The sequence below is a fragment of the Choloepus didactylus genome, chromosome 1 (genome assembly GCF_015220235.1).
Source record: "Choloepus didactylus isolate mChoDid1 chromosome 1, mChoDid1.pri, whole genome shotgun sequence".
Classification (NCBI taxonomy): Eukaryota; Metazoa; Chordata; class Mammalia; order Pilosa; family Megalonychidae; genus Choloepus; species Choloepus didactylus.
Genome location: NC_051307.1, coordinates 184,716,616 through 184,860,794, shown reverse-complemented (window position 1 = coordinate 184,860,794; position 144,179 = coordinate 184,716,616). Strand labels below are relative to the sequence as shown.

Here is a 144,179-nt window from a genome sequence, read left to right as displayed (position 1 = left end):
TATTGTTATCCATGTTACATTTCTGGAATTTGATAATTATACTGTGGTTATTTAAGGGAAGTATATAGGCATATAGCTGCATGATAGTTTCAACTTACTCTCAAATGGTTTATCAAAGCTAATATTAATCAAAATCAGTATATATTTTATATATGGGGAGAGAGAGAAAGCAAATGAGTCAAAATACTAATAACCGGTGAACACAGATGAAAGGTGTACAGCAGTTCTCTGAAATATTCTTTCAATTTTTCTGTAAATGAAATGTTTTCAAAATAAAAGTTAAAAAATTAAAAGATTGTCTTCTAATGGAGTGACAGAGATGTACCAAAACTGGGTTGTGGTGAAGGTTATACAACTTAGTAAATTTACTAAAATTATTGAGTCATACCCTTAAAGTGGGTGATATTTATGGTATGTAAATTATACCTTAATAAAATTAAAAATATAGATATTTCCTTCCTCTCTCCTTTCCTCCCACTCACACTTAATTCTGAAGCTTCTTGCTAGGATTAGTCTCACTGACTGACCGCCTTGTCAGCTGTCTTACCCAAGAGTGAAATGATCCCAGATTCTGGTGGGCAGACCTATCGCGGGACCTCTTGGAGCAGTGCGCAGCCTCAACCCTTCCCAGACCCCTCCACGGAACCCCAAGTCCCTGATGTTGAACAATAATCCTGTCCTTGACCAATAGCTTCCTAATTCGCCTACCCACATCTACCTGATGCCCTACAGCTCACCTTCTAGTCTTCAGTCATCTGATCTCACCCCTCCCTTGCCTCAAAACTTTTTTTAATGCAATTTTATTGAAATATATTCACACACCATACAGTCATCCAAAGTGTACAACAGTTGTTCACAGCACCATCACACAATTTTGCACCCAACACCACAATCAGTTTTTGAACATTTTCATTACTTCAAAAAATTAAAATAAGAGTAAAAATAAAAGTAAAAAAGAATACCTCAGACATCCCATACAATCCTCCCCCCACCATTCATCTACTCTCTGTCCCCATTTTCCCTCTCATCTGTCTATACACTGGTATAGGGAATGTGAGCCACAAGGCCCTCGCAATCACACGGACACACCATGTAAGATATAGAGTCACACAGTCATCTTCAAGAATCACGGATACTGGATTGCAATTCAGCAGTTGCAGATATTTCCTTCTAGCTATTCTAATAAACTAAAAACTAAAAAAGGTTATCTATGTAATGCATGAGTTACCTTCAGCTGTTTTCCAGTATTCTGAGCTCAGCTGTCTCCAAAGTCCTCTGTTTTTATTTATTTATTATTATTTTTTCTCATCAGTCCTGCCTCCTCTCTGCCAGGAGAGACCACGGGGTTCTTGTCCTATTTGCTCTGGATTTATCTGTGTTCAAAGCTTGTACTCGGTAGTACAAATTTGTTAATTAAAACCACAATTTTAGTTGATTGAGTTACTTTCCCTTGCTCCTAGTAGACTGCTTCTTTTTTCCACAGGGGAGTGTTCCAACTCACCTGCCATACCAGTGGGGGCGGGACACCAGCTGTGCACCTTGAGAAGCTTTACTTAGAAGTGCTGTGCTGTGATCTCAGTCATTCCACCCATTCCAGACTGATTTACGATGTGTGTCCAGTCACAGATGTCCCCCAACAGTTGTTCCAGACTATTTACTAGTTGTTCCTGGCTATTTACTAGTTGCTCTAGAGGACTACCTAAATTCCACACCTCCCTATGCTGCCATCTTGCCCCACCTCTCAAAACATTTAATTGCTTCTCATTTTTATCCCTGAGGGTTCATTTGCAGAAATCTGACCTGTGACTCTTTCAATCAAAGAGGGATTTAACATAGGGAATTAGGTGGTTATGCAAACTATTAGAAGGGCCAGGAAGTGGGTTTGAGTTGGGTCCACAGGAATGACTCCCAGAACATGATAGGATTGGTTCACCAAAGGTGTTGTTACCTCAGTCACAAGATTAGGAATCAGGGAGCTGGCACTGGAGCTGTGGGCTCCATATCATACTACGTTAGATACAATCAAAGGATGACAGCAATGCTGTATTTCCTAGATCTTCAATGACCAAAAAAAAAAAAAAAAAATGGGGAGGGCCCACATCTGAAAACATTGGACCTCTGGATGTTGGGGCACCTCTTGACTATGCTCCTGACCACCTCTCCCAGCAGAAACTGCAGAAACAGTTTAAGTGCTTCCTGCCTCAAATCCACCTCCAGATCTCATGTGAGGGCATCTGAATGGCTGCGCCTAAGAAACATCCTCTACCCTAGCCACCAAGGTGTCTGAGATGTTTTTTAGCTTTCAGTCTCTGCACTCCAGCAAGGCACAGTGCAAGAGTAGTGTGGATGTTGAGGGCCAAGTTGTCACACTATTGCTCTTAGGATGGACACAAAATTATGTGGTGTGCTTTGGTAAATTGAATTATGTATCCCGGAAAAAAAATTATGTTCTTAATCTTAATCCATTCCTGTGGGTGTGAACCCCATTGTAAATAGGACCTTTTGAAGATGTTATTTTTTTTTTTTTTTTTCATTTTTATTGAGATTGTTCAGATACCATACAATTATCCAAAGATCCAAAGTGTACAATCACTTGCCCCTGGGTACCCTCATACAGCTGTGCATCCATCACACTTAATTTTTGTTCAATTTTTAGAAACTTTTCATTACTCCAGACAAGAAATAAAGTGAAAGATGAAAAAAGAAAAAAAGAAAAGGAAACTCTAATCCTCCCCTATCCCTAACCAACCCCCCTCAATTGTTGACTCCTAGTATTGATATAGTACGTTTGTTACTGTTTATGAAAAAATGTTGAAATACTACTAACTGTAGTATATAGTTTGTAATAGGTATATAGTTCTTTCCTATATGCCCCTCTATTATTAACTTCTAATTGTATTGTCATACATTTGTTCTGGTTCATGAAGTGATTTCTAGTATTTGTACAGTTGATCATGAACATTACCCACCATTAAGAATCAGACAATACCACCAATGTCAAGTGTCTAACATGCCTCCCCTATCCCCCACTCTTATCTGCATTTACCTTAGTATATCACCTTTGTTACATTAAAGGAAGCATAATACAATGATTCTATTAGTTACAGTCTCTAGTTTATGCTGATTGCATCCCTCCCCCAATGCCTCCCCATTTTTAACACCTTGCAAGGTTGACATTTGCTTGTTCTCCCTCGTAAAAGAACATATTTGTACATTTTATCACAATTGTTGAATACTCTAGATTTCACTAAGTTACACAGTCCCAGTCATTATCTTTCCTCCTTTCTTGTGGTGTCTCACGTGCTCCCCATCTTCCTCTCTCAACTGTATTCATAGTTACCTTTGTTCAGTGTACTTACATTGTTGTGCTACCATCTCCCAAAATTGTGTTCCAAACCACACACTCCTGTCTTCTATCACCCTGTAGTGCTCCCTTTAGTATTTCCTGTAGGGCAGGTATCTTGTTCACAAAGTCTCTCATTGTCTGTTTGTCAGAAAATATTTTGAGCTCTCCCTCATATTTGAAGGACAGCTTTGCTGGATACAGGATTCTTGGTTGGTGGTTTTTCTCTTTCAGTATCTTAAACATATCACACCACTTCCTTCTTGCCTCCATGGTTTCTACTGAGAGATCCGCACATAGTCTTATTAAGCTTCCTTTGTATGTAATGGATTGCTTTTCTCTTGCTGCTTTCAGGATTCTCTCTTTGTCTTTGACATTTGATAATCTGATTATTAAGTGTCTTGGCGTAGGCCTATTCATATCTCTTCTGTTTGGAGTACGCTGCGCTTCTTGGATCTGTAATTTTATGTCTTTCTTAAGAGATGGGAAATTTTCATGAATTATTTCCTCTATTATTGCTTCTGCCCCCTTTCCCCTCTCTTCTCCTTCTGGGACACCAATGATACGTACATTATTGTACTTTGTTTCATCTTTGAGTTCCCGGAGACGTTGCTCATATTTTTTCATTCTTTCTCCATCTGCTCCTTTGTGTGTAGGCTTTCAGGTGTTTTGTTCTCCAGTTCCTGAGTGTTTTCTTCTGCCTCTTGAGATCTGTTGTTGTATGTTTCCATTGTGTCTTTCATCTCTTGTGTTGTGCCTTTCATTTCCATAGATTCTACCAGTAGGTTTTTTGAACTTTTGATTTCTGCCGTATACAGGTCCAGTGCTTCCTTTACAGCCTCTATCTCTTTTGCAATATCTTCTCTAAACTTTTTGAATTGATTTAGCATTAGTTGTTTAAATTCCTGTATCTCAGTTGAAGTGTACGTTTGTTCCTTTGACTGGGCCATAACTTTGTTTTTCTTAGTGTAGGTTGTAATTTTCTGTTGTCTAGTCATGGTTTCCTTGGTTATCCAAATCAGGTTTCCCAGACCAGAACAGGCTTAGGTCCCAGAGGGAAGAAATATTCAGTATCTGGTTTCCCTGCAGGTGTGTCTTAGAAAATTGCTCCACCCTTTGATGCCTCGGGTCACTGTGCTTTTCTGCCCAGCAGGTGATGCCTGTTAGCCTATAATTCTTGACTGGTGTGAGGAGGTGTGGCCGTGTTCCCCCAGGCTCTGGGGTCTGGTTCTGAATGGAAAGGGCCCCACCCCTTTCCTCCTAGAGAAGACAGAGCCCCCAGGTGGAGGTCATTAGCATTTCAATGGTCTCGCTCTCTGCTTGTGCTGTCTCCGCCCTTCTCCGAGTCACAGCCCTGGAAACTTAAAATGACTGGGGCTTTCTCCACTGAGCCGAAAAAGAAACAGATAGTCCCCTTCAGACCCAGTCAAGGCGACCCTCCGGCTCTCCCAGGTCAGTCGTCACCCAAAGCCTCTGTCTGTTTTTGGGGATGTGTACCTGTAGTGAGCAGTTCACACTCGCTACTTAAAACCCCAGTTGGAGCTCAGCTGAGCTATATTCGCTTGCTGGGAGAGAGCTTCTCTCTGGCACCACGCGGCTCCGCAGCTCGGGCTATGGGGGAGGGGGTCTCACGACTTGGTTCCACAGGTTTTACTTACAGATTTTATGCTGTGTTCTCGGGCATTCCTCCCAATTCAGGTTGGTGTATGATGAGTGGATGGTCTCGTTTGTCCCCCCGCAGTTATTCTGGATTATTTACTAGTTGTTTCTGGTTTTTTGTAGTTGTTCCAGGGGGACTGCTTAGCTTCCACTCCTCTCTATGCCGCCATCTTGCCAAGCCATCTGAAGATGTTATTTTTAGTTAAGGTGTAGCCCAGCTGAATGAAGTTTGATCTTAATCCTATTGCTGGAGGTTTTATGAAGACAAAGCCACTTGGAGGAGCAGAAATGAGAAGTCAATGGAATGGGAAGAGAAAGAGGATACTGCCATATGCGTTAACATGTGATAGAAAAGCCAAGGATCCAAGGATGACAGGCAGCCAACTCCAGAATGCCACAGTCATCAGAGACAAAGCATTGCCTTGCTGATACCTGGATTTGGACTTCTCCTCCCCTCAAAACATTGAGCCAATAGAATGTTAAAATTAGTGGATCTGAGTATCTCAGGGGATGGAGGTATTTTGGAGTTCTATGTATGGAGTTTGTATTATTTTTGCAACTGTTCTGTAAGTTTGAAATTATGTCAAAATAAAAAGTAAAAAAACAAAAGCAAACAAAAAATACCCTTGAGCCAATAAATTCCCATTGTTTCAGCTAGGATGTTTGGTGGTATTTGTGACCACAGCTGGGAAACTAAGACACATGGTGTATTAGTCAGTGTTCTCTAGGGAAACAGAAACCTACAGGAGATATCTGTAAATAGTATGAGATTTTATAAAAGTATTTCAAGCAACTGTGGGGATGCATGAGTCCAAATTCAGTAGGGCAGGCTGCAAGCTGGCACTCTGATGAAGGTCTTTGATGAATTCCCCGGGAGAGGCTGGCTGGTTGAAGTAGAAATGGAAGTTCTCCCTTCTGACTGCTGAAGTCATCACCTGCCTTTTAAAAGCTTTCAACTGATTAGGTTAAACATCTCTCATTGCAGAAGACACCCCCCTTAGCCAACCACAGATGTAATCAGCCATAGATGAAATCAGTGTACTGATGATTTAAGTCCATGAAATGTTCTCGCAGCAACATATAGTATAGTGTTTGCTTGACCAGACAACTGGCCAATCATCTGGCCAAGATGACACATGAACCTAACCATCACGCATGGTTTGCAAGTCTTTTTATGATTTGGCCTCTACCTACCTCTTAGCCTCTTCCCTCCCCATGTTCACCCCTGCTCTCCCTTACTCTCTGCCCTTCAGTCCCTCATATTTGCCTCCCTCCCTCCCACCACTGGGCCTTTGCACATACTATTTTCTCTTCCTGAAATACTCTTCACCCTCACTTGCTCCTCTGAAACTAGTTCATTCCTGTCCTTCCTTTGGCTCTCAACTTATGTCATTTCATTTTGGAAGCCTTCCCAGAGTCCCCATCTCCTTCCTGGTCTGGTATACCTGCCATAAGCAATTATAGTACTTTGTAGTTTTCCTTTGTAGGCATTTGTCACAGTTGCCATGTTATGTTGTTTGTCTGATTATTTCATTAATAATTGGTTCCTCCACTAAGCTGCAGGATCCATGAGGTCAGGGACATTGCTTGATTCAGCTCTCCATATCTGGAAGTGTATAGAAGAAACTCAATTCCCTTTGGGGGAAGGATTAGAGGTAAGTGGGAAGGAAGGCTGTTATGATTCATTTTATACCTTTCTGAACTTTTACATTTTTTTTTTACCATGTCCATCTTTTTAAAAAAAAAAATGTTTTATTTTGAAATAATTTCAAACTTACAGGGCAGTTGCAAAAATAATGCAAACCCCATACAGAGAGCTCCAACATACCCCCACCCCATCCCACCCTGCGAGATACCCAGAGCCACTAATATTAGCATTTTTGTCACATCATTCTGTCAATCCATGTATCTGTTTATCTATATCTACCTATCTGTCTGTCTATCTATCTATCTATCTATCTATCTATCACCTATCTATCTTCTGAACATTTGAGAGCAGGTTGCATACGTCATATTCTTTGTATGCATAATACTTGTACACATAATACTTAAATGCACATTTCCTGGGAACAAGGAAACAATCACCTTAAATATTATTTAAGGAAACAATCACCTTAAATACAGTGATCAAGTCCAAGACTTTTAACATCAATATAAAGCTTATAGTCTATATACCAATTTTTCCTTATGTCCCACTAATGACCTTTTGAGCTTTTTGTCTTTCATTCTTAGATCCCATCCAGGATCATGTATTGCATTTAATTGTCGTTATCTCTTCTTTCTCTATTTCTCTCTCTCTCTCTCTCCCCCTCCCTCCCACCCTCTCTTTCCTTCTCTTTCTCTTCTCCTGTTCTCTCCCTCCTTCCCTCCCTCGTCCTTCCGTCCTTCCTTCCCTCCTTCTTTTCTTTTCTTTTTTAACAGTGGAAACATAAACAACTTAAGTCTTCCCGTCCCAGCCCTCCCAAGCACACCATTCAGTGGGATTAATCATATTCACAATGTTGCAGTACCCTCCCTGTCATCCATTACTAAAAGTTTCCCTTCAGCCCAAACAGAAACCTACTTTTATCTCCATTGCCCCTGCCCTCCACCCCCAGCTCTGGTAACCTGCATTCCACCAGCTGTCTCTATGAACTTACATAGTCTTACATTTTTGGTTTCTGTGGAGCCTAAATTTAACATCCTAAATCTATAACAATCTCATTTGGTTTGATATTTTTTTAATTCATTTTATTGAGATATATTCACATACCATGCAGCCGTACAAAATGAAGCGTACATTCGATTATTCACAGTACCATTACATAGTTGTACATTCATCACCAAAATCAATCCCTGACACCTTCATTACCACACACACACAAATAACAAGAATAATAATTAAAGTGAAAAAGAGTAATTAAAGTAAAAAAGAACACTGGGTGCCTTTGTTTGTTTGTTTGTTTCCTTCCCCCATTTTTCTACTCATCCATCCATAAACTAGACAAAGGGGAGTGTGGTCCTTATGGCTTTCCCAATCCCGTTGTCACCCCTCATGAGCTACATCTTTATACAATCGTCTTCAAGATTCATGGGTTCTGGATTGTAGTTTGATAGTTTCAGGTATTTACTGCTAGCTATTCCAATTCATTAGAACCTAAAAAGAGTTGTCTATATTGTGTGTAAAAGTGCCCACCAGAGTGACCTCTTGGCTTCTTTTGGGATCTCTCTGCCACTGTAGCTTATTTCATTTCCTTTCACACCCCCCTTTTGGTCAAGAAGATGTTCTCTATCCCATGATGCCGGGTCTACATTCCTCTCCGGGAGTCACATTCCACGTTGCCATGGAGATTCACTTCTCTGGGTGTCTGATCCCACATAGCGTAGTGGGGAGGGCAGTGATTTCACCTGCCAAGTCGGCCTAGCTAGAGAGAGAGGGCCACATCTGAGCAACAAAAGAGGTTCTCTGGGAGTGACTCTTAGGCACAGTTATAAGTAGGCTTAGACTCTCCTTTGCAGTAACAAACTTCATAAGGGCAAGCCCCAAAATTGAGGGCTTATTCTACTAAATTGGTAGTCCTCAATGTTTGTTAGAATATCAGTAATAACCCAGGTGGGGACGTCCAACATTTCTGCATTTTTCCCCAGTTCCTCAGGGGTACCCTGCAAATACATTTTTATTCTCTGCCCAAATTACTTTGGATGTATCACTATTTCACGCTAACCTGTACAAACCTACGAGATCTCACTTCCTATTCAAAGTTCCATGTAATTATGGCATTTAAATAAATTGACTGTACAAGTTAAATTAATTTAGTGTGCTACACAAATATAGATCCTGCACCAAATAAACATCTCCTTCCTTGGTCTCATACAGAAGTTGAAGTTTTAAAACACAGTCAATATCATAGGACCATTTTTTAAAGAGTGTTTGTCTAGAATGTCCCAGGTCTGATCTTCCTCATTGATGGTTTCTAGTGCTTTAATCTTCTCCTTTGCCTGGGCCATCATTCCATGTTTCTTTGTATGTTTTGTAATCTTTTGTTGAAATCTGGATATTTTGATATTTTAATTGTTTTTTTGCTGGAATTTAAACTCTTAGTTGTCTGTTCCTTAGGCCAGTATCCAGCTAGTGTTACAACAGAGCTTTCCTTGTGTACCAGTTTGTGTGTACCGTGTCCCCTAGAAAAAGCCATGTTCTTTGGTGCAGTCTTGTGGGGGCAGACATATTGGTGTTGATAAGTTGGAACGTTTGGATTGGGTTGTTTCCATGGAGATGCGCCCCATCCAACTGTGGGTGATGACTCTGGTTGGATAGTTTCCATGGAGGTGTGGCCCCACCCATTTAGCGAGGACTTTGATTAGTTTACTCGAGCACTATATATGCTCAGACAGAAGGAGGGAGCTTGCTATAGCCAAGAGGGACACTTTGAAGAATGCACAGGAGCTGAGAGAGGAGCTGCAGCTGAGAGACACATTTTGAAGATGGCCATTGGAAGCTGACACTGACATTTTGAAGAATACCATGTTGAAATGCAACCTAGGAGCAAGCAGACACCAGCCACATGCCTTCCGAGCTAACAGAGGTTTTCTGAATGCCAATGGCCTTTCTCAGGTGAAGGTACCCTATTGCTTATGCCTTACCTTGGACACTTTATGGCCTTAAGACTATAACTTTGTAATCAAATAAACCCCCTTTATAAAAGCCAATCCATTTCTGGTGATTTGCATCCCAGCAGCATTAGCAAACTGGAACACCTAGAATGCCAGGAGCTAAAGGGGGAAAAAAAAAAAGAAGAAGAAGAAGAAAAAAAGAAAATTATTTTTCCAATCCTTCGGAAATTATCCATACAATGAGTGTATGAGTGTAGAGAATAGTTCAGGCCAAACTGTAGTGATCTCCTTGATTGTTTCTGTGTATGTGTCTTGTGTTGAGCATGCACCTGTGGCCTAGGAATTCCCCTGTTCTCTAGGAAACAGTTTCCTCACAGTCTCAGGCACTGCGCTGTATGTCCCACAGCCAGCAATCCCTCGCCTGAGGCAGCTATGACCTGACTACCTTCCTACAGCGTTCTGTAGGAGCACTTTTTAGCTGCCTGTAATTGGTGAGTAGATTCTGGGATGAGTGTCCTGGTTCAGTCCCTCAGGTCACCATCAGCCAGATAGGGCCAGACATACATGCTCTCAGTATGTGCTTGAGGGTTGCTCTGCTCTCTCTGCAACCAGGACCTGGGACTCACACTGGGAGCGTAGGCCGGCTCTCCACGAAGCTGGCAAGGGGTCAGGGGAGGGTCAGCCAGGGTGCCATGAGATCTCACTGATCTTAAGTTGCCTTTCTCTTGATTTGGTGCTCACCCTTTTACTGCAATCTTTTAACTGTTATCTGGAGCTTTGAGAAAGCTGTTTCTGCCACTTCTTGCTGGTTGTTCAAAGCTTCTGGGAGGGGACAGATCCCTGAAGCTTCTCACTGCCACCTTTATTGGGGCCTGTGTTTATTTGTTTTTAATATTAAGATGTATAATAAAATTTTGGAAGTGTGGTTATTTTCCTGGAGTAGTTTGGTTTTAAGACCAGAATTAAAGACTTTGAAACCTTTAGAAATTTAATCTCAAAATATTTTAATTTCTAGTAATCTGCTAACTGGGTTACCTAGGAAGAGTCTAGATAGAGCAGGTATAATTTTCTTTGGAATCCTTCTGAGTGGGATAGAAATTTTTCTAGGGTAAGATACTTCAAAAATGAGGAATCCAAGCTGGGTTAAAATATTAAGGGAGGCTGGACTATCCCAAATGAAACTCAAAATTCTACTAGTATAATAACAAAAATAACCTATCACTTTAAAGCTAATATTATTTTTGTCTTTACTGTATTTTCTAATTACTCTAAAAATAGACATGCTCTAAAAAATGATAAAAGTTAAAGTAAAAAAGACATTTAATGTGGGAGAGCAAATGAATGTCAACCATGCAGAGTGTTGAGAAGAGGATGGTATTTTGGGAAAAAACATAATCAAAGCAAACTGGAGTCTGTGGTCAACAGTGGCATTGTAATATGCTTCCGTTAAGTATAACAAAGGCAGTATACCAAAACTAAGTGTGCATGAGAGGGGGATATAGGGGAAGGATGTGGGATTCTTGGTAGTGGTATTGTTTTCTGTCCTTACTATTATATTGTATTGTATAACATGTTATTTTTCTTTTTATCATCTTTTTTATTATTCATTAAAAAAAACCAAAAACACAACTTTTTTTGTGGTAATCAATATGTTCAAGTGCTGATTGTGGTAATAAATGTACAACTTTATGATGATACCATGAACGACTGACTGTACACTATGGATAAATATATGGTATGTGAATATAAATCTATAAAATTGTAGGAAAAAATATAAATAGGAGTGAAAGTGTTGGAGAAAACATGGAGAGAGGGATGTACCTATCTACTGTTGATGAGCAGGCAGAACAGTGTAAACTTTCTGGAGGTCACTGTGGTTGTCCCACAAAAAGCTAAGTATGTGGGACCATAAGGTCCTGTGATCTCATTAAGGGGTATGTAATTGGAAGATCTGAGAGCAGAGACATGGATGGACATTTGCAAACTAGTGTTCATGGAGGCACTATCCATGATTTGCAATAGGTGGAGGTGGCCTAAGGGTACACTGACTGAGGAACAGAATGGTGAACTGTGGTGTATACATACAATGGAATATTGAGCAACTACGAGGAGTGAAGCTGTGAGACATGCAACGAGGTGAATGGATCCTATAGACAGTGTGTTGAGTGAAGTATGCCAGAAACCAAGGCAAACACTATAATGCCTCACCAATATGGACTAACTACAGTGTGTAAACTCAGAATTGAATCTTAGAACACAGTCTAAGAGGGGAACGATTATTGTAATGGTCCCTAGATTGTAAGCTCTTACAGCAGTCACATCTATTCCTGAATTGTAATGGCTGTCTCCAAACTTTGAGATGCTGATCCCTTAGTGTATAACCTGATTGGTCTCTGGAACACTGGGTATCTCTGTGACATCTGAAACTCAGAGCTAGAGCTTGGCAGATATGAATTCAGTATTAGCGCATACAGCAACTGTTAAAAAAAAAACACAAAAAACTGAAAAAGAGCCCAGTTTTCAATTACTGATACAAATGAAGCAGATCTGGTTGAGACTAAAGCAAACAGGGCCAAAGGGTAAAGTTGAAACTGACTGTTTTAAAACTTCAGCTTCCATGTGAGACCAAGGGAAGAGACGTCTATTCGGTACAGGATCTATATTTTCTAAACAGTATAACTCTACAGTCAGTTTGTTCAAACACCACAATTACATGGAACTTTGCATAGGAATTGAGATATGGTAGGTTAGTATAGGTTAGAGTGAAATAGTGACACATCCCAAAGTAATTTGGGCAGAGAATAAAAATATATTTGCAGGGCCCCCCCTGAGGAGCTGGGGGAAAGTGCGGAAGTGTTCGAGTTCCTCACCTGGACTGATGCTGATGTTGTTACAAACATTGAGGACTGGTGTTTGATGTGCCATGCCCTCTATTGTAGGACTTGCCCTTATGAAGCTTGTTGCTGCAAAGGAGAGGCTAAACTTGCATATAATTGTGCCTAAGAGTCTTCCCCTGAGTACCTCTTTGTTGCTCAGATGTGGCCCGCTCTCTCTTTCTAACTAAGCCACCACGGCAGGTGAACTCACTGCCCTCCCCACTACGTGCGACCTGACTCCCAGGGGTGTAAATCTTCCTGACAATGCAGGATATGACTCCCGGAGATGAATCTAGACCCGGCATCATGGGATTGAGAATATCTTCTTGACCAAAAGGGAGATGCAAAATGTAATAAAGTTTCAACGTCTGAGAGATTTCAAATGGAGTCAAGCAGTCACTCTGGTGGACATTCTTATGCACTATGTAGATAACACCTCTTGGGTTTTAATGTATTGGAATAGCTAGAAGTAAATACCTGAAACTACCAAACTCCAACCCAGTAGTCTGGACTCCTGAAGATGATTGTATAACAATGTAGGTTACAAGGGTGACAGTGTGATTGTGAAAGACTTGTGGATCACACTCTCTTTATCTAGTGTACAGATGGATGAGTAGAAAAATGGGGACAAAAACTAAATGAAAAATAGGGTGGGATGGGGGGATGATTTGGGTGTTCTTTTTTGCTTTTTTTTTTATTCTTGTTCTGGTTCTTTCTGATGTAAGGAAAATGTTCAAGGATGGATTGGGGTGGTGAATGCATAACTATGTGATGGTACTGTGAACAGTTGATTGTGCACCGTGGATGATTGTATGGTATGTGAATATATTTCAATAAAACTGAATTTAATTAAAAAAAACCCACAATTATAAAATCAAGTCAAAATTGTTTAGTCAATTGTTTAGTATTAATTAACTGTATTACTCTCTAGGAGAGTCAGGGCAGACACGAGGGGCAGCAGAGCTCTGCCTGTGGCTGGCATTCTTTAGTCAACAAGCATGTTAGCCCATCCTGAAGAAATTAGGATATTGTTCTGAACAGCTCATCCATTGTCCCAGATATTCGAGATTGATTTTTGTAATTTTGTTACAAGTCAATAAGTTTACCAAATGACAAAATGGTAAGGCTGATTGGAAGCTTCCTTTACAAGATGCCACCTTATCTATAAGAGTAACTCTCATGCACAAGTACACCTCTAAAGCAGTGGTCCAGGACCTATTAGGATCAATGTGTCATAAGTGTCTCTAACCAAAGAATGTGCCTTAGAAATATAGCATGAGAAAATAAACTATTGTTTCTAAGTTTCCCTCATAAAAAAAAAAAAGATTTGATTTAATAACACCTACTGCAATATCTGTCTATATTGAACTCTTTGAAAAGTGATCCATCTCAATACTAGTAAATGAAAGATAGGTTAGGGAGACAGTAGTGAAATTGTGCATAATTTACTTAATAATCATGCAGGTAGAAGCATGTGCTTCACTGCGTTCTGGCGCACACAGTTGTGTTTATTCTAGTCCAAATCCTGCCCCAGTTCAGAAACTCCTTCCATATCCTGGGATGATACTCATCTAGTGCCAGTGCAGATACTTAGAGCTTAGAGAAAACAAATTAATCACTTCAGCATTAACATTTAACACTTAATAGGTAATACTGAGAGATCATAAAAATTGAATTTGGAGGACCAGGTGGGAGTATTCAATTGAGAAAAAGGACTTCAAGAATTCAGTGAAATTATGCCTTTCCTTTCTTTCCTGGTTGAGCTGAAATACATCAATTTTGCTTGTGTCGATAGTCACTGGAGGAGAAACAAATTTAAATTCCTTTTGCTTATGTTCGTATTTTTTTTTATAAGCATTTCTCTACAATTAATCAGCCTTTGTCATGGCCTATCTTTCTGTTTCCTAAATGTGAAACATTTAATATACTACTTAACTGTTAAATAAGTTTAAGGAAAAGAACTTAACTTGAATTTGGAATGTCTCTGAAATACATATTAGATGAGGCACAACTAGTGAAATAAACCATTTGGGTACCATCATTGATTTCTCCAAGTCACTATTCAGCCTAACTCCAATTTCCTTTCTTTCTTAACAACTCTACCCTCTACACTTCTCACTGTCCAATTTGATCTCTTAAGTTAGAAACTCTAGCGATTGAAGTTTAGGAATTTTACCAAAACGAAGAGAAGATGATTGCGTCCGAGATATAGCCTTATTTACACTGCTAAAATGAACCAATGCTACAAGTAAGGAGATTTAAATTTAGGGGTATATGTTAATGAACTAATAATACATGCTATTACTGCCACTATTCCCAAGTGTTTCAAAAGAGAAAGCTGGGTTTCACCTCCAGAAATCAGATTGCTGCCATTGTCAGAGAAAATCAGGCCAGCAGCAGGGTGTTTCTCGGGCATAAAAACAACTGGTTTTGCTGGTGGTGGTTTCTGTGAATCACCAGTAAAAGTTAGAAGACATGGGCGTAAACTGTGACAGTCAAAACAAGTAGAAACACAGAAAAAAGTGGGCAGTCCTATCTTCTGCTTGTCAGCAGAGCAGCCTGTAATTACTTTGAAATAATTTGAGCTCAAACAAATAGAATGAATCCTTTAAAGATTTGCAGCTATTTGCCACTTAATTAGGAAGTTTGGGAAAGCCAGAGGCTTAGGAATAAGGTGCATGAATCCAAAGAAAATGCTTTTATGTGTGTAGGAGAAAAAAATGGGCTTAAACCTATAAGAACTGTGAGATGTTTTCATTTTCTGTCATTTGAAAGAGAAGGATCTGTGGCAAGGGAGTCACATGTACTTAATAGAAAACAAAGTCTATGAGAGACACTAAACATCTGAGGGTGTGATAGCTAATGAGAAGGAGTCCTTCTCTTCTGCTTCCAAAACATTACCTCATTTTACCCTAGGGTGGCTAAAGTGCCCCTTTCGCAGCAGAGAAACTGTCTGAACACGGGGAGCACACCCACCAACACCTTAGTTTATTAACTCTGAGCCTGCGAAAACAAAGCCACATCCTCACTTTGAATATGGAAAAGCTAAAGATAGTAGGCACTTGCTTAGGTCTCCTGATTTCATCCTTGCAATAGCAAGATAGGGTAGCATTTATTGAGGGTCTGCTGTGTGCTGGGCACTTAGCTTGGCCGTCATATACACTGTGTCACAGACTCTCCTGAACAGCCCACTTCCCACATTAAAAAAAAAAAAAAAAGGAGGTAACTTTAGTTTCAAAGAGGTTCAATGACCTTGCCCAAGACCACACAGTGAGTAAGAATCCAGATCGGAACACAGCTCTGTCTGACCCCAAAGCCCAGGCTGTTTACTGCTAAGAGAGGCCTGGAAAAAAACAGAGTTGTTTACTGCCTCCTGGAGCTGCAGGAAGGAATCCACAGCCTGTCTCACCTTCCTTGCAACTTCGTAAGTAGCACTGCCTTGCTAACTGTTCCTCAGACCAGTAGCAGCAGCACCTAGGAGCTTCTTGGACCTGGAGAAACTCAGGCCCCAGCCCAAACCGCTGAACCAGAATCTGCCCTTTAAAGTTTGAAAAGCACTGATCGTCTTCCTCCTTGGTACATTTATTACAGGCCTTTAACAAAGAGCTAATTACGTGTGAGAATTAGTTTCTGCGCCCTTCATAAAATCTTTGACTTTTAAGGAAACAGTGACTTCTACCGAGAGCTCCTTGCCAGACCGGAAATCCCTATCGAATAAGCAATGGGAGAAGTACTTGAAGCATTTCAAAAGGTTTTGTGCATAAGGCAGTGGGTAGCTGCATTTACTGGCACCTTGGTAATACTGGGTAATGCTAGATATTAACACCTAAGAAGATTAGTGGAGATTGCAGGAGGAGGATTTTCATTGGTTAAAGTTCACTTGCTCGCAACTCTTTTCCATTTAAGGGAGCTTCAGTCTTTTGGGGAGGGGCCATATGGTGGAAGTGATAAGGCAGGAGGAAGGTCACTGTTCAAATGCCCTCCCTTGAAGTGTGAGTTCTGTTTTCTGTGTTCCCGCTTCAGCGAGATCAGTTATGGGGCCCAGGTTTAAGGGGATTTTTCTTCTAGAGGGTAAGGCACACAGACATGGGAAGGGCTTAAGGCTCCAGGTTTTTGGAAACAAAAAGGGGTTACTAGACAGAGGGATGGGCCTGTGACTTGCTTTATCCAACAGATGCAGAGAAAGTGATGGTTTGCCAGTTCCAGGCCTTAGGTCTTGGGAGCCTTGAGCCTGCCACGCAAGAGGGCTGGTTACCCCGCTGGAGAGACCATATGGAGGAGTCAGGTTTTGAAACTGCATGGAAGAGAACCCAGGAACCCAGGCGGCAGCATAAACTGAAGCTCCAGACAGAGGACCTCAATTTAACAGTTCCCATCAGTCCCCACCTTTCCACTAATCCTAGCTGAGGCATCAGACTTGTTGGGCATTATGCAATAGCAGACATAACGCAGAGCAGAGACAATGGAGCTCTGCCCTGTTCAAATTCCTGACCTATATAATTGTAAAAAAAAAAAAATATATATATATATGGTTGTTTAAAGCCACCAGGTTTTGGAGAGTTTATTATGTAGCAATAGATAATGTAAATGCTGAAATATAAGAAATAGGGTTTCCATTATTATGACTGTGTAAATATTGCTCCTAGCAGAGTCAAGTGGGATGACAGAAATACATTTCCTTGACAATAGGCCAATGTTATGGCCTTTTTATCACTTGAAGAAAAATATTCTTGGAAACCAGGTCAAATGAATTCTCTTTTATTTCTGTATCAGTTACTCATTGCTGTATAATGGACCACCCCAAAATGTAATGGTTGAAATAACTATGATGGTAGTTCTCATGAGTCTATGGGTCAGTTGCGTGGTTCTGCTGATCTGACTGGGCTTGGTTGATCTCAGATGGACTGGCTCCATGAGTGTTTGGGTTCAGCTGAGAGCTGGCTGTTCTAGGATTGCCTGGAATTGGACAACTTAGCTCTCCTCCATGTGTTTCTCATTTCCTTCTAATAAGTTAGCCCATGTTTGTTCTCATGGTGGCAGGGCTTCAAGAGAGAAAGCAGAAATATTTCAAGCATTTTTTGTTTTTAACTTTTTATTATGATAATGTACATACAACTCAAAATTTTCCATTTTAATCACTTTCAAGTGTACTATAATCAGTAGTATTAATTACTTTCATAATGTGCTTGCCACCACCAACCCCAAACAGAAACTGCACCCATCAAGCAATAGCTGCCCATTCCCTCCCGCCCCCATCTCTGCCCCTGGCAAGGCAAGCACTTTTTCATGTTTCACTCTTGTCTCAAGTTTGCTGCTGTGCTAACGGCCAAAGCAAGCCCCATGGCCAAGACCCCAGTTGGGGTGGCTGTGGGGAGAGCACCAAAGGTTGTGGATACAGGGCAGCCATTAATTGGGCCATTAATGCAACCAGTCTACTATGTTTACATTTTCAATCCCTCAAAATCAGGCCATATTTTTCTTTCCTTCATATTTCTTCTACATTTTTTCCTGGTGTTTCTAATTGGGCTTTTTTTTTAAAAAAAAAAAATTCTGTTTTATTGATATATATTCACATACCATACAATCATCCACAGTGTACAACCAATGTTCATAGTACCATCATATAGTTGTGCATTCATCATCACAATCAATTTTTGAACATTTTCCTTACTCCAAAAAAAAAAAAAAAATAATAAGAATAAGAATAAAAATAAAAGTAAAAAAGAGCACCCAAAGCATTCCATCCTCCCATCCCACTCTATTTTTCATTTAGTTTTTGTCCCCATTTTTCTATTCATCCATCCATACACTGGATAAAGGGAGTGTGAGCCACAAGGATTTCACATCACACAATCACACCATGTAAGCTACATAGTCTGCAGTCGTCGTCAAGAATCAAGTCTACTGGTTTACAGTTTGACAGTTTCAGGTATTTCCTTCTCACTATTCCAATATTACAATACACTAAAAACTAAAAAGGGATAGCTAAATAGCACATAAGAATGCCCTCCAGAGTGACCTCTCGACTCCATTTGAAATCTCTCAGCCACTGAAACTTTGTTTCATTATGTTTCCCCCTTTCGGTCAAGATTTTCTCAATCCCAAAATGTAATTGTAATTGGGCCTTTTTTTTTTTTTACCACTGAGAGAAGAAACATGTACTTTCTTCACTACATGACTAATACCTTTTTAGCTTCATTGTTTTTCTTTCTATTGTTTGAAATTTATTCCATATTTCTTGAAAACACTCCTGTGGGAGCTCAGTGAGTTTTTGATCTAATGTGGACTGGTTGTGTCTAGGCTGCTAAAGAGCTGTTATCCTGGGATTTCTTTTCACAGCCCTCGTTGGGGAGTTCTATTGTTTCTTACATACCACATCTTCCTTCAGCTAAATGGGTATATGGGGGGCAAAATTTCGAAGCCCTTTCATGTCTGATGACAAGTCTGATGCCAGTATAAATCTTTAATCTATACTTTAATAAATTCCTTTATTGGTGACCTGTTGTTTCTTACCCTCCTGTGCCAGTTTGAATGTATTGTGTCCCCCAAACACCATTATCTTTGATGTAGTCTTGTGGTGCAGATGTTTTGGTGCTGATTAGATTTGCTTGGAATGTGCCCCACCCAGCTGTGGGTGATGACTCTGATAAGATACTCCCATGGAGGCATGGCCCCAGCCATTCAGGGTGGGCCTTGATCAGCGGAGCCATATAAATGAGCTGACTCAAAGAGAAGGAACTCAGTGCAGCTGTGAGTGACATTTTGAAGAGGAGCAAGCTTGCTAGAGAGGAATGTCCTGGGAGAAAGCCATTTTGAAACCAGAACTTTGGAGCAGATGCCAGCCACGTGCCTTCCCAGCTAATGGGGGTTTTCCGGATGCCATTGGCCATCCTCCAGTGAAGGTACCCGATTACTGGTGTGTTACCTTGGACACTTTATGGCCTTGAGACTGTGGCTGTGTAGCCAAATAAACCCCCTTTTTATGAAAGCCAATCCATCTCTGGTGTTTTGCATTCTGCAGCATTAGCAAACTAGAACACCTCCTATGAAGCTTTTAGGCTCTTCCTTAATCCATGATTTCAGACATTTCACTATGATACCTCTAAGTTTGGGTCTTTAAAAAAATATTATATGAGGCATTCAGAGGATTCTTTTCAAACTAACAACATATCTTTGTGGGAAATGTTGTTCCATATTTCTTTAGTAATTTCCTTCCCTTGTGTTTTAGTATCCCCAGCTGCTTAAAGCAGATACCATGAAATGGGCTGGCTTTAAACAATGGAAATTTATTAGCTGACATTTTGAGGCTAATAAAAGCATCAAGTTGATGCTTTCTTCCCGAGGAACGGCTGCCTGCAATCCTTATACCTCTGTCACATGACAAGACACAAGGCAGTACCCACTGGGTTCTCCTTTCTCTTCCAGTTTTCATTGGTTGTCAGCTTTTACCTCCTGTGGCTTTCTCTCTCTCCCTGTATTCACCCCATTTCTAAAGGACTCCAGTAAGAGGATTAAGACCCACCCTGGTCCACGCCTTAACTGAAATGACCTCATCAAAAGGTCCTACTTGAAGTATGTTTAATCCACAGGAATGGATTAGGTTTAAGAACATGATTTTCTGGGGTACATATAATTCCAAACCACATCCCTTGATTTCCACATTGTCTCTTCACTGACCTCCTATTATTTGGATGTTGAAACTCTCAGAGTGGTTCCATGTGCATTATCTCCCCTATTTTCCATTTCTTTGATTTTGTGCCATTTCCTGGGAGGTTTTTTTTAATTTTATTTTTATTTTCCAACTCTCCATCAAATTTTTTTATGTTTTACATTACATTTCCAAAGCTCTTTCTTGTGTTCTTGACTGCCTACGCTACACCACTGAGTGATGAGAGACCATGTGGCGAGAGGCTGAACGGATAGCCAGCACTAAAGCTCCAGGCGAGTGGATGAGACCCTCTTAGCCCCTCCAGACCCAATTGAGCTGTCAGTTAACTGCAGCTGCATAAGTGACTCCAGGTGAGACTAGTGGAAGAATCACCCAGCTGGGCCCAGCTAAACCTAAAATCAAGAGAAATAATAAATTACTGTTATTTTAAGCCACTAAAATCTGGGGTGATTTGTTATGTAGCCATAGATAGTGGATACAGAAACTTTTAAATTTTGTTTTTGTTTTTATCTGGGTATTGCTTTGTTCTGCACATGTGAATAGAAACTCAACTAACCCCTGTAACCTGTCCTTCCCATTCTAGCCCTCTGCCCCAAACAACTCCAATTCTTGAGTCTTTCTTAATAAGGCTAGTTACCTGAACCAACAGTCATTCTTTCCTTCTTCCTTAGTAACACCACTCTGATTTTAGCAATGCACCCAGCTAAGACAGTATATTTCTGAGCCTCCCTTGCAGCTGGTGCTGCCATGTTAAGACACTCTAGATAATAGTATGTAAGTAGAAGAGTTCTGTGGGACTTCCAGAAAGACTACTTACATGGAGTTGATCCCTTAGGGGTCCTTTTTATCCTGATCTTCCTTCTTCCTGATGTCTAGAATGTGGATGTAATAGCTGGGGCCCTAGTTGCCGTCTTGGACCCTATATGACCTAAATGATGAAAGTTTCCAAGGATGTACCAAGGATGGAGGGTTGAAAGATAGGAGGCTGAATCCCTGGTGGCACAATGGAGGTACCCTTCCAAATTTGGTCTCAGGTTTCTTTTACATGAAAGAGAAATGAACTTCTCCCTTGTCCTAGCTACTGTTAATTTTTACCCCTGTTTCATGTACCTGAACCTAATTTTACTCCTCCTCTGCAGCCATTGCCAGTGCTTATTCTGGGTTGCTTCTTTCTCTATATTTCATGTGTAGAAGTTCCATTTGGGTTTTTAAAATATCTTCCATGTATCTGCTTAACATGTCTTTCCTCTAGCTTTCAAAATACAGAATAGTTATAACTTTTGTATTGATATCCTTGTTTGCGAATTGTACTTCTTTATCAATCTGCGTCTATCACATCTAGTATAATTGAAGTTTTTCATATTAGGATTTCCCACAATTAATTCTCAAACGACTATATTGTCTTAGGATAGATTCTCCCAGAAGTGGACCTGACACAAGGACTCAAGTTGGGTGGTGGTGGTGGTGTTGATACCAGGGAGAACTAGGAGGGAAGTAGGAATGTGAGACAAGGAAGGAAAGTAAACCAGTACAGGGTGTGTTAATGAGCAGTTTCCTGCTGTGATCATCTGGGAGATGGTATAGAACAGTGAATCAAATTTGTCCTACCTGAGGGACAAGGAAGCTGGGACATTAAAACAGCAACTCCTGCTCCGGGGGATGATGGTGTCTCCCTGCACTTCCAGCTGCCTGCCCAGATGGACCTGAGCAAGACTCCTGCAGCCAGAAAGAGCCCTGAGGCCAAACTTCTTAGGTGCTTGCAATGGGAAGTAGTTGGCATGTTTAGGAATGTTGAGAGCTAAGGGGATATGTGTAAGGCTCTGATGATGTCTGCCACATCCATCATGCCTGGGAGTCCAAGTCTCCATTTAGCGAAGAACTAGCTGCCTCCAACAAAGGACTTTGTCTTTCTGAGTGTGTGTTACCCTGACTTAGTCTGACCCAATGAACTATGTTCCTCCTGAAGGTTTATTTTTGCTCTTAGGCACTCCACCAGACCTCGTGTTTCTTTCAAATATAGGAAGAGATATTTTATCTTATTATGTGTAGTCAGCTGATGGGGAAGTATGTGCCCTTTCAAGCTCCTGAGCTCCAGAAGAACATACCCTCCTTTCTGGCTGGGCAACCCCACCGTCAGGTCATTCCATCTCCTGTGTCATGATATAATTTAATTTCTAAAAACAGCTAAAGTCCGGAGTCTGTTGGGCTGGCCAAGTCTGGTCCGTCTGTGCTGCTCTCAGCAAGACTTATCAAGGGCTTACGTGTGTGCCGAGGAGAAGCAGTGGTTAATTGCCCAAAATTGCAAATGACTTAAACTCTTTGAGAATCAATTTCCTTATCTGAAAAACAAGGAGGGTGTGGGAGGAGATAATCTCTAGGGTTCCTGCAAACTGGAGGACTCTGATCTCATATGTTGGCAGGCCTGGCCTGCAACTCCACAGCCAAGAGACATTTCTGAATATCACAGATTTCCAGAAGGAACCGCTGGTGGGAGTAGGCTCCTTAACGTAACCCTCAGACTTTTGACTTCATTTCTTTAAACTCCATAATCCCATACCTGAGAGTACCTCTCAGTGAAATAAACAGAGGCCAAATGTTTAGCACAAAGATGTTCACCACAGTTACTACAAATGGAAATTTGGAGAAGAATTGCCAAATGGTTTATGGCATAGCCATATGATTCAGAAGGTAGAAATGTTTTGAGGAATTTTCAGTGACATTCAGAAATGCTCATGTTATCCTATATGAAAAACAGGATACAAAACCATATGCATAGAGGTATCCCAACTGGATCCAAATGTGATTATATGTATACACAAGCGTTTATCGTCTCACAGTTTTGAAGGCTTGAAGTTCAAAATTGAGATGTTTTTCTCCCCAAAGTCTAGCATTCTGGTGATGGAAGTCCTCTGTCACCTGGTGATTGCTGTCCTTAGTCTCCTCCTGTGGGTTACTCTGACTTCCAGCTTCTACTACAAGCTGCATCTGAATTCCTTCTCTTTATAAGGACTATAGTAATATGGATTAAGGCCCACCCTGATTCAGTTTAGCCACATCTCAATAGGATTTTGGAAGATGCTGTTCACAAATGAGTCCACACCCTGACTTACCTTAACATATTCAACAATACTATTTATAAATGGGTTCACACCCACAGGAAACTGGATTAAGGCTGGAACATGTCTTTGTGGAGCACATGAGTCAATCCCCATCGGGGGAGAGGGGGCTGCTTTATGGGAAGGAACACTGGAGAGAGAGAAAGAATTGATCTGCCTAATTCTTATGTTAAAACATTATCTAGAATGATCAGTATTCTAAATAGAAATGTATTATTTAAAGGAACACTAAACCAGCCAGCGATGAAATGACTCTCTATATCATAAACTAGCAGGATATGTTTTATTAAGATCATTTGATAAGTAACAGAAGTAGCTCTTCTAGTTAGATATTGGAAGAGTGTGGAAACAAATATCGATATTTACTATCCGATCAAAACATGTGCTTGCATGTTTTTATTTTTTTTCTGGGAAAGAGGAAAATGATTCTGGATCATACCATTTGCTGTTTACATGGCAATACTCCAAAGTTCTCACAATGTGATAATATTGTCTAAATATTTATTGATTAAATATTGTTATATCCAAAACTAACTAGAAATTATTTTAGAAGGAAAAAACCAACTGACACCTTATCCTCATCATTTCCTCTTTCCTTCATCCCTCTCAGTTCCTCAAAACTCTACCAATCAGTGTAAGTCCAAAAGAATCACCAACTAACCACAGTGTCTAACTCAAGGAAGACAGAAATTCAGCTCATAAGCCCCCAAATAATGAAACCAGTGATTCAATAAAGACAAAGAATATAACATTCTCATGGGAAAAAAGCAGTACTTAAGGTATCAGAGGACAATTAAGGGGTGTAGGTGGTGAAATCTTACAGGGACATCTTTCTAAGCCTTCCTTTCTGAACAGAGGGATAACAACAATTTCAGCAGCAGTACCATTTCTGGAGCTTTTACATTGTTTCAGGTTTGGTGCCAAGAATTTTATATGCATGTGATTATATTTTAAAAGATCTGAATATATGTATTTTGTTTATATATTTATTAAAGACCAGAAAACACAATTACAGTTAAGTTTTCCCCATCTTTACCCTTTTCTGAATTTTCCAAATTTTCTATAATTATCATAAGTATTATTTTTATAAACAAAAAGAAAACAAAAATTTTTTTTTCACTAAGAATAATTAAAGTAGTACATATTTGAACATTCTTGTTTGTCTTCAGAGCTCTAATGTCAACACCAGGCCCTGTACTGGACATTTTTTACTCATTGGATTTAATTGTCATGGCCCTCGACGGTAATCCGCGTTGTTACCTGCATTGTACAGATAATGATGATGGAGTTTGAGCCTTTGTTCTTTCGTGACTCTTGCAAATGCTGCTGTCTCAGTTTTCTGCTGAATATCAATGGCATCATCTTCTGCCCAAACTTGTGCTGACCTGACTGGGAGAGGTTGACCTCATTTACTCCATTACAGTTGGGGGGGGGGGATGGGAATTGCAAATGGTGAGGGCTTCAGTTCCAGTTTGCTTTTTCTACACAGCCAATGGCTACAGCTGGATTTTCTGCACTTTTACTTAAAGGCAAACATACCTTACAAGGCAAAAATGCTTTTTCCAAACCATATGGTCTATTTCTTTTCCTTTTTTTTTTAATGTGACAACAAATTTTTGAGTATATAACATAAAATTTATCATAAGTGACATTTAGTACATTCATAATATTGTGCAACTATCACTACTATCTTAGTTCCAGAATATTTTCATCACCCCATACCCATGAAGCAGCCACTCCTCATTCCCCCTATACCTACCCCCCAACCCCACCAACCCTCCCCTTCAAATACCTAGAAAGCACTAATCTCCTTTCTGTCGCTATGGGTTTGTCTATTCTGGACATTTCATATAAATAGAATCATACAATATGTGGCTTTTGTGCCTGGCTGCTCTCACTTAGCATAATGTTTTTGAGATCCATCCATGTTGTAGCATGTGTCAGACCTACATTCCCTTATATGGCTGAGTAATAGTCTACCTATGGATATACCATGTTTGTTTATTCACTCATCAGTTGATGGACATTTGGGTTGTTTTCAACTTTTGACTATTATAAATAGTGCTGCTATGAACATTCATGTACAAGTTTTTGTCTGGACACTTCTTTCCAATTATTTTGGGTACATACCCAGGAGTGGAATTGTTGAGTCATATGGTAATTCTATGTTTAACTTTATGAGGACCCTCCAAACTGCTTTCCACAGTAGCTGCACCATTTTACATTTGTGCTGGTTTGAAACTTATGTGTCCCAGGAAACGCCATGTTCTTTTAATCCAGTCTTGTGGATGAGGACTTATTGTGGGTGGAACCTTTTGATTAGGTTGTTTCCATGGAGATGTGACCCACCCAACTGTGGGTGAGACCTTTTGATCAGATTATTTCCACGGAGGTGTGGCCCTGCCCATTCAGGGTGGGTCTTAATTAGGTCCTTTAAGAGAGCTGAGAGCCCACACAGACCCAGTTGCTTGGAGACACTGGGAGATACAGACAGAAGGACGTTTGGAGATGCTAAGCTAAGAGATGAAGCCCAGAGTTTGCCCCAGAGGAGCTAACAGAGGACCCCCAGATGCTTATAGAGAAATGCCCTGGGAGAACAAGTAAGGATGCACAGGAGCTGAGAGAGAGAAGCTAAGAGAGACAGAAGCCCAGGAACATTTTGGAGAAAGCCATTTTGAAACCAGAACCTGGGAGCAAAGGACCAGCAGATGCCAGCCACCTGCCTCCCAGCTGACAACGGTGTTCCAGATGCCATCAGCCTTTCTTCAGTAAAGGTATCCTATTTTTGATGAGTTTGGACACTTCTATGGCCTTAGAACTGTAAATTTGTAACCTAACAAATCCTCTTTATAAAAGCCAATCCGTTTCTGATATTTTGCATAATGGCAGCTTTAGCAAACTGAAACAACATTCTTACCAGCAATATATGAAGATTCCAATTTCTCCATATCTCCACTGTTGGGGATGGACTCATGTCCCCCATAAAGACATGTTCAAGTCCTAACCCTGGTCCTACGTAGGGGTGTGAACCCATTTGTAAATAGGACCTTTGAAGTTGTTATTATTAAAGTGTGGACTCATCTGTGAAAAGGATCTTTGAAGATAGTATTTAGATGAGGCCAAATTGAATGAGAGTGGGCTTTAATCAATATGGCTGAAGTCCTTATAAGTGAAGGAAACTGAACACGGACGTAGAAGCAAGAAGTCAGTGGAAATCAGGGAAGCAGACATAAGGAGAAAGAGATTGCCATGGGACAGAAGGTTGCTAGAACACTACAGTGTCCAAGAGAAAGCAAGCCCTGCCAATATCTTGATGTTGGACTTCTAGCCTCCCAAACCATGAGACAATAAATTCCTGTAGATTAAGACAACAAGTCTGTGGTATTTATCATAGCAGCCTTGGCAAATTTAGACAAACACTAATACTTGCTTTTTGTTTTTTTTTTTTTGTTTTGGTAAATTTTTAAAAATTATTTTAGCTATCCTAGTAGGTATGAAGTGGTATCTCACAGAGGCTTTGATTTGCATTTCCCAATGGCTGATGATGTTGGGCATCTTTGGCCATTTGTATATCTTCTTTGGAGAAAGGTCTATTCAAATCCTTTGCCCACTGTAAAAATTAGGTTGTTTGTCTTTTTATTGTTGAGTGGTAAGAGCTCTTTATTTATTCAGGATACTGGCTGTTCCAGTTTGCTAATGCTGCCATTTTGCAAAACAGCAGAAATGGATTGGCTTTTATAACGGGGTTTTATTTGGTTACAAAGTTATAGTCTTAAGGCCATAAGGTGTCCAAGGTAAGGCATCAACAATAGTGTACCTTCACTGGAGAAAGGCCATTGGCATACAGAAAACCTCTGTTAGCTGGGAAAGCATGTGGCTGGTGTCTGCTTGCTCCCAGGTTGTGTTTCAAAATGGCATTCTCCAAAGTGTCAGCTTTCAATGGTCGTCTTCAAAATATCTCCGTAAGCTGCAGTTCACGTCAGAGGTCCACAACTCCAAGTATATCTGAGCTAAGTCAGCCAGCTTCTGAGTCTGTGCCAGCATGTTTAAAGGAATCTGGTGATTAAATCAAGACCCACACTGAATGGGAGGGGCCACACCTTCATGGAAATTATGTAATCAGAATTATCACCTACAGTTGGGTTGGTCACATCTCCATGAAAACAAATTAATCCAATATTCCAACCTAATCAACACTAATAAGTCTGCCATCACAAGATTGCATTGAAGAACATGGAGTTTTAGGGGACATAATACATCCAAACCAGCACACTGGCCCTTTATCAAAGATATGATGTGCAACTATTTTTTCCCATTCTGTAGGTTGCCTTTTCACTCTCTTGATAGTGTCCCTCGATGCACAAAAGTTCTTAATTTTTATGAAATCCAGTGTATCTATTTTTTCTTTTGTTGCTATGGGGTCATATCTAATAAACCAGTGCCAAATCCATGGTCATAAAGATTTACCTCAACATTTTCTTCAAAGAGTTTTCTGGTTTTGGCTCTTATATGTAGGTCTTTGCTCCATTTTTTAAAATATAAAAATCTTTAATGAAAAGAGATAGAAAACATTAAAACAACATGAAAAGATAATAAATGAAAAGCATTAAATAAGGCAACACAAACAAGACCAAATTATCAGTTATCATAATAATAGCCTGTGAGTCAGAGGCAGCCTGTGGGGGGTGGTTCAAAATATTTTCTTTTCTTCAGGTATCCTGAGGCAATTTCTCCTTAGATTTTTCTCGGTCCAGCTCCTTCTGTCTTATAATCAGTAGAGATTTCTCCCAGATTCTGACATTTGGTTTGAGTGGTAAGTTTTCCGTGTCTCCGTAGTGGTTTGAATGGAATATTGTGAGAAGCTACATTAATGGCTGCTGACCAGATGGCACTTTCCATGCGACATCCTCACCACGCCCCCTCTGAAGCCCTGTAGCACTTCCTGTTACCCTCACCTCTTCCATGTCACTCCTACGTCCTCCCTGGACCACGGTTAGTTCACCTCTTCCATAATACTACCATATCCTACCTGAGCTAGGGGTAATCCTGCAGGGGCCTTCACTTTCCTTTTTGCTGCCGAGGCCCCGCCTGGGTCTCATACATGCAACTCTGAGTCCCTGTAGCCTCCAGTACAATGCCCTGTCCATAGCGAAAGCTTCATGAATTAATCTCTGTAGCAAAAAAGATTACTTTGTAGTTGAAACACAACTCAAACCTGCTCGTGTAATCAAAACTGCCCAGGGAGCAACTGGCTTCAGGCATAGCTGGATCTGCAGGTTCAGATGATGGCCCCAGGACTCAGTCTTTCTCCATCTCTTGACGACTTTCCGCTGTTTTTTTTTTTTTTAGTTTATTTTTATTTATTTTTATTTTTTTAAATTACAGCAGTTGTAGTTTTACAGGAGAATCATGCAGAAAATACAGAGTTCCATATAACCCCCTCTCACACAGGTTTCCATATTATTAACATTTTGCTTTAGTGTGGTAACCTTGTAACAATTTATGAAACAGTATTATAATTATGGTGTTAACTTTAGCCCACAGTTTATACTAGTGTTCACTCTGTGTTGAACAGTTCTGTTTTCTGCGTGTTTGATAACACATACAACTTAAAATTTCCCTGTTTATCCCTTTTCAAATATATAATTCAGTGCTGTTAATTAGCTTCACAAAGTTGTGTCTCCTTCACCATCATCCATTGCCAAAACTTTTCCGTTACCCCAAACAGAAACTCCCTACCAATTAAATATTAATTCCTCATTCCTCTCCTCCACTGGCCCCTGGTAACCAAATCTTAGTTTCTGACTCTTTGAATTTGCATATTTAGATTATTTCATATCAGTGAGATCATACAGTATTTGTCCTTTTGTGTCTGGCTTTTTCACTAAATTTGATGACTTTAAGGTTCATCCATACTGTAGCATACATCAGAACTTCATTCCTTTTTATGGCCAAACAGTATTCCATTGTATACACACATTTTGTGTATCCATTCATTGGTTGATGAACCCTTGGGTTGCTTCTACATTTTGACAATTGTACATAATGCCTCTATGAACATCGGTGTATGAATGTCTGAGGCCCTGATTTTAATTCTTTTGGGTGTATACCTAGAAGTGGTATGGCCAGGTCATATGGTAATTCTATACTTAACTTTCTGTGGAACCACCAAACTCAAACTGTTTTCCATAGCAGCTACACCATTTTACTTTCCCACCAACAATGTATAAGTGTTCCTATTTCTCCACATCCTCTTCAACACTTGTTATTTTCCTTTTTTTTTTTTTAAAAAAAATAATATACATTCTAATGGGTATAAGATGGTATCTCACTGTGGTTTTGATTTTGATTTGCATTTCCCTGATGGCTAATGATATTGAGCATCTTTCAGTGTGTTTATTGGCCATTTGTATTTCTTGTTCAGAGAAATGTCTATTCTTTTGTCCATTTTTAAATTGAATTATTTGTATTTTGTTGTTTAATTGAAGGATTTCTATATATAATCTGGATATCAAACTCTTACTGGATTTGTGGTTTCCAAATATTTTCTCCCATTCTGTAGGTTGTCTTTTTACTTTAATGATGAAGTCCTTTGAGGCACAAAAGTTTTTTATTTTGATGAAGTCCCATTGCCTTTTTTTTCTTTGGTTGTTTGTGCTTTTGGTATAAAGTCTAAGAAACCATTGCCTAATGCAAAATTCTGAAGCTGTGTCCCTATGTTTTCTACTAGTAGTTTTACAGTTTTGGTTCTTATAGTTAGGTCTTTGATCCATTTTGAGTTAATTTTTTTATATGATATGAGGTAGGGGTCCACATTCATTTTGCATGTGGATATCCAGTTCTCCTAGCACCATTTGTTGAAGAGACTAGTCATTCCCCACTGAGTAGACTTGGCAGCCTGTCAAAAATCATCTGGCCAAAAGTATGATGGTTTATTTCTGAGGTCTCAATTCTATTCCTTTGTTCTGTATGTCTATCCTTGTGCAAGTACCATTCTATTTTGGTTACTGTAGCTTTGTAATAAGTTTTAAAATCAGGAAATGTGAGTCTTCCAACTTCATTCTTCATTTTCAAGATGTTTTTGGCTATTTGGGGCTGCTTAGTCTTCCATGTAAATTTGATGATTGGCTTTTCCATTCCTGCAAAGATGTTGTTTGGATTGGGATTGTGTAAATTTGCATATCACTTGGGTAGGATTGACATCTTAACAATATTTTGACTTCAAATCTATGAACAGGGAATGTCCTTCCATTTGATTAGGTCTTCTATAATCCGTTTAGCAACACTTTGTAGTTTTCTGTATATGAGTCCTTTACATACTTGATTAGATTTCTTTCTAGGTATTTGATTATTTTTGTTGCTATTGTAAATGGATTTTTTTTCTTTATTTCTTCTTCAGATTGTTCATTACTAGTGTATAGAAATACCATTGATTTTTTTTAAAACAGTTTTGTTCACATATCGTACAATCCAACCCAAGTGTACAATCAATGGCTCTTGGTATAATCACATATATATGAAGTCACCACCACAGTCAATATGAAAACATTCTCATTTCTTCCAGAAAAAAAATCCCATACCTCTTATATCCCCCTATTATTGACATTTAGCTCTGGTATAGTGCCTTTGTTACTGTTAATGAAAGAATATTACAATGTTACTGTTAACTAGACCTTAGTTTGTATTAATTATATTTTTCCTATGTACCACTGTATTATTAATAACTGATAGTGATATACATTTGTTCTAGTTCATGTAAGGACTTTCTTATATTTGTACAATTAACCATGACCATCATCCACTCTAGGTTTCACTAAGTTATGCAGTCCCAGTTTTTATCCTCCAGCTTTCCTTCTGGCGGCATACATGACCCAAAACCTTCCTCTTTCAACCGTACTCACAGTCAGCTTTATTAATTATACTTACAGTATTGTGCTACCATCACATAGTATTGGAAATGCCATTGATTTTTGCATGTTAATCTTGTACCCTGCCACTTCGCTGAATTTATTTATAAGCTCTTGTAGTTTTCTTGTGGGTTTTTCAGGATTCTTTATGTATAGGATCATGTCATCTGTATAGAGAGAGTTTCTTTTTTCCGCTTTGAGTTAATTGTGTAAATGTTGTGAGGTAAGGGTCCAACTTCATTCCTTTGCAAGTGGATATCCAGTTGCCCCAGCACTATTGGTTGAAGAAACTATTCTTTCCCCCATCAACTATTTTAAATGAGGAATCCATGATTCATTATGAACCTTTCACTCCTATAGAAGATGCTATCAGTGCCCCACCCATACGTCATTTGCTTACCTGGAGCTGGCCATGAAGACTTGCTATGTCTCTCTGTCTGAAGGCATTCTCCCACCTTGGGAGATTTATTCAATCCACTCCAGGGCAAGTGGAAATGCCCGATCATTAATGCCCCAGATGCCCCTTTCGTGGGATGTTGTGAGGCATGTTCCAGCAGCCTGTCAGGGAATCCCCAGAATGATTGAGCCCCGGTTGCCGACTATAGAAGCCTATTCATTAACATGTGCTTTATTGGTTTTCCTCCTTCCCCTCTCTCCCTTACCTACTCCTGAATAAACTATTTGCACCAAAGTCCTTACCTCAGGGTCTGCTTTTAGGGAAATTGAACCTAAGAGAATCTCATTCCATGTGTGTCTGACAATGTTCTGTGCCATTTGGAACAATGGGTACAACATTTAATCCCCCCAAATCAAGGAGGAAGTAGGAGGTTCATTTACTATGTAGACCTGAATTCCAATCATTCTAAATTCTGCAAGTTAGGTATGTTTAGCACCGGTTAGAAATCTTGGTGCAAGCAGGCAGTGAATCACTTCCTATTACTACAAAGAAAGAACTCGCTCTGGACACTGGGTGAAAAAGAAAAGACAGAGCCCACTTCATTTCCTTAAAGTGTTGAAAACATTTCCCCCCAAGCCAGCTACAGCTTTTAAATTATTGTGTCCTAAAAATAACATTCTTTCTCCTGAGCAGGTTATGAAAACTGAAATGGCAGGGATTTTCACCCACCTCCAGAACAGCTGCTCATGGATTCTGAACGTCGGAAGGGATTATGTAATGACTTGGTGCTGTCTTCACTTTGGCAAAGCAAGCTATTCTTTTGTGATGGGCTTTTTGGGTAAATACAGTAAGACATTTGAGGTCTATTCAAGGAGGGAAGAAAAGAGGTGAAGAGTGGGAAAGATGAAGAGAGAATTAGAAAGGCTAGAACCTAGGCCTTGTGGGATCCTAAGATTAGGGCAATCCAGGGCTGTCCAGGTTTATGCTTGTCACCCCAGCATAACTATTAATAGCATCCTGTTTTACTCTCAGAAGTGCCCTGCTTTGGAATAAATTATATGCTCACCCTGCCTAAGAATGGCAATTCAAGGAGGAAATGGATTCATCTAACACTGTGCATATTATGTACCTCTGGGTTAGCTTTTACTGCTCATTGTCTACTCAACTCATTGTCTACCCAACTCTGTGAGCCTGTGCAGATCCCACTCAGCTTTCTATTTCTGGTGGGTGTATAAAGATGTTGGTTGAAGGAATAAATGAATGGGAGGATGCCCTGCCTGTTGATGGTAATTGGGACCTGGAGTCATAGAGTTAGATGGGAAAGATACTTTCAATAATCTTACTTTGTAGATGAGACAACTCACATTCAAAACCAAGAAGCAGCTTGCTAAAGTCAAGATTATTAGTGGCAAATTCTAGGACTTGACTTGAGGTCTCAAGATTATTTCTACTCAAAGTATGGTCCATGGACCAGTAGCCCCAGAAGTACCTCGTAGCTTGCTAGCAGGGCAGAATCTCAGGTCCCAGCCTCACTCAAGACCTGTTTCAGGACCTGTTAAGAATCTGAAACTTTCCCTTACTTGAAAGCTTGTTACAGAAAGCCTGTTACTGTTTCATGGATGCTGACAAAGAACACAAGACTCCCGAATCAAAGACAAAGAACTTTCTTTCTTACAGCCCAGCAAGCAGCATGACGTTAGTTTGTGCTGATTCCCCATGCCCCCAAGTCCCAGGGGGGAGATGTGGAGGGCCCAACTACATGATGCAGTGGGTTTGTGTCACAGCTGTAAAACGACGAGCTTTAGGGGATTCACTGCTTTTATAATGAGCTCTAAAAGAGCCTGCATTTTGTCTGGGGAGAGACATTACCTCATCCTTCAAAGTTGCTCACTGCAAAAATAGCTCTGAGAAATGGCCCAGAAAAGACTGGTCAAGGCCTTACGTTATAGCAAGACCATGCAGGGACATTCAGGGTCCATGGTGGGTTGCTTTCTCAACAACCTACTGAATTGAAATCTGCATTTTACATAGATCTGTACAACACGGAGTGAACCCTAATGTAAACTATGAACTATAGTCAATATAATTATAATTATATTTTCATCAATTATAGTAAAGGTACCACACTAAGGCAGAGTGTTAATAATAAGGAAAAATGTTTGTGTGAGGAGGGTATATGGGAACTCTGTACTATCTATGAGATTTTTCTGCTGTAATAATAATAAGAATAAGAATATGCATTTTAACAAGATCCCTGGGTGATTTGTTTGTTTATTAAAGTTTGAGAAGTACTGCTCTAGATTGCTTGTCCAGAGCATCTGACTTTTACTAAAGTAAACTTTCAATCAGTCTAGGACTGACCACAATTACTGGAATTCTTGGTTCTTCCTCTCACACCCCTAAGATGATGTATTGCCTTCTGACTACTCATTTCTCCATTGTGTCTGCCTTTATCATTCATTTTTATCAGACCTGATTTTACAGTATGACAGTTTTGGGGAAGTGGAGGAGAGAGGAGTAAAAAGTGAAGAAGAAATAGAGGATCTTACACGGAATGTCCCAAATACGGATTAATTTTTTCTCATTTAACAGTAAGTCCAGAGGGAAGTAGTTCAAGACTAATATGGCAAATCCATGATGCCATTGGGAAACCAGACCTCTTGCATCTTCCTATTCTTCTGTCTTAGCATTTGGTCTTTACCCTCATTTTTGCAAAACAACTACCACACCTCGAGGCATCATGTCTATGTTCAAAGAAGAAAGGCAGAAAAGCAAAATCCGTATGCCAGATGAAGCTTTTCCTTTCTATCATTAAAATCATAATTTTGCTGAAAGTCTCATCCGGTTGACTTTTGTCCAATCCCACTAGTCAGGACTTACAGCTTATCCCCAGCTATAAGAGAGGCTGGGAGACTGAACATTTTAAGTGGGCACACTGCCCCTCAAACAAAATTGTTAGGAACAGGCAAATTCCTTTATACTTTCATGCTCAGATAAAATTGATCACTTGGATGATATTTGCCCAGATTACTTGGTGTTATAGTTTGCTAATGCTGCCAGAATGCAAAACACCAGAAACGGATTGGCTTTTATAAAAGGGGGTTTATTTGGTTACACAGTTACAGTCTTAAGGCCGTAAAGTGTCCAAGGTAACACATCAGCAATTGGGTACCTTCACTGGAGGATGGCCAATGGTGTCCGGAAAACCTCTGTTAGCTGGGAAGGCACGTGGCTGGTGCCTTCTGGGTTCAAATGGCTTTCTCCCAGGACGTTCCTCTCTAGGCTGCAGTTCCTCAGAAATGTCACTCTCAGTTGCTCTTGGGGCGTTTGTCCTCTCTTAGCTTCTCCGGAGCAAAAGTCTGCTTTCAATGGCCGTCTTCAAACTATCTCTCATCTGTAGCTACTCTCTCAGCTTCTGTGTATTCTTCAAAGTATCCCTCTTGGCTGTATCAAGTCTGCTCCTTCTGTCTGAGCTTATAATAGTGCTCCAGTAATTTAATTCAGAGCCACCCTGAATGGGTGGGGCAACATCTCCATGGAAATTATCCAATTAGAGTCATCACCCACAGTTAAGTGGGTCTCATTTCCATGGAAACAAAGAATTACAATCTAATCAACACTGATACATTTGCCCACACAAGATTACATCAAAGATAATGGCATTTTGGGGGACATAATACATTCAAACTGGCACACTTGGGAACCAAAGATTTCTTGTAATGTCCGGACTGAACTTATGAAATGCAATGGTACTTGCTCTCCCATCTCCACCCCAGCTCTGCTACTTCTGGATTCTTTTCTGCCTTGGTCTCTCCAGATGAACTTAATGTGGAACCAAGTTCATGCTGGCAGCCATTTTAATATCCCCTATCTGCAAAAGTGCGTGGATGTTTAAACTTTATTTTCCATCACTTTTTATTAAGTTCATGGTTGTTATTTATGCAAAGCAATGAAAAGAAATTATATAAACTGTATCACACTAAAATGAAAAATTAGAATTAGTATAAAAGCATTTTAATTTTATTTTTGACCAGAAGCATAATTTTTGGCCTTTTTATTGGGGTTGAAATATATTGAAGTGTGTAAAGCACATTAACTTTAAGTGCACATCTCGAGGAATTTTTAGATAGGTATATAACTGTACACATAACCACAATCCACATCAAGAACTAAAACATTTCCAGATTCTCAGAAGGCTTCCTCATGCCCCTTCCCAGTTAATACTGCCCCCACCCAAGAGATATTTTAATGTTTTTTTAACATTAAAATATCTCTTAATCATAGACTCATACAATTGTATCGCTGGTCCAAAATGCTCACTGTACTGATAAAGCAATGAAAACCCAGGAGATCCAAGTGACCTATCCAAAGTCACCAATTTACTGTCTGGGCTGATTCTAGGACTTACTACCTAACTTTACTCTGGTGGTTCTTAAAGTGTGGTCTCTTGACCAGTAGCATCTGAAATTCAGATTGCTAGTCACCACCCCAGACATTTTGAATCAGAAACTGTCAAGTCGGGCCCAGCAATCTTTGTTTTAACAAGCCTTCCTGGTGATTCCAGTGCTCACTCTGGGCTATACTGAAGTCTGCAAATCAAATATTAGAGATGATAGAGTTATTGTTTAATTGTGAATTTTGATTTAATACCAGACATGGAATAAGTATAGGGGGTGCGTAGGAAGCATGACTGCCCATTTAAATCATTCAAGCAATAAATCACACCCATTAGTGGCATGGTGAGGACAAAGGACATATACTTATTTTTGCCATTCATTAGCTATGTAGCTTGGGCCAGACACTTAATCTCCTTGATCCTTTTTTTTTTTTTTTTTTTCCTTCCTCACTTGTAAAAGGTTTACTCTTTCAACAGGTTAGTCCATGGATTGGATCTAGATTGCGGTTGTGCTTTGTTTGATCTGCTCAGAAATTTTGCTGGTGTGTTTGTTTTTAATTAATTGCTGTGGTAGTGGTCATCAGATATCCAACTACACCCCTTCATTTCTCTGACTTCTTTGGATCAAGTGACCCCATCTGATCAATGGACCATAAATGGAAATGATGTGTCATTTCTGGCCAAGGCACTTAATAGCTGTTGTGCATCTTCTTTCTCTCCTTTCCTCCATGGTGGTGACCTTGGAAGCCACTTGTTGATATGGCAGTGCAACAACAGGATAAAGGGATTCCTGGTTCCCTGAGTCACCAGATGGAAGGGAGCCCTGCTGACCTGCATCTGACTTTGTATGATGTGCTAAATTTGGGTGTTCATTTGTTACTATGGTATAGCCTCATCTATGCTAATACAGTTGATAACATTTAAAAATTGGGAAATGTTACCTTTAAAAAATCTAGATTTCTGACTTGTCTTGAGAAACAGATGATATAACAATGCTGGGCTTGAATTCCCAAATGGTAATATTTGACTGAAGCTAAGTGATGCTTCCTCCTTTAGGGTGGACATGTGCTCTCTATTTCACCACAGTCTGCACCATTCCCTGCAGTGAGTGCCTGACAATTCAGCTGTATGTCAGTCACCATTTGTCAACACTCCTGTGTAGCTGTTTTCCTACAATCAAGAGGAAAGTGAAGTACCTCTGTATATACATCTGTGCCAGTTTGGATTTATTATATCCCCCAGAAAAAGCCATATTTTTTAATGCAATCTTGTGGGGGCAGATTAATCTTTTTGATTAGGGTGGGACCTCTTGATTGAGTGTTTCCATGGAGATGTGACTCACCCAACAGTAGGTGAAACTTTTGATTAGATTATTTCCATGGAGGTGCTCCCCCCCCCCCCATTCAGCAGGGGTCTTGATTAGTTTACTGGAGTCCTTTAAAAAGAGCCACACAGGCCCACACACTCGCTGACGCTAATGCTTAGACATTCTGAGAACGCCATTTTGAAATGCAGCCTGGGAGCAGGCAGACACCAGCCATGTGCCTTCCCAGCTGACGGGGTGTTCCAGGCGCCATAGGCTGTTCTTCAGTGAAGGTATCCTCTTGTTGATGCCTTAGTTTGGACACTTTTATGACCTTGGGACCATAACTTTGTAACCAAATAAACCCCCTTTATAAAAGCCAATTCATTTCTGGTATTTTGTGTAATGGCAGCATTAGCAAACTGGAACAACATCCCTAATAAAAGTGGGGAAATTAAATATACATCCCAAGGGCCATGTGCTTAAAGAATATTGTAAGAGAGCCATGTTCTTTGTGGAAGAGAGAAATATTTCTAAATGTTTAACCTGCAAAGTGTATTGATGTGAAAAGAAGACAGTGTACCATGCTATTCTGAAGTGGCCCACAGTAAGGGGTTGTGCTGGGGTTAGGGAAAAGACACCTGCTGAAAAATGGTATTAACTGAAAAATGAGACCTGAATTTCAACAGGGATTCTTTTTTTTGTGTGTGTGTGTCCTATTTTTTTTTATCTTCATTTTATTGAGATATATTCACATACCACGCAGTCATACAAAACAAATCGTACTTTCGATTGTTTACAGTACCATTACATAGTGGTACATTCATCACCCAAATCAATCCCTGACACCTTCATTAGCACACACACAAAATAACAAGAATAATAATTAGAGTGAAAAAGAGCAATTGAAGTAAAAAAGAACACTGGGTACCTTTGTCTGTTTGTTTCCTTCCCCTATTTTTCTACTCATCCATCCATAAACTAGGCAAAGTGGAGTGTGGTCTTTATGGCTTTCCCAATCCCATTGTCACCCCTCATAAGCTACATTTTTATACAACTGTCTTCGAGATTCATGGGTTCTGGGTTGTAGTTTGATAGTTTCAGGTATCCACCACCAGCTACCCCAATTCTTTAGAACCTAAAAAGGGTTGTCTAAATTGTGCGTAAGAGTGCCCACCAGAGTGACCTCTCGGCTCCTTTTGGAATCTCTCTGCCACTGAAGCTTATTTCATTTCCTTTCACATCCCCCTTTTGGTCAAGAAGATGTTCTCCGTCCCACGATGCCGGGTCTACATTCCTCCCCGGGAGTCATATTCCACGTTGCCAGGGAGATTCACTCCCCTGGGTGTCTGATCCCACGTAGTGGGGAGGGCAGTGATTTCACCTTTCAAGTTGGCTTAGCTAGAGAGACAGGGCCACATCTGAGCAACAAAGAGGCATTCGGGAGGAGGCTCTTAGGCACAACCATAGGGAGGCCTAGCCTCTCCTTTGCAGCAACCATCTTCCCAAGGGTAAAACCTGTGGTAGAGGGCTCAACCCATCAACCCACCAGTTCCCTATGTCTGTGGTCATGTTAGCTACCATGGAGGTGGGGTAGGCGAATACCCCTGCATTCTCCACAGGCTCCTCAAGGGGGCACTACATCTTTTTTATTTCCTTGTTTTTCTTTTCTTTTTTTTTTTTTTTTTTAACTTTCCCTTCTTTTTTAAATCAACTGTATGAAAAAAAAGTTAAAAAGAAAACAAACATACAATAAAAGAACATTTCAAAGACACCATAACAGGGGAGTAAGAAAAAGACAACTAACCTAAGATAACTGCTTAACTTCCAACATGTTCCTACTTTACCCCAAGAAAGTTACCTAATATAGCAACATTTCTGTGAACTTGCTCCTACTATATCCATCAGAAATTAACAGACCATAGTCATTCCTGGGCATCCCCAGAACGTTAAATAGCTTATCTGTTCTTCTTGGATTATTGTTCCCCCTTCCTTAATTGCTCTCTATTGCTAGTTCCCCTACATTCTACATTATAAGCCATTTGTTTTACATTTTTCAAAGCTCACATTAGTGGTAGCATATAATATTTCTCTTTTTGTGCCTGGCTTATTTCGCTCAGCATTATGTCTTCAAGGTTCATCCATGTTGTCATATGTTTCACGAGATCGTTCCTTCTTACTGCCGCGTAGTATTCCATCGTGTGTATATACCACATTTTATTTATCCACTCATCTGTTGAAGGACATTTGGGTTGTTTCCATCTCTTGGCAATTGTGAATAATGCTGCTATGAACATTGGTGTGCAGGTATCTGTTCGTGTCACTGCTTTCCGATCTTCCGGGTATATACCGAGAAGTGCAATCGCTGGATCGAATGGTAACTGTATATCTAGTTTTCTAAGGAACTGCCAGACTGACTTCCAGAGTGGCTGAACCATTATACAGTCCCACCAACAGTGAATAAGAGTTCCAATTTCTCCACATCCCCTCCAGGATTTGTAGTTTCCTGTTTGTTTAATGGCAGCCATTCTAACCGGTGTTAGATGGTATCTCATTGTGGTCTTAATTTGCATCTCTCTAATAGCTAGTGAAGCTGAACATTTTTTCATGTGTTTCTTGGCCATTTGTATTTCCTCTTCAGAGAACTGTCTTTTCATATCTTTTGCCCATTTTATAATTGGGCTGACTGTACTATTGTAATTGAGTTGTAGGATTTCTTTATATATGCAAGATATCAGACTTTTGTCAGATACATGGTTTCCAAAAATTTTTTCCCATTGAGTTGGCTGCCTCTTTACCTTTTTGAGAAATTCCTTTGAGGTGCAGAAACTTCTAAGCTTGAGGAGTTCCCATTTATCTATTTTCTCTTTTGTTGCTTGTGCTTTGGGTGTAAAGTCTAGGAAGTGGCCGCCTAATACAAGGTCTTGAAGATGTTTTCCTACATTATCTTCTAGGAGTTTTATGGTACTTTCTTTTATATTGAGATCTTTGGTCCATTTTGAGTTAATTTTTGTGTAGGGGGTGAGGTAGGGGTCCTCTTTCATTCTTTTGGATATGGATATCCAACTCTCCCAGCCCCATTTGTTGAAAAGACCATTATGGCTCAGTTCAGTGACTTTGGGGGCCTTATCAAAGATCAGTCGGCCATAGATCTGAGGGTCTATCTCCGAATTCTCAATTCGATTCCATTGATCTATATGTCTATCTTTGTGCCAGTACCATGCTGTTTTGGCAACTGTGGCTTTATAATAAGCTTCAAAGTCAGGGAGTGTAAGTCCTCCCACTTCGTTTTTCCTTTTTAGAGTGTCTTTAGCAATTCGAGGCATCTTCCCTTTCCAAATAAATTTGATAACTAGCTTTTCCAAGTCTGCAAAGTAGGTTGTTTGGAATTTTGATTGGGATTGCATTGAATCTGTAGATGAGTTTGGGTAGAATTGACATCTTAATGATGTTTAGTCTTCCTATCCATGAACATGGAATATTTTTCCATCTTTTAAGGTCCCCTTCTATTTCTTTTAGTAGAGTTATGTAGTTTTCTTTGTATAGGTCTTTTACATCTTTGGTTAAGTTTATTCCTAGGTACTTGATTTTTTTAGTTGCTATTGAAAATGGTATCTTTTTCTTGAGTGTCTCTTCAGTTTGTTCATTTCTAGCATATAGAAACATTACTGACTTATGTGCATTAATCTTGTATCCCGCTACTTTGCTAAATTTGTTTATTAGGTCTAGTAGCTGTATCGTCGATTTCTCAGGGTTTTCTAGATATAAGATCATATCATCTGCAAACAATGACAGTTTTACTTCTTCTTTTCCAATTTGGATGCCTTTTATTTCTTTGTCTTGCTGGATTGCCCTGGCTAGCACTTTCAGCACAATGTTGAATAACAGTGCTGACAGCGGGCATCCTTGTCTTGTTCCTGATCTTAGAGGGAAGGCTTTCAGTCTCTCACCATTGAGTACTATGCTGGCTGTGGGTTTTTCATATATGCTCTTTATCATGTTGAGGAAGTTTCCTTCAATTCCTACCTTTTGAAGTGTTTTTATCAAAAAGGGATGTTGGATTTTGTCAAATGCTTTTTCAGCATCTATTGAGATGATCATTTGATTTTTCCCTTTTGACTTGTTAATGTGTTGTAATACATTGATTGATTTTCTTATGTTGAACCATCCTTGCATGCCTGGAATGAACCCCACTTGGTCATGGTGTATGATTTTTTTTTTTTTAATCATCATTTTATTGAGATATATTCACATACCACGCAGTCATACAAAACAAATTGTACTTTCGATTGTTTACAGTACCATTACATAGTGGTACATTCATCACCTAAATCAATCCCTGATACCTTCATTAGCACACACACAAAAATAACAAGAATAATAATTAGAGTGAAAAAGAGCAATTGAAGTAAAAAAGAACACTGGGTACCTTTGTCTGTTTGTTTCCTTCCCCTACTTTTCTACACATCCATCCATAAACTAGACAAAGTGGAGTTTGGTCCTTATGGCTTTCCCAATCCCATTGTCACCCCTCATAAGCTACATTTTTATACAACTGTCTTCGAGATTCATGGGTTCTGGGTTGTAGTTTGATAGTTTCAGGTATCCACCACCAGCTACCCCAATTCTTTAGACCCTAAAAGGGTTGTCTAAAGTGTGCGTAACAGTGCCCACCAGAGTGACCTCTTGGCTCCTTTTGGATTCTGTCTGCCACTGAAGCTTATTTCATTTCCTTTCACATCCCCCTTTTGGTCAAGAAGATGTTCTCCGTCCCACGATGCCGGGTCTACATTCCTCCCTGGGAGTCATATTCCACGTTGCCAGGGAGATTCACTCCCCTGGGTGTCTGATCCCACGTAGGGGGGAGGGTGTATGATTTTTTTAATGTGTCTTTGGATTTGATTTGCAAGTATTTTGTTGAGGATTTTTGCATCTGTATTCATTAGGGAGATTGGCCGGTAGTTTTCCTTTTTTGTAGCATCTTTGCCTGGTTTTGGTATTAGATTGATGTTAGCTTCATAAAATGAGTTAGGTAGTGTTCCATTTTCTTCAATGTTTTGAAAGAGTTTGAGTAAGATTGGTGTCAGTTCTTTCTGGAAAGTTTGGTAGAATTCCCCTGTGAAGCCATCTGGCCCTGGGCATTTATTTGTGGGAAGATTTTTGATGACTGATTGGATCTCTTTGCTTGTGATGGGTTGGTTGAGGTCTTCTGTTTCTTCTCTGGTCAGTCTAGGTTGTTCATATGTTTCCAGGAAATTGTCCATTTCCTCTACATTATCCAGTTTGTTGCCATACAGTTGTTCATAGTATCCTCTTATAATTTTTTTAATTTCTTCAGGATCTGCAGTTATGTCACCTTTTTCATTCATTATTTTGTTTATATGGGTCTTCTCTCTTTTTGATTTTGTCAGTCTAGCTAGGGGCTTGTCAATCTTGTTGATCTTCTCAAAGAACCAACTTTTGGTGATATTTATCTTCTCTATTGTTTTTTTGTTCTCTATGTCATTTATTTCTGCTTTAATCCTTGTTATTTCTTTTCTTGTACTTGGTTTAGGATTGGTTTGCTGTTCATTTTCTAGCTTCTTCAGTTGATCCATTAGTTCTTTGATTTTGGCTCTTTCTTCCTTTTTAATATATGCGTTTAGTGCTATAAATTTCCCCCTTAGCACTGCTTTTGCTGCATCCCATAGGTTTTGGCATGTTGTGTTCTCATTTTCATTCGTCTCTATATATTTAGCAATTTCTCTTGCTATTTCTTCTTTAACCCACTGATTGTTTAGGAGTGTGTTGTTTAACCTCCAGGTATTTGTGAATTTTCTAAGTCTCTGGTGGTTATTGACTTCTAATTGTATTCCATTGTGGTCAGAGAATGTGCTTTGAATAATTTCAATCTTTTTAAATTTATTGAGGCTTGTTTTGTGTCCCAGCATATGATCTATTCTGGAGAAAGTTCCATGGGCACTAGAAAAGTATGTGTATCCTGGTGATTTGGGATGTAATATCCTGTATATGTCTGTTAAATCTAATTCATTTATCAGATTGTTTAGGTTTTCAATTTCCTTATTGGTCTTCTGTCTGGTTGATCTATCTATAGGAGAGAGTGATGTGTTGAAGTCTCCCACAATTATTGTGGAAACATCAATTGCTTCCTTTAGTTTTGCCAGTGTTTCTCTCATGTATTTTGTGGCACCTTGGTTGGGTGCATAGACATTTACGATTGTTATTTCTTCTTGCTGAATTGCCCTTTTATTAGTATGTAGTGGCCTTCTTTGTCTCTCAAAACATCCCTGCATTTGAAGTCTATTTTATCTGAGATTAATATTGCTACACCTGCTTTCTTTTGGCTGTAGCTTGCATGAAATATTTTTTTCCATCCTTTCACTTTCAGTTTCTTTGTGTCCCTGTGTCTAAGATGAGTCTCTTGTATGCAACATATTGATGGTTCATTTTTTTTTGATCCATTCTGCAAATCTATACCTTTTAATTGGGGAGTTTAATCCATTTACATTCAACGTTATAACCGTGAAGGCATTTCTTGAATCAGCCATCTTATCCTTTGGTTTATGTTTGTCATATTTTTCCCCTCTCTCTATTAGTATCCTTTATTGTACCCATACCGAATCTCTTTAGTACTGAACCTTTCTCCAAGTCTCTCTGTCCTTTCTTTGTTTCTCTGTCTGTAGGGCTCCGTTTAGTATCTCCAGTAGGGCAGGTCTCTTGTTAGCAAATTCTCTCAGCATTTGTTTGTCTGTGAAAAATTTAAGCTCTCCCTCAAATTTGAAGGAGAGCTTTGCTGGATAAAGTATTCTTGGCTGGAAATTTTTCTCACTCAGAATTTTAAATATATCGTGCCACTGCCTTCTCGCCTCCATGGTGGCTGCTGAGTAGTCACTACTTAGTCTTATGCTGTTTCCTTTGTATGTGGTGAATTGCTTTTCTCTTGCTGCTTTCAGAACTTGCTCCTTCTCTTCTGTGTTTGACAGTGTGATCAGTATATGTCTCGGAGTGGGTTTATTTGGATTTATTCTATTTGGGGTTCGCTGAGCATTTATGATTTGTGTATTTATGTTGTTTAGAAGATTTGGGAAGTTTTCCCCAACAATTTCTTTGAATACTCTTCCTAGACCTTTACCCTTTTCTTCCCCTTCTGGGACACCAATGAGTCTTATATTTGGACGTTTCATATTATCTATCATATCCCTGAGGTCCATTTCGATTTTTTCAATTTTTTTCCCCATTCTTTCTTTTATGCTTTCATTTTCCATTCTGTCATCTTCGAGGTCACTGATTCATTGTTCAACTTCCTCTAGTCTTGTACTATGAGTGTCCAGAATCTTTTTAATTTGGTCAACAGTTTCTTTAATTTCCATAAGATCATCCATTTTTTTATTTAGTCTTGCAATGTCTTCTTTATGCTCTTCTAGGGTCTTCTTGATTTCCTTTGTCTCCCATACTATGGTCTCATTGTTCATCTTTAGTTCTTTGAGTAGCTGCTCTAGGTGCTGTGTCTCTTCTGGTCTTTTGATTTGGGTGCCTGGGCTTGGGTTATCCATATTGCCTGGTTTTCTCATATGCTTTATAATTTTCTGTTGTTTTTGGCCTCGTGGCATTTGCTGAACTTGATAGGGTTCTTTTAGGATTTGTAGACCAATTGAAGTCCTTATCTCTAATTTATCAGATCTACAGCTTCGTGGAGTACACTTTCTCTAACTAACCAGCAGGTGGCGTCCACGAGCCACCTGTTCTCCACAAGCCAGTTCTCCCCTGCTTAGCCTTTTTGGTGAGTGGGGGAGTGAGTCTTGTGGGGTCCAATTGGTGTACCAAGCTTGCGTGTGTAGTTGGTGTTGCCTGCCCTGTATATGGGGCGTGTTTCTGGGCAGTCAGGGATGGGGGGGGGTGGCTCTAACAATCAAATCTCCCTGGTGATCCTAGAGTTTTAAAGCTGCTGCAATAGTCTAATCCTTCAGTTCAGTCCTGCCACAGTTTGTCTCTGCCACTGACCCACAAGTCCTTGGTATTGGCGTATGGCTCCTGAGACTTGCAAGTGGGCCCCTCTTCCAGGCCGTGCACCCCGGGTCCTCTGTTGAGGGATGACTGTGCTATGTCACAGGTGAGTGCCGTCCCTCCAGGGCAGTTCTGGGCTGCTGGGCTTTGTAGGGAGGCTCCCAGTCTGCTGAAATGATGGCTGAATGGGGCTTTGTTAATTCACACTGCTCTACCTTCCCAACTCTGGGACAATCAGCTGAGGTTGCAGGGAAGGCTAATGTCCACGCCCAGTTTTGTGGTGTGTGCCTGTTATTTGAAGCACTTCCGTCACACTGGGTTGTCTGGGGCAGTTCTGGGCTATGGGGCTGGCGATGGGCAGGAGTGTTTCCTGTCCACCAGGATGATGGCTGTGAGCGGACACCCCCCTTTTCTTGGGAAGTTGTGGTGTTTAGTGAATTTTCTCAGCCACTGGATTATTGCGTTTTGTCTCAGAGCTCTCCTAGTTCTGCTCTTGACTTGACCTGCCCAAATTGCAGGTCTTTGAAGCTTTGTGTATTGGGCTTCTTAGAGTAATTGTTTTAGAAAAAGAAAAAAGGATTAAAAAAAAAAAAAAAAAAAAAAAGGGCCCTCCTCAGAGATCTAATGGGTTATTGAAATGCTAAGAGACAAAGCAACCAGGGCCATTAAGGAAAGGTCCACAGGGCAGAGAGATCAGCTTTTCGTCGGGATTTGCATATGCGCCTCAGGGCCCTTCCCCTTTCTATGTTCACCAGAACTCCAAAAATCCTCCGCTTTTATTTTGGAGTTTTTCATGTTGTTTTTTTTTCTCTGTGCCTGTCTCCTCTCTGCTGGGCTGGCTGCTCTCAGATTCTCTGGTGTCTGGTCTCAGTCTATCTATGGTTGGAGTTTGGATCAGTAGAATGAGATTCCGATAAGGGCTGCCACTGCAGTTCTCCCTTCTCCTTCCCGGAGCTGACAGCCCCTCCTCCCATGGGACTGAGCCTGGCAGGGTGGGGTGCGGGTCCCCTGGCCGCAAAAACTTACAGATTTCGCTGATCTCAGCAGTTCCACGTTTTCATGAGCGTTGTATGAAGTATGCCCAAAGTCAGATTGCTCTGTGGTGTCCAGTCCACGCAGTTCCTGGCTTTCTACCTACTTTCCTGGAGGAGTAACTAAAACATACAGCTCACCAGTCTGCCATCTTGCCCTGCCTCCCCTATTTTTTTTTTTAATTCAGTTTTATTGAAATATATTCACCTACTGTAAATCATCCATGGTATACAATCAACTGTTCACAGTACAATCATATAGTTATGCATTCATCACCACAATCTATTTCTGAACATTTTCCTTACATCAGAAAGAATCAGAATAAGAGTAAAAAAAAATAAAAGTAAAAAAAGAACACCCAAACCATCCCCCCATCCCACCCTATTTGTCATTTAGTTTTTATCTCCATTTTTCTACTCATCCATGCATACACTAGATAAAGGGAGTGTGATCTACAAGGTTTTCACAATCACATTGTCACCCCTTGTAATCTACATTATTATATAATTGTCTTCAGGAGTCCAGACTGCTGGGTTGGAGTTCGGTAGTTTGAGGTATTTACTTTTAGCTATTCCAATACATTAAAACCTAAGAGGTGTTATCTATATAGTGCATAAGAATGTTCACCAGAATGACCTCTTGACTCCACTTGAAATCTCTCAGCCACTGAAACTATTACATCTCATTTTGCATCCCCCTTTTGGTCAAGAAGATATTCTCAATCCCACGATGCTGGGTCCAGATTCATCTCTGGGAGTCATATCCTGCATTGCCAGGGAGATTTACACCCCTGGGAGTCGGGTCCCACATAGTGGGGAGGGCAGTGAATTCACCTGCTGAGTTGGATTAGCTAGAGAGAGAGGGCCACATCTGAGCAACAAAGAGGCACTCAGGGGGAGACTCTTAGGCACAATTATACGCAAGTTTAGCCTCTCCTTTGCAATAACGAGCTTCATAACGGCAAGTCCCATGATTAAGGGCTTGGCACATCAAACTGCCAGTCCCGATGTTTGTGACAACATTAACACCAGTCCAGGTGAGGAAGTCCAACACTTCTGCACCTTCCCCCAGTTCCTCGGGGCGGTGGGGGGAGGCGTTGTGTATATATTTTTTATTCTCTGCCCAAATTACTTTGGGATGTGTCACTATTTCACTCCAACCTATACTAACCTACTGTATCTCACTTCCTATTCAAAGTTCCATGTAATTGTGGTGTTTGAACAAACCAACCATAGAGTTATACTGTTTAGAAAATATAGATCCTGCACCAAATAGACATCTCTTCCCTTGGTCTCACATGGAGGTTGAAGTTTTAAAACACAGTCAGTTTTGACCTTTACCCTTTGGCCCAGTTTGTCCTAGTCTTAAGCAGATCTGCTTCATTCATATCACTAACTGAAGTCTGGGCTCTTTTTCAGCTTTTTTTTAACAGTTGCTGTATGCGCTAATACTGACATTCATATCTGCCGAGCTCTAGCTCTGAGTTTCAGGTATCTCAGAGAAATGCATTGTTCCAGAGACTGATCAGGTTATAGACTAAGGGATCAGCATCTCAACGTTTAGAGATAGGCATTACAATTCAGGAATAGAGTCATCTGTTGTAAGAGCTTACAATCTAGGGACTATTACAATAATCATGTCCACGTTAGGCTATATTCTAAGATTCAGTTCTGAGTTTACACATTGTAGTCAGTCCATATTGGTGAGGCATTATAGTGTTTGCCTTTATTTCTGGCATACTTCACTCAAATACTGTGTACAGGATCCATTCACCTCATTGTGTGTCTCACAGCTTCACTCCTTCTCGTAGTTGCTCAATATTCCATTGTATGCATATGCCACAGTTCACCATTCTAACAGAGAATCTTTTTGATTGTGAATAAAATAAGTGGTACTGCTATGAAATGAAGTCATATATGAAATGAAAAAAATTATATCCCACTCACTTTGTATGTCTGCCTAGCCCCTGGAGGCATTTGAGTTTGTGAGGATTGAAAGAGACCATATATGAAGAATATATAACTGGGATGAAGATTATTTAACATTGTACCTGGCATGAACTTACTGCCAAAAATGTTAGTTTTCTTTCACTTTGTTAATTCATATTGATCCCAGGAGAGGATATTGGAATCTATTTCCAACTTTAACCTGAAGCCCAACAGTTGAATCTGGACATACAATCTAAGAAGCCCTATAAAATGGGTCACATCCAACAAGGTGGAGAGACCAGAGAGGAAAGCAAAGCAGGAAGAGTGACTTCTTTATCAGGAAAGAGGAAGGAGATGGAAAGTCATTGGTCTAAAAAAATAAAAAATAAAAAAGGCTAAGAGGAAACATGATCAATACTATAAAGTCTTAGAAGGAAAGAAGTGTGGAAGGTGAGATTTTTGTTCAGTATATATTCCTTCCCTTCCCTACTCCACCTCCTGGGGAGAAGGGTGTTCTCTGTCCCATGTATGTTGGGCATCTCACAGGGCCCCCAATCAGTTCCTTGTGTTTCACCCCTTTCAAGAGCCCTCATACCTCTCTAAAAATGAAATTTTGGTGGGCATCCTCCAGCTCTGGCTGCTTCTCTAAAGAAGAGCAATGCTACTAAGCCATCTGCTTTCTCTGATCCCTTTTCCCAGAAATCCAAATTTATCTTGCAACAGTAAAAAATATAAGGAAGGAATATGCTGAGCTAAGATAACATGATTACCATTCCCTCTCAAGAAAATCTACTTACAGATAAGCTATCGGAATGAATAAGAGAGTCTAGCAAAGTTGTCAAATGTAGGATCAATAGAAAAACATCAGTAGCATGCTGATACACCAGCAATAATCATAAGAATGCCATGTTTACAAAAGTTGCTGATTAGCTTCATTGCAAAAACTACAGGGTCCCTAGGGATAAGTCTAACAGAAGACGTTTAATTGAACAACCTAACTGTCCCTCTGAAGGAGAGCAGATAAATAAACTGTGGCTTGTTCATTGCGGTCGCGGTTACTGCTTCTGGGGGGAGTGGCGGCCGGTAGCTGAGCCCTCAGCTCTCGGGGCTGCTTAAAGGGTACCGGCGGCGGGGGCTCTTTCCCGGAGGCGAGGGCGAGGCGGAGGACTTGGCCAGGTCCTCGGCGGGAGGCGTACAAGGTGTGGAGGGCGGCGATAAGGACAAGACACTCTTCATCCAGTAGGAGTATGCGCCAAAGAGGCTTTATTTAGGGGTGATTACAGGTTATATAGGCTGGTAAGAAGGGCAGGACTGGAAAGGAGGTGAAGTAGCCTTAAATGGCAATACTGAAGGGAGAGGGGCTAGGATTGGTTCTGAGAGGACGCAGGAGCCGTTGCAGCGGGCGGGAGTTGTTCTGGCCACGGTGCATGCGCGCTGGCGGTGGCAGGAGTTGCCTTGGCACAGGGGAGTGTGCGGGCAAGATAAGGAAGTGGGGAAAGGGCGGTTGGGAGAAAGGCGGCTCCCTCTGGCAAGCCTCCCCTGCCAGTGGCATTTTGGGTGAGGAAAAGGGAGCTGCCTTGACCTCGCTCCCCAGGCTCGGGGGGGCTGCAGAGGGCACTAAACGCCCGTACCCACTACCCTCCCCAGGGGGTGATATCAGGTCCCCTGGCCCAGGCCTGGTAAGCCGAGGTACAAGCTCAGTCACCCGCAATTCCCCTTTCTTTTCTAATTAGAGGAAGAGGCTTTACCGGAGAGGCCCGCTAAGGGTGAGGGAAGGGGGAGGTCAGGGAAGGGAAAAAGGGGTTGACGGTGGCTCAGCGAGGCTGGAGCTTAGTGTTGGTATGGTGCCTGGGCGCTCGACAAGGGCTTCGCTGCAGCGGGCTGGGCGAAGGTGAGGGGTTTAAAGTTCAGGGGTTCAGAGAAGCTGGAGCTCGAGGCGAGAGCGATGTTCAGGTGATTGAGAAGGGCCTCGCGGTCGGCGGGTTGACCGGTGGCGTTGAGGTCGCGGAGGGTTGGCTGTCATCTTGGAGTGGGGGGCGTCAGAGGTGGCGAGTCGCTGATACTGGATTTGCACGAACGAGGAAAAAATGGCATCCGTTTGTTTCCTTACAAGCTGGACAATTTTGCGGATGAGGCAGGGTCCTAAGATGAGAGCTAGAATAATTATTAATAGGGGGCCAAGAAAAGGAAGGATGTATGGGAGGATGGGAGTGAAAAAACTGGACCAATAACTGGTGGCTTCACGATCTCTTTTACGCTTTTCCAGTCCCTCTCGGACCTTTTTCAGGCTGTCCTCGACGTGACCTGTGGAATTGGCATATACACAGCACTCTTCTCCTAGGGCGGCGCAGAGGCCTCCTTCTTTGAGGAGGAGAAGGTCAAGACCTCGGCGGTTTTGGAGCACTACCTCAGAGAGGGAATCGACAGAATCTTTTAGATGGTAAATAGCGTTTTGTAAGTGACGAATGTCCTCGTCAACAGCCGCCCTGAGGTGAGTTAGGGCGGAGCCTTGACTGGCTAGTGCAGCGATTCCGGTGCCAGCGCCGGCAAGACCTAGGAGGGAGGCAATTGTGAGGGCGGTGATGGGCTCTCGCTTTTGCAGAAGGGCAGGAGCTGCAGTTCTTTCCAGACGGAGGAAGAAGTCTTCTTCGCTGTGGTATAAGACCCTAGGGATAAGGACAATTAGGAGGCAAGTTTCTTTATATTCACTGATGATATTCGTGCTGAGACAGGGGGTAAGTCCTGTAGAGGAGCAGAGCCATTGGGAGGAGTTATGAGGAATGAGAAATTTTGCCGAGCTGCTGGGAAATGAGTAGCTGGCACAGGCAGTGAGGTCGGGAGAGTTACTGGAGCGAGGGCGGACGCACTTTCTCGTATAGGAGACTGAATGAAAGGTCAGGGTGACGGCAGAGGTATTCCAATTGCATTCCAAGGGGCTGTCTTCTGTGCTTTCTGAAAAGGAGAGGTTGGAGGCAACGGGCTCGTACAGTGAGGAAGAGGTGGAGAGGCAGAGCCAGCAGGAGGAGGTAAAATTGGGGTTGGAGGAGTTCACTGAGGCAAAAGCGGCTTGGATGAGGCTGAGGAGGGGAAAGGAATAACGAGAAGGGGGCAGAGGGAGCTGGGGTGGTGGGGTTTGAGATGTAGTTGAGGTGCGTTTAGTCGGAGCTAAGGTGCGGCTGGAGGGCTGTGGGAGAAGAGGGTTAATGACTTTGTTGGGACCAATGTTAAAGGGCCTTTTTATAACAGTATTTTTCTTTGGTTGGCTTATAGCCTCCTTTTTTATGGATATAAGGGTTCCCCGATCGGACCCCGATAGCCAAATTCGGAAGCCCCAAGTTTTACCCAAGAGCCAAGACGTATCGGCAGGGTTTTGTATGGTGAGCATTAGTCTTTTAGGACAAAGGTACCTGTCGAAATAGCGATAGCCTGAATTTTGGCAAGTATACGGGATTACTGCGAGGTTTAGAAATTTGTCAGGGACAGAAGGTTTCCAGCCAGTGGCTAAAGTTTCACACCCCCAGTATGCACAGTAGTACTCGTTGGGGGAATTACAGTACGATTTTCCAGGATTTGAGGATGGGCACATGTAATATTGGGCCTGGGGATCACTTACCTTTCGAGCGCAGGTTTCTTCGACTCTGGAGACAAAGGTGGCGAAAGGCTTACTCGGCTCCTGGAAGAGCTTGGTGAATTTATTAGGCCGACAGGCAGAGCAGTTGGCAAATGCGCGTAAGGCGATTCCCCAAAGGATAGGCCAAAAGGTGGCAGGTGCATTAATATAAGCAGACGCATTTAGAAACGCTCCAGTGCCCAAATAGGCTTCGGGGGGATGATAGACTCCAATGGCTGCGTCTTGCTCACTTTGCTTAGCTGCTTCCGCCTGGAAGTGAGCACGCCAGTCAACAAACTGACCGGGGTTAAGAATGGAATGGGCAAGCGAGGCCCAGTCTTGGGGGATGCAATAGTCCATGCCGAGATCCTGCAGTATTTGGGAAGCGTATGGGCTACCTAACCCGTCCTCCTTGACGGCCCTGCGAAGCTGCTTTATAGTATCTGAGTCAATGGGATACCAGTCATACGGTTTCTGTGGGGTGGGGGCAAGGTTAAGAGGAAAGCAGCGAAAAGCACGAGAGAAAGGAGGACGCGCTTGCAGAGGGCTTGGCGCGGGAGTGGGGGTAGGGGGAGCGTTGCCCCAAGGGTTGCCTTTAGGTGTAGAAGGCAGCCAGGGGTTGTTAGTCGGCAGGGTGGGAGGAGCGGCGGCAGCTGCCGAACAGACACTTTATAGTGATGCGTGTCTAGGAGACCCGCTAGAGCACGAACTTGAGGTGCCTGGCACGTAGATAGACGATTATTCATAGCTGAGGGGGGAGGAGGGGGAGTTGTTTACCGAGCAGAGAGAATGAGATAAACCGTGGCCGCGAGGCCGAAGGAGACGGCGAGAGCGGAAAGCAGTGCCCTTTGGCAACGGGAGCAGTCGGGGGGGGGGGGCGGTTGCAAAGAGGCACACGGCGCCAAATGAGGAGACAAAGACACAAAGAACCACGGCAAAGTAATGGAGGGGAAGAGGGAGAGCGTTAGGAGGAACGGGGGTCATAGAAGTGCGCATACAAGAGGACGAAGAGAGCGTGGGGGGAGGGAGGAGCGGCTTCGGAGCGGTGAACCTCACACGGCTCCGGAAGCGGCGAAGGAGAGGCGGCCCTTACCTTGCAGGCGAGGAAACGGGAAGCTGGAGAGGCGTCCGGGCGAGCGGGCGACCTGCCGAACTGTTGTGTGGAGACTTCCTCACACGGGGCACCAGTTGCGGTCGCGGTTACTGCTTCTGGGGGGAGTGGCGGCCGGTAGCTGAGCCCTCAGCTCTCGGGGCTGCTTAAAGGGTACCGGCGGCGGGGGCTCTTTCCCGGAGGCGAGGGCGAGGCGGAGGACTTGGCCAGGTCCTCGGCGGGAGGCGTACAAGGTGTGGAGGGCGGCGATAAGGACAAGACACTCTTCATCCAGTAGGAGTATGCGCCAAAGAGGCTTTATTTAGGGGTGATTACAGGTTATATAGGCTGGTAAGAAGGGCAGGACTGGAAAGGAGGTGAAGTAGCCTTAAATGGCAATACTGAAGGGAGAGGGGCTAGGATTGGTTCTGAGAGGACGCAGGAGCCGTTGCAGCGGGCGGGAGTTGTTCTGGCCACGGTGCATGCGCGCTGGCGGTGGCAGGAGTTGCCTTGGCACAGGGGAGTGTGCGGGCAAGATAAGGAAGTGGGGAAAGGGCGGTTGGGAGAAAGGCGGCTCCCTCTGGCAAGCCTCCCCTGCCAGTGGCATTTTGGGTGAGGAAAAGGGAGCTGCCTTGACCTCGCTCCCCAGGCTCGGGGGGGCTGCAGAGGGCACTAAACGCCCGTACCCACTACCCTCCCCAGGGGGTGATATCAGGTCCCCTGGCCCAGGCCTGGTAAGCCGAGGTACAAGCTCAGTCACCCGCAGTTCATAAAGTAAAATTCTATATAGCAATTAAAATGAATGATCCAAGTTCCATCTATATATTTACCTGGCTCAATCTTGAAAACATAACATTGAGTGAAAAAAAACAAGTTGCAAAATGTACTTATAGTGATATAATTCATGTAAAAATTTTAAAATGTAAAAGACAGTTGAATGTATAAATATGCACCTGCATCAGACTGAAATCCACCTAATTTTAGGATAAACATCATCTCTAAGGAAGAAGGGATTCAACAGGAATGGGAGTAGCATGGACTTTCTTTAAATAAATTTAAAAGAGTCTTTCCATGGTGAAATTATATTATTTTTGTAATATTGTGCATATTATATCATTAATGCATGTTCATATATTTAACAGGGATATACTGAATTATTTTTGCTACTTATCTTTGAAATATTGTAATTGAGTATAATTAAAAATTGAAGAGAAAATCTTACATGGGTTCAAGAAGGGTTTCAATGAAATACATGTACAAAAAAAGGGGGCATTTTACCTTCTTTAATAAGTTTCGCTCTAATCATGTATGTTTCTAAATGTTCAGAAAGAAAAAGAAAAAAAAGTTTGGTCTTTAGCAGGCAGTTAGAGAGAATAATTATATATTGTAAAATAAGGGAAGAATCTCCTTGATTGAAAATTTTCCACCATAGAAAGGTCAGGCTAGAAGCAGAATGATGGGTCTTAAGTCTGAGAGATTTTTAGTTAATCATGAGGCAGGGCAAGTCACTTAACATCCCTCCCCTCAGATTGCATATCTGTTGATTGAACTCTGAAGTCCTTTCTGGCGCTAAGGTTTTGTGAGATCTTATAACTCGAAGCTCTTTGTGAGAGCTTAGAATTCAGATCAGCTTGCCAGGAGGGGCCTCCCTATGGCATGACTTAAAAGCCTTGCCAAAGTCATATTGCTAACATCTTATGGAGTCAGAATTCCTGTCCATAGCTGAATAATTTCAAAGCCTGTGCTCTTTCTACTCCTAACCTTGGTTTGTGATCCAGGAGTATGGCAAGCCAACTGGAAGCTTGTTAGAGATGCAAAATCTTGGGCCCTACCTGAGTCCTACAGAATCAGAACCTGCATTTTAACGAGGTTCCCAGGGTATTTGCGTGCACATTAAAGGTTGAGAAACCCTCTGAAATATTTCTAAAAGAGAAATTGTACAGTAGAAATTATTCATTTGGGTTAGATTTATTAATCTAATTACCTAATAGTCTGACATTTTATTAGGAAGGAGGTTCCCTCCCCCACCCCTGATGCTGAGCATGTTCTGCACTGGTGCTAATGTCTAATATAATTTTTTTTTTTTGTATTTACAGACATACAACTTAGCCCATATGGAACATTGACCCCCTTTGATATTGCAACATACACACTCCCAAACCAGTGTGTTTATACTTTTAAGTGTCTAATTCGCTTCTGAACATCTAAGATTTTTATAAACCTCTTGAGTTAAAGCAACAAATTATAGAACACCTGCTATTATATAAAAACACATTACAGATTCTACTCTCTGTCAACCATTGCTGACATTCTGTTACTAGAGAATATATAATAATATCTGGTATGTTGCAAGCTTTCAAGATAGCCTGAACTTTTAAAATTTGGTCCATTAGTTGTATCATATGGATGTAAATTTGCCTCCTAATTCACTTTTGTGTCAAGAGCTAAAACTGTGAACCTGTCTTTCTCTTACTGGTGAGTAATAACTGAAAATAAAGACATTTTCATGCTCAAAAAAAAAAAAAGTTGAGAAATCTTGTTCTACAAAACAGTCTTATGAGTCTATCTCAAGTGATGACAATAACTGTTACTGTTAACATTTATTGTGTTCTCACTATGTGTCAGGTTTTTTTGTTGTTGTTGTTTACTCTTCCCAACAGCATTATTAGAGAATTTAAACAACTCCAATGTTACATGGTCAGTAAGTGGCAGTGTAGATTGGAATTCAAGTTGGTCTGATTCCAGATCCTGGACTGTAATCATTATTCTGTATACCTCACTCTATTCACTTTAGGATTGAATTTAAACATTTTATTTCATCCAGATGATGAAAATTAGCTGTCCATATTACTCAGTTTATCAGTATAATTGTTTGATCCAATACTTAGGTTTGATAGTATACTCTAACTTAATGATGTTTTCTAGTAGAAAAAAGTTTAGGATCATTAAAATAGCTTTAAATATCTCCAAATAAACAACTCTATTATTTTGTACAGTATAAAATAATTGATTCATTTTGCTTATAAAAAATTTCCCACCAAGAAATCCTGTTATTCTCTTTCCTACTTGGGGAAAAAAAGAGAAATATATATATATATATATATATTTTGGTGCAGAATATAATAGATTATAATTCTAGGCTTGCTTTTAGCAATGAGAAACCATAATTAGCTCTAGACTAAATTGTTATGAGTATGAAATCACCTACAGCTACAAAACATAGCACATTTCTAAAAATACTAGGGAATCTCATATTTTTCCCCCTTTGTCCAACACAGAAGCCCCCAAATAGAAAAACTTAGTTACCTCTGTGACCTAGTGTTGGCAGATCTCAGTCTATAATCAGTCATTAGATATCTCCCCTTTTAGAAAGCAAGACAGTGGCAGAGTATAACACTGGAAATCTAAGAAGTAAGTGGCATTAAAATCTATTTAAAAAAAAAAGTAATGGATTTGAACTTCACAGTATTTGGTTACACAGAAACAAGATCCTCCAAAAATGTAATAAATATCCAACTAACAATATGTTACTCAGTGAACCTTTTTCTTTCTTCTTTCCAGTGGTAAAACAACAACTAAGCATTTTAAAAACCCTATCTGTTCTGTAATGAATAATATGTGTAGTAGATAATTAAAACATTTAGATGAAAAATAAATGTTCCACCCTAAAAGATAAGTTTTTGATTTTCCTTGCATTTCACCTATTGTCCACTCAAGCTGCTATGAATGTGGATTGATTTTATATGTTGTTTTCCTTCCATGCATCTCCCATTTTCCAGGAATGGACATAGGTGTTTTGATAAGGGGCTCAGTCTGGGATGAAAAGACATTTCCAAATATCACCTTATTCTGGAATTTAAAAAATATTCAGGGGATATTATTTTTTCAATGATTAATTTATAAGCAAATGAAAACAATTTTCTTTGTGAAATTCAATCCTAAAATATGCTCGTACCTAAACACACATACACATGCACCCGTCACGTGCATTTATTTTAAAAAAGGCTGGCAGACAATTTAGACAACCCTTTTTAGGTTCTAAAGAATTGGGGTAGCTGGTGGTAGATACCTGAAACTATCAAACTACAACCCAGAACCCATGAATCTTGACGACAATTATATAAAAATGTAGCTTATGAGGGGTGACAATGGGATTGGGAAAGCCATAAGGACCACACTCCCCTTTGTCTTGTTTATGGATGGATGAGTAGAAAAATAGGGGAAGGAAACAAACAAACAAACAGACAGACAAAGGTACCCAGTGTTCTTTTTTAACTTTAATTGCTCTTTTTCACTTTAATTATTATTCTTGTTATTTTTGTGTGTGTGCTAATGAAGGTGTCAGGGATTGATTTAGGTGGTGAATGTACAACTATGTAATGGTACTGTGAACAATCGAATGTACGATTTGTTTTGTATGACTGCGTGGTATGTGAACATATCTCAATAAAATGAAGATTTAAAAAAAAATAAATGAGGAGAGGAACACAATAAAAAAAAAAAAAGGCTGGCAGAGGAGGTGAGGGTGGAGGTGGTGGTGGTGGGGAGTGGGATTTCACATTAGTCATAGAAATAGAAGAGTTTTTCTTTCTGGTGTTTTCTATGAAGGAAAAAAGAACCATCATATAGTAGTGTCCTCTCTTTCTTTTGGTTAAGACATGAGATTCTGTGAGGGCTCACCTGATACAAATCCCTAGAGGAGTGGCAGAAGATAGGTTAGGGTCTGTATTTAGAGAGATTGGTGACTGAAAAATGAATTATCTAATCTGAATTTTCTACCCATCATTGCATTCATTCTAAGGAGGTACTTAGATAAACATGACTCAGAGAGAAGCAAAAATGAACAACTTTGGGCACCTGCTTTCTTTATAATTGGATCTGTGGTTTGGTCTGTTGGGAGAGGTTGTGAATAAGGACTCAGCAAATTCTAGCAACGCCGTTTGTTTGCAAATATCAGGAAAAAAAGATTCATATAGTATATGGGGGACAGGATTATTTCACCTCTGAAATGCTTTCCAACACTTTTCCAACACATTTTATTATTTGAGTTGCTCATAGAATCAAACTTTGTCTCCTTATCCCCTTGCTTTTTTGTTTGTTTGGGTTTTGGCTCTTTAGTCAGCATTTATATCAACTGTGACTGCCAGTATTTGGTGCAGTAGGTGAAGCAAGTCTTATTTGAAAACCTGCTGGAGGCAGCCTGTGGGAGCTGGTAAAACAGGAAGCAGCTTGAGCAGTGGCTGCCTTGTCCAGGTTCCCAAACACAGAGGGAGGCATCTCCAACAAAAGAGGAAGTGGTTCTGTATCCACCACCTCAGCCCAGTTGAGCTCTTCTGCTTGTCAAGTGGTCACCTTTTTGAGAAAAATACTCAAGTGTAGCCTGAGGAAGCTAATGAGTAAGCAGAGGATGCTAGTTGATAGAGAACAGAGAGACTTGTAGTTACCAGGAGAGAAAAATGGGAGAAAGGAGCTGTCTCCCTTCTGGCTTGTGTTCCATTTCTTACTTCCAGGCCCTGAGGCTCAGCTGAATTAGAAACCAAACTAAAAAAAGCAGAGCCCTGTAGGACTACATCTCCGTTATTCCTTTGAGCACATCCCCGTATCACAACAGGGTACTATTATTGATGACTCTAAGGAAGCCCAGAGCTCAGAATACAGGTAAATTTGAATTCATATAATCTGTAAAAGTAGCAAGGGATGGCATAATACATTTTAGAAGATGTTGGAGTGATGAATTTCTCCACTAAAATAAGGAAGTAAGAAAGATGACTCGGGAATAAGGCAAAGGAAAGCCCCAGAACAATGGTGAGAGGAGATCCTACGATGACAACTGTGTAGGAGGTATACAGACAATCAATTCAGTTTGGAGCGGGCCAGAAGTATAGGAAATAGCTCAATTGTGAACAGCATTTATGAAACAAAAATTCCAAGGGACTGCTGAATTCTTTAACTTTATAGACTTCCTCATATAGTACATAGGTTCCCTATTTTTGTTACATAGAGATCTCCATAGAAGGTTCTATCATAATAGGATCTAGAGTTGCCAGAACATTTATTCTAACATGATTTAACTTAGGCCATTTAACAGAGTGGAGAGTAAAAATTTCAGCTTATCTACTTCAGGGCTGGGTGACCTGGAATAAGAAAATTTCATTGATCCTCAGTTTCCTCAATTATAAAACACAGAGACAATACTTTACAAAGTATGAGGCCTGCAAATCAAACAGGTAGTGTGCCCAGCACATAGTGGGCCCTCAAAAATGACCACTTTTATTAGCCATCTTAATGGTGGATAGGAATATTATAAAACTACAAGGAATACATCTGTAATCTCAATTTAAGTGGGCAGATGGGCATCTGGAAGTCATGGGTTATTAGAAGCCTGACACTTTTATAAAAGCAAATAGTTCCCAGACTAAGCAAATATGATATGGAACTGACAACTCTGTATATAAACAAATAGAAGATAAAATGCTCCACGGGAAAAAAAGGTGATTGAGTAGATAACCTACGGAGAAAGACCCAGAGAGGCCAAGTGTAGTACACGGCTCTCCCTTAGCACAGAGCTGTAAAGACCTAGATAGTTTCTCCTGGGGGTACCCTTCCTGCTTGTTACCACAGAAAACCTAGGATCCCAAAGCAGGGTTCTGGTTCCTTCCCCAAACATACGAACAACAAAATGAAGGTAAATCTTAACAAATCTAGGTTCTTTTATCTCCATCTTACAGTTAAGGAAAGTGAGACTCAGAGTGGTTAAGTAAGTTGCCTAAGGTTACACAGTAAACTACCAGAGCTGAACCTGAACTCATATTTGTCAGCTTCCAAAGCTTTCCAGGATTGTAACTACAATGTTAATGTATAGCAAATGCACAGTCTTTAGTTGTGAATTTTCTCACTAGCATAATGGCACTGATGAGTTCATATATTAGCAAGTGGCCTCGAATATGGAATGATAGAGATAACATATAAAGGCCAGACTAGTTTTTAAGATACATATTGTGGTAATATACATAACATAAAATTTCCCATTTTAGCCATTTTTAAGTGTACAATTCAGTGACATTAATTACTTTTACAATTTTGTGCTACCCTTAGTACCATCCATTACTGAAACTTTTTCATCACTCCAAACAGAAACTCTGTACCCATTAAGCATTAACTACCCCCCTACATCTTACCTACTTTGTCTCTGTGAATTTGCTTATTCTAGATATTTTATATGTGAAATCAGACAATATGTGTCCTTTTGTGTATGGTTTATTTCACTCAGCATGTTTTCAAGGTTCATCCATGTTGTAGCAGGTATCAGAATGTTATTCCTTTTTATGGCTATGTATTGTATATGCATTTTGTCTGTCCACTTATCCATTGATGGATGGTTTGGTTGTTTCCAACTTTTTACTATTGTGAATACTGAACTATATATTGTGCTATGAATATTGGTGTACAAGTATCTGAGTCCCCGTTTTCAATTCCAAGGCCAGACTATTTTAAGTAATGACTCTTACAACGTGTACTAGGAAAGAACCTTAATACCAGGGACTCTTTCTGGACATGGGCTCAGACATTCAAATATATTTAAGTGAAAAAGTTCTAATAGAAAGGGAGTTATTTTAGAGACTGTTTTCCATCTGTGCACTCCCCGTGGCAACTATGCCAGCCCGTAGTAAGTGTTGAATAAACGTTTGTTAACTGATAGATAATTTTACGTAGTGGATCTTTTCAAATCTCATGTGGAACATCTCATACAAACCAAGGAGACAATTAAATGAAGCCCTGCCAACACTTTCTTGTTAGGGATCACGCAGCTGCTAACGGGGGCAACATGCTCCTGAGGTGGGTCCAAGGTTTGAGGAACACGTCGCACCTGAGAATGCAAAGCAGAAAGCCCATAATTCCCGAACTACAGTAATATTCCAGCCCTGGTTTCAGAACTGCCGGTCTACCAGCCGTGATACCCACTTCCATCTTCGCGCTTCAGCGCTGGTGTAGCCCGGGCATCCGCGGTCAGCCTAAATGGTGAGTGGGCAAGCAAAGAGGTGCCGGCTGCGGGGTTTGTGAAGCCGCCTTAATGGTGGGAGGGACTGTTTGCCTGACACACGCCAACCTGCCCTGTTGTAGACCACGGTTGCGGCTGGGGAGGCGGGAAGAGCTCTCACACGGTGAGATCAGCCCAACTCGGGATGCTGCAGAGTTGCCGCCCCGCCCTCCGAGACAGGCGCACGAACAGCCCCTCCGCGCCCGCCAGGCCGCAGCGCACGCGCAGTTCGTCCTCGCCCGCTCCGTCGGTCTTGAGCCCGGGGCCCCGCCTCCGCAGGCCCCGCCCCGTCCCGTGAGCCGAACACCCCATATCCGGGTTCCCGCCGCCTCCGTCGCCGCCGCCTAGCTCATTCAGCTTTGCCGGGAGTGGTGTGATTCCCGACCAAGATGGCTGCCGTGGGGCGAGTCGGATCCTTCGGTACCTCTCCGCCGGGATTAGCCTCGACTTATACGGGCGGTCCCTTGGCCAATGAGCTAGCCCCGGGCAACGGCGCTGCCGCAGCGGGCGACGACGAGGACGGGCAGAACCTCTGGTAACGACCCCACCCCTCCCTGGGCCCCCAGTTGCGGACACCTGGGGATCCTGCTGGCCGTAGTTCGGTGCCGGGCCCGGGCCACAGCTTTCTCGGCCGTCCCCACCAGGGTGCGCCGAGGCTGGGCCCGTCCCTCCCGCGCTGCGGCCCCGGCTCCAGCCCCCGGACCCCGTCCTCAGCATGCGCCTTGCTCCCCGTTAGGTCCTGCATCCTCAGCGAGGTCTCCACCCGCTCGCGCTCCAAGCTCCCTGCAGGGAAGAACGTGCTGCTGCTGGGTAAGTGGCCCCCACGTCGCCCCGCCCGGCGCCCCGGGCCCGGCCCCCACCCTTACCGGGGTCCCAGTCTCCCAGCCCGCCCGCTCGCTTTGTGCCGACTGCCCGGCTCCGCCCCACCGCCTGGCCTGGTACTGACAGGTGGGGGAGGAGGGAAATGGGGGACCCCTGCCCGGAGACCTGGGGGAACCCGCCCTCTCCCGGCGCTCCTCCTCCTCCCTGGGATGTGGGGATGGTCCTGTCAGCCTCCCCTGGGCAGAACAGAATGCGATAGGCCATCTGAGGGATTCTAGTAGCCTGGGATTTACCTAAAAAATAAGGACGGTTTTTCTTTCATAATAAAAATTGGTAGCAGGAGGCTCTTCGCAAGCGTTCCGCTGCAAATGGAATTCCATTAATATTTAATAGCTGACCCTTTGTATAACTGATAAAGAAGCTAGAATTGAGACCTGGTAGTCGTGATGTGTTTATTTGATTCAGCATTTTCGAATACAATGTGCTCTCGTTGCAGCTGCTACTTTAACTGTCAGGTATAATTCTGAAATCTGTAAAGAGCAGTGGAGCATCTTTCTAGCTTAGTCTCTTCAGCCAAATGATTGTAATACGGAGAAATGGTCTAAGGTCTCAATTTTCCTGATTTTTCTGTATCCCTTCTGCTTACTGGAAGTTGTGTGTTTTGTTTCTTTACTGACGCTCTGGGGGTGGAGGTAGATACAGAGAGAGAACAACTAGCAGGTTCACATTTTTGCAGGCTTAGCTCCTGAGTATTTACAGGAGAGAGATTTCTTCCATATTTTAAAAATGTGAGTATTGAAATTTGGCTTATAAGATGACGGTGGAATTTTAAAACTTTGGTATTGGTGTGTCAAGACTCTTTGGTTATGTAGATGTAACAACAGGAAAGAATACAAAGAAGTCAAATGCTCCTTAACAGGGTCCAGGTTTATTATGGATGTGTAGATAGAAACAAATTATCTATTTTTCATTAACTGCTAACAATCTATAATATATGATTCTTGATCTTAATGGAGTTAGTTGAAAAACTGTTTTTAATCTTTGTTTTTAATATGATTGAAAGCACCTACTGCAAATTAGCCTGGATTGAGTCAGAGCGCTATCACATATGATCTTAAGCAAGTGCTTGATATTTATAATACTGTTTCTTCATCTTTAAAATGAATATTATAGAAATAATAACGCCTACATCCTAGGGTCGTGGGAAGGATTGAATGAGATGATGTTTGTAAAATGGTAATAGCACAGTGACTTGGATTTGTCTTAACTGGGTCAGAAAATATTTACTAACAGAACTTTTAAAAACGAATTTGTACTATACATATGTGATTTTTGTAGTGTAGAGATACTTAGGTTCCAAAAAGCAAAAAATACCAGAAAATGTTTTTAATTCTAATCTAAACAAATGACTACTCATTATTAAATTAAAATTGATTTAAGACAATATGACATTATCGAAATGTATTTTATTTGAATTACTCTAAGTTAAAGAAGACTTCTTTTCAAATACTGCCATTGTAAAGATAACCCTGAATGTTGTTTTCATTTTATAAATTCCCTCCTACTGTTCTTGTGCATTGGATATTACTTAGATGGTTCTGTTTGTGGTGAAACAATCAGTGGCACTGAGTGGCACTTTTATTTTTTTTAACCCTTCTTTTTAACGTCCTTTTAAATGTCTCTTGACACTGGTTCATGTCAGGAGACTACCAGCACTTAGAGGCCCGACACTACTCCACCTCACCTTGCCTCCCACTTAGATTACATTTCTTTCTTTATAAGCTTAATAGTTTGGAAAGCTCCATCTGGTATCAAGTTATATAAGCCTGAAATTTAATATTTTTCTTTCAGTACATGTTCTAGTTTGCTAATGCTGCCAGAATGCAGAACACCAGAGATGGATTGGCTTTTAAAAAAGGGGTTTATTTGGTTACACAGTTACAGTCTTAAGGCCATGAAGTGTCCAAGGTAACACATCAGCAATCGAGTACCTTCACTGGAGGATGGCCAGTGGTGTCTGGAAAACCTGTTAGCTGGGAAGGCACGTGGTTGGCGTCTGCTCCAAAGTTCTGGTTTCAAAATGGCTTTCTCCCAGGACATTCCTCTCTAGGCTGCAGTTCCTCAAAAATATCACTCTTTGTTGCACTTGGGATATTTGTCCTCTCTCAGCTTCTCTGGAGCAAGCTTGGCTGTTGCTTTCAACAGCCGTCTTCAAACTGTCTCTCATCTGCATCTCCTGTGCTTTCTTCAAAGGGTCCCTGTAGGCTGTAGCTCCTCTTCCAAACATCACTCACAGCTGCACTGAGTTCCCTCTGCCTGTCAGCTCATTTATATGGCTCCACTGATCAAGTCCCACCCTAAATGGGTGGGGCTACACCTCCATGGAAATATCCAATCAGAGTCATCGCCCACAGCTGGGTAGGGCACATTTCCAAAGAAACACTCAAAGAAATCTAATCAAAAGTGATAACATCTGCCCACACAAGATGACATCAAAGATAATGGCATTTGGGGGACATAATACATTCAAACTGGCACAGTATGATTGAGATTTTAATGAAAGTTCTTTTCAGCTTTGGAAGAAGCCAATAATAGAATTTTATACTGATTACATAAATATTAATTTTCTGAAGTACCTCTAAGGATTTTTTAAAGACATTTTACCGTCGCATATTCTGAAAGCATTCAGTCTGCGCTGATGGAGGGAAGAAATGTACAAATAGGGACTGTGATGGTCTTTGTTAAGAGTTTGAAGCTGCTAGGTTGGGGAATGCTTGGCCCTAATAATGTCTTTCATGAATTATGGTGGTGTCTGAAATGCTACTATTTGAGATTAACTTTTTTACAAATAAAGGAATATGTGTTTTAGAGACCTGTATTTAAAAAACAAATCTGAGACTGTAACAAGGCTTTTTATTTACAGAAACAACTTAAAACATAAATGATGGTTGTTCTAGTTTGCTAATGCTGCTGGAATACAAAACACCAGAGATGGATTGGCTTTTATAAAGGGGGGTTTATTTGGTTACACAGTTACAGTCTTAAGGCCATGAAATGTCCAAGGTAATACATCAGCAATTGGGTACCTTCACTGGAGGATGGCCAATGGAGTCCAGAAAACCTCTGTTAGCTGGGAACGCACATGGCTGGTGTCTGCTCCAAAGTTCTGGGTTCAAGATGGCTTTCTCCCAGGATGTTCCTCTCTAGGCTGCAGTTCCTCAAAAATGTCACTCTCAGTTGCTCTTCAGGCGTTTGTCCTCTCTTAGCTTCTCCAGAGCAAAAGTCTGCTTTCAGTGGCCATCTTCAAACTTTCTCATCTGCAGCTACTCTCTGTTTCTGTGCATTCTTCAAAGTATCCCTCTTGGCTGTAGCAAGTCTGCTCCTTCTGTCTGAGCTTATATAGTGCTCCAGTAATCAAGGTCTACGCTGAATGGGTGGGGCCACGCCTCCATGGAAATGATCTCATCAGAGTTATCACCTATAGTTGGATGGGTCACATCTCTATGGAAACACTTAAAGGATTTCAATCTAATCAGAACTAAAAACATCTGTTCCACAAGATTGCATCAATGAATATGGCTTTTTCTGGGGTACATAAATATACAAACTGACACAATGGTAGAGGCCTGTATATGCCATATATAGATTGCAGTTTAACTTTAGCCTACAACATTATATGACCTCCCCACCCACTATCTAATGGAAGAAAGGGGTCAGGAATATGTGTATATGTATGAGCCATTCAAAAGCATTTTCATATAAATTTCAATTTACCTACTCCCTTTTCCAGTCTTAGTGGTAGATGTTAGAACTAACTTATGGATGAAGTAATGAATTTTAGACCTGTTAAGTGAATTTTCCAAGGACACACAGCTATAAATGACCCACTGTTCTGTGACTAGCATGGCTTTCCAACTTGATAGAAGTCCCTGTAAGAAACAGAGTGTGAGATACAAAACTCTTCCTGTCACATAACTTATTTATGGCTCTCCATGTGGAAGTAATATTGATTATTTTAAAGGAAAATCCAAACAGTTATTGGAATGTAGCTTATTGAGGGATTGGACTGTGGCCATGGCACTCATGTTTAAGCAGTCATGTAATCTATCTACCAAGTTCTTGTCCCCTTAATGAAACCCAGAAAGACTGACAAATCATTCTCTTTCTTGAAAGATTTTTAAAATGGGCTTCAGTTAAATTTGTTTTTATTATTAAAGGCAGGACTTCTAGTGCATGTATTTTAAGTAGGGTTTAACTTATAAATTGTTCTTTTAAGAACCATTTGTTTTTTCTCTTTCCCATTTATATGTAATCAACTTTTACTACAATGAGTTTAATTATATTTTAATAATGCCTTTAAGAGCACTTTCTCCATATCTTCATTACTTTCCTGTGTTAATAAGAAAACTCCTTATGGAAAATAACACTAATAATAATAGCTAACATTTATTGAGCACTTACATTGAGCATCAGGCCTGTAAGGATTGTTTACATACTCTGGTTATCCCCATAAAGATCAGGAAACAAGCCAGAGCTGTTAGGTAAATCACCCAAGGGTTACACAGCCCGAAAGAGGAAAAGACAAGATTCCAAGTTGTGCAGCCTGACTTCAGACCCAGTATTTTTGACCTACGCACTGGGTTACCTCCCTAAAGGATAAGAGAGCTTTCTTAATAGGAAAAGGGGATGTTTTGCAGTTATTAAGTAATTTTATCTGATTTTTTCAGGTGTATCTATTTCAGTGCAAAAAAATCTTATTGATTTAGATTGAGTTCACTGTCTAATAAGATATGTTTGTAACCCTGGACCTTAGCACAGTGCTTGGCTCATGGATGGGACATTGTTATAACTTTCTGAATTGATGTCAGTTTGAATTGATGAAAATGCATGGGCTTCATCTTTCTCGTCTGTTAATTAAACTGTTTGGATTTAGTGATCTTGGAAGTCTATTCTGATCTGACGTTTTATGATTTTTTATGAGATTCTAAAGCTTGTGAGTTATTAAACACTTTTTAAAGAAATGTTTTGAAGGCATATTGCAATTGGAGTTAAATTAATATTTTTTTTCCTTGTACATGTAAGATGTTTGATTCTACCCTGGGAGAGTCTCTATATTGTTTGTTCCCTGAAGGTGCTAGTCCAGGGTAATGTGCAGCCAAAAAAGTCCTACAAAATGCCAAGATCATCAGGAATTATATTTGAAACAATCTTCTTTTTTTACTCAGGAACAAAACTAGCCTCTATTATGCTGGAAACCTCAAAATATACACAGTGGAGCCAGAGATCTGTTCAGAGAAGTAACTAATATAACTAATATAAACCGTCAAGGGAGAGGGTGGTTTTTTATTTGAGGGCTGAATTTATTTGAGGGCTGAATTTTAAAATAAGGAGATTGTTCAGTGTGAAACTATTGATCTCATGAGGAGTTGGAATTAAAGATGATCCGAGTTCTATGGCTTGTAGTAAACAGATTTGATCTAATGAATTGAAGTATGTTAATACTGTTTTCTGGCATTGTTGGTTGTGAGAATATGATTCAAGGAATAGAATGTTACTGTTATGATATTGAATTAGTGATTTCAAAGAATTATTTATTGTATGTCTATTATGTATTACTACTAAAAATATAGCTAATACAAAATGTTTTGGGAGTCAAATGGCATATGGGCATCTTGTAGTGATCAGGGTTGGCAAACTTTTCAGAAAAGGGCCAGAGAGTAAATAGTTTAGGGTTTGTGGGCTATACAGTCTCTTGCAGTTACTCAAAATTTCTGCCCTTGCAGCACTCAAACAGCTATAGACAGTAGATAAACAAACAGGTGTGGTGGTGTTTCAATAAAACTTTAAAAACATGCAGCAGGCCAGATTTGGCTTGCTGGCTGAAGTCTGTGGAACCCTTACTTTACGCTATTATGGCCACCAGTTTTATCAGTAAGCACATATGCCAGTAGTAGAGGTTTCAGGATAAGGAAATATGGTGTTTGGTACATAATAGCTGCTCAGTAAATAAATGTTGGCTGAATGATGAATAGCTTTTACTTAAAGTGTCATTGTTATTCCAGGTAGAGGTATAGTTTGAACCCAAGTTTCAGGCATATCAGAGTTCATAATATTTTCCCCAGTGACACTCTCAAAAATAAAACAGAGCTAGAAGAATCACAGGTACAGGCCAGTAAAGTGATAATTCAGCTAATGTGAAGTCCACATGAGAGAGAAGGTCAGCAAAAGCACTTTGAAAATGTAAACAGAAAGGAACCTTGATTTAGGAAAGAGAAAAGGACCCAAGTTGAACATGGGGATGTCACTAATTAAGTGAATTGACATTGGGCTGACTTTTTGGTGCCTTCTTTTTTTTTTTTTAATTTTAAATTTTGATCTACTTTCAAACTTACAGGACAGTTACAAAAGTAATATAAACCACATACAGAGAACTCCAGTATACCACTATCCCCCGGATACCCAGCTCCACCATTTAAACATTTTGCAAAATTTGCCATATCATTTTTTCTCTGTCTATTTATCGGTACATATTCTGAACACTTGAATGTAGGTTGTATACATCATGCTCTTTGAACACTTAATAGTGCCATGTATATTTCCTGAGAACAAGGATATTCATTTATTTGTCCACTTTAAGGGCAGTTTTCAAGTTCAAGCAATTTGACATTGATAAAAATGCATTTTGCATTAACTCCTCCATCCCCCACCCCCTCTTGCCCCTGGCAATCTGTACTCTAATATCTGTCCCTATGAGCTTGCATATTCTCCTATATTTTCTTTGCTTAAATTTAACATCCTAAACCTATAACAATCTTGTTTGCTTTGATACCAACTTAGCTTCAATAGTATACACAGAGCTATGTTCCTGTACCCCTCTTAATCAGGGTGGGGCACTTTATTTATTTATTTTTAAATTAGGGTAGTGGCTGTTAGAAAGACTTCATAAGTTACCTCTTTATTCATTTGTTCGTGAAATATTTATTAGAAGTGTGCTGGGCATAAAATGTTGTGCTGAGTCATCCGGGGAAAACGGCTGACCAAGAGCAGGTTCTTGCCCTCCAGGAGCATATGGACTCCTGTGGGGAAGACTCAAAGTAGTAAAAATCAAATGTATGAAATAATTGCTAAAGATATCGCAAGCTTTTGTGGGAAAGGTATACCACCTCTGAGTAGAACTTTGCCAAACAGAGTGGGGAGGAGAACACTGCAGGCTGAGGGAACATGTTGTAGGAGCTAAAACCTGGTGAAAAGGGGGAAGCTCAGGTGTGGTGGAAGGAGTCCTGGCCTAGAGGTACAAGACCTGAGATCAGCTCTCGTTGTGTTGTTTGAAGTTGTGGGGTTGTGCTCAAATTTCAGCCTCCTGACCTGTAAACTAAGATTATTTCATACTTCATGGGATTGCAGGAATTAAAGGAAATTATGTCTAAAACACTTTCCCAATAAGATTGGAAATCACTTTTTAATTATAAAAATAATAAAAATTTAATTATAAAAATAATGCCTATTAATTGCCAATGAGAAAAAAAGTATAAACATAAGAAAAAGAAATTATCACAGCCTAGAGATAGTGTTCATTTTTCATGCTTTTTTCTATGTGTATATTTGTTTTTCAAACAGAAAAAGGCTCAAACCTTAAATAATATTTTGTAATCTGATGTTTTTCCCAGTGTCATTGTGTTTTTTTTCATGACAGTAGATAAGGAATTATCCCTATTATTGGATGAATAGTGTATATGGCTATCCCATAATTATAATTTATTGGTAGACAGATTATTGTTGCATTTTAAAATGTTATCAGTAATACTTGGAAGCACATCCTTGTATACCTCATTTTCCACTTGTCCAATAGTATCCTCAGGATAAATTCCTAAAAGTGGAATTGCTGGGTCAAAAGAATCTATATTTTTTAAATCTCTCTATATAATTTCCAAACAGTCTTCTAGAAAATTTATACCATTTTACATTCTCTCCATCAGTATGTGAGAGTACAGGTTTGTGGAGCACTATGTTGCTAAGGCTCAGTATATTTATTTTATTCTTTGCTTATTGGAAGGTTTAAAAACTGGCATCTTACTTTAAAGACAATTTAACTGTAGTATATATATAACATTTGTTGATTATAAGCCATTGCTTCAATGTGACTTTGACCTCCTGGAGCATAGGGACTGTTGCTAACCATTGGGATTAGTGTTTATTGGTCTCAATAAATGTTTATTGAATTAAATTAATTGATTTTCATTTCACAGGTAGTCTGTAAGAGTAAGGGGAATTATAAAGTATACATTCCATTTTTAATGAAATGTAGGTTGTTGAATGATTATATTCCAAAGCAGGGCTTTGGACACTTGAAGGGATGGGAACTATCATGTATTACTTGTGTTGGGTGCTCTGTTAGGTGCTTTATTAGGTAGCATGGTTGCTGTTTTACAGATGAGCGTTTTGAGCTCAGGTTACATAGTTGAGCTCAGACTCAAAATCGGGTTTGTCCACTACACAGACTGTCCTTGAAATATTGGAGGGATGTAGTCTTGAACAAGCGTGCATAAACGTTTACTTATAATCACTGGAGTGACTATACAAAATATGACGAATATGTGATAGAGACCTAATGTGGTTTGCAAAGTATAAAATATATACTATCTTATCCTTTATAGAAGAAGTTTCCCAACATCTGCACTAGGACATAAAAATAACTTTTTAAAATAATAGTATTTGATCTAAAGAAATATTCTGGTTTTAAAAATACGTTTAAAATGTATCCTCTATTAGAAAATCCAGTATGTAAAAATGCAAATTTACATAAAATATGTAAGGGTAATTTTGACATCACTTAAAGGGTTCTTATAGAAGGGCTTTCATACTTTGTTTAAATGAGCTCTGTTTGTATTCGTGTAAGTTTACAGATCACTATTTGGCTAGCGTACTTAAAGCTAATGTGTCTGTTTCACTGCCAGCTGAAGGCCAAGAAATTGAAGATAAAGCTTTCTTACGGTTTATATGAGATAGGTAGATGAATTCTTTCAGCATTGTTTGAAGCCACACAGTTCCCGTGGTTTTACTTGTCACTTTAAAGGTATATTCATAGAGTGAAGTATGTGTTGTAATTATTTTTATTTCTTTTTTTCTGAAACTATTAGGTCCTGGCTTTGTTCTTCAAAAATAACTTGGAATTTAGTGACTTTTGTTTCTTGAAAGGATTGGCCATTAAAGATGAGTTTTAAATGTCAATAAATGCCAAAGGACAGGCATCCCAAATTTAAATACTTTTTTTTTTTTTTCCAATTGCACAGTAGAATAAAAAGAGAAGGTTTGTGATGGACTTTTAAATATCTTCAAGCATAGTCCAGCTTGCTTATGGCAAGGCATCTAAGGACCAACACAGTTCAGCCTAGTGACTGGAAAAATTTTTCTTAAGGTTAGTGAAGGAGGTTTGCATTATGAGCTTACACTGTTAATTGATCTGTTATTGATGAGTGGTGATCACTTGAATTTTATAGATATGAATAATGAATTATTTGAATAGATTGTGGCAAGAGCCCAAGCCAAGCAGTTACAGATAAGGTATAGTTATGAAAATAGACACTGTGGTTGTGATTAAAAAATATGGACATTGGTAAAGGATCTTCTTTGTGTAGGACATGGTTTCTGTTTTTGGTGTGCAAGCAGGGACAGTGCTTGTTAGATAATAAGAGGACAGTTTATTGTCTGTAAGTGCCTCAAAAGCATCTACTGTTAAGAGAACATGCTCAAAGAATATTTGTTGAATGAAGTGGATAGACTTGACATGCTTACAGTCTGCTGGAGGAAACAAATAAGCTGACTGACACACTACTCTACAGTACATTGTCTTAAGTTTGCAATGTGCTGTTGGGACTACAAAGGAGGGCACTTAACCAGACTTGTGGAGTCAAAGAAAGCTTCCTAGAGGAAATTAAATTCAGACTGGAAGGTTTCCCAGGTGAGGTGAGAGGAAGAGAATGATATTCCAGAGAGAAGTAGAAGTGACAGCATGTGTGAAGATTTAGAATTGTAAGAGAGTAAAGCCCTTCTGCAGCACAGGAAGGAGTTGCAGGGATGGCTGGAACCTAGCATGGGCTGGGAGGGAGGAGGACAGGAAAGGTAAGGGGGCCTTTGTAAGCAGCATTAACTTTATAGTTTACCTTTACTACAAGAACAGGGAGCCCCCAAGGGTTTGTTCTGACATTTTATGAAAATTTCACATATATAGAAAAGTTTAAGGAATTTCACAGTTAACAGTCATCTACCCCAACCTATATTCTACAGTTAACATTTTTTTCTTTATTAGAGAAGTTGTGGGTTTACAGAATAATCATGAGTAAAACACATGATTCCCATATCCCACCCCACCAACAACTACTTACGTTGGTGTGGACCATTTGTTACAGTAGATGATAGCACGTTTTTTATTACTGTACTATTAAAATCCGTGGTTTAGCTTAGGGTTCACTGTGTAGTATAGTTCCATGGATTTTTTTTTTAAATTTTTATTTCTGTTACCATATATACAATCTGACATTTCCACTTTTAATCATACTCAGATGTATATTTCAGTGCTGTTAATTGTGTTCACAATGTCATTCCACCATCACTACCATCCATTACCAAAACATTTCCATTACTCAAAATAGGAACCCTGTACATTTTTTTAAATTCAGTTTTACTGAGATATAATCACATACCATACAGTCATCCATGGTGTACAGTCAGCTGTTCACAGTACCATCATATAATTGTGCATTTGTCACCTCAGTCAATTTTTGAACATTTTCCTTACACCAGGAAGAATCAGAATAAGAATAAAAAATAAAAGTAAAAAAGAACATGCAAATCATCCCACACATCCCACCCTATTTTTCATTTAGGTTTTGTCCCCATTTTTCTACTTATCCATCCATACACTGAATAAAGGGAGTGCGATACACAGGGTTTTCACAATCACATTGTCACCCCTTGTAATCTACATTGTTATACAATCATCTTCAAGAGTCAAGACTACTACTGGGTTGGAGTTTGGTAGTTTCAGGTATTTACTTCTAGCTATTCCAATACATTAAAACCTAAAAAATGTTATCTGTATAGTGCATAAGAATCCACCAGGGTGACTTCTTGACTCCATTTGAAATCTCTCAGCCACTGAAGGTTTATTTTGTTTCATTTCGCCTCCCCATTTTGGTCAAGAAGATGTTCTTGATCCCACGATGCCAGGTCCAGATCCATCCCTGGGAGAAATATCCTGCGTTGCCACGGAGATTTATACCCCTGGGAGTTAGATCCGATGTAGGAGGGCAGTGAGTTCACCTGCCAAGTTGGATTAGCTAGAGAGAGAGGGCCACATCTGAGCAACAAAGAGGCACTCACGGGGAGACCCTTAGGCACAATTATAAGCAGGTTTAGCCTCTCTTTTGCAGTAACAAGCCCAAGATAGAGGGCTCAACATATCAAGCCGTCAGTCCCCAATGTTCGTGAGAACATCAGCAACAATCCAGGTGAGGAAGTCCCAACACCTCCGCATCCTCCCCCAGCTCCTCAGGGGGGCCCTGAATGTATGTTATTATTCTCCTCCCAAATTACTTTGGGATGTGTTGCTATTTCACTCTAACCTATACAGACCTACTGTATCTCACTTCCTGTTCAAAGTTCCATGTAATTGTGATGTTTGAACAAACTGACTGTAGAAGTTATATTGTTTAGAAATGATAGATTCTACACCAAATATCTCTTCCCTTGGTGTTACATGGAAGTTGAAGTTTTAACACACAGTTTCAACCTTTACCCTTTGGCCTGGTTTGCCCTAGTCTTAACCAGATCTGCTTCATTCATATCTCTAATTGAGGTCTGGGCTCTTTTTCAGCTTTTTTTTTTTTTTTTTTTTTTTTTTTTTAACAGTTGCTGTATGTGTTGTGATTGACATGCATATCTTCAGAGCTCTAGCTCTGAGTTTCGCATGTCACACAGATACCCAATGTTCCAGAGAACAATTGAGTTACACACCAAGGGATCAACATTTCAGTTTGGAGATAGCATTACAATTCAGGTATAGATTTGACTGCTGTAAGAGCTTGCAATTGAGGGACCATTACAATAATCGTTTCACTGTTAGGCTGTGCTCTAAGATTCAATTCTGAGTTTACACATTGTAGTTAGTCCATATTGGTGAGGCATTATAGTGTTTGCCTTTGTTTCTGGCGTACTTCACTCAAAATACTGTCTACAGGATCCATTCACCTCCTTGTGTGTCTCACAACTTCACTTCTTATAGTTGCTCAGTATTCCATACAGTTCACCATTCTGTTCCTCAGTCAGTGTACTCTCAGGCTACCTCCACCCACTGCAAATCATGAATACTGTCTCCATAAACACCAATGTGCATGTGTCCGTTCATGTCTCTGCTCTCATATTTTCCAAGTACGTACCCCATAATGAGGTTATGGCCCCTACCTACTTAGCTTCTTGTGGAGCCATCACAGTGACCTCCAGAAAGGCTACACCATTCTGCCTCCTCATCAACAGTAAATAGGTATTTCCCTCTCTCCATGTTTTCTCCAGCGCTTTTACCGCTATTTATATTTTTTCCTGAAATTTCATAGATTTATATTCACATACCATATATTTATATTTTATGTTTTATAGAGAGATATTCACGTAGCATACAATTATCCAGTGTACAATCAGTTGTTCACAGTATCATCATACAGTTATATATTTATCACCACAGTCAACACAGGAACCCTTTACATTTTAAGCTTCAACTTGTCATTCCCCATCCCCACCCCATCCTCTGGTAACCTGTATTCTAGATGAGTTTGCTTTTTCTAATTGTTTCAAATAATTTAGATCATACAATATTTGTCCTTCTGTGTCTGGCATATATCACCCAACATGATGTCTTCAAGGTTCATCCATGTTGTCACATGTATCAGGACTTTATTCCATTTATGGCTGAATAATATTCCATTGTATGTATATGCCACATTCTATTTATTCATTCGTTGGTTGATGGACACTTGGGTTGCTTCCCTCTTTTGGCAACTGTGAGTAATTCCGCTATGAAAATCAGTGTGCAAATATCTGTTTGAGTCCTTGCTTTCAATTCTTTTGTATATATACCTAGAAGTGGGATTGCTGGGTCTCATGATAATTCTATACTTAGCTCTCTGAGGAACTGTCAAACTATCTTCCACAGTGGCTGCACCATTTTGCATTGCCACCAGCAGTGAATGAGTGTTCCAATTTCTCTACATCCTCTCTAACATTTGTTTCCTGTTTTTTAATAGCAGCCATTCTAATGGGTGTGAAATGGTATTTCATTGTGTTTTTTTTAAAATGCAATTTAATGAGATATAGTCACACACCATATAATCCATCCAAAGTATACAATCATTGGCTCACAGTGTCATCACATAGTTGTACGTTCACTACCACAATCAATTTTATAATATTTACATTACTCCAAAAAAAAAAGAAAGAAAAGAAAAATAAAAAAACCTCAAACCTCCCATACCTCTTATCCCTCCGCCCCCATTTTTTTTTTTAACAGTTTTATTCACACACCATACATCCATCCTAAGTGCACAATCAATGGCTCTTGGTATAATCACATGGTTAGCATTCACCACTACAGTTAATATGAGAACATTCTCATTTCTTCCAAAGAAAAATATCCCATACCTCTTAAATCCCCCTATTACTGACATCTAGCTTTGGTATGGTGCCTTTGTTACTATTAATGCTAGAGTATTTCCTTGTTACGGGTTACTATAGACCTTGGTTTACATTAATTGTATTTTTCCCCATATACCACTCTATTATTAACAGCTTGTAATAGTGATTTATGTTTGTTCCAGTTCATATAAGAACTTTCTTAGTATTTCCTTGTTACGGGTTACTATAGACCTTGGTTTACATTAATTGTATTTTTCCCCATATACCACTCTATTATTAACAGCTTGTAATAGTGATTTATGTTTGTTCCAGTTCATATAAGAACTTTCTTATATTTATGCAATTAATCACCATCATTGTCCACTCTAGGTTTCGCTAAGTTATACAGTCCCACCCAGTTTTTATCCTCTAGCTTTCCCTATGGTGAAATATAGGACTCTAGCCTTCCTCTTTCAACCATAATCATACTTAGCTTTGTTAATTATACTTATAGTATTGTGTTACCATCACATGGTATTGTGTTATCCATTTCTGAACCTTTACAATTAACATTATTAAATATTCTTTACTCCTTAAGCATCGATTGCCCAATCTGCCCTCTTTGAATATCCTGATAACCTATGCTTTCGACTTGAACTCTGAGTTTGCTCATTATAGTTAGTTCGTATTAGTGACACCATGCCATCTCTGTCCTTCGCTTTGTTAACTACACTTATAGTATTGTGCTACCCTCACACAATATAGTGCTATCCATTTCTGAACCTTTACAATTAACATTATTAAATATTCTTTACTCCTTAAGCATCGATTGCCCAATCTCTGTCCTTAAGCATAGATTGCCCAACCTATGCTTTCGACTTGAACTCTCAGAGTTTGTTCATTATAGTTAGTTCATATTAGTGAGACCATGCAGTATTTATCCTTCTGTTTCTGGCTTATTTAGCACAACATAATGTCCCTGAGTTTCATCCATGTAGTTGCATGCATCGTTACTTTACTCTTTCACCTGCATAATATTCCATCATATGTGTATACCACAATTTTCTTATCCACTCCTCAGTTGTTGGACATTTGGGCTCTTTCCAGCTAATGGCAGTCATGACTAATGCAGCTGTAAACATTGGTGTTCAAATGTCTGTTCGTGTCCCTGCTTTCGGTTCTTATGATATATACCTAGTAATGGGATTGCTGGATTATATGGAAATTCTATCCTTACCTTCCTGAGGAATTGCCAAACTGCGTTTCAGAGTGGCTGCACCATTCTACATTCTGTACCAATGGTGAATAAGTTTTACCTATTTCTTCACATCCTCTCTAGCACTTATAGTTTTCTGTGTTTATTTAGATAATGGCCATTCTAGTAGGTGTGATATGGTATCAGATTGTGGTTTTGTTTTGCATTTCCCTGATGTCTAATGATGTTGAGCATTTTTTCATGTGTTTTCTGGCCATTTGTATAACTTCTTTGGAGAGGTGTCTGTTCAAGTCTTTTGCCCATTTTTAAATTGGGTTGTTTTTCTTTTTGTTGTTAAGTTGAAGGATTTCTTGTTATATTCTGGATATTAATCCTTTATTGCATCTGTGGTTTCCAAATATTTTCTCCCATCATGTATGTTGTCATTTTACTTTCATGATAAAGTCCTTTGAGGAGCAAAGATTTTAAATTTTGATGAGGTCACATTTATCTATTTTGTTGTTGTTGTTTGTGCTTTGGGTGTAAAGTCTAAGAAATCATTGCCTAACATGAAATTCTGAAGATGCTTCCCTACATTTTCTTTGAGGGGTTTTATAGTTCTAGCCCTTATATTAAGGTCTTTGATCCATTTTGAGTTTATTTTTTGTATATGGTGTGGGGTGGGGATCCTCCTTTTTATTTATTTATTTATTTTTTTGCAAATGGAGATCCAGTTTTCCTAGCACCATTTGTCAAAGAGACTATTCTTTCCTAATTGAGTGGTCTTTGCCACTGTGTCAAAAATCAGTTGTCCAATTTGCACACCGATGTTCATGGAGGCAGTATTCATGATTTGCAATGGGTGGAGGTGGCCTAAGGGTACATCGACTGATGAACAGAATGGTGAACTGTGGTGTGTATGTGTACAATGGAATATTGAGCAACTGTGAGAAGGAGTGAAACTGTGAGACCTGCAACAAGGTTAATGGAGCCTGTAGACAGCATTTTCAGTGAAGTATGCCAGAAACAAAGGCAAACACTATAATGCCTCACCAATATGGACTAACTACAATGTGTAAACTCAGAATTGAATCTTAGAGCACAGCTTATCAGGGGAACGCTTACTATAATGGTCCCTAGAGTGTAAGCTCTTACAGCAGTCATGGATTGTAATGGCTATCTCTAAATTCTGAGATGCTGATCCTTTTCTGTATAACCTGGTCAGTCACCGAAACTTTGGGTATCTGTGTGACACCTGAAACTCGGAGCTGGAGCTCGGCAGAGATGAATGTCAGTACTAGTGCGTACAGCAACTGTTAAAAAAGCTGAAAAAGAGTCCAGACTTCAATTAGAGATTTGAATGAAGCAGATCTGGTTCAGGACTAAAGAAAATCAGGCCAAAGGGTAAAGGATGATACTGACTGCATTTTAAAACTTCAACCTCTGTTTGAGGCCAAGAGAAGAGATGTTTATTTGGTGCAGGATATGTATCTTCTACAGCACACTAAATAATTTATCTTGTATGGTCAGTTTATTTCAAACATCATAATTACATGGAACTTTGAATAGGAAGTGAGATCTGATAGGTTTGTACAGGTTAGTGTGAAATAGCGATACATCCCAAAGTAATTTGGGCAGAAAATAAAAATATATATGCAGGGCCCCCCTGAGAAGCTGGGGAAAAATGCAGATGTGTTGGACGTCCCCACCTGGGTTATTACTGATACTCTCACAAACATTGAGGACTGACAGTTTGGTGTGCCGAACCCTTGATCTTGGGGCTTGCCTTTATGAAGCTTGTTGCTGCAAGGGGGAGGCTAAGCCTACTTGTGGTTGTGCCTAAAAGTCTCCTCCAGAGATCCTCTTTGTTGCTCAGATGTGGCCCTCTCTTTCTAGCTAAGCCAACTTGGCAGGTGAATTCACTGCCCTACCCCCTATGTGGGACCTAACTCCTAGGGGTGTAAATCTCTCTGGTAATGCAGGATATGACTCCCAGGGATGAGCCTGGACCTGGCATTGTGGAATTGAGAAAATCTTCTTGACCAAAAGGGGGAAGCGAAATGAAAGAAAGTGAAGCTTCAGTGACTGAGAGATTTTAAATGGAGTCAAGAGGTCACTCTGGAGGGCATTCTTGTGCACTATATAGATATCCCTTTTTAGGTTTTAATGTATTGGAATAGCTAGAAGTAAGTACCTGAAACTATCAAATTCCAACCCAGTAGCCTTGACTCTTGAAGATGATTATATAACTATGTAGCTTACATGGGGTGACAGTGTGACTGAAAACCTTGTGGTTCACACTCCCTTTATCCGGTGTATGGATGGATGAGTAGAAAAATTGGGACAAAACCGAAATGAAAAATAGGGTGGGATGTGGGGGATGATTTGGGTGTTCTTTTTTACTTTTAGTTTTTATTCTTATTTTTATTCTTTCTGGTGTAAGGAAAATGTTCAAAAATAGATTGGGGTGATGAGTGCAAAACTATATAATGGTACTGTGAACAATTGATTGTATAGCATGGATGATTGTATGGTACGTGAATATATCTCAGTAAGACTGAATTAAAAAAAAACCAGTTGTCCGTAAATGTGAGGGTTGACTTCTGGGCTGCCAATTCTATTACATTTGTCTATATGTCTGTCCTTGTGCCAGTGCCATGCTGTTTTGATTACTGTGGCATTGTAATAAGTTTTAGGATTGGGAACTTCATTCTTCTTTTTCCAGATGGCTTTAGCTGTTTGGGGACCCCTATCCTTCCATATAAATTGGATGATGGACTTTTCCATTTCTCCAAAGAAGGCTGTTGGAATTTTTATTGGGGTTGCATTGAATCTATAAGTTGCTTTGGGGGTAGTATTGATATCTTAACATATGTACTTAGTCTTCCAATCCATGAACACAGATTATCCTTCCATTTACTTAGGTCTTCTTAAATTTCTTTTAGCAGTGTTTTGTAGTTTTCTGTGTACAGGTCCTTTATATCCATGGTTAGATTTATTCTTAGATATTTTTTTCTTTTAGTTGCTATTGTGAATAGAATTTTTTTTTCTTGATTTCTTCTTTCAGTTGTACATTGGTTGTGTAAGATACACTACTAATTTTGGGGTGTTTTTTCTTGAACCCTGCCACTTTGCTAAATTCAGTTATTAGCTCTAGGAGCTTTGTGGTAGATTTTTCGGGATTTTCTGTATATAGATCATATCATCTGCAAATCTGGTAAGTTTTACTTCTTCCTTTCCAATTTGTATGTTTTTTATTTCTTCTTTTTGCCTAATTGGTCTGGCAAGAACTTCCAGTACCATGTTGAATAACAATGGTGACAGTGGGCACCCTTGTCTAGTTCCTGATCTTAGAGGGAAAACTTTCGATTTTTCACCATTAAGTAGGATGTTAACTGTGGGCTTTTCATATATGCCCTTTATCATGTTGAGGAAGTTTCTTTCTATTCCTAGTGTCTAAGTGTTTTTATCAAGAAAGGGTGCTGTGGTTTGTTAATTGCTTTTTCTGCATCAATTGAGATGATCGTGTATTTTTTTTTCCTTCATTCTTTCAATGTAGTGTATTATATTAATTGATTTTTCTTGTTGTACCAACCTTGGATACCAGGGATAAATCCCATTTGATCATGGTGTATAATTCTTTTAATATGCTGTTGGATATGGTTTTCTAATATTTTGTTGAGGATTTCTGCATCTAACTTCAGAAGAGGTAATGGTATGTAGTTTCTTTTTCTTGTGGTATCTTTATCTGGTCAGGAAGGGCCTACTGGAGGAGGTGGTATTTGAGGGAAGGTGGGAAGGAAGTTCAGCAACATGAAGATTTCTGAAGGGAATGTGTTCCAGGCAGAGGAAACAGCAGATATAAAGTCTTCGAGGTTGGAATCTTTTAATTATGTAAGTGAGTTTTGGGGAAACAGGTGGCAAGACGAACAAAATTGCTTTTGTACATATTGAATGTGAGTTATTTTGGGACATCCAGGTAGCACTGATCAGTAAGAAGTTCAGTAGAGGCTGTGGTTGGAAGGAAATCTAATGGTCCCTAGATAGTAGGTAGAATTGAAGTCATGGGTGTGGAAAGATTCCCTGGGAAATACAGAGAGAGTATATATTGACTGGGTGGGAACAGACGAACAACCTCCAAGGAAGACTAAGGGCCAACCACCTCAGAGGAAAGGTGGTAGAATTGGAGAGGGTGGAGTTACTGAAGCTGTGTAAGTGAGAATCTTCTTGGCTTCTACATCTTCCTCATCCTTCTCCTAACTCCCAACCAAATCCAGCTGTCAATACTCCCACTGCCAATATCTTAGTTCAGCCCTACCTCATGTCTTGGTAGAAGTCTTATATTAATCCATTGTCCATCTCCTTATTCTTAATCTTATTCCTGTCAATCAGTTTTCTACATTTTTGCCGTGACAGTCTTTCTGAACTATCTAAAATATGGCAGTGGCTTCCCATCATCTTCAGGATAAAGTCCAACCTCAGCCTGGCGTAAGATGCCCTTAATGATCTGGCTTCCCTGTTTTATTCTCACCTTCTGCTTCCTTTTCCCCTCACATCCTAAATTTCTTGCATTCAAATTTTTTGTCCTTTCCAGAAGGACACTCCTTTGCCACCAGGCCTCTGAAGATGCTTTCCTTATTTCCTGGAATGACTAACTCTCCATGGTCCATTAAACAGAGATTAGGCTAACTTGTTACCTTCTCTACAGAGCTCTTTCTGACTTCCAAGCAAAACCAGGGTTTTCCTTCTCTGGGCTTACTTCCTGATTTGTTGCGTATCTCTGGTGTAGACCTAATGACAAATCAGTAACTCTGGAGGCGGGACCCAGTAATACACATTTTAACAAGCTCTTCAAGTGATTTTGATACATGTGCAAGTCTGAAACGTGCAAGTTTGGTTTGGTAAATGAATAGTGGAAAGCATTTTCTCAGAGGAGTAAGGTCTGGTCTTATGATAAGTGTATTTGGTTCTTAGAAAAAGGAAACCGCCATGCTTTAGTGATGGTTGCAAGAACTTAAAATAGTGGGCATGTATAGTTAATATTGACAATATTTTTGATGTGAATTTGGGCTCAAGGTCTGTAATGAGCCTATTGACCTGAACCTTTAAAATTATAAATCAGATGAAAGGAAGACACAAAATTATTATTTAGAAAATCACCCATAATATCACCATTAAAGATAACCAAATTAAAAGTGATTATTTCTAGCCAACACTATTATGATTTTTATTTTCACCCTTATCCTTTGAGATTTTCTACTAGTGTGTGTGTATATATATGTATATATGCATATCTGTATATATATGCACACACACTCAGAAGCCTTTATATTTAAGTCATTCGAAATATTTTATAAATCCATGGAAATTCATCTGAAATTTTTGACCCTTAAGAAGGTATTTTTCACTTTCTAACTTCTCAGGCAGGAATTAAAATAAGAAATTAAAATAAGAAAAATCCTGGGTCATATTAAATTCTGTTGTACCTGGTTAATTACTGCCTATTTTAATGAGTCTATACATTATTTAGAAAATCCTTATTGAACATTATGTTGTTGTTTAAACTTCTGTTATAAGGCTAGGCACTAGAGTTTTGCTTATACTATGTAACATTATTTCTTTGGGGTAGTCAGAATTCAGTTGGTGTCATTTGGTGCCATAAGAGTAAAGGCTAAGAAATCTTTGTTCTTTTTAGTTCTAGAACAGACTCAGGCTCCTTTTAAGAGAAAGTTTTCATCGAGTCCCTCCTATGGTGATTTAAACTATTTCTGTTGTAACCTCTAAAGCTCTTGCCTACTGAACTGACTAGATATAAATTCTTTTTGTTTATAGTTCTTGTACAACTACAAAACTAAAAAAAATTATAAATTAAAGACTAAAAACTATAAAGCTGATAAAATTCAAATTAGTGACACACTATAAGAAATAATGTTTTGCTGAAATTAAATGCCAGTGTTGGATTTAATAATAGAAGTATTTATAAGTTTTATTTTTCACCCATTACTTTATTCCATTTTAAGCATGATGGCTCATCATGGGACTCATCATCATTATCATAGACATTACTGTTTCTAACATCATGAACCAGATTAATTGTACACTGTAAAAATAATACTGAAAAATAAGTACTTATTTAATGACAAGTTCTTTATTGCCTGTTTAAGGCTACACTTATTGCTGTGAAGCATTGGAAAATGGTTCATAAAAAGAAGTGGTCTGCCAAGTACGACTGGATGTGATATTGACTGTTCTGGCACAGTTTTTCTTGAGTTTGGCACTCCTTTGTGTTCATGCTCTTCTCTGTTCTGCCTGTATCACTTGACCTCACCTTGGCACCAGTAGGATTACAAACACCAATGCAGAGGTAGGCAGAAAAATCTTGTGGCAGCATTCAGTTATAAAGATGGCATTCATAAGACCCAAGACATATATAAATTTTTTTTTCAGTTTTAACTTGAAAATGAAAGCAATTTAGAAATCTCAGAACTCATGGATCTCTAGGGATAAGTCCTCAGAACCAAGAAACTTAGCTTTACTATTTGTGAGAACTATGGATATGATATTACTCATAACTAAATTAGTCCATGAAACAATAACTTAGCATTTAAATAAATTTTTCGGTATTAAAAATCTCATCAGGAATCAGGCGCCACCCTGATCAGGATGGTAGAGTGCGACACTTCACGTCTCCATCTCCCTCCCCCAAAAAAGCCTTGAACAACCAGCAAGAATTGACAGAAATATTTTTCTCAGGTTCCAGAAAACAAAGGATTGTAGTAACAGGTTGAGCGCCTTATCAAGAAAAAGACTAAACACTGTAGGATCTCGTGAAACCATTGCTAGCCTTTTCTGCATCCCTCATCAGCTCAGCCTGGAACATGCCGGCACTCCCAGTGAGGATCCCTGGTCCCAGTTCCAGAGGGAACAGAGTTGCCCCTGTGCACATGCTCGGAGCATGTATGTCTGGCCCAATTTGGTGTGGCCTGAGGGACTCACCATGCCAGAACCTACCCCGTGTGTGGAACGCAACTCAGAGAATTCTCCTGCAGAACATTGTAGGGGAGCAGTGAAGTCATCTTGGGGTAAGGAATTGCTTGCTGGCTTTAGGACATAAAGTGAGAAAACCATTTCCTAGGGAAGAAGGGACATTTGTAACATTTGTAACCCTGTAAACAGAGGAGTTCCTAAGTCCACATGAGCATGTCTGAGAAAAGACTGATGATCAGAAAGAAAGAAGCCCCTATGCTTTGGCCTGGAGTTACTCCTATATAACCCATTCTTTGGATAAGCCCTGAAGGAGAGCACTTGCACAGGTCAATCTACAAAGTCTGAGAAGGGTGTTTTCTTTTATTTCTTCTTCTATTTTTTATTGTTACTTCCTGGCATTCAAGGAAAACTTGGTCATAAGACTAGCTGTTTGCAAACTTAGGAACAGAAGCCACAGAGTCTGAATTTGAGTGATAATGCATTAAAATATCAGTATGTCCAGGTTGGTAAAAAGTGTATAAAACATGGAAAGAAACGGTAAGCAATGGCCCAGGCAGAGTTAAAGAGTAAAGCATTAGAAACTATCAACAAGAAGGACCAGACCTGGGACATACCAGACAAGACTTTTTAAAAAATAGGTCCTAAAGATGGTAAAGAGCTAAAAGGAAAACATGGGCAAAAGATACCGGGAAAGCGATAGATGGACACAAACAGAATAGCAATAGAGAGATGGAAATTATTAAAAGAAATTAAAGAGTGCTAAGACTACAGTAACAGAAATTAAAAATTCCCTGAATTGATTCAATAGTAGCTTGGAGCTGGCAGAAGAATCAGAGAACTTGAAGCGGAGACCATTAAAATCCTTCAGTCTGAGGCACAGAAAGAAGAAAGAATGAAGAAAAGTAAACAGAGCCTGAGGAACCTGTGGGACACCATCAACTGTAACAATATATGCATTGTGGGAGCCCCAGAAGGAAAATAAAGAAGAGAAAGGGGCAGAGAGAATATTCAAGGAAATAATGACTGGAAACATCCCCAATTTAACAGTAGGCATGAATATACATACATCCAAGACACTCAACAAATTCCAAATATCAATAAATCCTGATATACCCATGCCACAGCATATTATAATCAGACTGTCAGATGCCAAAGATAAAAACAAAATTCTGAAAGCTGCAAGAGAGAAGCAACGTGTCACGTACAAGGGATCCTCAGTAAGATTAAGTGCCAGTTTATCATCAGAAACCAGGGAGGCAAGAAGGCAGTGGAGTGACATATTTAGAGTGCTGAAAGCGAAAAATTGTCACACAAGAATTCTATATCCAGCAAAACTGTCTTTCAAAAATGAGGAGGAGATTAAGACATTCCCAGATGGACAAAAGCTGAGGAAGTTTGTCACCATTAGAGCGGCCCTACAAGAGAAGCTAGAGTTCTGCAGGTTGAAAAGGAAGGACAAGACAACAGGTTGAAGCTGCATGAAGAAATAAGATTCCTAGTGAGAGTAATAACATGGGTAAAGATAAATGCCAATACTATTGTATTTTTGGTTTATAACTCCACTTTTTACTTCCCACAAGATCTAAAAGGTAAATGCATAAAATGTAATGATAAATTAGTGGTTTAGGACTCATAATATATATGAATATGCAATTTGTGACAAGAACTCCATAAAGTAGTGGGGGCATGGAGGAGTAGAGCAATTCAGTTTATATTACTGAAGTTAAGTTGGTATCAAAGCAAAGGAAATTGTTATAGATTTAGCTAAATTTAAGGCGCATGGTAACTTCAAGCAAATATAGGAGAATATTCAAGTTCACAGAGACAGAAATTAAAGAACAGGTTGCCAGGGGTGAGGGGCAAGGGAAAGGGGATATAGTGCATAATGCATATAGTGTTTCTGTTGGGTGAAATAGGTAAGTTTTAGTAATGGAACATGGTAAGGGTACTACAGTATTGTGGATGTGATTAATCTCTTTCAGTGGTATGCTTGGGAGTGATTGAGATGGGAAAGTTTTGTTGTCTATATGTTCTCAGAATAAAAAAATGAAAAAAGAGCAACTAAAGAAACAGTAACAATTAAAGACAATACATGATCCTGGATGGGATCTAGCAAGGAAGGAGAAAAGGCTCAAATGGACATTGTGAGGACATGTGAAAAAACTGGATTGTAGACTAAGCTTTATATCAATGTTAAATTGCTTGAGTTTGATAACTGCCCTTAAGGTGGTTACTTAAGTGAATATCCTTGTTCTTAGGAAGTATACATGACAGTATTAAGCGTACATGTATGTACATGGCATGATGTATACAAACTTAAATATACATGGAAAGATGTATACAATCTATACTCAAGTGCTCAGAAAATGGATTGATTGATGGATGGATGGACATGGATAGAATGATATGGCGGAGGTGGCAAAAAGTTAAAATTGGTCGATCTGGATATTTGGGTGTTATGTGTAGGCTAGGGTTCTCTGTATGTGGTTTGTATTATTTTTTAAATTGTCCTGTAAGTGTGAATGTATTTCAAAATAAAAAGCTAAAAAAATATATATACTTACCAAAACATTGAACAGATAGCCTTGTTTTTAAATTTTTGAAATTTGTGCCAAGTTTAAATCACATTGTTTCCTGCTGTTAGTATGTTTTAAGTCTATTTTTTATATTTGTTCTACATTCCCTCTACTCTTTTTTTTTTTTAATCCAACTTACTATTCTCCCCCACCACTACTCCTTTCCCCTGCTATGTATTACTTATAGCTTCATAGTTTTGATAAAGCTCCTATCAGAATTCCCTGCCATGGTCAGTTTTGATGTACCGTCTGTCCTCTATGATTGGCCTGTGGCTGGCATATGACCTAAACCCTAAACTGGACCACTTAAGAGTCTTTAGTTGATATTTTTCATACTCAAAGCCAAGAGATAAAGTGTTTTGTTCCTTGTAGTTTAAACTGGAATGATATAAGGGTGGAGCTTCCTGTAGCTGTAGTTCCCACTTTGCCTCCCCACCTCCTGAAAATTACCTGCAAAGGAAGCCATCTGTAATAGAATGAGATTTAACAAGAGGAGCAGAGAGACTGGGGGAAGAGGACCGTGGTGGTGAAGAGGTCTGCATCTTTGACTATAGCTACCTGGTTATCTTCCATCAACTTACCTTTTTTGATTGAAGCCATTTTCAGTTGAATTTTTCAGTTGGCACCAGAAAGCATTCTAAATAATCTATATTATAATTTAAAAGATTTGTCCATTTTTATATGTATCTAGGTGAAGATGGAGCTGGAAAAACAAGCTTAATAAGAAAAATACAGGGAATAGAGGAGTACAAGAAAGGAAGAGGATTAGAATATTTGTACTTAAATGTGCATGATGAAGACAGGGAAGGTGAGTGTCTATCTGCAATCTAAGTTTCCTGAAGTCTTTTCTGAGGTGTGCTGTTTGCTCACATTAGTAATTGACTTTTCTTAGTATGTTGGTTTTCACTAGGAGTCCTACCATGTCATACTAGTCAATAGATATTTATGTTTAGGCATACTTGCATTGGTTTGGGATTGTGGATTATAGTGATACTTTTAAACATTTTAGGATATTCCAGTGTGCAGACCTTACCTTTCTTGCTATGCTTGAGGTACTTCAATTTTGAGTTCATTCTTCCTGAGATAGTGAAATAATAGGATCCTATCATTGTTTTGCTGCCTTCCTTTTCACCTTTTCATTTTCTGACAGAAAATTGTCATCTACTCCCCTGCTTTTCTCATCAGCCATTTTCCTTCTGTAGATCACTTTCTTTATCGTTTTTTTATATAATATCTTGACTATGTATGGCTCTGCTGATGCTAAGAATATATAAACATATTATGCAGTTTCTGGTTTAGGATTGAGAAATATGAAGTAGAAAATCCTGTGCTTTGTGTTGGCAGTTAAATAATTTTCAGGAATATTTTTTAGGTTTTTACTAAATTCATAGATGTGACTTAAATATTAGAAGCTTGTCAAAACCAGCTCTGAAATACAAAGAAGTGTTGTTGGATGATGAAATAACTCAATCCCATTGCTTGGTAACTTTCTTTTTTCTGTTTTAGATCAAACAAGATGTAATGTATGGATCTTAGATGGAGACCTGTATCACAAAGGTCTCCTTAAATTTTCACTGGATGCCATTTCTCTGAAGGACACTCTAGCTATGCTGGTTGTTGATATGTCAAAGCCTTGGACTGCTTTGGATTCTTTACAGAAATGGGCAAGTGTTATTAGAGAACATATTGACAAATTGAAAATTCCTCCTGAAGAAATGAAAGAAATGGAACAAAAGTGTGAGTAGTCTAGAAATATTAATATAGATTTCAAATGCAAAATTTTTTAGTGACTATAATAATCATTAGGAATTTTTTTTTTGCTATGAATAACATTTAATGAAGGAAATATGTGTAACTACTGTTTTGTTTTTAGAAGAAAAAAATAAAATACAATATAAGGGTCATATAACAACAGCAACAACGCCAAGAATCCCATACACTCCCTATTATCCTCCTCTTATAGACCTTTAGCTTTGGCATATTGTCTTTGTTACAATTAATGGAAGCATATTACAATGTTACTGTTAACTATAGACTCCAGTTTGCATTAATTGTATTTTTTCCCCTATACCATCCAGTTTTCAACACCTTGCAGTGTTGACGTTCATTTGTTCTCCCTCATGTTAAAACATTCTTATATTAGTACACTTAATGACCATCACTGACTTCTCTAGGTTTCAATAAATTATGCAATCCCAGTCTTTATTTTCTATCTTTCTTTCTGGTATCATACGTGCCCGTAGCCTTCCTCTTTCACCCATACTCACACTCATCTTTGTTCAGAATACATAAAATATTCTGCTGCCATCACACAGTATTGTGCTATCTATTTCTGGATATATACAACCAATCCTGTTGAACATTTTTGACTCCTTCAGTATCAGATGCCTGATCTCTACCATTTTTCTATCTCCTGATAATCTGTGTTCTTAACTTAAACTTTCAGTGTTCATTCATTAATGTTAGTTCATATTAGTGAGACCATACAGTATTTGTCCTTTTGTTTCTGGCTAATTTCACTCAACATAATGTCTACTGTCTGTAATTTTTGTCTTTTGGATTTTATATGTCATATCTTATTTATTTTTATCTTTTTTCTTTCTCTTTTTATTCTTACTGATAGTCTTCATTATTTCTTGTAGAGCAGGTATCATGTTCACAAACTCTCTCAGTGTCTGTTTGTCTGAGAATATTTTAAACTGTCCCTCATATTTAAAGGACAGTTTTATCAGAAATAGAATTCTTGGTTGGCAGTTTTTCTCTTTCAGTATCTTAAACATATCATACCATTGCCTTCTCACCTCCATGGTTTCTACTGAGAAATTCGCATATAGTCTTATTGAGCTTCCCTTGTATGTGATGGATCGCTTTTCTCTTGTTGCCTTCAGAATTCTCTCAGTCTCTGACATTTGATAATCTGATTATTAAGTTTCTTGGAGTAGGTCTATTTGGATCTATTCTGTTTGGGGTACACTGTGCTTCTTGGATCTATAATTTTATGTTTTTCATAAGAGATGGGAAATTTTCAGTGATTATTTTCTCCATTATTGTTTCTGCCCCTTTTCCTTCTGGGACATCCATGGCACATATATTCATTCACTTAATGTTGTCATTCAATACATGAGCCATTGCTCATATTTTCCATTCTTTTCCAGTATCAAGAAAATTGTTCTTTTGTTTGTAGGATTTCAGATGTCCTGTCCTCCAGTTCATGACTCCTTTCTTCTTCCTCTTCACATCTGCTGTTGTATGTCTCCATTGTGTTTTTCATCTCTTCTGTTGCGCCTTTCATTCCCATAAGTTTTACCATTTGTTTTTTCAAGCTTATGAATTCTTCTTTATGGTCACTCAGTGTCTTCTTTATATCCTTCATCTCTTTTTCACATTTTCCTTCAGCTCATTGATTTGATTTAGAAGATTTGCTTGAACATCTTTAATTAGTTGTTTGAGGTCCTGTATCTCATTTGAATTGTAAGTTTGTTCCTTTGACTGGGCCATAGCTTCGTTTTTCCTAATGTGACTTGTAATTTTTGGTTGGGTAGGCATCTGGCTTCCTTGATTACCCCAGTCAGATTTTCCAAGGTCAGATGTGCCCAGGTCTCAGGAGGAAGGTGTAATCAGTATTAAGAAAATAGTCAGTTTCCTGTGAGGCCTCTATACTCTGTGCTTTTCCTGTTCTGTCCAGCAAGTGGTGCTTGTCAGCCCGCAATTCCTCCTGGTGTAAAGAGCCTCTGTCCCGGCCAGGAGCTGAGGGAGTCAGAAGCCAAGCTTAAATTGTTTCTGTTTTCTTTTTTTTTTTTCCCCCAGGCCCTGGGGTCTGAATTCTCTGAGGGAGGGCAGCCATTTGAGCTGGGCCCTGCCCCCCCTTTTCTTAGGGAAGATATGCCCTTTAGGGAATTATCTTGTATACTTGACTTCTTCCTTTGTCTCTCTGACTCTCTTAACTCTACCCTTGCGTGGGTTAGGGCAGACAATTGAAAATGCCTGAGGCTTTCTCTAATGAGCTGCTTAGAATGGGAGAAAAAAAGGAAAAAGAAAGAAATCCTCTTTCAGAGCTAGTCCCCAGACCCCCAGTTTTGCTGGTCAACTGGAATTGGTACCTGGTTCTCTGTGCTCCTTTTTCTTAGGACACAGCTGTTTTCCAGTATTTTGAGCTCAGCCATCTCCAAAAGCCTCTGTTTTTATTAATTTTTTTTTTTTCATCAGCCCCTCATCCTCTATCCTGAGAGAGACCTTAAGGTTCCTTTCCTGCTTGCTCCGGATTTATCTGTGCTTGTAGCTTGTATTTAAGTATTCCAGATTTGTTAAGTAAAACCACACGTCCAGCTTGGTTGAGTTACTCTCCCTTGCTGCCAGCAGCCTGCTTCTTTTTTCCACAGGAAAATGTTCCAGCTCAGACTGCCATACCAGTGGGGGAGGGGTGCCAGTGCCACAGTTTGGGGAGCTTTACTTACAGTTCTATGCTGTGATCTCAGCCATTCCACCCATTCCAGGCTGGTGTATGATGCATGTCCTGGCATGGATATCCCTTAACAGTTGTTCCAATATATTTACTAGCTGGTCCTGGCTGTTTACTAGTTGCTCTAGAGCTGTAACTACTGTTTTTGTAAAGTTCAATTTGAGTGATGTGCTAGGTTTTAACATACTTTTAAATTGGAAACCTATACACAATGGCAGACTCCTTAGTAGAAATGCCTTTTCTTTTTGCCACAGGGCTGTTGTGTTCATATTGAAAGTAGTTTTTCAGGGTGAACAGGAAGCTGAATCTTTCCTCAGCTGCTAATTTTCAGCAGTTTAATCTCTTGATTACATCAATTTTATCAACCTTGTCAAAGTGTCTGAAAAGGCATGAACAACATAAATATAAAGATGTTAACTTAGTTTTATGATTTACAAAGTACATAATATATTTTATATGTTCCTGTGTGAATTGGAAATTTTCATGGAAATTATGAAAATGATCTGGGTGTTTTCTAACAGGTTGTAAGCCAGTGACATTTTTGAATTTTACTTAGAGTTCTTCATTTGCCAATGTTGTACTTTGCTTAAGAAAATATACAAATGAAATGCTGCTTTTCTTTGCTATTGTTAGTTGATAATAACTTTTGGGAGGGGAGATTGACTGCTTACTGGGATTTATGTGTAAGGGAACAGTAGAAATATAAGAGAATTTATATCTTAAGTCAATAAAAAGATGTTTGAATGCTTTTAATCTGTACCTCTCTTTCCCTGGTGGCCATTGCCTGTGTGTTGTTTCTTTTTTCTTTTCTTTTTCTGTATTTTCCCCTGTATCTGAGTTTATACTGGAGTAGTGGTTCTCAACATGTGATTCCTGGACCAGCAGCATCAATAGTATCAGCTGGGAATTTGTTGGAAATGCATATTCTCACATCTCACCTCATACTACTGAATAAGAAACCAGTAATTTGTGGTTTAACAAGCCTTTGGGTGATTCTGGTGCTTGCTAACATTTGAGAACCACTGTGAGATTTAAGCCTCTGATATCAAGGTAGCCAGTAGAGCTGCTACTCTGGTGTTGCTGGAGGAACCATGTTCAGCTGCTCAGGATTCATCTTGTCCTTGACCTCACAAAAGTTTAGGACAGTTTTCCTCCATGAGAGTCAGTCTTCTTATTCATAATTACCTTTTTTTTTTAAATAAATAAATTATTTAAATTATGTAATTATATAAATCTTTATTTTTTAATTGAAAATATATTATTTTCCTACAGCATTAAATAGTCTTTGAAACTTGACTTTTTATAATTATATGATATTCCCTCATATACTGTTTTAATCCTATAGTGTGGGTAATTTAAGTCATTTCCAGATTTGTTGTTTCACTTTTAAACATGATGAACAGTCTCATGTGAAAATCCCAGTGTGCATGCAACATTGATTGAGATTAATTCCTAGAAAGGTAGTTACTGATTGTTAAGCCTTTTGATACATTTATGTTTACTTTTTTTGTTAAGCAAAGGTTCTTAATCTTGGAAATGAGTTCTGCGGCTTTATCATCATTGGCAATATCTTATTAATTCTTACCAGGGTTACAGAATGAATATGCCCAAGATTAAGCATTGGTAGAAAGAGGAAGTAGACCTGTATAAAGGGTTTAGGCAAAGAAAATTAATATTAGAAAGTTACCCAGAACTATCTTTTAAATTGTGGGGTATCTTCCCACATTTTCTTTTATCCGTTCAACGTCCTTGTGAATTACAGAAGGTTGAGAGACAGAACTACATTATGACTTGCCTAAAGTATTTTATATGGATGGAACCAGACTTACATAGAACCCTACTCTGGAGCCATTCAGTGCTGTACTCTGCCTCCTAATAATTCATGTGGGTCCTGTGTCTCTATATTCTCTTCGAAATAAGTTTCTCAAAAACTTTTTGTTTCTTTTCTTACACCAGAATAAGTATAAGTGCTAGTAAAATATATATTTAGATTATGTCAGAAAAATCTACCTGTTGAAGTAAAGCAATTTCTGAACTAAGAATTAAATTATTTACTTTGATTTTTAGTGATTAGAGACTTCCAAGAATATGTAGAGCCAGGAGAAGATTTCCCAGCTTCTCCACAGAGAAGAAATACCGTCTCACAGGAAGACAAAGATGACAGTGTGGTTTTACCTCTGGGTGTGGATACACTTACACATAACTTGGGCATTCCAGTACTAGTAGTTTGCACAAAGGTTAGTGTACTTCCAAGAGATTCTGCTACTGATATTCACCAAGAATGAATAGTTGTTTTGTTTTCTAGGCTTTCTTTGAAGTTAACACATTAATTTTCCTAACAACAGAAATAATAGTTTGAGATATTGAATGATATTCACATGTGATGTTAATCATAGCTTCATTAAAAGAAAGTATTATTTGAAATATATGTGATTGAGTTTCATTTTCCTAATTCCTACTTAAACTCCATTATACAATCAGTTTAATAGAAATAATTATAGGTAAGATGATAGTTTAATTATTTTGATAGCTTAATTTTTACAACAAAATAGTTTCAACATTAAAATTTTTTTCTTTAAACAATTTAAAAAAATTTTTTTACAAATTTTATTTCAATAGTAAATTTGAATATGGTATGATTATGTCCTTAAAATAAAATAGGCTTAAACACTGGTAGCCCCTATTATGTCCAGTTGATATGCTGTTAGCAAGGCTTATCAATTTATTCTAGAGGTTCTGGTAGGATCATTGTTATCAAAATTCTGTTAATTTAGTTCTGTCACTATATACACTTAATAATGAAATCAACTTTCCTTCAAAAATAATTCAGAGTTCAAGTTCATTTTCTCCCCTTTTGGTCCTAAGTAGTATGAAAATGATAGAACATAACCCGATTAAGACCTAAAATTTTTAATGTTTTTTTGTATCATAAAACTTGCTTTATAATTAAAAGAAGGTATGGAATTTATAAATTTTTGGAATAAAGGTGATAAAGAATTTAAAATCTATCTTAGGTTTTACATTAAATGCTACAGAATTTTTAATAACAGATGGGGCAGAATTTAACATGATTAAGTTAAGGTCTTATCTGCCTTTTCAAATGGAGATTTTGGTATAATTAGTTACACCTTTTCTATAAGACTATGTTTTTAAAAGCTCACCCTGGAATCCTTTTGTATATGGTTGATTTTTGTTTTGTTTTGTTGGGCAAAAAGCTGTTTATTTGCAGTTGTTTCCCAGATTTTACATTACAGCTTGCCTCTTAAAAAGCAATTTTATTTTTCCAAAGAAAAATGTTAAGCTTAAAGGATTCTGAGTCAGTATCAAATGAGTCATAGATTCTTAATATTTTCAAGCCAAAAGAAATTATCCTCTGTAGTTCAGAGACTGTAAGTCACCATCAGATGTACCTCAGTTTAAGAGCTTTAAAAATGTATAGGGGGATAGGAGAATGTATGTCTCGGAATGGATGAGGTATGGTGGTTCAACTCCATCAGTTTAAAGATTCTGGAAATTGAGGTTCAGGGAGAATAAGTTTCTTGTTTTAAGTCCACAATCTTTGAGGTAAATTAAAATCTCTATTAAACTACCATGTTTCACCAAAATGGTCGTAAGTCATCATGTAATAATCATTCTCAGAGTTCTGTAAAATGGTCAAAGAGATTCTGTTCTGTGGTGTATATATGTATAACCAAAAAACATTACATATCAAATCTGATCCCAATCTAATGTTAGGTATAATGAACTTTATTAAATGTTTCTTTTCAGATTTCACATTGTCTCTTTTCAGAATGGTTTGGGGGAAATTATTTGAATGTCATGATATTTGAACCATGCCTTTTTTTTTCCTTAACTTTTTTTCTATAGAAAGCAGAATTCAGAATTGTTTCATTGAATGAAAAGATGAAAAGGTGGTATTTCAAAAACAGTCTGTAATTCCCTTATTTTACTGTTGGTGAGATCATTGTGAGTGAACAAAAGCACCAGAAAGTAAATGGTCAATTAAGAATTATCGGATAAACAGAGGAATAAAGAGGAAATGTGAGAAGTGGAGACTAACTACACAGAAGTTTTATAGAACTGGAATAGATTTTTAGATCTTGAAAACTTTGTTCTAGGATGTAAGTAGTTGAGTTAATAAGTGTGATCACTCAGTAGAAGTTGTCCTGTTATTCTTCATTCCTTACAGACTAAAATTTTCTCTTTGGTATTCTCACCAGATTCAATATAACACAGAAGTCAATGCTTTTTAAACAAATAAAAGTATTCTTTAGTCTTAAGACTCCAGCCAAAAGTCTTTAGACAGATAGGAGTGGTTGATACTCTAGATCCTACTCTTCAGTCACCATGTCAGAGTGATGTTCTCACACCCATAATTGAACCATTTAAATCATTTTTAATTTTCATTATTTAAAGTTAATGTTGTGTTGTTCTTTTCAATTAACTGCACAGTGTGATGCCATTAGTGTATTGGAGAAAGAACATGACTACAAAGATGAACATTTTGATTTTATTCAGTCACATATCCGGAAGTTTTGTTTACAGTGTATCCTTTAACAAATTGCTTGGTGCAGTGTACCCTTTGTATTTTTGTTTGATTTTTTAGGTAAAATAATTAAATGATGGACTTTAGAAATTCCGGAAGTGTTTTTCTTCCTACATCTGGTTGGAATTTTCATTTTTAGTTCTCAAATAATTTATATCTGGATATTTTTAGAGAGAGAAGTAAGTATTGAAATATGTAACTGATTTGCTTTGTTTCAAGTACTATGCTTAAGAAAAATGATTATCAGTGTTTTGTGAGCATATCTGATTAAAAAGCTGTATTCATTTATTGGGGGTGGAGCAAGATCAGGCTTTGGATTTGTATTGCTCATTTTTAATATGATTATATGTCATCATCTCATTAGTTTAATGCATTGGTTTCAAAATCTGGCTGTGCATCAGGCTCTGGCCCATCTAAGATCTACTGAATTGGAAAATTCCAAGATGAGGCTGGAGCATCTGTATTTTAAAAAAGATTCTTGGATAATTTTGGTGACCACAAGATTTGAAAACCTGTCTTGAGGCATCTTGTATAATCAAGGTTTCAAGGATTAGATAAGCAAATGAATAACATTTACAACTAAGAGAGGTAGACAATGAGGGTTGTAAGTTAATGCTTTTAAAAGAATTTGTTGCTGAGAACTTATTCACAGCTTCCGTGCACTGAAGAGAGTTGTTTCCACCCATCCCAGTTGGATCAGAAGTTTTGCGATTGGTTTCCCTACCCAAAGCTTTTGAGTCTGAAAAGTAAAGAAATGTTATTAGGAATAGATAGTAATAATAGGCAACACCCATGCTTATAGTGTCCACAATTTACCATTCATTTTCCTTAGTTTATGGACCACATAATATAGAAAGCCTAACTAAATAAGATCTTTTGACACTGGTAGTTTCCCTTTCCTCATCTTCCTTCCATTCTTTGTCTTCTGCATGAGCCTGTCTCTTTTCATGTCACATGATGGTTGAGTTTAGTTAAAGGACACTCGTCTACATAAGAATCTTAGAAAACAAAAAGTGGGAGTAATTTAAGTAGGTGTCTGCTCTAGTTTGCTAATGCTTTCGGAATGCAAGACACCAGAGATGGATTGGCTTCTATAAAGGGGGTTTATTTGGTTACACAGTTACAGTCTTAAGGCCATAAAGTGTCCAAGATAACACATCAGCAATTGAGTACCTTCACTGGAGGATGGCCAATGGTGTCCGGAAAACCTCTATTAGCTGGGAAGGCACATGGCTGGTGTCTGCTCCAAAGTTCTGGTTTCAAAATGGCTTTCTCCCAGGATGTTCCTCTCTAGGCTGCAGTTCCTCAAAAATGTCACTCTCAGTTGCACTTGGGATATTTGTCCTTTCTCAGCTTCTCTGGTGGAAGAAAGAGTCTGCTCTCAATGGGCATCTTCAAACTGTCTCTCATCTGCAGCTCCTGTGCTTTCTTCAAAGTGTGCCTCTTGGCTATAGCTCCTCTTCAAAACATCACTCACAGCTGCACTGATTTCCTTCTGTTTGTCAGCTCATTTATATGGCTCCACTGATCAAGGCCCACCCTGAGTGGGTGGGGCCACGCCTCCATGGAAATATCTCATCGGTTATCACCTACAGTTGGGTGGGGCACATTTCCACGTGAACAACCTAATCCAGACGTTCCAACTTAAACCCCACTAATATGTCTGCTTCACAGTATTGCATCAAATAGGCTTTTTCTGGAGGACATAATACATTCAAACCAGCACAGTGTCTATAGCCTTTTTTGTTATTTTTGAAGATTAGAAAATTTGAGAAGTCTCTTTAAACGCTAAAGTAGAAAATGTCTGTACAGAAATGTAATCAGAAAGCTGTCTACTAAATGACAGACCTTTAGAGCCATCTGATTTTTAAAGTATTCAAAATGTGAGAAGTCCCCTTAAGATAGTGAAGTATGTGTTTGTCAGTGAGTGAAGGTGACAAACTAAAAAATCACCTTTATTTAAAAATTTTAATTGCAATGCAAAGTTTTTCAGCCAAGAAATTTGAATTATCATAAATCAATTCTAATTATGGGAAAGACCATTAGTGAGAAGTTCACATGATTAAGCTTTTACTTGAGCTTATGATGCTTGTTTCTACCAAGTTAAGTTTTATGTCAAGTTAAGTAGTATTTAGCTATACCACTTTTAGGTTCGTAAGCCTCAGTCTGCCATGTCCTAGGAAAGAAGTTAGACTATTCCATCATCTCTTGTGGACACAGTGGCCACTGTTAAGAGTGTGGTCCTCAGCAGGTGGTCGTAGAATCTTTAGTAGTCACTGACCACATCATCTGTCAGAGGTCATGTTGCCCCTTTTCCCATAGGCCTCTTGATCTTTTGATCCACCATATTTTGCATAAAAGATTAAAGTTAATTACATATCTTCATTTGAGGTTGTGTTAGCTCAAGTTTTGGTCATGAAATCTACTTTTGCCTTTGGTCATTCCCGGAAGGATTGCTCATTCAAATTCTCTCATCGGTGGTTCTCCTGAGCTTTGTCCCTGAAGTTCTAATTCCTGGGATTAGTGAAGCCTACAAGAGACAGTAGTACAAACTATCTTTGTTGAAAAAGTAAGCAAGACAGTTGTTGACAAATACTATCACCTCCCTCATGAAGTTTAGTAAGGTTAAAAAAAAAAAAACTTGTTCTTAATATACAGGTAGTAATGATGTCAGTTTTATTAAATTTACTTTTACTCTTTTGGCTTAATGAGGCTTTTGCCCACCTAAGTGAAATAGATTATGTAAAGGTTGTTTTATTTGCATTTTAGCTCAAATTAACATATTTTATATTTTTTAAATTCTCAATTTAATACTGAATGAAATACTGGTCGAAGTAAACTTTGAAACCAATATACATGTAGAAAAATGTTAAGCTGAGAACACAGAATTTTATGGTACATGTTCATGGAATTTGTCCAAAATATTCCTTAATGGTGTTATTCAGATGGTGCAGCGCTTATTTACACTTCAGTAAAAGAAAACAAAAATATAGATTTAGTATATAAATACATCGTTCAGAAACTATATGGATTTCCTTATAAGATTCCTGCTGTTGTTGTGGAAAAAGATGCAGTATTTATGTAAGTATACTCTTAAATATATTGTTTTATCATGTATTGATTTTACTATTTGATGGCATCATCATTTTCAGTTTTGAGGTGGGACCAATAAACCTTTCCATGTTGAATAGGTGAGAATCTGTTCCTAGATTGTTTTACTTATAACCTTCCTTGATCTATTTATTTTAGACTTACTGTCCTCCTAACCCCTTTCCCAAAGACCTTGCTATTATAGCTAAACTGTCTATTGGGTACAAAATATCAGTGTAGTGTCTACTTATTCTTTAAAAGTTTAGGATACATAAATTACCCAATTTGTAATCTAGATATGCTTTTTTAAAGTTTTCTGAATAAAATGGGGTGGTAATAATTAAAACTGCCTTCCTACTCAAAACTTTATGGCTTTTTTTTTATTAAAAAGATTGATAATCATTTTGAAACATAACTTGGGCGTTATAATAAAAAGCTGATTAGTTTTCCATGATTTGTCAGATTGATTTTGTAAAACATTCCCTTTATATGATCATGGATTGAATGGAAGAATGACTATATAAATGCTTCAGAATTTATCATACGCATTTCTTTCCAGTCCAGCAGGGTGGGATAATGATAAGAAAATAGGAATATTACATGAAAATTTTCAAACATTAAAAGCAGAAGATAATTTTGAAGACATCGTAACTAAACCACCTGTCCGAAAGGTAACAGTTTTAATTTATGGTCTCAATATTTAAGCTTTTAAACTGAGGGGGAGGCCCATAACTTTAAGATTATAGGTAGAAAGGCAAAGAGGTCCTCTTTTATCAAGAGGGTTTCTAAGTATAATTTGGGTGAGCTAATGTACAATTCACAGTAAGGGTTTGTTCTAGCAAAATATAAATCCAGCTATTCAGTTGATGAGTTGTTACTTAGCCTTTGGCATTATTGTATTAGCAAATGTTAGTGCATGTTCCATGTTCTTCTGATACAATCCTTTGGAATTCATGTATCGGCGTGAGTGACTAGGTAGATCTTGAACAGATTCAATAACCAGAAAATGTGAATTTTCCAATCTAGAGCTCTGCGAAAAGCCAAGAATATGTTGCTAGAAACTTTTTATTTTGAAATACTTTCAGACTAACAAGACAGTTAAAAAATAATACAAACCCCATTACAGTGATAATGCAAACAGAGAACCCCAACATACTGCCGCTGCCTGCCCCCCCCCCCACTCCCCCGGATATCGAGATCCCAGATCCACCAATTTTAACATTTTGCCACATTTTTTGTATAATTCTATCTTTTGTCCATTTCTGTATCTTCTATCAATCCATTTTCTGAACACTTGAGTATAGGGTGTATACATCATGCTCCGTAAACATTCAGTACTTTTACATACATTCCCTAAAAACAAGGGCATTCACTTATATAACCACTTTAAGTACAGTTATCAAATTCAAGAAATTTAGCGTTGATCTAAAGCTTACAGTCTATATTCCATTTTTTCCATATGTCCCAATAATGTCTCTTTGAGCCTTTTCTCCTTCCTTGCTAGGTTCCACCCAAGATCTTGTATTGCATTTAATTGTCATTGTCTATCTTTTTTTTTTTTAACTGTGGGACATATAGAACATAAACTTTTCTATCACAGTCACTCCCATGCAAACAAAGCATTGAATGGGATTAATCACATTCACAATATTGTAGTACTCTCACCATTTTCCATTACTAAAACTTGCCCATCTCCCCAAATAGAAACCCTATACCTATCACGCATTAACTCGCATTTCCCCTCAACCCCGCCCCTGGCGACCTGTACTCTCATTTCTGTCTCTATGAGCTGATGCTTTTCTTTGTAGTTACCATGGGGCTTAAATTTAACATCCTAAATCTGTAATAGTTTTGTTTGCTTTGATACCAGCTCAGTAGTACGTACAAACTGTGGTCCAGTACCCCTCTGTCCCTCCACCTTTATGTAGTTCTTTTCACAAATTACATATTTATGCATTATGAGTCCAAAACCCCACTGATACCTCCTTTCATTTTATGCATTTATCTTTTAGATTCTGTAGGAAGTAAAAAGTAGAATTATAAGCCAAAATACAATAGTATTGGCATTTATATTTACCCATGTAGTTACCCTTACTGGAGATATTTATTTCTTTGTGCGGCATTGATCTATTGACCATTGTCCCCCTTTCAACCTCAGAACTCTAGCATCTCTTGTAGGCTTGTCTAGTGGTGACAGATTCCTTTGGCTTTTGTTTATTTGGGAATGTTTTATCGTTTCCGCCATTTTTGAAAGACAGTTTTGCTGGAGAGAGAATTCTTGGTTAATAGTTTTTTGCCTTTAGCATTTTAAATATGTCATCCTACTGCCTTCTTGCCTCCATGGTTTCCAAAGAGAAATTGATGCTTAATCCTATTGAGGTTCCCTTACACATGTCATGTTGCTTCTCTCGTGCGGCTTTCAGAATTTTGTCTTATCTTTGGCATTCAGGAGTTTGATTATAATATGCTGTGCTGTGGGTCTATCTGGGTTTATTCTGTTTAGAGTTTGTTGAGCATCTTGAGTGTGTATATTCATGTCTCTTGTTAAATTTGGGATGTTTTTAGCCATTATGTAATTGAATATTCTTTTTGCCTTCTTTCTTTTCCTTCTGGGACTCCCACAATGCATGTATTGTTACACTTGATGGTGTCCCACAGACTCCTGAGACTGTTTGCTTTCTGTTCCTCAGACTAGAGGACTTCAGTTGTCTCATCTTTAAGTTCACTGATTCTTCTGCCAGCTCCAGTCTGCTGTTGAATCCCCAAGGAGGTTTTTTTGTTACTGTGATCTTCAGTTCCGTTTGGTTCCTCTTCAAAGTTTCCACCTCTCTATTGATAGAATTGTGTTTGTGTTCATCTGTTGTTTTCCTGATTTCCTTCAGTTCTTTGTCCATGTTTTCCTTTAGTTCTTTGCGATATTAAGGACCATTTTAAAAAAGTCTTTGGTATGTCCCAGGTCTGGTCCTTTTCATTGATAGTTCCTAATACCTGTGTCTTGTCTTTTGCCTGGGCCATTGTTTCCTGTATCCTTCTGTTTTTGTAAGCTTTTGTTGCAATCTGGATATTTTGATATTTTAACGTGTTGTCACTGTAATTTAGACCCTGAGCATTTGTCATGTAAGCTTGAATCCAGCTAGTGTTATGATAGATGTTTCCTTGAATGTCAGGAGCTATTAAAAAAAGGAAATAAAACAAAACAAAACACCTTTCCTAGTCTTGCAGATTGACCTATGTAAGTGCTCTCCTTCTGGGCTTATCTTTGCAATGATTTTAGAGAATAGCTCCATGCAAAGTTTAGGGGCCTCCCTGATCCTTTCTGTGCATGTGTCTTGTCTTTGGAATACACGTGTGGCTCCTAGGAATTTCCTCATTTACACAGTTACAAATGTCCCCTCTTCCCTAGGGAAGAGTTTCCTCATGGTCCCAGGCACACCGCTGTATGTCGTAGAGCCAGCAATCCCTTACTGCCAGCAATGCAACTTTATTGCACTCCCACAGTGTTCTGTAGAAAGCTTGATGTGCTGCTTTCTACATGCAGGGCAAGTTCTGGGATGGTGAATCCTTCAGACCACCACCAGATAGATGGGGCTAGACATAGATGCTCACAGTATGGTTATGAGGGTTACTCTACTCTCTCTCAAACCTGGACCAGAAATCTGTGCATTGAGAGCTTGAGGCTGGCTCTGTGCCCAGCTGGTGAGGGGTAGGGGAGGGTCAGCCAGGGTGCCACAAAATCCTACAGGTTTTAATTGGCCTTTTACTTGATTTAGCGCTTGCCCTGTTACTGTAGTCCTTTAACTGTTTTCTGGAGCTTTGAGAAAGATGTTTCTGGCAGGTCTTGCTGGTTGTTCAAAGCTTCTGTTGGGGGATAGAGACCAGAAGCATCTCACTCCACCATTTTGATCAGAATAAGGCTCCCATATCCAATTTTTAGTCTTGACTGTTGCATGTCATTCTTAGGACCATTAAATCACTTCTGGAAGGTACTCTTTCATATATCTTGATTCCATGTTAAGCAGTATATGATGTTCTATAGTTAGATAAGTTATAGATGCTTCTGAAAAGTCACCTAAAAATGAGTGTTTTCATGTTAATACTTCCCACTGACCCACTTTTAATTTGGACATATGTTTCAGGGAGAAATAATTTTGATTTAATATATAATAAGATTCTTACTTAATCCAAACATTTACAGCATACAGCATCTTCTGTTTGTGTGAAATTAGTAATAAAAAAAGTAAAGTCAAATGAAAAATGAAGTCAGTTGACGTAGTATTTGGTTTGGATATCTATTTAAAGAAGTGCACACATTAAAAAAAAATTTCCCCATTCTGTTTTTAACCAACTCAGTTTTGCTTTAAAAGTTGTCTTTTTCTTTTATTCATTTCACAAATATGTATTGAGCACGAGCTCAAAAATAGGAACGGTTTTAGGTGCTAGGTGCTAACTGTTAGGAAGGTGATGCAAAGAATAAGCCATTACATCTATCATCTGTCAAGTCATGATAAGTGCTATGAACACAGAACAGGAGGCGGAGACAGTGAATAGGAAGAAGACTGGGATAGGGAGGGATGCTGTTTTAGGGGTGGTTAGGGAACATGTCTGATAAGAGGGTAGAGTATTGAAGGCAGAGGGAACAGAAAGTGTACATGCTCCGAGGCGGGAAAGTGCAAGGAGGCCAAAGAGGCTGGAAGGAGCTATGATGAAGGCCAGGGTGGTAGAGATGAGAGGCAAAATTAAGATCTTGTGGGACCTTATCATTAGATTGCAATGAGGACTTTGGATTTCATTTCGATATGGAAGGTTATTGGAGGATTTGAGCAGAGGAGTGATGTAATTTGACAACCATTTAAAGTGTCTCTGGCTACTGTGTGGAAAATAGACTGGGGAGTGCATTGTACAGCAAGAGTAGAAGCAGGAAGCTTTTGCAGTTCCTTTTCCCTAATTATTCAGCAGAGAAAAGAGTCATTTTATTTCAGGGGAACCAAAGGCAAGTTGATTTTCACTGAACTGGGATGTCACTGGCCCTTTGAAAACATCGAACCATTGTTTAGCAAATTTTATAAGCATGATTAATATGCCTGTGGCTATTGGGTTATGTTGTCCAGTGCAGTAGTCCTTAGCCACAAATGGCTTTTAAATGTAAATTAGGTAAAATTACATAAAATGAAAAATTCAGTTATACTAGCCACATTTCAAGTGCTCAGTAGCCACATGAGGCCAGTGGCTACTATATTAGATGGCATAGATGTAGAACATTTACATCCTTGCAGAAAGTTATTGAACAGCTCTGCCTGCCATTAAGGGACTGGGTAGGGCAGTTCATTCATGTGGATAAAGTATAGGTAGCGTTCATATTCTTGAACTGTTTTTGGATTAGTGTAATCTAGGGAGTAAGTTATTAATGGCTTTAGCATTAAATGTAAACTTACTCATTTCTGCATTGCTCTTTTCAGTTTGTGCATGAGAAAGAAATTGTGGCAGAAGATGACCAAGTTTTTCTTATGAAGCTACAGGTATGAAATCGCATCAGATGCCGACTTAATGTGGTTAATGGGTGAACAGTTCTTGCATATATTTTATTTAAATACAGATTAATAGGGAAGCCATAGATACCCCTCTCCCCCGCTTTGGACATTGGGGACAACCTATTGGAAAAGGCTGACATGAATTCCTGGGACCAACGTGGACACGGTTCTGGCAGGGACTGAGAACACGCTCCAGCTGTTTAGTAGATGATAGCTGCAAATATAATGGGAGAGATGGCGCACGGACAGGATTTTGAGTTTAATGGAGACATCCATATATAAGTGAGATGGTTTCTGGATGGCAGATAAACCAAAGAACAGAACTGCAGGCAGCCCACACAGCAATTAAGCAAGGAGTCAAACATAAACTCACCATTGGAACAAATAGTAAGTTTGTCACCAAAGGCATGACAGAATGGATTGGTAACTAGAAAGAAAATGGATGGAAAATGACCTCTGGAAAAGGTACTGTCAACAGAAAAGATTTTGAGACTATTGATCAAGCTTCCCAAGGAATAGGTGTCTAATGGAAGTATGTTCCTGGTCATCAAGGCATCAAAGGCATTGGAGAGCCAATAGATTGACCACAGAAGGATCTGGGAAATAAGACATTTTTTTGTCATCATAGGTGTTACCTGCCCTCTTATATCTGTGTCTACTGGTACCAGTTTCCAAAGATTGCTTTCCAGTCTCCCATGAGCATCCCCATATAGAATTTGTCCTCTCACCCTTGTTTTTACCTTTTTCTACCATTGATTTTACTAACTTCTTCTTCAAGTACAATTTAATAAAAACAGACTTCCTGCTCAAAAAAGAAAAAAATGTATCAATACATACTATGAATGTCTATACTAGAATCTTTTGTTTTTTGTTTTTCTTTTTTCTCAGTCCCTTTTAGCAAAACAACAACCAACTGCAGCTGGAAGGCCTGTGGTAAGTATTGCGGATTTTGATGAAGTTAATAAGATGCAAAACATCTTGTTTTATTCTTTTTTCTTAATCATACACGTGTCTCATATTAATGTGCTTTGATATAAACTTGGATTCAGAATTCTTCTGGAATTTGTTTTGTGAGGTTTTAAAAGATAAGCTTCACTCCTTTTTAGAATATTTAAATCATGTAAAGATCTATTTTGCAAACGTTTGTCATGTGTCAGTTACTACGCTGAGCTATTTATGTTTTATTTCGTAGCTCCTCAAAAGTGCCCCATGAGGCATATGGGGATATAGTGGCTTTGGAAGAGATTCTGGCTTGCCCAAGATAGGAAGCAAGCCTGATTGGAACCCCAGTCTGACTCCCAGGCTTACACTCTTAACCCACATTTCATTACTCAGGAGATTCTTCTTTTCCCAATGAAAGAAAATTTAGTAATTTAAAATGTACTGGTATCCTCTAATAATTAGAATGATTGCTAACATTTTTGTCAGTGGCTTGCAGCGTAGAAGTACCAATCTCACAGATTGGGGACAGTTGTAAAGCAATTTCTATTTATAACAATTGTGAAGCTGAAAGCTTCAGGTCTTTATAATTGTGTCTTTCCTATTTTAATGTAGGATGCCTCACCAAGAGTCCCAGGAGGCTCCCCTCGAACACCAAACAGATCTGTGTCATCCAATGTTGCCAGCGTGTCACCCATCCCTGCTGGGTCAAAAAAAATTGATCCAAACATGAAAGGTATCTTTCTTTTGGGAGAAAACAACACAATATATATTGCAGTGGCAGGAAATTTACCTAGAATCCCACCTTTTACCATAGATAGCTATTTTCACTTTTGTGCAATACCTTCTAGTCTTTATCTTTTTAGATATAATCTCATAATTAGATTGTGAACCATTTTACAATATATTCTTAACATATCATTTCTATGTTATAAGCTTTCTAAAAGTTTTTCTATTTAATCATTGTTCTATGATAGTTCATTGAAGAAATTCTTATTTATACTATTATAGGTAATCTGATTTTAAAGGAAAAGCTATATGTATAATAGCTATTTCTGTTGGAGGAATAACTGCTGTGAGGAATAACTGCTATAAGTGGTATTATTAGGTCAAAGAATTTGTACACTTTTATTCCTTTTGGTAATGTTTTTCAAATGAATTATTCAACTTTGCACGTCATTGAGTGTTGTCATTTTACCACAACCTAATCAGCATTCTTTAATTACTAACTAATAAAAGCTTTTCCCACTTGTATTTCCCTTCTGTGAATTGTTTATTCACTAATAAGTACGTTTCCCACTAGTATTTCCCTTTTGTGAATTGTGTATTGCTATCCTTTGCCGTTTATCTTTTTCTAATACTTGATAACTTTTTCTAATACTTGATGCAAAATCTTTTTCAAAAGTGCTGTTTTTGAAAATTTACAAAAAGGGGGTATATTAACATTTAAACATCTGTTAGTTTGCAATGCCTTTAGCCTCTTAAAGATAATATTCTGATTTAAAAAAAAAACCTTATACCCTTAAAGGTTACTTACACTGTTTTATATATTTGATTAGAGAAGAAGTTACTCAGCCTCAAAAGATCAAATTAGAATTGAGTTTTGAATATACAGCTCTTAAATTTTATTTATTATGTTTCTTTGTATAATTACTGTAATATTAATTTATGAGAATATTTAATGTTTTGAGTAAAAGTGTTTATTTTTATAGCTGGAGCTACAAGTGAAGGTGTCCTGGCAAATTTCTTCAATAGTTTGCTGAGTAAAAAGACTGGCTCCCCGGGAGGCCCTGGTGTTGGAGGTGGTAGCCCCGGAGGTGGGGCTGGAGGTGGAAGCAGTGGTTTGCCACCATCCGCCAAAAAGTCAGGTATAGTTGCCTGGAGCAAGTCACTTTTTTTTTTAACAGCCTTATGAAGATATAATTTATGTTTCATAAAGTTGACCTATTTAAAGTGTACAATGCTTTAAATGTGGTTTTGTGCTTTAAATGGTTTTGAGTATATTTACAGAGTTGTACAACCATTACCATTTTCTAATTTTAGAACATTTTCATCTCCCCAAAAGGAAACCTTGAATCAGGTAGCAATTACTCCTCTCCCATCCTCCTCCTTTCCTTGGGCAGCCACTAATCTGTTTTCTGTCTTTATGGATTTGTTTATTCTGGACATTTCATAAAAATGGAATCATGTAATATATGCCTTTTTCATACAATGTTTTTGAGGTTTATCAGTTTTATAGCATGTATCAGCACTTCATTTGTTTTTATTGCTGAATGATATTTCATCATACGGATATGCTACTATTTACATTTTACTTATTTATATATGCATTTTATTTATTTATCCATCAGTTGATGGGCATTTGGATTGTTTCTACTTTCTGGTTGTTGTGAATTATGCTGCTTTGGTCATTTCTGTGCAAGTTTTTGTGTAAATATAGGTTTTCATTTCTCTTGGGCATTTTTATTCTAATAACATATATACAACCTAAAATTTCCCCTTTTAACCACATTCAAATATATAATTCATTGCTGTTAATTGCGTTCACAATGTTGTGCTGCCATGACCACCATCAGTTCAAATTGAAAATGTTACAATTTAAGCATTAACTTCCCATTCTCTACCCCCACCCAGGCCCCTCATAACATATATTCTGGATTCTGACTCTTTGAATTTGCTTGTTCTAACTATTTCTTAACAGTGAAATCATACAATATTAATCCTTTTGTGGCCATGTGTCACTTTTTGTTAACAGAACTCCCTCTTAGAGACCAGAGCCTTACTTAGACAATCAGAGAAGGTTCCCAAATTACCCTGACATTAATCCACTAATAGATCTTATCAACTTCGTGGTGATTTTCTTTGTTGAAGCCTTTGATATCATCTCAGGTGGTAGTTCATGGTAATTTCTTCCACTTCGATATGACTCACAAAGACCATTAGTTTTTGGGGAACCTGTTAGAGGTGCAAATTTTGGGCGCCACCCCAAGCCTACTAAATTAGAAACTCTGAGGGTTAGATTCTGCAGTCTGGACAACATGTTCAGCAGAAACAATCCTGACCTCTGGGAAGAATTTTCAGCTGGTTCCTGCCCCCTCAGGTTGAAAATTGGATTAGAGTTCATATGAGAATAAATGATAGGTGCCAGTGTTATCTTCATTTAGTGACAGACCCCACCATTTTATTTTTAAATTTTATTTAAAAATTTTATTTTTAAGTTAAGGATGTTTTATTTTTAAATTAAGGATGTTGCTATAACTTAGATGAAATGTATTTCATCTAAAAATACAATTTTTAAATGAAGAGATATTGGTGAAAAAAATGATTTGACTTACACCGAAATCTTGTTTCTTTTCCTTTTCTTCAATGTAGGCCAGAAACCTGTCCTATCAGATGTTCATGCAGAACTAGACAGAATTGCACGAAAACCAGTTACGGTTTCTCCGACAACACCTACATCCCCTACAGAAGGAGAAGCTTCTTGAAGATACCAAATAAAACCATCTATTCAGTTTTCTGGGATAATGTAAACTTGCCTCTGCCTTTTCCTTCAAAAGTGGAATTAGGGAACTGGAGTGCGTTTTCAGATGGACTAAATTCATGTTTCATTTTGTGTGTGTGTGTGTGTGTGTGTGTGCGTGGTTGCCATTTTTATAAAAGGGAGCTATACAGAAGAAAAGTGATTTCTGTACTCTGTAGGATTGCTGTCTGTATTGCCACTTTGCATAAGGAAAAAATTTTGGAATTTTAAATTAGAAATTTATAGAACCTAAAACACAGCCATGCAATCATATTGTAAAGCCTATTTAAAAAATATGAGGGTTTGGGAAAGGGCAGAAAATAATATGCAATTTGAGCATTTGACTGACTTGGAAATCCAAACTTATTTTAGTTAAGACTATTAAAATCATTTTTAAAGTTTATGTGTTTTGCCGGAAACTAGAAAATGACCACTTTTTAGATTGTGCACAACAGCCTAAATGAATGCAAATAAGATGTACCACCACACATGGAATATGCTGAAAAACTATCAGATAGCATTTGCTACACAAGTCATTGTCTCAATCTGTGATCCTGTAAGTTGTCATCAAAATATGACTTAGAAATATTGGCCAAGATTTGTTTCTTTAACTGAGAAGGAAAGAAAGCACACTGCCTAAATGTGTAAAAGAAAAATGCAGAGGTTATTAAAATGTAAAGATTAACAGTCTTTGGATTTGTCTATATCAATATATATATATGGCTCTGCCTTAATATACCCCTTTTTTGTTTGTAACTTTCAACTGTAATCAGTTAATAAAGTATTTATTCTCTGCATTGAGGTTCAAATAATTTGTTGCATTATCTTATATTTGTATTATTAGCTAATGAGTGATAAAATTTGTTAGTGTTTTGAAGTGTTTGACTTAATAGAATTATTAAGCATTCTGATCTTTCTCCTTCCTAAGAGACAAGTGGGTACATGAGATTCGTGATCCTCTAAGTTTCTATAATTTAGAAGTTCACTTGTTCAACACATCTACCCCACAGAAATGCCTCTAACTACTGAATTTTATGTCAGCATTACTAGTAGATAAAAATTTGGCCTTTTATCATGATTTAATGGGAAGAAGTTGTTTTAAAAGCTTCGTGAATGCACTGACACATAGCTACTCTCCTACAGGTGAGAACACCTGTTACCAGTTCTACCTTTTCAATACTCAGGTTTAGAACCTTGTTTAATGCATGTTTTAGAACCTTTTTAAGAAAAATTTGATCTTTTTACTGAAGTTTGACTGAAGAGCACATCTACATTTGACCTACTGAATCACTGAAAAAATTTGTTACTAACTTTTAAATTGGTCTTTGCTATTTAACTTGAAAATATTCTATATATTCCAAAGATTGTTTCAACAAAATGATAGGACAATACCTACACTGTAACATAATCGACTCATTGGAACTTTAAATCTGTTTTGATTTACAATATTTGGTTCCTTATAGTTGAATATAAATGCAAAAACTATGTAAGTGGGCAATAATTGTTTTCATGTAGGAAAACCTTAGGGTATTCCTGGGCATGGAAACATTAATTTGGGAAAAGATTTTATTTCATAATATATTTGAAATAAAAATACCATTGATAAAATCTTTGGTCTAGAAGGAGTTCTGCAATTACGGTGTTTGTAGAGACCAATTTTTCTAAACTAGTACTTGGTGTATTAAGTGGAAATAATGAAAGAAATAAAATTGCAAACGGTGCATCCTGGTATACTTTAAAATATTTGCTACTGTTTGCATGCATAGACCAACTCATTATTTTTTGTGTGACATTCGAGATGTACTAGAAAATCCTAGGAATTAATTTTTACCTGAAATTACTCTGATCACTTTATATGGGATTCAGTTTTAACTAATCTAAAACCTTGCATTTACCATGTATAAACTTTAAACTTATTTTTGTACCAGTTTTTGCAAGGAAGAAAATTTGCTTTTAAACTTATTTTATTTTGCTTGTAAGTAAACTTTTTATTGAACTATTAAATACAGAAAAGTGTACAAGTTTAAAGTGTATGGTTTGAAATATCACAAAGTGACTATATATAATCAGCACCCAGATCAAGAAAAAAAACCATTATGAGCGCTCCAGAAGCTTTCCCTGTGCCCCTCTCTCAGTACTCTCACCCCAAGTAACCACTGTCTTAACTTTTAACTCCGTGTCTGTATTTGCCAAATTTTGCTCATTTTTTTTAGCTTTATATAAATGGAATCTTGGAGTTTATATTCTTTTTGTGCCAGGCTTCTTTCAATATCAGGTCTCTGCTTCATACAGTTTGTTGCATATAGTGATTGTTACTCATTCTCATTGCAAATAATATTCCATTGTGCAAATCTATCATAATTTACCATTAAGTTATTGGCGGACATATATTTTATTAGTCTATTGCTGCTGTAACAAATTATCACACATTTATGGCTTAAAATAATACAAATTTATTATCTTACCATTCTGGAGGTCAGAAGCCCAGAATCAGTCTCACTGGGCTGATGTCAGTGTGTCAGCAGAGCTGGTTTCTTCTGGACACTCCAGGGAAGAATCCATTTCCTTCATTTTCCAGCCTGTAGTGATCACCTGGAATCCTTGGCCTGTGGCCCCTTCCTCCATCTTCAAAGCTAGCAACATGGCATCTTCAGCTTCATCTGCTTCCATCACATCACCTCATTTTGACCCTCCTGCCCTTCTCTTTCACAGACCCTGTAGTTACACTGAGCCTACCCAGATAATCTACAATAACCCCCCAACTCAAGATCCTAATTTAATCACATCTGCAAAGTAAGGTAACATTCATGGGTTCTGGGGATTAGGATGTAGATGTCTTTGGGGATGGGTGGGGGGTGGGTAGGGGAGGCCATTACCCAGCCTACCCCAGGATGTTGGGGTTTTCTGTTTTTTATTTGCTATAATGAATAGTGCTGCTATAAATACTTTTCAACATGTCGTGTAGAAAATACGTGTTCTCATTTCTGTTGGTTATGCCTAGGAGTGCATTGTAGGATCCAAAGTTGTGTGTATATTCAGCTTTAGTACATGATGCCAAACAGTTTTTCCAAAGTGGTAAGAATTCCCATTCCTGGGAGAAAATATTTGCAAATCGTGTATCTGATAAGGGTCCAAGTATCTAGAACTCTTACAACTCAAGAACGAAAAGACAACCCAATTTAAAAATGGGCAAAGTACTTGGAGAGACATTTCTCCAAAGAGATATACAAATGGCCAATAAGCACATGAAAAGATGCTCAACATTTGGGATTGGGGAACTTTTGATTGGAGAAATGCGAATCAAAGCCACAGTGAGATACCACTTCATTCCCACTAGGATGGCTACAATCAAAAAAGAGATTATAAATATTGGTGAGGATGTGGAGAAATTGGAACCCTCATACATTGTGGTGGAACGATAAAACGGTGCAACTGCTTTGGAAAATAGTTTGGTGGTGTTTAACCTCATAAGGTTAAATGTAGAGTTACCACATATGATCCAGCAATTTCACTCCTAGGTGTATAGGAGTGAAAATGTGTACACAAAACTTGGAAACAGACCTTCAAAAGAACACTGCTCATAATGGCAAAAAAAGTGGAAATAAATGGATACAGGTGATGAATGGATAAATGAAATATATTACCCATACAATGGCATATTCAGCCATAAAAAGAAATGAAATACTGATAAATGCTACAATATGGATAAACCTTGAAAACCATTTTGCTAAGTGAAAAAAGACAATCACAAAAGGCCACCTGTTGTATGATTCCATTCGTATGAAATGTCCAGTATAGGCACAGCCATGGAGACAAAGTAGATTAGTGGTTGCCAGAGGGGAGAGGAGGGAGATGGGGAGTGACTGCTAATGGTTATAGTTTCTTTTTGGAGTATTGAAAGTGTTCTGCAATTGTAAAGTGGTGATAGTTGCACAACTTTATGAGTATATAAAAAGCACTGAATTGTACATTTTAAAAGAATGAATTGGATAGAATGGGATGGGCTATGTCAAAAGAAAAATTCCCATTACCAACAACTGTATATGAGAGTTCCAGTTTCTTCACATCCTTGACTACACTTCTCTTGTCTGTCTTTTTAATGTTAGACATTCTGGCAGGTATGTAGTAGGATCTCATTGTGGTTTTAATTGTATTTTCTTAATGTCTGATGAAATTTAGCATACTTTCATGTTTTTTGACCATTTGGATATCGTCTTTTGTAAAGTACCTGTTTTAAGGGTCTTGTCTTTTTTTTTAATTTTTTTTTATTTTTTAATTCCTTTTGGGATGTCTGACTTTGTTGCTGACTTGCTCTTTACATATTCTGGGATACTAGTCCTTGTCAGATGTATTGGAAATATCTTCTCCCACTCTGTGGTATGCATTTTCATGCTGTATTGATATCTTTTGATGAGGGAAGTTACTGATTTTACTGTAGTCCAATTTATAAGCTTTTCTTTGTTAGTGCTTTTATGACCTGTTTTTAGGAAGTCTTTGTCTATTCTAAGAACATGAAGATAGTCTATGATTTTTTTCTCTGAAAACTTTATTGTTTTACTTCTCTGCAATCCTGAATTTGATTTCTATGGTGTGAAGTAAGGAATAAGATTCACCTTTTCATGTGTATAGTCAATTGATTCAGTGCCACTCTGAAAAAAATCATCCTTTCTTTACTATACTGCAGTGCCATCTTGGTCATGATTTGACTGTCCATTTATGCATCAGTCTGTTTCTGGGCTTTCTATTTTCTTCCGTTTCTTGGTTTGTTTGACCTGGTGCTAATACTATGGTCTCAAATTCTGTAATTAAAAAAATAGTATCTGGTAGCCTAAGTTCTCTAGTATTGTTTTTCTTTAACATCATTTTTGCTTTTCTTGACCCTATGCATTTGCATATAAATTTTAGATTCAATTGATCAATTGCCTCAAAAAAACCTGGCATTTTTACTGGGATTGCAATTAATTAATAGATTAATTTGGCGATACCTGACATTTTACAACATTCTCACCTTTGTATCTTCCAAACTGCACAAGAATATCTTTCTATTTACATGGGTCTCAGCAATGTTTGTAGCTTTCAGTGTATCATCTTGCCTCTCCTTTTAGTAGATTTTTTTTTGCTAAGTATTTGTTTTTTTATGCTATTTAAATGGCATTTTTAAAATATTTCACTTTATTTGTTGCTGGTATTTGGAAATACACCTTTTTCATGTTGATCTCTTCTAGCAGCCTTACTAAATCCACTGATTAAATAGTTCATCTGTAGTTTATTTTGTATTTTTCTATATACAAGTACATCATCAGCAAATAATGAGTTTTATTTCTTTCTTTCTAATGTTTTCTTGCTTTGTTATACCTTTACTCCAGTTCAGAATGGCATTGAAGTGGTGAAAGGGAGCTCCTTTAGCTTGTTCCTATCCCACATTTAAAGCTTTCAGTATTTCATCAAGTATGATGTTTGTTGCATGCTTTTCATAAGAATTCTGTCAAGGTAAGCAAGTTCTTTTCTTTCCTAGTTTACTTTAAACCAAGAGTTTTAATTATGAATATGTTTTGAATTTTATCAAATGCTTTTTATTCTTCTATTGAGATAATCATGTACTTTTTTTTCTGTTAATGGTATCAGTTACTTTATTTTTTAAAAATATTAAGCCAGCTTTGTATTCCTAAAATAAAACTAACTTGATCTTGAAGTATTAGTATTATTACATTGCTGGATTTGATTTGGTAACATTTTGCTAGGATTTTGCATTATGTTCAGGAGAAAAATAGTCATGGAATTTTCTTTTCTCATATGTTTTTGTCTGTGTTTGGTATCAAGATTATGTTGATCTCATAAAACAAGTTAGTATTGTATTCTTTGAAAATGGTTTGTGTAAAATTGGCATAATACTTGTCAATTTTATTTCTGTAAAACTGTCAGATACCAATTTGTAAGGCCCTGTGTGAAACTGAACTCTGGCCTAAATGATAATACCCTTTGTAGTTTTCTTATCTTGGGACTTTTAGTCAGAGGGAAATCACATGCTTTCTAAACTGGCAAAATGCCAGAAGATGGGAGTCCCTCCTTCATGAAACACATTCATGTTCTTACCAAATTGATGCCCCCCCCCCCATGCTGAGGTAGGATTGCAGGCAGTGATGCCAGGATAATCCTGTTGCAATTATAAGACTTTTCCTATGATCATGATCATTTTAGGGAATTCATAGTTAAAAATGAGGAAACTTCTCATTACAATGGATTAAACTTTAGTAAAACCTAGGGGGAAACTTCAGCTCTATACAGGATAATTTATTAGAACTCTTACTTCTCCTTTGCTTAGAAAGTGGCCAAGACATAAGAATATGTTACTTGGAAACATCCTACGGTACACTTCTGGATGAATTATGGGGGGTTGTTTATTTTGGTTTGGTTTTTAGAGGAGAATTATAGATATTTATATTTTGATAGTCCCCTAACCTCATTATTATAGCTGAAAACAACAGGTAGCAAAATTGGCTTATATGAGGATTGTTTTACACTATTTGAACAGAGAACAGTTTTTCTAACTCTTGCATAAAGTAGAAACTATGTTTTTTTTTTTTTTTTTTTTTTTTTTAAAGTATACTTGATTGCCTAGTAAATTCTTGGCTACCCTATACTAGGAAATAAGGAAATGCCAGGAAGAGCTGGCAAACTTTACTCTTAAATATGGGGTGGGGGTGTGGTGTGGGGGCCACCAGCCAATCTTGGTTTTCCTGTTTTACCACATCAATCCATATATATGATAAAAAAATACATGAAGTTTTAGTAACGTGATTAGGTACATGGTGTGTGTGTGTATATATATATATATATAGAATAATAAAATGTATATATATACACACACTAAAATAAAGTGGGTATGTGTGTATATATATTATATATATATATAATAGTATTAGGCCAGATGCTAGTTCTTTGTAAAGATAAAATTGGATCCATACTGCACATCAATCACAAGGACAAACTTCAAAAGTATCAGACCTAAATGTAAAATATTAAACCATACAAATACTAAAAGAAAACATGAGTAAATTCTTTTGTACATGAATGGGAAAGGCTTCATAACTTTAATTCCATCTACATGCAATGAAAGAAAATTTAAAAATTCAATATACATAAAAATTAAAAAAAACATTATGGCAAAAAGCACCATACAGAAAGTCAAAAGAGAAAAAACTAAGAGAAGATATTTTAGTATATCATAGACAAATGGCTAATATTCATAATATATAAAGAACTCTTAGAAAATAGAGATAGGGGAGATCAAAGCCCCTATAGAATATAGATAAATGGGTAAAAGAGAAGAACATACAAGTAAAAAATAATATAAAAATGGCCCTTGAACGTATGAAAATATGTTTTACTTTCCTCGTGAGAGAAATGCATATTACAGCTACACTGAAATAATCTATCAGTATGAAAAAAATTTCAAAAGCTCAACAACACACTTTGTTGAAGAGGCAATGAAGAAATAGGTCCACTCAGACATGACTGTGCAAAATGGTATGATCTCTAGTGAGGGAAATTTGGTGATATCTAAAAACTACATATATAAACTTAGCCATCATATGCCTAGGATGTGCCTAAAGATATACATCTGACAATACAAAAAATAATATTTCTACAGTTATTCATTGTGGCATTATTTGTAATTGTGAAATATTGGAAATGGTCTAAATGCCTGTATATAGGAAATTGGCTGAATAAACTTGGGTACAGCTACACAGTGTAATACTGTGCAATTATTTAAAAAAAATTAAATGAAGTTGATTTCTACAAACTGATATGAAACTGGTTTCTATGAACTGAGCAACTTCCAGGATGTATTGAGAAATGAAAAAGGTACCAGAGTATGTATAGAAAACAACGTTTTGTGTAAAAGAAAAACGGGGGAGGGGTGAAATAGAAATATATATATGCAGCTGCCTCCTTTCACTATGGAAATGCAGGAAAGATAATCAGAAACTAACAATTTTTATTTCATTATTATTTTTTTTTTTTACTTACAGAGAGTAGATGAGTGGAATGAGGTGGAAGGGGTAGAGACTGAGGGACATTTCTCTAAGTATGCCTTTTGGTGTGTTTTTACTTCTGGAACCTTTGTTAATTTTCACATTTTCAAAAAATAAAATGTAATCAATAATATGGGGGGGCACTAAGACTGATTTCTGTAACCTTTAATGGGACTTAGTATAAGGCAAGGTTTTGCATGATGATGACAGGGATGCCTGTAAAACAAATCCCAAACTTCAGGCTCTCAGACTGGACTGAAATGGCCAACTGATTGTGGGAGCTAGGAGGCTAAGTGATTCAGTCTTTTTTTTCTCCTAATACCACTTGGAATTAACTCCCAGTCCCCGCAAGCATGGAGTTCAGAAAGCTCAGATGGGACAAAAAGCATTCCATTTAGCATTCCTTTGCCGTTGCAGCCCTCTGCTGGTATCAATGAAATGTGGAGGTTGGTGATGTTATTTGCTTATCCTCTAGTCTAGCTTTGTTTGGGAGAGGAGTTTTGATAAGCTATTGTCCTTGGAAAATCTTTGATCCACACTTTTCTTTAATAATCTGGCACTCTTGAAAGGTGTTTGAAAATGTTTGGAATGTTTGGAAGTGTTGATAAAACTTAGGAATTTTTCTTTGCTTTCCATGACACTATTTCCATGTTCTCCTCCTACTCTTTGACTTCTCTATTTCTCCAGCCCATCTCTGCCTTCTCTCCCATACCCTCTACTATTCTTTCTATAGGCTCATAACTTTAGCATTTTTATGGCTCTAGTGATCATTTTTACATGAGCACTCCCAAATGCTTTATATTTTCCAATGCTCCAGATATTTGATACTAATTACCAAGAACTCCACTTGATGTCCTCTGGCACCTCAACCTCAGTGTTCCCAATCTGAGTTTATTCATCTTCGCTTTGTTAAAGCAAATTATCCAAAACCTGGAAATAAGATGAAAGGACTATTAAATGCCCTTTCAATGTCGTACTAGGGCAGTGGTTCTCAAAGTGCAGTTTCTGACCCAGCAGAATTAGCATCACCTGGAAACTCAGAAATGCAAATTATTGGCTCCATCCCAGCTCTATTGAGTCAAAACTGTGGGGTGGAGCCCAGCCATCTGTGTTTTAAAAGCCGTCACTGGTGATTCCGATGATCACTCAAGGTTGAGAGCTACTGGGCTAGAGCAGGAGTTGACCATGTTGCTGGCCAAATCCGGCCCACCACCTGTTTTTATGAATAATTTTTTTTGGAACACAGCCATATCTATTTGTTTACATATTGCCTATGGCTGCTTTCACACAACAATACCAGAATTAAGTTACAGAAAAGGGTTGCAAACTCCTGGACTAACAAGCCTCCTAAGGTTCATCAGATGGTTTAGTGAAAGATGATTTTGTGTGAGTTAGTTTGCTATTGAGTTGGGCGCAGTCTCTGTAAAGTTAGGTATTAATTCTAGAAGGCTGATAAGCTATAAATGCCTTTTGTCTGATACAGATGAAAATGATTTCCCTGTAGAAAAAAAGTTAAACACAAAGGTAACAACTTCATTGCTCTTTAGAACATTAACCAACCTTGGATTTAACCTAGTAATCTTATTTCAGCATTCTTTCTTTTGTTGACTATACATTTATCACAGGCTCTCCTATCCTTCTTTGAATCAGCATTACATTCTTTTGATTACCTTACTAAAAGTTAAATAAATTCTTGAAGCATGCTCACTATATATTTGTATGAAACTCATCTTTTTGACTTTTTGAAATTTATACTTTGATACTGAATTACTTCCTCCTATGTTCCCTGTCTCTGTCATTACCCTCCCCCAATCTCCTAATTACGGGAACTTGAAACCTTGGCATCTGTTCCATTTCTTCCCATACTCCTCAATCAAATCCATCTCCAAATCTTACTGGTTTTACTTCCCATGGGTTCTATACTTTATTCATTACTAGTGCTAGAGCTTAACCTCTCATTCCTTCTTTCCTGAACTTTTACTGCAGCCCCTACCTGGCTCTTTGTAACCAATCCAGGCTACACAAGGCTACTAGAAAAATATTCAACAGAAGAGCTCTGGTCATTTTATTCCCCTGCCCAAAACCTTTGGTGGTTCATTGTTGCCCAACAAATAATGGAATGGCTCAAGTTTCTTAGCCTGATTTTTTGAGCCCTCCAGAATTTGACCCTGAGATTATCTTCCTTGTTACTCTTCGTTTTTCCTCCCTTTACTGAGTCTATGTGCACTTTTTTGCCTGCCTTCATTCAGCCCTTCTGCCCTATTTCGGCATGTCCAAATCTTAAGTATTCTTTAAGTCAGCTTAAAGCTCCACTGCACTGATTCAGCTGCAAGTCATTTCTTATTCCTCTGAATTCCCAACACTTAATTTGTATCTCTTTTATACCACATATCATTTAACATTTTGTAACATGGTCCTTTGTGGATTATCCTGTGGCCTCATTTTAGAACAGCATTTGTGATTCAACTTTGTATCCACGTTATTGCCTAACTGTGCTAATAAAGATAAGGGTGCAGTGGAAATTTATGAGGAGGAACTGTGAAAACTTAAAATCTCAATTGAAAAATTTGCACCAAATTATTTTTGGATGTCTACTATCCCATCAAATCATAGTTCTCCAAACAATCTTTATCTTCTTGTGAATGTTTTCTTTCTCTCATTTAAAAAGCTATTAAATTATTAAAGGAGAAAAGTGAATACTCTTCAAAACCTAAAATAAACACAACTTCCTCTCTGCTGTCTAATGTATCGTTTCATTATAAATAGGGTTTCTCTTTTCAACATGGTAGATCCCAGCATTTTTTTATTCATTAATGAAGGTAACAGTTTTCCATGTGGACACTCCCATCAAAAGGCCTCCCTAGTACAAGTGTTTACTCATGAAGCCCTAAAATCTTATTTGATCTTTTAATTTATTAAGAATGAGGGATGCATACTTCTTTAACTGGGAGGGATATCAGTGTTAATATGCTGGGCAACACCAAATCGATCAGAGCAAAGGAAGTTATGGCATATCTGCTCTCTCCTATCTGAAGGCTTTCACTTTCATTACATTATAAAACAATGTTTCTTTTTATGGGTGGATTTCTTATCAGACTTATTGAGGGAGAGTTTTGTTACAAAAGTGTTTTCCCAAGTCCCATCCAGAGTCAATCTTTGGGGCTGGGCCTCTGAAATCTTTGTTTTTAGTTTCCCAGAAAATTCTTATGTACTTTGAATTTTGCGAACCACAAGCTAAAGAGGAATGTATAGATCATGTATTCTTCTAAATTCAGGGAGAAACAGAGATGCCCTAGAGAATTGCCTGTTGTGCAGCCTGACAAACTAAGACAGTTGAGAGAGTTTGCTCACCTTCCGTCCATCTGTTCTCCTGCCTCAGTGACTTTTGTTGTTGTTTTTACTTTTTATTTTGAAAAATTTCAAACATATACAAAAGTTGAAAGAATTAAACAGGGAGCACCCATATACCCCACCTAGATTCTACCATTAACATCTTACTGTGTTTGCTTTATCACATGCTATCCATTTATCCATCCCTCTATTGCCATTTTTTTGGATGAATTTCAAAGTAAATTGTAGACATTAGTAGTGGGATGGTGGCAACTTTAAGAATAGAAGAGCAGTGAGTCTTTGTAGCGCTGTTTAAAGTGCAGTGACCTTGTTTTATTGGACAGGATTGGTGATTGCTTGGCCTTGGAAAAATATTGCAAAGGCATTTAATAAAAGATATCAGAATAATTTTGGCTGGTTGTAGACAGCCACTGTAGACTCCTTCTCAGAATACTATCTACTTGTCTCTATTTGTTTGAAGGACACCTTTTGTTTTGTTATGGAAAGAAGAAAGGGAGGTTTGGGACTATGAATAAGAGAAGATAAATGTGGAAGCAGATGGCAGCAGTAACCCCTCCTCTCTTCCAAGGGTTTTGAGACCCTAATGGAGTGATGGCTTAGAGGCTGAGGTTTGCTGGCTTACTGGTTAGTTAAGAGGTTACAAGTCAGACCGCCTAGGCCTGCATTCCAGCTGCCCTGCTTACTAGCTGTTGAGTCATGGATATGATCACCTCTTGACCTCAGTTTTCTTAACTTTATGTTGTTTTGGAGAAAAAATGCCTGGCATTTTTTCTCCAAACAACAATGTAGTTGTTGAAATATGCTTTCCTTGATGAGTTTACTTAAAGTCCACAGAAAGTTAGCATGTGACTGCAGCAGTTGGGAAACAAGAAAGAGACAAGTAAACTAAATGCTTTTAACAAGCCTAAAAGGAATTCGGAGAGATGGAGGAGGAAGCAGTACTGGAAGTCCTCCCAGACAACCCATTGCACTTAAAATGAGATCCAACTTCTTCCGTTGGCCTTCAAGCCCTCTGCGTTATCTGGCCTCTGCCTACATCTCTGACTTCATGTGATACCCCTCTCTTTCCCTTACTTAGTTCCAGCCACACTACTCATTTGGTCCACAGGACATCTGTTCCCTCTCCTTCAAAGTCTCTCCTCATCCTTCAGTTCTCACTCAAGTGTCACCATCCTCAGAGATACTTTCTCTGACCTCCCCATTTAAGTCGTTGCCTGTTCAGCACCCAACTCTCCATCATATCAGAGCATTATTTTCATGTCGCTTACTCTCTGTAATTATTTATCTGTTTACTTGTTTATTGTCTGGCTTCCCTACTACAATGTAAGTTCCATGAGGGCAGGAGCCTTGTGTCTTTATAACACCAGCACCTAATACAGAGTTCCTTGCACACTGTAGGCTCTCAAAAACTATTGATGGAATAAATGAATGAATGAATGTCTAGAAGAGAGAAAATGGAGGAAGGAGAGCAAGAAATCGGTGTTCAAAGGTCGATCGACAGAAAGAACCCATTTTTGGGGTGAGAGCCAGGAAAGCAACCGCTGACAGATTGAAGTTTGACGGGAATAAACCTAGAGCGGGAGGGGCGTGGCGAGGGCGGAGGGCGGGCGGAGCCTCCCGGAAGCGGGGTAGGAGGCTCCGGAAGTGACGGCCGCAGCACCAGTCTTTCGGACCTCTGGAACTGCTGAAGTCCTCGACGCTAACTGTGCGGTCGCTGAGCTCCTGGGTCCTGGGCGATGGAGAACGGAGAAGTGTACGGCCCCACCACGGAGGAGGACCCGGGCCCCGCTAGGGGCGCCCGGAGAGGCCTTGCTTCCTGTTTCTCCCTGGGTCGGCTCCCGTGGCAGCGATGGGCGCTCAAAGGCTCGCAGCTGGTGAGTCCGCGATGGGGGATAGGGGTCGGGCCGCGAGATCTCGGGTCTCCAGGCTTGGGAGGCAACGTAATTGCTTCTCCTTAACTTGATTGTTCAGGAGACGGCCGTTTCTACACCCCCATTCCTTCCTTCAGCCTGGGAAGGAAGGTATTACCCTCCAGGCCGCCCCCACTCTCCGGGTCTGCCCACTCTGGAGACCCCCGATGGCGACCCGGGGCTTCCAGCGTATCATACGGGTTCGGGAAATGCGTTGGAGGACACCCAAGTCAGCCACTTCAACTCATCCTGCTTAGCGACCTTCCTCTCTTCTCCCGGTTGTTAATCTGCATTATCGCCCAACGTGGCTGTATTTAGAACTATGTAGTACTTTTTGTTTATCTTTCTCTGGTTCTTGTGGTTTTCCTGGTGCGAGCAAATGGAGTCTAAACTTGTTGGGCTACACATGGCATTGAGATGTGTCCCCAATAAATTGTCTCCCAAAAGTTTTATTTTGACTGGAAAATTATTATTTGTGAATGAGCCGTATGTGTGTGTACGAGGTAGAAAGTTAAAGGGCAACTATTTTTGTGTGAGTGCAGGTAGCAGAACCGAAGCATGTTATGCTTCTCTTTCCATTTCTTTGAGTTTCACTTTACTTTAGGCAGTTAAGGTATGTTAAACCCACTAGTGAAAATATCAAAACATCTTTGAGTTTTAAATTATAATTGTTTTATAATTAAGTGGTTTAACCACTTAAGAGCAATGCATTTTTTTGCAAGAGGATCAGTGTGGGCACTATCAGGATGCCTGGAAGGTTTGTGGGTTTTTTGTTTGTTTGTTATTTAAGTCTTCTCAAGTAAAAAATAGCCCATTGGTTTCCTTGGGAAGAACTTAAATTCTTAGAAATCAGATGATCAGAACGTAAATTCTTAGAACTCAGATGACCTACTTTATTGAATAGAAAACCGGCCATCAGAAAACTGGCACCATTTTTTAGACACGGAAATGATTATGTTTGGAGGTGACTGGGAAGCCACTTGGAGGAAAGTGACACTGTGGCTTTTGGAATCCAAGAGGGTTTTGCCTTGTCTATGTTTCTGTCCTTCTCTGGGTAGTTCCACACTAGCCACCTCTAGGTTCTTATCAGGCATCAGGGTGTCCCTCCTGCCACTGCTCCTTTGCACAGGGTTTTCCTTCTGCCCAAGATGTGCTTCCTTCTGCTGTGCTTCCTCTTGTCAGCTCTCATGACTTTTAGATATCAGCAGTTTCTCTGTATTAGAACGAAAATGTTTGTACAGGAGTAGTAGAAGTCTTTAGAACATTAAAGTATTAGTATTCATCTGAAGCATTCTTGCTACTGAAAAGATCTGTATTTGCTCTCCACTAAATGTCCTACTTTCAGTTGCCTTTATTTTTCCTTCCTGATCAGAAGTGGCAAAGCTAAAGTAGAATTTCTCATTACCTTATTTATAGTTCAGTAAACTGCCATTCTGTATCCTTGGCATAGAATACAACCAGAAATTTTGGTGATGACTTTTTACTTGGATGTGGAGAAGAGGTGAAGATTGAATTTGCCTTGAAACATTGTTTGTCTATTCCTGTTTGTTCTCCATTATTCATAAGGAGAAAAGGGGAAAGAATAAAAATGAATATCTCTTTATGAAATCCGTTTATTTGCTTCTGGGGAATTGTAATGTTACAAGAATGCTTTCTTGGATATAGATTTTTCAAAATCTTTTGTTGTTGTTGCCTCTTGTTTTGATGGTTATTTTTTTGTTTCTGCTTTGTCAGTTTTCTTAATGTCTTAACTCTTCACAACAGCAGTATATTAACAGCAGTTATCCAGAAGGTCCCAATGAAGTATTATATATGAAGTAAATAAAAACTGTCATCCATCATGGGGCAACATGCAGGGTTGTTTTTCTGTAGGTGATTTTATTTTTAAAAATTAAATAGAATTGCAGAGCTCCAGCAAGGAAACTACTGTAATGGAGAAATTCACAGTCAGAAGATGAGGTGTATTTAACATGGGACCTGCAAATCCAATTTTATTCAAAATGTTGTACATTTATGTGTTTAGGTATATTATTTGGGGTCCATAAATCTTACCAGATTCTCAGAGACTCCAAAAGAGAAAAGAACCCTGTTCTAGAACTTTAAAACCAGGCACCTTGTACTTAGGAAATTCTTATATTAGAATCCTAGGAGGTTGAATTTTATTACCTCTGAGCTTCTTTCTACTCTTAAGATTTTTTCAAATCTTTGAGGCTCTTACGGTGTGCTTTTAGTAGAGCTGAACACCAAAAGGGTGAAGAACTGAGCCTGCAAACGCAGAGAGACAGGTTAGAGATAAAAGAGTGTAACTTTTCTAACTCTTGGAGTTTATGTGGCTGTGTGTACCATTCATTGCCTTAATTCTCTCAAAGGCCTGTTCAAGATACAAGCATCCCTTAACTATCATCCATCCTTACCCACCACTCTGTTAAAAATTCAGTGTTAGGAGTCACTAGGGTCCTAAATTTATGCAATCAGTTTATCAGTTTATTCTATCCTTAGATTTGTCTTTATGCCCATATTTTATTTTGTGTGTGTGTTTTGAGGGTGTTTGTTTTGAGGTTAGAACTGGTATTTTGCATCCTAATGACTTGCCAGTAAGTGGTGCACTTGCCAAATATGTGCAGTATTCTCTCTGCAACAAGCTCCAGATTGTGTTCATGGTACCAGTTGAATGTCCTGATGGCTGCACAGTACTGTGATTCTAGTTATTCTTTGGGAAAGCAGTTTGTTTTAGGATTCATCAGTGATTACAATTTATGAAATTATAAATAATGTTATTCTGTAAGTGACAAAAACAAATAACTTAGAAGCAATTTAGTCTATATTCGTGCTGTTTTCATTATTTAAATTTGAAAATTGATATGTACTAAACTGAAATGCTCTGTTTTTACCTTGAGAAAGATCCATAATGTCTGCAAATTATCTTTGAACACTTGTGAATGTAAATGTTTGCCTAAGGCAAGGGAGACCTAGCCTACTTCTTCAGGCTGACAGATTTTTTTTTTTAACTTGAACCTTTACATATAACTTTATAAGATTTTTAATAGCAAGTTCATTAATTCATAAATTGTAGAATTTTGTAGATGGTCTTATAATTACTGGCAAATATTAAAAAGTTCTTTTTATAAAAAATTGTTTTGGTAGTGGACTGTTAAAGACAAATGATGGAAAATTAGTATTTAATATAATAATTATTAATTTCAAAGCAGCGTAAAGTTTTAGAAAAGGTAGTGAAACTGAAATGGAGAGAGATACAGAGTGTGCTGGTTTGAATGTATTATGTCCCCCAGAAGAAGCTATATTCTTTGATGCAGTCTTGTGGGGCAGACATAATAGTGGAGATTAAGTTGGAATTTTGGATTAGGTTGTTTGCATGGAGATGTGCCCCACCCAGCTGTGGGTGGTGACTCTGGTGGGATACTCCCATGGAGGTGTGGCCCCACCAATTCAGGGTAGGACTTGATCAGTGGAGCCATATAAATGAACTGACTCAAAGAGAAGAAACCGAGTGCAGCTGTGAGTGACGTTTTGAAGAGGAGCAAGCTTGCTAGAGAAGAACGTCCTGGGAGAAAGCCATTTTGAAACCAGAACTTTGGAGCAGACGCCAGCCACGTGCCTTTCCAGCTAACAGAGGTTTTCTGGATGCCATTGGCCATCCTCCAGTGAAGGTACCCGATTATTGATGTGTTACCTTGGACACTTTATGGCCTTAAGACTGTAACTGTGTAGCCAAATAAACCCCCTTCTTATAAAAGCCAATCCATCTCTGGTGTTTTGCATTCCGCAGCATTAGCAAACTAGAACAGAGAGTATTCATTATTTGAATTTTTTTTAAATCACCAGAGCTGTGGGTAGTACCATCTTTTAGTCACTAAGACTTTCCAAATGTGTTGCTTCTAGCAAATTGTTTTTAATTTCTGACTTAACAGAAAAAAGGGAAATACACAAGACTATGGTTGTAACTTTAATAACCCGATCTTATAGGAAAAGCCTATAGGAACATTCATAGTCATAAAATGAACTCAATAGACCATGTTTTATGGTGGGGATAAGTATGCAGAGTCAGGAGACCTGGGATCTTGTTTGTCCCTGGCTAACTTGGGACTTAGCCTGTCAGAAGCTTAATTTCATTATCTTTACAAATGAGGGTGGGAGACTATATGCCCTTCAAGAGCCCTCCCCACTGTAAAAGCTTGATAATTCTCTTAATTATATTTGGGTAATATTTTATGTCATTAGAAGAAGCCATATTGGGTATATAGTTGTTATGTACTTAGCTCAATATTCATGAAGTAATATTTACTATGATGACTTCCTGCTATTGAGAACATAATTATTTACCAGAAAATAATAATTGAGCCTTTTTACTTATGGGTTATGTTCATCAGTAACATCTTACCTAATTCAGTGACCTTTTTGTCTGTTCCTTCCAATCCTTGACCACTTTGGTATTTGAGGCTGGTTGTCATCCATGTCTTAAAATTCTTCTTTCCTTTAACTTTTACTTTTCTTTTTTAACACGAAAATCAGTGACTGCTTTAAAAAAAAGGACACTACCCCAAGACACACTTTCACTCCCCAGCACCAAAGTTTAACAGTTTAAAGTATGTTTACTTGCTTTTTAAGGTGCTTTCCTAAGATTCTTTTTTTTTAACTTCCTATGACTTGCTTGTCCTGTGCTGGTTGTTTTTTTACCTCCTATTCTTGAACTGTGGTATTCCTTAAGGCCAGGCCCAGTCCTCTGCTCCTGTTTTTTACCCTACCAAACCAGACAGTGTTTGTTGCCTCATCTAGAAGTCCATTCTTCCTTTCATGATCATCATATAGCCACACCTAACTCCTTAACCATTTTTCTCATCACTACTCATCCAGTTAGGCCAGTTGCCTTATTATGACTTGGGCTTACCATGGAAATTCTTGCCTTCATGATTCTTTATTCTCTCCCACTGGGAATGTCCTTTGCTTATGTCTCTTGGACCTAGTTTGAATCGTGCTTTTACACTTATCCTCTCCAACTACTTGTAGCCCACGTGTATCTGAACATTTTCCTGAGATTTTCTGAATTTACATTTGAATGCTCGATTACATAGTATAAAATATATTGTTTTTTATTGTTTCTTGTTTGTTGGGTTTATTGCCGTGTACCTAAAATGAATGCTCAATTATGTGGTATAAAATATGATTTTGCTTTTTGTTTTCTTGTATGTTGATGTTGTTCTATTGTTACATATTCCTATACATGTTATAGTATGGGATTCTAATATTCAGATACACTTTACTTTGTACTAGAGACTGTATAGTGCCGTGGGGAATTATAAAAGAAGGTTAGTAGCATCAGAGATGGAGAGGCAGGGGAGAATTTCATACTGAATATAGCTTGTAGTGCTAGCTTCTTGCCCTTTGTTTGGGAATAGGACTTGATATTGTACCAACATCTTAAGATGTTTATGTAGAACCTTCCTCTTTATACTGGTCTGAAAATCAAGGTCAGTAGGAATGACTCCTGTTAGATAAATTTGGAGCAGGGCTTGTTGAGACTGACTACTTCTGGATGAGCTAGATCCTACACCTTACCTAGTGAGGTTAGAGAAGCAGTCCTTTCCAGACTACGAATAAGCTTTTATTGTTACGTAGCCTTTACAGATGAGTGTGCCTGATAATCTAATTATTGTAATAAAAATGGTTCAAGATCAACTATGCCCAAACCTCAATTATAGTTTTAGGCTGATCTCTCCCCCAAATTAGTTGATTTTTAAAAAATTCAATTTATTGAGATGTTTTCACATACCATATAATCATCCAAAGTGTACAATCAGTTGTTCACATTACCATCATATAATTGTGCACTCATCACCACAATTTTTGAACATTGTCATTGCTCCAAAATAATTGGTTTTTATACACTTGAAGTGTATTTTTCAAAGTTCTCATACAGAAATTCCTAGAACATGAACAAGATTTAACATAGAAGCAAGAATAAAGCAAACAAGATGTTAGACATTTAGTATTTTATTATATTATAGTCATGTAAAAACTTATCCTGTGATTATAATTAAAGGAGACTAAGGGACTAAGGAAGTACCTTTACACAGTGACCTGGGATTTATATTGGTGGTGTAAAGATGTGCAGTGCCTACTCAGTATTTTTCTGAAGGAAGTTGCATGGGATATGCTGGGCTATTGTATGCCTCACTAACTTATAGGAAATCATAGCGAGTAACTTTCTTTTCATCCTTGTATAGATTCTTTTCAGTTGTGATATATGAATTTTGTATTCAGTAGGAACAGGGTAAAGAATTACTTAGAGGTGTAGATACCAGTGTAGATTCAATCTTTAAAAAAATTAAAAAGTAATAATAATAGATTCACAGGAAGTTGCAAAAGAAATGTACAAGGAGGTCCATTTGCATGTGTATGAGTGTGTATAGTTCTATCCGATATTATCACATATGTATATTTGTATAATTACCACCCCAGTCAAGATACAGAACTGTTCTATCACCATGGAGCAACCACTAATTTGCTCTTCATCTCTCTAATTTTTGTTATTTCAAGAAAATGATATAAATGAAATCATACAGTATGTAACCTTTTGAGATTGTTGGTTTTTTCCACTCAATATGATTCTCTGGAGATTCATCTAGTTCATTGTTTATATTATTTGCTTCTTTTCATTGCTGAGTAGTTTTCCATGTTGTGGATATTCCACAGTCTGTTTAACCATTAAATTTATTAAAGGACATCTGAATTGTTTAGTTTTAGTCTGTTATGAATATAATTATAAACATTCTTTTTTTCCAATTTTTTTTGTTTTTCCCATTATATATGTATTTTTAATACATTTTTATTGTGAAATTTAACATATATATAGAACAGTGATAACTTTCAAAGGACAATTTAACAAGTAGTTAGATAGCAAATTTCAAAGTATGTTATGGGCTACAGCTCCACCATTTCAGTTATTTCCTTCTAGCTATTCTAATACCCTAGCATCTATCTATCTATCTATCTATCTATCTATCTATCTATATATATAAAGTTTCAATATTCATAATCCTTTGTTAAATCCTGTCTTGTCTGTCGCTACCCTTTCCTCTTGATTAATCATTTTCTCGATCTTTAGGTTTGTCTAGGCAGTGACCACCCTAACTTGTTCCTTTTTAACAGTTTTTGCATGCACATAAGTGTTCATTTCTTTGGCATAAATGCCCAAGAGTGCAGTTGCTGGTTCATATGGTAGTTGCATTATTTAGTTTTTTTTTTTTAAACTGCCAAATATTTTTCCGGGTGGCTGTGCCATTGACCTCTTTTTTTTTTTTTTAAATTTTTTTTAAATTTTTGTATATCTTTTTTTAAATCCTCATTTTATTGAGATATATTCACATACCACGCAGTCATACAAAACAAATTGTACATTCGATTGTTCACAGTACCATTACATAGTTGTACATTCATCACCTAAATCAATCCCTGACACCTTCATTAGTACACACACAAAAATAACAAGAATAATAATTAAAGTGAAAAAGAGCAATTGAAGTAAAAAAGAACACTGGGTACCTTTGTCTGTTTGTTTGTTTGTTTCCTTCCCCTATTTTTCTACTCATCCATCCATAAACCAGACAAAGTGGAGTGTGGTCCTTATGGCTTTCCCAATCCCATTGTCACCCCTCATAAGCTACATTTTTATACAATTGTCTTCGAGATTCATGGGTTCTGGGTTGTAGTTTGATAGTTTCAGGTATCCACCACCAGCTACCCCAATTCTTTAGAACCTAAAAAGGGTTGTCTAAATTGTGTGTAAGAGTGCCCACCAGAGTGACCTCTCGGCTCCTTTTGGAATCTCTCTGCCACTGAAGCTTATTTCATTTCCTTTCACATCCCCCTTTTGGTCAAGAAGATGTTCTCCGTCCCACGATGCCAGGTCTGCATTCCTCCCCGGGAGTCATATTCCACATTGCCAGGGAGATTCACTCCCCTGGGTGCATTGACCTCTTTTAATTAAAATGTTTTGTAAAATAAAATGTTTGTTATATATTATGAAATGTAGCCGCTCATTTTGATAGTGATCTTGTTGCCATTATTGTGTCTAGTTGCTTCTACAGGTTTGAATCGGGTGAAGTGGCATTTTCCTTTATGTTTTGGCTTGGTCATCAGTCATTCTGATGACTGTAATGCCCAGGAGACCACTCACCTTCCACAAAACCCACAAACTGCCCAAGTGTACCTTTCTTCTCTTATTTCTAGAGAAGAGTTAGTTCTGAACCTGAATTCATTCTATCTTTAGAGAGGGATCTCTATATTAGCCTCTTCCTCTATCTTTTCTTCCTCTATGTTTAGATTCAGCCAATCTTACTGGTTTCTGACAAGGCATTTAAACATGCTGAGTTCTTTCCCATCTTAAAACTCCCTTCCCTTTGGCCTCATCCACTACTGCCTTATCTGGCCACTCTTGAAACTGTGCTTTTGGCTATGCTGTCTATTCCACTGCCTGATCTTCCCATCACTTCCCCACACACATTACTGTAATCTAGCTTCCCTACTGACTACATCAAAATTGTCTTGCTGGTATTACTGTTTACCTTCTTGTGGCAAAGTCTAATTAATGCATATTTCAAAGTTGTTTTTAAGTGACCTCTAAGTACATTTGGCACTTTTGATTATTCCCCTAGAAATACTTTTTTCTTGGTCAGCTACCCCTTGGATTGCTGCTCTTCCTTGTCCTTCACTGTCTCCCCCTCTGCATATCCCCTTAAATCTTGGTATTCCTCAGAGCTCTACACTGATCCACTTTCCTTATTCTGGGTTATCTCATCCTCTCACTTGGCTGACACTCACATCTTTATCTCCACCTCAGGCCTCTCCCCTGAGTTCCAGACCCACATATCCAGTTTCCTCCTAGATATCTCAACTTAATCCCAGGCTACTCATATTCAGAGTATTTAAAACTGAATTTATTCTCTTCCCAGCACCCTTGCCTCTTAAAAAATGAGAAAACTCTTGATACTTCTTTATTCACTGAGATGCCAGTATGTTAATACCACATATTAACAACAGTGGGAGTTCTGTTAAAACTCAATTAATTGAGTTAACTAGCATCTCCATCCACAATGCAAAACATACTGACCTGCACCTAGACAGCAAGTCCTGGACAGCCATGGCCAATAGTTGCTTCCAAATTTGTGTATGCTAGTTATACATTTTATAGTTAAACTTTTAATTTTGACATAATTTCATACTTACTGGAAACTTACGGAAGTAATATAGAAATAATAGAAAGAACTCCAGTATACACACCGTCTGGATACCCAGATTTACAACTATTAGCATTTTGATATATTTGTTCTTCCTCCCTTCCCTTGCCTTCCCCCTTTTCCTTCTCTTCTTTTCTTTTACCCTTCCCCCTCCCCTTCTCCTTCCCACTTCAAGTACATTTCCTGTGGACAAGGACTTTTAGTTACTATAACACCTTAAGTATAACTATCAAGCTCAAGAAATTTAACATTGATATAAAAGCGTCCATATTCTAATTTTTTCAGTTGTTCCAATAATGTTCTTTTGGCATTTTCTCCTCCATTATTAGATCCAGTCCAGGATCTAATAAATGTCTATTGCATTTAATTGTCACTGTCTCTTTAGTCTCTCTCTCTTTTTAGTTGTGGAAATATGTACACAGCATAAAATTTCCCATCTCAGCCACTCCCTGTAAATAAACATTTAATTAAATATTACACAAACTGAAATTGAATGTGAAAAGGAATTGTTTCTATGAAAATTAAATTGAAAGTTTTGAAAAGACAAAGTTAAGACACTAAAATATCTGCTGTGGAATTAAGTGAGAAGAAGGCAGCTGTAAAAGGTTAGTAAAACTAGCCCAACTCTAGAAGGATTCTACACTCTGCTTCTCAAGTGTCTAAGATCTTGCTCCACTTTAAATATCAATCTGAAAGTGGTAGGTCTTGAATTACGGAAGTGGTTACTGCAGAAAAGATGGTGTGGAATTGCAGTCACTAGACCCATTCTCAAAAGAAGAGGAAAGATAAGTGAATAAATGTTCATTTTTGTTTTAAGTTAAAATGTTTAAGGTATCTGTGTCTTGTCTCCCATTTGAATTGTACTCATCCTGTCTGATAAGGGCTTCTACTGCATTTCCCAGTAATTAACCATTCTTCATTTCTACTATCTGGTCACTATCTTTTCCCCTGATTTTCTATGTAAACTTTCCAACTGGACATCTGCCCCAACTTTTGCCCTACCTCCAGGCCCTTCTGCATGCTGTGTGTAGTTAGCAAGAACTATTGAAAGCATAAATCTGATCATGAATGCTTTTACTTCAAAACACTTAAAATCCAGACTTCTTAAACTAGTTAATGAGGACATTAAGATTTGGCCTTTCCTTTCCTCTAGTTTCATTTAATAATTTTTGTGCTGCCATCCCCTTCCCTCAAACTCAGCACTTCAGTCATGTTGATTTGCTTTCAATTCGATAGTTTAGCAGGGGTGGGAGGATGGAGTGGGCAGGGATGCTGTGCCCTTTCAGTAAATTTGTTTGCAGTGGTCTCCACTTAATAAATATTTGAATAAACAGATGGTATTTTCTGAATACTGTAGATTTCCATGAAAAGTACATAAAATGTTTTGTTTCTTTTGTAGTTGCTGTCTTTGCTGGCCTTTATCTGTGAAGAAGTTGTATCACAATGTACTTTGTGTGGAGGACTTTACTTATTTGAATTTGTAAGCTGCAGTGCCTTTCTTCTAAGCCTCCTTATAGTGATTGTGTATTGTACTCCAGTTTATGACAGAGTTGATCATGTAAAAGTAAAATCATCGGTAAGCATTAAAAATAAATCCCTATTTTAAGAGCATAGCTATTTTGCAATCTTGTCTAGTTCTCTTGTTCAAAGCAGTAATGCTTTCAAGACTCAGCAACATGAAAATACTTTATCTGCTGTTCCAACTCTGCCTTTAAGCAACTCCGTTTTTCCTGCTAAATAGTAGAGGGATGGTAGGGAAAGTGAGATTAGAATGAGAGGAACAGACGCTGCCAACAGTTTGCAACTGGTAGTTCAATCTAATTCACATTAATTGAAAAAAAAACTAGAGCTTTTTCACTTTTGATTTCTGATGTTTCAGAATGTCACCCATTTGTTATGCAGTTATTCCTTGCATGTCTATTATACGCCAGGCATTTTGCTAGATGCTAGAGATAGAGTAATGAACTAATGGGGATGTTTTATGAAGAAAGTCGACACGTGAATTAAGAAGGCATTTGTTGAATTCTTTGTTCAGAAATTGCCCTTGTAATAAAAGAGTACATGGAAGTTTTATTTTCACAAATTAGAGATGCTACATTCTAAAGACTTAGTCTGCTGACCCTGAGTTTTTATTTGAATATATTTTGGATTTGTAGGATGACAGATGAGATAATTCACATAGGGACTAAATTTAAGGAAGTGAAGAACAGAAATTTATTAGCATGTGAGTTGTCATTAGTGGAGATACTTGTGAAGAATTGTACGTTAGAGCTGACATGAAAGAAGTCATCTCTCTGAGGGAAAAAATGTAAATTAAGGTAAAATTTTAACTATTAAGAACAAGAGATAATAGCATAAAAACAAAGCAGTAAGATTCTATTATTGTTTTAAATTAATGAGACACAAGCATTGGGTCATATATCCATTATACACCTAAGATATATACTTTTTTTTTGTACACCCTTTGTACCTTTTGAATTTTGTGCTGTGGGAATCCATTACTTTTTAATTAAAAAATATTTATTATTTTTAAGTTAGAAAATGAAAAATAAAAAGTTGATACCAGTTTAAAAATCACTTTGAAAAATAAGTAGAGTCTGAATCAAATCCATCAAGTATTTGATAATTCTTGGAGAAGCATGCAGTTCTTGGTATGACCAACATATGGCCCTTTTGTTAACATGACTGATAATAGCTTCTGCTAGTGCATAGTGCATATTTTATAAGCTGTGAGTTAGAATCCTCATGCCTTGTAAGGGTACTGCTCCATTTTTCTGATGAAGAAACTTAGGCTCAGGGTTGTTAAATAACTTGTCCAAAATTCCACTGCTAGGGTGAAAATCAACTGAGATTTGAACCCAGGAAAGCCCATACACTCTGCATTCTATGGTATGACTTAAACAGAATCCTATTAGAACAAATGTCCTAGCACTTTAGATGTTGTCATGGCACATACCCGTCACTACTAGAATCTCTGTATAATGGTGACAATAAAAACAACAGAACTCATTTAATTTTATGATGTATTAAGAGAATCCAGATAATACCTAGAATTTTCTTAAATTCTTCCTTTTTACAGAGAAGGATGCTATAAGATTTGGACAAAGGATAAACTCTCTAGTGTCTGAGCTGGTTGATTTGTAGTTTTAATGTATAAATTTTAAACATTAAATAAAAATTGAAACCATTTACTCATTTCTTTTCTCTCAACAGCAAACAAATAGTATCACTATCCATACAAGTATTTTTAGAAATGTTTAGTTTTACTTTAATGCTGCATCTGAAGTGTTTTAAGAGCACTGGTCTTTTTGTCAAGAAATATTGTAATATTTCCAGTTAGTGCAGTGGACTAATTAAACTAAATGAAATGTAAAACATTTATTATATCAAACTGGAGCATTTAAAAACTTATTTTAGAACCAAAATTAAATTTTAAAATACTGAGAAAAGGGAAAAATAAATTACTCAGTCCTTTTACCCCAAGACAGCTGTTGTAAATATTTTGTTGTATTTCATTTCAGACTTTTGCTTCTATTCATAGGTGATTGTTAAAATTTAAAATAGTTGTAATCGTAGTATATATATGTTATGTTCCATTTAGCATCATAAGGATTTTATATTTGTTTGCATGAATGGTTTGAAAATTGCTTTTACTGTATTCATATTAGTATTCTTAAATTTTAAATACTTTTTCATGCAGAAGAGGTTTTCTGTTTTAGAGGAAATGTTTTGAATTTGTTGTGATATTCATGGTAGGGTCCAGGAGGAATGATGGTCTTTTTGAAGAAAGAATCTTTTCTATCCCATACTACTCTTGGTCAGATTCTATTAAGAATAACAATTGCCAATATTTATGGGACATTTACTTTGTGCCTGGCACTGATCTGAGCACTTTCTGTGGATTAACTCTATCCTTAGAATCACTTTATGAGATAGATACTGTGATTTTCCCTGTTTTGCAGGTGAACAAATGGAGCTCTGTTACTTAACAGAGAAGTTAAGTAACAAGTTCATAGTCACACAACTAGAAAGTGGTGATATTGGGATTTTAAATGTAGAACTCTTATGTTTATTGAGCACTGCATTTTTTATTCTTTCACAAAATGATGTCTTGTTTAATGTACTCCAAATATTAATAGAGTGTTGTATTTGTATGTAGCAGATTTGAAATAATATTCAAAGGACTAAAACATAGTAAAATAAGCATTGTAGAAGGTACTGTATAAAAACAACTCTTAGAATCAACGAGAAAACTTCTTTAATTTTTTATAAATGTTAAGTGAATAATTGACATGGTGGATGGTTTTATTGATACTAGGTTTAGTAGGATATTGCATTTCACAAAACTCTATAAGTATCAGACTTAAAACCCTTTGGAGGGCTGTCATTTTACCTGTTTCCCCCTCTGAATCAAGTATGTATGTCAAGCACTGTTGACATACATATTAGAGCCTTATGCTATAATGCATGAGAAAGCACTTTGAAACCCATAAAGCACTTTATTATTGGAAGTTGCATTATGATGAGCTTTGGAAGCTTTTATGCAGTAGATAAGCTCATATGAACTCATTTTGGATTATCCACTTAGAACAGTTGAAGGCAGTATTTTATTCCAGAGTCAGGGCTTAAGTATCTGAAAAAACACACTATTAGAGTAATTTTTTTAGTTAATGATGGTTTTCTTTTCCAGAGTGCTTTTAAAGCACTGAAATACTCTCAAGGATGCCATCCTAACATAGAATATTTTGAAAGGGAAAAAGAGTGCTTTCTTTTGCTGGAAGTAAGATGGAATTGTAATAAATCCTTTCATGATTTCATTATGTACTAGAGAAAAAGGGCTATTCCCCCCCCCCCACAACATTTTATTAAAAGATTATCCTGTGATATACCCTTTGAATCTGCCCTGTCCAAAGTTTGACCAGTGTTCCTTTACAGGGTGTTTAATGAATGCCTGGCTCATTGAAAAGCTAGAAGTTGAAGTATGAAATATGTAAGTTTGAATAATGTCAAGGAAAAAAGAGAAATCACTAAAGGTTTTTAAAAGTACAAAATTAAAACATTTGTTTCCACTAGTCTAACCATACTGTATTTTTTATGTGTTTATATGTATGTATAGGATTTTTATATTACTTTGGGAACAGGATGTGTGTTTTTGTTGGCATCCATCATTTTTGTTGCAACACATGACAAGACCTCAGCTGAAATTGCTGCAATAGTAAGTACCTTGTATTTTCACCTTTGCTTATCTTTGTTCCCTTAGAAATACAGGAATTTGAAAAGTACTTGACAAGTTATACAATAAAGGAGAGTAGTTCGTCTTTTAACCTATTTTTTTATTGTAATTTTGCACAGAAGACCTAAAAGCAATTAAATTTGATAGCCTTAAAAACCTAGAACCTCTTTTTAGAAATTGAGTTTTAACAGAAATTCATTTATTACATATATGAACATGTTATTGCTAATGGAAGTAGTAAAATTGATTTTATCATCTTGTATTCCTTTACTTTTCAGTTCAACAAAAATGCCAGATGTTATTTTAGGTGTAGAAAACACATGGGCAAATGATTAAAAGGTGCTGCCTAATGAAGGAGATAGGTACAAATTGTAGAATATATTACAAGAGCCAATAGATGTTGGTTTAGACAGCGGTCTTTAGTGGATTATGCATATGCCTAAGGGTACATAAAGACTTTCCAAGGAATACTGGGCAGGGGTAGTTTTTAAGGAAATCAGTTTGCAGTTATTAACCTCCAGATGTATTCTTTCTTAAAATTGATGTCTGAGAATGCATTTCTGATGGAGGAATTTAGCCAGCTCTTTCCAACCTTCCCTTTCACAATAACCCACCCTCCCTGCCTGAGGGAAAATAAAAGTGCACTTCTTGCCTGTCCTGAATATTACTAGGGTGCTTTGTGCTGAGATGTTTAAAACAAACAAACAAAAGCCCTTGGGTGCAATAAAGGGACAATTCAAAATAAGATCCACAGTTTTTGTGAAAATCCTTGGGGCCAGATGTTGTTTTGGAACCTAGAATATTCTGATTTTTAGAAAGGGGATACTGTTCATATTACTATATTATATAACACCCTCAAAGGGCCTAGGACAAAACCCTGTAATGTAACAGAACAGTATTTCTGAAGAAAAACATATGAATATTCACTGTAAAAGGGATCAAAGTATAGACTGTAAATAGTTTTACCTCATGTCAAGTTTGAGCCAAATGAATTCTGAAAATTTTGTTTTTGTAGCTTTTTGGCCTTCAGAATTGCAAAGCAGGAATCATAGACAGGAATTGGTCCCAGGGTTGTGAAAGTGCACGACTAACAGCTAGATAACAAATCCTTTTGCAAGTCAGCTGGTTTCCAATGAACACTTTGTTCTTAACAAAATTGAATTGGTAATTAATTGAGTGTTAACTAATAGATCATTAAAAGTGCTTTTTATGATGGAGTAACTCAAATGGAGTTCAGAGAATTGCATGGCATGGCTATAATATTTCTTATCTACTATTTATGTATGACTGCACTTTCTTAGTGCTTAGATGTGTAAAAGCAAAACCAAATTAATGCTGAAACTTGCTTCATTCTAGCAGTAAGTAATATTTATCCATGGATACATGAATCAATTGAAGAGAAAATACAGGATAAAGTTTTAACAGGGCCTTAGGTTAATTTCGGTTTATAAACATATTTTGTTGCAGAAGAGTTTGATAGGATGATCATAAAATACTTCCAAATATAAAAATGTATTGCTTACTGTAAAATTCTATGAGGGAAGTGAAATGAAGTTGAGGAAATTGAGTTTGTGGAGAGAAAAAGCATGGCATAAAATTTCTGGCTATGTTAAAAAGCTTATTTTTGTGTTTTAAGTAGATGATGTAATTGTTAAGATTGTTACAGTATTTAGATTTTATTGGATGTATTTTAGTGACTAGTATTTAAAAAGTCAGTATTTATAATATGCTGGAAATTATCTTTTGGAATTATTTAAATAATGAAAAATTTTATAGACTTAAATGGGTGAGGGAGTTCATCATTTTTTTGAAAAAAATCTTACAAGGTATGTGAGCAAAAGAGCTGAAAGGTCATTTTTTGGAGTATATGGCATGGAGGGCCCTGCATGGACTGGCACTCTCTGAGGGTGGTCAGAGATGTCTTCACAGACAAGGTGATATCTGGTCTGTGTTTTAAATGTTTTACGAAGTTTGCCAGGCAAATAAAGGATCAGGTCAAAATAAAGACTCTAGAGGGAAGAAGAGGTTTGCGTTTTAGGGGGGGGGGTGATGATAATTAAATTTAGGTTGGATGTGTTGCGGACATGAATTAATGAGTTTGCTTTATAGTGAAATGAGGCAGAATGTATGCTTTTTAGGGTGGAGGGGTTGGGGAAGGGAAGAATAAAGAGACTGTAACAGACTGCAGTGGAATGTTAAAAATCATAGGGTGTTAAGAGTTGGAAGGAGCTTTAGTTATCAAGATCAGTTTTCTTCTATGGCCCCCATTTCCTTTAGCATTTTGCTGGTGGAAAAGCTCAGTTTGAACATGGACTTCTGTTTCTGGTCAGAATTCTCAGAATGTTTGCTCATATGTTAAAAAGAGTACAATGAGGAAGTAATTTGAGGAAGAGGAAGTAGATAGTGTCATCATGTTGCTGTGTCATAATGTGACATTTAACTGGAAAATATTATTTAGGTAATTTAACTTAATATCTTCAAAAGAATTTCTGTTTTGGTATTAATAACTTTTTTCCATTTTCACCTAGGATCTGATGCCCTTTTTACATATTTCTCTGATCACATTTGTGGGTCAATCTAACCATTACTAACAACCCTGTGTTTTGTATCATTTTATAGTATTTTAATATTTCAGCTATTGGTCTTGGTTTCATAGATTGGCACCCCACACATAAACTTGCACATGTAAGACGACATATATATTCTGTGGGACTTTGACTAATGGTCCTAATTCTGGAAATATCTTTGTAACATTTTCCCCATTTTTTTTGTGAGTTAAAAAAAAAAAGAATCGTACTACTAAAGTTAAGAGTTGTGTATAATGTGAAATTGATGAATCATTTTGCTTGCATGAAACACTGTCAGAGCTAAGAAATGTGAGATTATATTCCAAAATTTCTCATTTAATCTTTCTCCCCCCTTTCCTTCTCAGGTGTTTGGATTTTTGGCAAGCTTTATGTTTCTAATTGACTTTTTCACTATGTTTTGTGAAAAACGACAGGAGTCCCAGCCGAGGAAACCTGAGGCTACCAATAAGTCTGAAGCTCTCACTGAACCACTTAATGCTTAAAGACTCTGGGGAACAGGTGTTACATAAGGTAGCAACTCTTCACAATGCCGTGCTTTGGCAGAAGCTCTTGTAGAATTTGTGTAATTCAAACCACTTCTTTTGGAGCATGAGGGGAAGGGCAGGAAGGCTGTTTGTGTCAGTTCACCACAAATTAGACCAGAGGGGTTTTTGTTTATAATTTTTTTCTTTTGGTAACGGTTGAAACTTACCTCAAGCAATGATTTTTTTGGGGGGTAGGGGATGGGAATGACAACTCTTTAAATCGTATAGAATAACTGGTGATAAATTATTTTGTCATTCTTCTAGAACATTTTAGAAGGCTTAGCTTCCAAATTATGCTTTGTAGCTATACAAGTAGCCTGATTTTGCTCATCCTATTAGAAATTTTTCATTTTTAAATTACCTTGCTTAGTTATGAGTTTCTTTATTAGTAAAAGAAACTAAATAGACAATGATTGGATTATATTTTGTTCACTAAGATTTAATGTATACTTGAGATCAATATTTAAAATGTTGGTCTATTTTTTTTTTTCCTTAAAATATCTCACTCAGCCTTAAAATTATATTGCGATACTTTAGGATAATTATTACTAACTCTTTCTAAGACCTTTGTATATAGCCTAATATAAAATATATATGGGATATGTTGGTATTTTTTTATGTAAAAACAACATAAGCAACCCCATGTTTATGCTGTGTTTTCATTGTTCATGATATCAAATTTAAAAAAAAGATTGTTATATAATGTAACACACAGAAAAATTGAACAAACTCATATCAGACCTAAGGACCAAAGATAAGAAAAATATGCTTTTTGCCCAATACAGTGAAAGTAATTATAAAAACAGACTTCAGCCACTTACCAAGTATCTGAAGAGATGAATTCACACTATGATTTATTAAATGGTCCATTCCCATGTTACCAGTTGGCATCTGATTATTTCTACTTAAACTAGTACAGGTCTCCTATGCTTTCTTTAGTGTTTTCTTGGGAGTCATTCTTCTTTTTAAAACCTCAGCAAAGAAGTTAGTCATTGTGGCTTTTTTTCATCTATTCAAGATGCTTTTCTGTCTCCTTATCACAATGATCCATACAGGTTCATCATCATCCGGCAGAGGTGAATTTCCTCTGGCTCTCACTCTTTCTTGTTTTCAGTGGTCCAGAATCTTGGGCCCTTTTAATTGCATAGAGTGTGCAGCAGAATCTTTTGGGTTCTTGTTTTCACATAGGCATTGCTCTAGTTTCTCTTTGGAGGAGACCTTCTTAAGAAAGTGAATATCTAGGAGAATCCTGTCCAGATTAATACTGTTGATGGTATAAGAGAGTAGTCGAACCACTCTCAAGAGATTTCGTAACAAGTTCTGATAATTTGGAAGAATTGTCATAAAAGTTCTGGTAATTTGGAAGAATTGTCTGTTGCTAGCAGGCTGTCATAGACCACCCAGGACACTTGGGATCAGGCCTTTCTGACCAAGTGGTTCACAGACTAGACCTTTCTTGTCCTTCTAGATTTTTGTTCACTAGTAAGTGATGAGACCATGCATCAGGTCCTTCAGATACTTTAGTGGAAGTCTCTGGGCAGGGATTTCTATTTGAAATAGTGGAATCATGTTTATATCCTCACCTGCCATTTGTGTGTTGTAGATGGGTTTCACATGTTTGAATGTGGCTAATGTTCTCAGAAATTGATCAATATGGCCAGTTACAGCTTCTGTTCTCTCTTACTCTCAGGACCTTATCAATTTGTTCATAGCTTGGAGGCAATTGTTAATTGTGATGCCACCCATCACTGATACTGTTTTTACTGGGAATGTCATCCAAGAGAGGAGAAATAGTTTGGATATTGGGTCCAAAAAGAAAGACTGGTTCAAAGGTAACCAGTTTGCAGTGGGCAAGTTCTGAAATTTTGCATCAAACTGTACCATTGTCATTTTAAATGTCATCTAGATCCAGCTGGAATTTACAGCAAACATCTGGGCTACCTCAGGGTCCCCACCTGTGCATTGGGCTTCATTGAGTTTGACATACATATCCTCACCTGACTTCACACATTATAAATAGCATGTTGGCATTGAGCTTAATCTCTGCTTGTTCTGGGGTTTTATTGATGCAGGAGTGGGTCTCTTAACTGGCCACTTAATCATTTCCTTTTCAGAAAGATGTTATGTTCTCTGGTGTTTTTGATCACTCTGAACCTTCCTTCACATTGTTTGTTATGGAATCCATGACTGGTTAGCTTCCCTCTAACTATTGTATTGTGGAAGGAATTAGGAGTGAAAAAACTATTATGATAAATAAAATGTTCAAGCAAAACATGGGACCAAAAGCCACTGTTGTGTATGAAAAGGGCAAACTCAATGAACTCAATAAATTAGGACCATTATGGTAAATAAAAAGTTCAAGCAAAAACTTGGGACTAAAAAACCATAGTTACTAGAAAAGGGCAAACAAATTTAAAATAATTTTTTATTAATAGCACTGGTAAATGTGATTTATGTTGCATACAAATACAATGTTTAGAATGGTTTTTAAGAATTAATAAGAGAAATGCTCTTACAATACAAAAGTTTTATTATTACTATTCTTAAATTATATTCTGTTTGGGGACTGGGAAGTGTATTTTTACATTGTTTATAGCCAATCATTTTTGTATTTGTCAATTTAAATCCTGTGGGTCTTTTTTATCTTCCTCAATGTCAAATTTTATAATCTTGTTTTTAAATAAATTCATTTTATTAAAACGTTCATACCCTTAAAGTTGTTTAATTATTACAGAAACATGATATTGAGATGAAAAGCTTTCTCCAAAGTTCTAGGAGTTGATTGTATAGCATTATTGAGTACCTGCATTGAATACTGGATACCACATCTTACCTGGCTTGGGGAAAAGATAGAAAAAAAACAAGTCCAGTTCCTAGCCATGAGCTTTCCCTCTTTTTGGAAAGTTGGAATACACATTCAAACATTTTTAAGAAGCTATGTATGAAGAGTTACAAAGGAAAGTTATGAGCTACACTCCTTCAAATACTGCCAGAGCAGCAAATTTGGACTCCATCACAATTCTAAATGTGACTAACAATGCTAAAAAACAAAATAGGCACATTCTTTTTTGGAGAGTTCAGTGATTGGGAAACTTGAGTGGTTCTGGAAAAGCTACAACTATTTGTATAGTTTGCGAAATTCCTGCCTCCGGCCTGTATGAGAATAACAAGGTCTTTATAGTCACCAAGAACTCATTGGAATTTGTACATTCTTCAGACTTTTGTGTTTTGTTTTGATTAAAGATGTTATATCAATATGCATTCAGCTTCAAGGAGCAGAAATCCTATAAAGTATCTTAAACAGTAAGGAAAATTGTGGTGTATCAAGAAGGTAGCAACATCATCATTTGCACAAAATATCCAAAGGTCAGAAGAGAAGGAAATAAGAATTATTCTTTGTCTCTCTAAAGTATTCCCTTTTACAGAAGCCCCTTGGTAGACTACACCTCCTTGACTTATTAGTCAGAATACATTAAATGTCCATTCCTAAATCAGTTATTGGCATGGAGAATGGAATTACTGTAATTGGCTTAAAGGAATCAAGATTCCTCCCCCTTGTTTGTGAAAGGGCCCACCCTTTGAAGTGTATAGCCTTCTGACACTTGAACAAAAATGGTTCTGCTAGGAAGGGAAAAGGGCCATTGAATTGGGAAATGAACAGTGTCTGTCATAGCATGTTTAAGGATGTACCCCCACTAGGAGAGTTAAAATTGGTGATGCTCTTATGAGAAATTAAATAATCAGTTTAAGAAATTTTTGTAGATCTGACTACCCCAAAACGAAATAGAATTAAGTAAAAATAAAAACAAAATGGTTTTATTTTTTAGACTACATTTAATTAATTCTACATGTAATGCATATCATAGAAAATTGGTTTAATAAAAAGTGGGAAGTATTGTTTTTTTCCCAGATACCTTTGTATTTGGCTACTGTTATTTTTAATTTTTGAAATATTTCTAACACTAGAAGTAGAGATTATAATAAAACCTGTTGTAGACAACACCCAGATTTAGTAGATCATAACATGTTGCCATATTTGCTTCAAGTTCCTCTTGTTTAAAAAACAAAAAGTTATACTTTTAAAGTACTACACCTCTTAATTTCATTCTTCATTTTCCAAAAGTAAATACTTTCTTGAATTTGTTGGATATCCTTCCTGTCTATGTTTTTATTGTCTGTACTATATATACAGATGTATCTTTAAATAATGTATGGCATGGTTTTGTGCTAGATGTATCATTTCATAGCTTTTCTCAATGAATAGTTTTTGAAATTTATCTGATACATGTAATTCTAGTTCACTCATTTTAAGCACTGTATGGTATTACGTTGTATGAATATGCTACAATTTATCATTTCCCAGTTAATACAAAAATTTTAATGTGATTTTCAGTTTTTGACCATTTCAAACAATGTTACAATGAACAAGGATACTTGAACATTTCTTCTTGTGCACAAGATTTTATTTGTTTGGTATGTACTTAGAAATAAAATGTTGGGTTGAAGGGAATGTGTACAATGTGAACATGGCTAAAATATTTCCATATGGGACTTCAAAATGGTGATACCAGTTTATATTCCCATCAGCAGAGTATGAGAGTGATTGTTTCTCTACTGTTGACCTGAATTTAACATTAATTCAACTTAATATTTTTGCCCATCTATCTGGGACTGAAGTGGTATCCCATTCTTTATTCCTCATATTACCAGTGATCCATGTTATCTTTTCATTTGTTAATTGACCTTTTATGGTTCCACACTTCTGTGAGTTGTTTATATCCTTTTTCTTTTTTTCCATTTTGAGTTTTTTGTTCCTCATTTGAAAGTTCTTGGCATATTATGGATATTATCCTTAGAAATATACCTTGAGATTTTCTTGCTGTCAGTGATATCTATTTTAACATGGTTTCTGTAGTTATCTCAAGGTCAGATAAAACTTAAAGATTTGAGTTTTATATTTAGAACTTAATTCTACGTTAATTTTTTGTGTATGGTGTG

At 38.1% G+C, this 144,179-nt stretch overlaps 2 protein-coding genes across 4 annotated transcripts; both read left to right on the top strand.

Annotated features, from left to right (window-relative positions):
* The first annotated feature begins 61,266 nt into the window (after positions 1–61,266).
* On the top strand, positions 61,267–109,104 carry DYNC1LI1 (dynein cytoplasmic 1 light intermediate chain 1). Its single transcript, XM_037846617.1, has 13 exons — positions 61,267–61,496; positions 61,698–61,771; positions 86,895–87,011; positions 87,710–87,940; positions 92,730–92,899; positions 95,115–95,208; positions 98,154–98,289; positions 98,858–98,969; positions 103,755–103,814; positions 104,715–104,759; positions 105,381–105,501; positions 106,478–106,633; positions 108,138–109,104. The coding sequence occupies exons 1-13, from the start codon at positions 61,351–61,353 to the stop codon at positions 108,248–108,250; spliced, it is 1,575 nt and encodes a 524-aa protein (XP_037702545.1). The 5' UTR covers positions 61,267–61,350; the 3' UTR covers positions 108,251–109,104.
* Positions 109,105–121,317: 12,213 nt separating this feature from the next.
* On the top strand, positions 121,318–143,931 carry CMTM6 (CKLF like MARVEL transmembrane domain containing 6). 3 transcript variants are annotated; one of them, XM_037846599.1, is made up of 5 exons: positions 121,322–121,546; positions 132,236–132,412; positions 135,953–136,051; positions 139,002–139,167; positions 143,575–143,931. In XM_037846599.1, exons 1-4 carry the CDS (start codon positions 121,409–121,411, stop codon positions 139,137–139,139), a joined length of 552 nt encoding a protein of 183 aa, XP_037702527.1. In that variant the 5' UTR covers positions 121,322–121,408; the 3' UTR covers positions 139,140–139,167; positions 143,575–143,931. The 3 variants fall into 3 exon arrangements, with proteins under 3 accessions (XP_037702532.1, XP_037702527.1, XP_037702522.1); XM_037846604.1 differs by lacking the exon at positions 143,575–143,931 and having other exon boundaries at positions 121,318–121,546; positions 139,071–142,442; XM_037846594.1 differs by lacking the exon at positions 143,575–143,931 and having other exon boundaries at positions 121,323–121,546; positions 139,002–142,442.
* Positions 143,932–144,179: the final 248 nt, after the last annotated feature.

Excerpts from the sequence above, each read along its gene's own strand:
- DYNC1LI1 (XM_037846617.1), top strand. The coding sequence starts at position 61,351 with ATGGCTGCCGTGGGGCGAGTCGGATCCTTCGGTACCTCTCCGCCGGGA. Across the intron at positions 61,772-86,894 it reads GAAGAACGTGCTGCTGCTGG|GTGAAGATGGAGCTGGAAAA; the intron begins GTAAGTGGCCCC and ends ATATGTATCTAG. Across the intron at positions 98,970-103,754 it reads CTAAACCACCTGTCCGAAAG|TTTGTGCATGAGAAAGAAAT; the intron begins GTAACAGTTTTA and ends TGCTCTTTTCAG.
- CMTM6 (XM_037846599.1), top strand. The coding sequence starts at position 121,409 with ATGGAGAACGGAGAAGTGTACGGCCCCACCACGGAGGAGGACCCGGGC. Across the intron at positions 121,547-132,235 it reads CGCTCAAAGGCTCGCAGCTG|TTGCTGTCTTTGCTGGCCTT; the intron begins GTGAGTCCGCGA and ends TTTCTTTTGTAG. Across the intron at positions 132,413-135,952 it reads ATGTAAAAGTAAAATCATCG|GATTTTTATATTACTTTGGG; the intron begins GTAAGCATTAAA and ends ATGTATGTATAG.